Source organism: Notolepis coatsorum, assembly GCF_963971535.1.
Source record: "Notolepis coatsorum genome assembly, chromosome: 10".
Classification (NCBI taxonomy): domain Eukaryota; kingdom Metazoa; phylum Chordata; class Actinopteri; order Aulopiformes; family Paralepididae; genus Notolepis; species Notolepis coatsorum.
The window spans coordinates 102787544-102931722 of record NC_140174.1 but is presented as its reverse complement, the minus strand read 5'-3'; the positions used below and the strand labels follow the sequence as shown (position 1 = coordinate 102931722).

At 44.4% G+C, this 144179-nt stretch overlaps 3 protein-coding genes across 3 annotated transcripts; 2 read left to right on the top strand and 1 right to left on the bottom strand.

Moving 5' to 3' along the window:
- The first annotated feature begins 39893 nt into the window (after positions 1–39893).
- lzts1 (leucine zipper, putative tumor suppressor 1) lies at positions 39894–96493 on the top strand. The gene is made up of 9 exons (XM_084322514.1): positions 39894–40226; positions 81088–81432; positions 83316–83453; positions 87235–87379; positions 87535–87926; positions 88036–88209; positions 88641–88772; positions 91075–91269; positions 91812–96493. The coding sequence occupies exons 2-9, from the start codon at positions 81205–81207 to the stop codon at positions 92361–92363; spliced, it is 1956 nt and encodes a 651-aa protein (XP_084178640.1). The 5' UTR covers positions 39894–40226; positions 81088–81204; the 3' UTR covers positions 92364–96493.
- A 2775-nt stretch (positions 96494–99268) lies between these two features.
- On the bottom strand, positions 99269–109058 carry hspb11 (heat shock protein, alpha-crystallin-related, b11). The gene is made up of 5 exons (XM_084322835.1): positions 108862–109058; positions 104918–105024; positions 102259–102327; positions 102101–102144; positions 99269–99852 (listed from the first exon to the last, which is right to left on the bottom strand). Exons 1-5 carry the CDS (start codon positions 108951–108953, stop codon positions 99760–99762), a joined length of 405 nt encoding a protein of 134 aa, XP_084178961.1. The 5' UTR covers positions 108954–109058; the 3' UTR covers positions 99269–99759.
- smn1 (survival of motor neuron 1, telomeric) lies at positions 109041–138432 on the top strand. The gene is made up of 8 exons (XM_084322834.1): positions 109041–109210; positions 109638–109709; positions 109998–110165; positions 113211–113402; positions 114107–114283; positions 118877–118954; positions 119435–119548; positions 137712–138432. The coding sequence occupies exons 1-8, from the start codon at positions 109157–109159 to the stop codon at positions 137766–137768; spliced, it is 912 nt and encodes a 303-aa protein (XP_084178960.1). The 5' UTR covers positions 109041–109156; the 3' UTR covers positions 137769–138432.
- The last annotated feature ends 5747 nt before the right edge of the window (positions 138433–144179 follow it).

The following is a 144179-nucleotide window of genomic DNA, read 5'->3' as shown; positions in this document are numbered from 1 at the left end:
CAACAATGGAATTGAGAAAAGCATCAGTCAGGAACAGATCTAGCCATTTTGCAGGCCGGTACGATTTCAGTGCCGCGGCGTCCTGGAGCAACCCCGGTTGGGCTGTGAAGGGGATCCTGTGAGGCACCCAGCCCTCACGAGACCAGGCATTCTCCTCTTCCTGACGGATCGCAGCCCTGCTCTTCGCTCCTCCGCGTTGCACGCCACGACCTGTCAATTATACAAATATACTATAACACCCCTACTGTAGACAAACATTCATATGCCACGTAGTTACAAACTGTGTGTGAGTGAATGAGTGAGTGTGTGTGGGGTTCAGATGTCAGAGCTGGACGTGGTGTGGGGGTCAGAGTTCAGAGCTGGAAGTGGTGTGCAGAGTGAGGCCAACTTACCGCTCTTAGATGTGCGTTTCCGCCCTGCAACGGGTTCCGGCATGTCCAGACTAGCATCCAGTTCTAGAATCACATGATGTAATACATTACACTAGGGCAACGTATTGTCATTTTATTTACATGATATATATATATATATATATATAGCATTATGTGTTATATTTTATGTACAATTACCTGCAGGAGTAGAATGTGATCCTATGTCGTTGCCAGTCTCTGCGTCACTCTCTGCGGAGTCTGCGCCAGAATCTGAATTGGATTAAATTCATTCAGTAAGTAAGTCTCATAAAACACAATAGTAATACATTTACATACATGAATGTAGTTAGTACATACCCAAGCATGTTGGTGTACCAGCGCCGGACTCTGTGTTGGATCCTGTATGAACACAAAATAAATCAGCGGCCATTGTACATCAAAGCATGTACATGTACATGTGTGTGTGTGTGTGTGTGTGTGTGTGTGTGTGTGTGTGTGTGTGTGTGTGTGTGTGTGTGTGTGCAGCACATGGTGGCCTCTATATGCATGTGTAGCATAGCATTTAGCACAATTCCATTGATTACAGCACACACACACACACACACACACACACACAAAGATCAAAGGGCATGACCCCTATCCAACAGCTTTGAACTTTGCAGCACATGGTGGCCTATATATGCATGTGTAGCATAGCATTTAGCACAGTTCCATTGATTACAGCACACACACACAAAGATCAAAGGGCATGGCCCCTATCCAACAGCTTTGAACTTTGCAGCACATGGTGGCCTATATATGCATGTGTAGCATAGCATTTAGCACAATTCCATTGATTACAGCACACACACACACACACACACACACACACACACACACACACAAAGATCAAAGGGCATGACCCCTATCCAACAGCTTTGAACTTTGCAGCACATGGTGGCCTCTATATGCATGGATTGTGTAGCATAGCATTTAGCACAATTCCATTGATTACAGCACACACACACACACACACACACACACACACACACACACAAAGATCAAAGGGCATGACCCCTATCCAACAGCTTTGAACTTTGCAGCACATGGTGGCCTATATATGCATGTGTAGCATAGCATTTAGCACAATTCCATTGATTACAGCACACACACACACACACACACACACACACACACACACACACACACACACACACAAAGATCAAAGGGCATGACCCCTATCCAACAGCTTTGAACTTTGCAGCACATGGTGGCCTCTACATGCATGGATTGTGTAGCATAGCATTTAGCACAATTCCATTGATTACAGCACACACACACACACACACACACACACACAAAGATCAAAGGGCATGACCCCTATCCAACAGCTTTGAACTTTGCAGCACATGGTGGCCTCTATATGCATGGATTGTGTAGCATAGCATTTAGCACAATTCCATTGATTACAGCACACACACACAATCAAATATATAGCACATGGTGATGCCTCTGCCTCTATAGCATGCAACTATCGATTTGAACATGCATGCTCAAGGGACTTACCCTTCTCCCCTCGACCACCACCGCGTCCCCCGTCGGACTCGTGAGATGAATCAGAACCATAATACCTCCGACCCAGATCGATATCCTCGTCAGATGACTCCGGAGCTATAATAAATGCATACCGGCGTTGGTTGGCGAACTAACGTTACATATTCACAGTATACAATTAATCAATTAGCGTTAGGTAAATCATCATCAAATATACACGTTTCACACACACACAATCCTTACCTGGTGGTTCCCAATCGGCGCTCCCATCAGATTCATGGACCGTTGAATCGCTGTCCGAGGACTCGGCTGAAGAAGATATCAGCACAGCAGCCACCTTCCTCTTCCTCGAACTGCGACGGGGAGAGCCGCTCCCGGTCCCGGGGCGAGACACGTCGCTGGGCCCAGCGACGGTCTCACGGCTCTCTCCGATCGGAGCTACCAAAGGTCCGGTCGTTGGTGCTACTGCTGCTGCAACGGCGGGTCCAAACGCCAGCTTCGTTTGAACAAACCGATCCGCTGTCGGTCTGTCGCCTCTCTTACCTACACTACGTCTCCTCATACTGATCTAAATGGAACTACTAACAGATCAAACTACTATTACTACTACTGAAATATACTACCTAGACTACACACTAATCCCTCAAAATAGTACTACTACTTAGCACGACTAAGTACTTCTAAAGCACAGCTGAAACCTTACAATTATTCTGATACTACCACTATACTGTATAAAACTATAAATATAGACTATAGGCTGATCTCAATTCAAATATCTCTCTCTCAATCTCTCTCTCTATCGCTCTATCTCTCTCTCTCTCTCTCCCCTACAAAACCTCGTCGATTCTGGGATCCCGCTAAACTTTTATACCTGTGGTCACACTGGTCAGGTATGCTGGCCAATCAAATGCCAGATTCATTGTGGGGTGCAATATTCATTATCTTGTGATACAGTGTTAGAAAATAGGGGGACACTGCCACCTAGTGTAATTTGAGAGGAAATGCAGTTTCCTGTTCAAACTCTCTGCCAAAAGCTCCGCGGTGAAGTTCAGACTGGGAAAATCGAAAAAAGATGTAAACAGAACAAAGACAAGTTACGGCGTCCTCGGCAACTTGCATGGCGGGGAAGGACGCCTAAACACGTTTTCGGCACTTAAAGTGTTAAAGACAGGGCCTAAAGTAGCCTCTTATTCTCCAGCTAGGCGCATTTCTATGTTCATAATATTATGTTCATATCGGATTTCTGTGCCGCCCCCAAAAGTGACCACTGGCCCCATCCTGGCCACCCCGTTGAACGTGGCCTGGCTCCGCCGCTGCTCCTGTCCTCTTTCCGGTGGCGGGAGCCATACATCACAGTCCAACCGTGTCCTCAGAGGCCCCTGTAGACAAAGCCAACAGAAATCAATAAAGACCTTAGCTCAAATCCTCCTGCTCTGCACCTGACCTCACAGTCTCACACTGCTACTCCTCTTACTTTCGCTCTCTCGTTATTTGCTTCATCCGTCTCACTCTCCCTCCCTCGCCGCCTCTATGTGTCCCTCTCTCTCTCTCTCCCCGAGTCCTTCCCTCTTTCTCTCTCCTCCTCGCCTCTTTTGTTCCCTCTCTCTGCCTCGCTCTCTCTTCCTCTCTTCTCTCTCTTCCTTGCACTAATTTCTAATTGTCTCCCTTTCCTCTACACCCCACCCCCCCCACCCTCCCCCATCCGTCTTCTCTGGGCGATGTCATTCATATACATCTCTGACTCGCAACCTGTGTCAATATTATCAGGGCTGATACCCCCCCCCCCCCCCCCCCAGGCGAACATGCTGTTCCACAGCAGAGCTGTCAGCCTTGACGGGCTGAGAAAATACAGTGGAGGAACTTCAGAGGGAAGAGAAAAGACCAAGGCCTGAGGATTATCGAAGGCCATCCGGCTTGTTAGTCTTCTACTGTAGCTGCTAACAAGATACATGCATGCCGCATTTCATTTTCTCTTTCCAGAAAATGTGTTTTTTCTGTGTTTCTAACTCTGATAGGGGGCGGGGAGGGGGCGTCTTCTCTAAATACTGTAGATAGTTTAAATGATCTAGAGGTGTGTGTAGAACCATATAGATAGAGGGAGCGTGCCAGGGGTAGTTCGCGGTAATTAAAGGGATAGTTTCTGATTAACTTTCTGATACTCTAAATCAGGGGTCAGCAACCTTTTTGACATGGAGTGCCTGTTTGAAATATAGTTGTAACTAGTGTGCCTCAACAATATTCCATGCATCGTAATATTTTTTTCTCATAATCAGGTATTTTTAATGATATTTTTTACATTATTACATCATTATTGTTATTGTTATTATTAACAATATTATTATGATGGTTGTATCAACCCTAAATCTGAGTTGGGGGGGGGGGGATGCAATGCAGACAAACAGCTGCATACAGTGCGACCATTTCACTCACATTTGCCCATTCATTTTTGGACACATCACACACCATCGGTGTGTGTACTGTACGTGTGCTGTCATAGCTCCACCTACAGGCCTAATGGAGAACACCAGGAGAACACCAGGATGTGAATGGAGGGTGAATGTGAGGTATATCGTGTAAATAAGTTTTGATTGATCGCAAGACTACACTGTAAAAAAAATAAAATAATAATAAGTTACCAGAACTTAAAAATATTGAGTTCAGTTACTGTGCATTAAGGTTTTCAGTTTTCAATCCATAATAAGTTAACAGAAAAATAAGTACACAACCACATTATTTCAACCTAATAAAACTATGTTTATTGTCATTGTTTTAAGAACACAAGTTGACTTGGTAATACTCACATTTTGAGTAAAAAAAAATGGCTTTTAACATGTGCAATGTTCAATGAAATAGAAAAATAAATAATAAAAATTGTTGATTAATCCCACTGGTCACAATGGTGACCGTAATAATGTTTTTCTTATAAGGCTCTGCAAATGTTACTGAATGATGTAGCAATGTATTTCCAGCTAAATTGAAATAATAAACAAATAAAGGGTCTCAATTAAATATGTGGTAGTAAAAAGAACCTGTGGGAGGATTTCAACAAGATAAATGCGACAACAGTGCAAAATATTTCACTATAATATTTCAGAGCAAAAAAAAAAAGTTTTTTTTTTTTTTTTTTTTTTTTACTGCTGCCCCCTGTGCCTATGCAAATGCCCCCGCGTGCCTATGCAGGCACGCGTGCCTAGGGTTGCCGACCCCTGCTCTAAATAGTTCCAAGTGATTGCAGAATCCGAAGTGCTGGAGGACCATGGGAATCGCTTGCCCTGGGCTGGCAAGGCTATAGCCCTGACTGTATTTCTTTTGCTAGGCCCCACTTGTTTTTTAAGCTAGTGCAAAGGGGGAAGGGGGGGTTAAGGGTGGGTAGCCGCCAGTCTCCCCTGTACAGGCATGTCCACTTTATGCTATGCTGTTTTGGGCAAAAACCATGCAGTTTTTCTTTATTCTCAGTAGGTCTATTGCTGAGGACAGAGGGAAGAGCTGTGTCGGATTTGGTGCCATTTCGCCAGATGGTGGCGCTATAACAACAAGCTTTACACATGTGTCAAGAACCTGTCATCCAATTTGACGTTTGGCGGGTGCATCGCTGAGGACGCAAGGGAAGGCAGTGTTGAGTGTGAAGTCGATCAGATGAATGCTTCCTTAAACCGGAGCGTCAACGTCAACCTGTTCACGACCCAATAGGGTGGCAGTTTCCTTTGGCGCGGAGGTTTGCCTTTCATTTATGACATGCGTAATAACAACGTTGTTCTCTCAATTATCATTATGAAACCTCCTTGTATGAAAGGAGCCAGGCTTAAACTTGGGGGAAAACGAGTTATCTAATCTTTATGAGTGTTATTTTCCTGCAAACACTGGATCTTTTATGGGTGAAGTGTAAAAAGACTGCAAAGTAAAATGGCAATAAAACATTTCAGACATAATTAAAATGTAAAACGACAGCTATATCGTTCTATATAGTACCTTAGTACATTCTGTCCATGTACTTCACTAATGCAATTTGAGAGTGTTCATTTAATCCCCATCCTCGTTGTACATCCTAATAGGCTCTCTATTCAGTAATACAAATAATCACAGTGTTTCACATTTGGATCTAGCAAATAATAAAAATAGTTTAAAATGATTCAGTTTAAAAATAGTCATCAGTAAGAAGTAAAAAGTGCAATAACCGACACATGAATTTGATAGGCAGTGTATAAGAGTAGGCAGGGTAAGAATAGTGCAGGTAAATACAAGTTGTGTCAGGATATCCCTGATGTTTCCTCTTGCCACTAGGTGGTAGCAGATATCTATCAGTGAAATGCCTGAGCAAAGAGATAGGTTTTAAGCTGTCTTTTAAAGATGTCTAGCGAGTTGGCTTCCCTGATGTTTTGGGGTAGTTTGTTCCATAGTTTTGGGGCATAGTTGATAAAGGCTGCATTACCGATCCTCTTTTGACTGCTTCTGGGAGCCTCTAGTAGTCCAGCAGCTGATGGTCGCAGTGTTCTTGCTGGTGTGTAATTTATTAGAGTGTTGGCGATGTAGCTAGGTCCCTGTCCATTTAGAGCTTTGTATGTAAGGAGAAGGACCTTAAAGTCAATTCTAAATGTTACAGGAAGCCAGTGTTGGACAAGATATTGTAGTGTAGTATGATATTAATAATAGTAATAATAAACTTTATTTGTTTTGCACCTTTCATACAAGAATTGCAGCCCAGTCAGAATAAAAGCAATGCAGAGAATAAGAAAATGGGGGGGGGGAAGCAATGCGGACAATAACAATACAAATATTGAGTATTTCTTCCCCATTAGATGGTCACACATTTTAGAACATGACAGTCTTTCTTCCTGTTTGATACCCACACAGCAAGTGGAAGGGTGCACGTGGAAGGATGCATTGAAATAGCAGCATAAACAACAATAAAATACCTCTCATTTACAATACAATAATCACAGTGTGTATGTAATGAGTGTAAAGTGGCTAAGGTGAAGAGATACGTTTTTAGTTTCCTTTAGAAAATATTTAGTAAGCTGGCCTCCCTAATGTCCATAGGTAAAGTGTTCCATAGTTTTGGTGCATGATAAGCAAAGGCTGCATGCCTGATTTTCTGATGTTCAGTGTCCTTTTGATTTATAAATGGTTGTACTTTAGCTATGTTTCTAAGGTGGAAGAATGATGTTTTTGTCACCTTGTTAATGTGGGACTTAAAGCTTAGATCTGAGTCTATGATAACACTTGTAACTTGTAAGAGTAAGAGTTGTAACCTCAGGTTTAATCCAAGGAGTACGTTTCACCTTATTCTGCAGCATCGTCTAGTAGGATTTCAGTTTTGTCCCAATTGAATTTTAAGAAATTGTTGCTCATCCATTTATTTATGTATTGCTAAGAGACAGGCCGAAATGGTGTTACGTAATAGCTGCAGCATCATTTGGTTCAGCAGAGATGTAAATTGCCTGTCATCTGTGGAGCAATGGAAACATACATTGCATGTTCTCTAATGATGTCCCCAAGAGGCAGCATGTATAGTGAGAATAATAGTGGACCGAGGCAGCTCCCTTGTGGAACTCCAAAGTAGGACTCGTGTTTCTCAGAAACATGATCTCCAAGCCTGACATAATACTTTCTCCCTTTGATATATTATGTTCTGAACCAGTTTAATACACAGTCAGAGAGACCAACTAACATGTCCAGATGATGAATTAGGCTATCATAGTCAATCATGTCAAACGATGCACTGAGGTCTAAGAGGACAAGAATTGAGACCTTATTTGAGTTTAGTCTGAGGTTGCTAATTATTTTTGTATTTTCTGTGCTGTGGTTTGTTCTGAAGCCTGATAGGTGGAAATTCCTCCAGGATGTTGCATTCTTAAAGAAAGGATTTTAGTTCGACTGAGAATTTTTTTTTCAAGTATCTTGCTAATGAATGGAAGGTTGGATATTGGCCTATAGCTGGTCAGTTCATTATGGTCTAGTTTGGGTTTCTTTAGTAAGGGTTTTACAATGGCTATTGCCTCATGCAACGGCCCACATGTGGGCTCTCTTGAGGGAAGTTTTCCAACCGGTGACCTCTAGCAGCTCGGGTGTGCATTTTTAATACAATATATATATCAAATTAAAGCCCGATTTTTTTGCCTGTCGATAGCCGTTTCAGGTGACAAAATCCATTCAGCTGTTCTCGAGTTACATGCCGATATGTGAAGCGTGCGCCGAAGTACACGGTATTGTACAAATACCACTCCCGACTCTCGAGCCTCTAACTCCGTCAATCATTTAGCATTGTAGCCAATGATTGTGGCTTTCCAAGGATACCCCACGTGGGGATGTACGTATCAGGGATCTAGGTGAAAAGTCAAAAGCGAAAACAGGAAGAGAAAAAAACCTGAATGAATTGAAGTCTATGAGGAAAAGGAAACCAGGAACTAATTTCTGAACGGATTTTTATAAAATTTGGACATCTACTACATAAGACTTCAGGCTATGGACCCAGGGTGTCTTTTCAGCCATAGCAATTTTTGGGGAGATACTACTTCTGGATTACTAACTACTACAGAAAAACGTGAGTAACACATCTTTCTACAACTCAAGTTCAGACCTATGTTACTCTATTTGATTAGCACTAAAAGTGAATTTTCTTTACTGTATCAGAACCTTTAGAATGTCATCTTTCAAATGAGACCTGGCTCATGCATGTGCTATAAGTATAAAGTATAGTCATTTGGTTTTCAGAAAAAGTATGCAGTCCTCAAAAACGAAAACTAAAATGACCACTTTTGGGGGCGCCTGTTAAGAGGTTAAGATTAAGTTGGCATAAAAAAACACACAGTGATGGTCAGATATAGGTCATTTGATTACTGGGACCTTATCAATGTTCAACCTTGTCTAGAATGTTACCATGCTGATAAGTGGGTTAATTTCCCTGTTGGGTAAGAGGGGAATTGTGGGGGGATGGCGGTTTATTGGGTTTTAGCTGGGGACTGGCTAGGAACTGGGGGCTAGCTAAGATGGAGTATGGGAACAATTGGGGCGTATATTTGAGACCAGCATTCACTAATTTGTTCATCCTGGAGTTAAAAGGAAGGGGGGAGGATGAGTGGGAGGAAGAGGAAGGGTAAAGGGGAGAGGGGGGTTATGGGGGTTGTTTTGGGTTTGTGGGTCATGCGATGGGAGGTGAGAGTTTGTAGACTTTAGTCAACGTCATAGGCTGGTTTGGTGGGATTTGAAGGTAAGGGGATGATGTGGGGGTTGGGGGGCATTGGGGAGATGTGGGGGTCGTTTTGGGTTTGTGGACTGATATCCACATCCTCTGGCGATGGAGGGATGGGAGATTGTAGTCCACAACTGTAGGTGGATCCTTAGTGTGCAGGCTTGCAGTAGCAAGGTCATGGGTTAACTGGAGTTATTTGGGGGTCATCATGGTTTGCTGGGCTCACTATAGCAAGGTCGCTATCTGGTGTTGTGGGGGATGGTGCCAACTCTTTTAATTTTGCCACAGTTGGGTGGCAAATGGCGTAATCCATTTTGGAGGTGAACAGTTTTTCCCTAGATCTGCTTATAGAAAATCCATTCAAAGGCCTCTGCACTCCCAGAACAGATTGATATTGTCAATAAAGTTCACCTTGTGTACGAGACAAGCAATTGAAATCCACCTGTTTAGTCCCAAAACTCTGCTAAAACTATTCATCCCTGGCCTGGTTGATGGGAGGGGACCATTGATGAATGGTTGGAAATCTTTGGAGCCTAGTAATTTTAGCGGTTCAGTGAAGTCCCTTTTTAGTGTTTCTGTCTGTTCCTTTGAGATATAATTTCCTCCAGCATGAATAACAATCTTGTTCACAGTTTTATGGGCAGACAGGATTTCTGGGATTTCTTTCGGTTATGTCACAAATAATTTCATCAGGGAAGCAGTATATTTTAGTTTTTCTCTTACCATCAACGTGGATATTTGTTACAGTAGAATCACCAACAATTGGTGTTATTGGTTCAGTGGTACCATTTGCCAGCTGTTGATCGTTATCCCACTGCTGTTGGGGCCCTCTGTCCTGCACACTCTGCGTCTCACTCTATCCGAGCGCTGTGGGGTTGACATGCAAGCCACATCCTCCGAGGGAGATCCAGGCTTGTGTAGTAGTTATAGTGTTTTCCAGTTGTAGAGTCATCAGTGGTTGGGGGGATTATTCATCCATACCACGCTATTTGTAACAGTCCTCGGTTGGGTTTTATTAGTCAGGGGTAGATGTTGTTAGATCCTGATCAAACTGGCCAGTATCACGTCTTCGTCTGCTTGGCTCTCCATCCAATTCCTCTGCGTTGTGTCATTTTAATGGTCCTGACGTCTCCTATACTGGCAGCTAAGATCCTTATCTCTCCCCGTTAGTACAATCCGCAAACCATAATAATTCTCCACCTCCGTAAGAATTCGACACTTCGACAACGTGAAATACCTTACAAGGAAAAGCGTGGTTTTATTTGATGAACAGAAACCTCAGCTCAGATGTTAACAGATTGTATTGTCCTTGAAGAGTCTATTCTAATGACCTTTCGGTGTGTTCGTCGTTAGCCGAAGCTAATGATGATGTGGCATTCTCCCCCCCCCCCCTCCTCTCTGTGATGAGAGGAGAGAGTGTCTTCTGTGTGATCTCAGTCCTACTCGCTCTTGGTCAGATTCTAGTCTGCCCTACACCCGGAAACACCATTCGACTTATAGATCTTCGCCGTAGCAACGACGGCCCGCCTTCTGGTTGTCATGCGACGTGCTGTCATGACAACTGCATAACCTTTAACACCATTAAACTTTCATTAAGATGAACCTCTCTCCCTCCTGCTCTGGGCCTACAGTACACTCGCTCTTATCAATTTGTTCTTGCAAGGAATGCAAAACATTCGGCTGGCTGCTAAACATTCTGCTGGCTACTGCCTCTGAACCGCTTCTTCTATCACCGTCTTCCATGCACATTTCGATCTCACCGTTTTAGCTGTGATCATCTCCCCCCAATCTATACATCACATACATTGAAAAAGCACCCAAAATCCTTCATTCCCCCCTTTGATTCTTAATCAACCTTCAGAATCAACAGACTACTTGGTTTTTCAATTAATTATACACAAAAATAGACTCATAACAATGAGGCCCCGCCGTCTGCTGTTCCATTACCCGCATCACACCCAAACCAGAAAGGATAAACAACGGTCAGGGAGGAGAGAGAGAGAGAGAGACAGAGAAAAACACAGATTGCAACTTTTCAGACGACACACCTAAACCCTTCGGCCCCCCTATTAGGTACACCCAGGGGCGTAGCTGGGGGGGGGGGGGGGTAGCTTAGGATGATTCCAAGGGCCCAGCACTGGGGGGGGGCCCACAAAAAAAAAAAAAAAAAATTTTTTTTTTTTTTACTAGACATCACTCAGGTGTATTATTGATGCTCTCATTGATACTATGTTTCTTTCTGAAGTGTGCGTGTGTGTGTGTGTGTGTGTGTGTGTGTGAGATATATAGAGAGAGAGGGGGGCTTTGGTAGACTATTGCATTGGTCCATTCATTGAAGATGAACGCAATGCGACATCCTTTACTAGGCTCACCCACCAACAGTGCTGAACTGCTGATCCGAATGTATAGGTGAAAACCATATTATGCGTTTTCATCAATAAAAAAATGGCAAAAAAAATTCCCGCTCGCGCGCTTGTGCGCGCTCGCATTCACTGGGGGCCTACAAATACATTCTTTCATGGGGCCCAGAATCTGGAGCTACACCCCTGGGTACACCCCATGTCCAAATCAGAGCGCTCCCTTCCCTCTTACAGTACACCTCCCATCTTGGGCCGGTCCCTTCTCCTAGGGCAAGGGCCCCTTTCAGTGACGGCTCCTTTCCTGAGCTGGTCCCCCCTCCAGGGCGCGGTCCCCTAGGCAAAAATGTCTCCCCTGGTCTGCTACTGCTCAGTGTCTCTGGCTGTCCTCTCCACATCTGCTCCTCCACCGCCGCCGTCTCCTCTCTCTCGTCGTGGATGATCTGTGTACCAGGCTGCGGTGCCTGGCCCCTGCGGCTTCCTCCTCCTCCAGTCTGTCTCCTGGTCATCTCCACCGCGGTCGGTGTCTCCCCCCGCTGAAAGCAGAAACACAACACCGGCAGTCGTCTGTACATTCGACTTCCCTTGTTTTGCTATTAGTCTACCACCTTCTCCACACCTATTCTCCATCTTACAGGGCGGTTCCCTGTTTGTTGTCTTCCGGCGTGACACTTGCAGATTCCGATACCCACTCCGCGCAACTCTTCATCCCAGTTTGACCCCCAGCGCGCGCCAGTTCTTCTGGTGACGTGTCTTCTGAAGACCCTGCCTATCTATTAGGTGTGAGAAGGCCCCACTGGAATTCAAACTCCCTCTTTATTCCATAATTAACCCATTCAAATAACTGCACCATCTTTCTGTGCAATTCTTATTTAATCCATTGTATAATTAAACTCTATATCTAATATTATTATTATAATAATAATCCACTCTCTGTGCTAAATATTCCCCTATGGGTAATGAAAACTCCCCAGCACTACCCCCCCTCCGCCACTAGGTGGCGACCTACTCCTCCTCGATGGTGTTTTAGTTGATGTGTCACTTCCTGGTTCTTATCTGTTATCTCCTCGTGGCTCACGGCCATTTGTATCATCCTCCTCGTGGCCCCTTTTGCGGCCATCTTGTCTCGCTCATAATGGCTACTCTCTCAAACAAACGAACGCTGCCCTCCTTTTTCAAGGCCTAACGACAAAACAACTGTTTCTTAGAGTCTCGTCGGCCAAACAGGTCATAATGATGTCTGCAGGTCACATGACAATAGATGATCTACTAACATGCAAGTACTGAACAGGTCAAAAATAGACTGAATGCCAAATGACGGTAGGTCTGAAAAACGTAGGTAGATTCTCCCGACTCACAGTCCCGCGTTCCCGCCTCTTGCGAGGAAAACAACCCTTATATTACAGACCAACAAAAATGGAATTAACCCCTTAGAACACTGCCTTCCTTCACCGGCCCGTTTGTTTTTCATTCCCTGTAGATAAAACCCATCTTGTTTTTTCAAAACACCATGGCTCTCTGCTCATATTATTTACGGATGCACTATCTGTTCGTTTTTATTTGGCTTAAAAGATCAAAACAACCGTGTGTGCACAGTGAACTCACATCTTTCTCCTAAGCGCTGTTTCTCCTACAGCGCTGGTCCGCCTCATGACCGCTCGACTCGACGCTCTCTCCCAGGGCTGGCCGGCCTTGCTCGATCATGATTCTCCCACACCCGATGACTGTTGTCCACTGTCGTCCCATTATTGAAAAAGGTCTTTTTCCGTTGTTCTTATCTCTTGGCAACCAACTGTTCCCGTTGTTTTAATCTCTTGCAAATCCGGCTGTCATCGGCACCAACTGTTCCCGTTGTTTTAATCTCTTGCAAATCCGGCTGTCATCGGCACCAACTGTTCCCGTTGTTTTAATCTCTTGCAAATCCGGCTGTCATCGGCACCAACTGTTAGATCCTGATCAAACTGGCCAGTATCACGTCTTCGTCTGCTTGGCTCTCCATCCAATTCCTCTGCGTTGTGTCATTTTAATGGTCCTGACGTCTCCTATACTGGCAGATAAGATCCTTATCTCTCCCCGTTAGTACAATCCGCAAACCATAATAATTCTCCACCTCCGTAAGAATTCAACACTTCGACAACGTGAAATACCTTACAAGGAAAAGCGTGGTTTTATTTGATGAACAGAAACCTCAGCTCAGATGTTAACAGATTGTATTGTCCTTGAAGAGTCTATTCTAATGACCTTTCGGTGTGTTCGTCTATCGTCCTTTTGTTATTCAGTCCAATAGTGTTCAGGCCTGGTCTTTAGCCTAACCCTCCTCGCGTTAGCCGAAGCTAATGATGATGTGGTATTCTCCCCCCCCCCCCCCCCCCTCCTCTCTGTGATGAGAGGAGAGAGTGTCTTCTGTGTGATCTCAGTCCTACTCGCTCTTGGTCAGATTCTAGTCTGCCCTACACCCGGAAACACCGTTCGACTTATAGATCTTCGCCGTAGCAACGACGGCCCGCCTTCTGGTTGTCATGCGACGTGCTGTCATGACAACTGCATAACCTTTAACACCATTAAACTTTCATTAAGATGAACCTCTCTCCCTCCTGCTCTGGGCCTACAGTACACTCACTCTTATTGTTATGGTTTGACACCGACCCCAAACGCAACGACACAAGAGAGTTGGATTCAGAGTTGCCAAATACGAGGGCTTGTTTATTTGGTAATAAGAATAAGTGAAACAGGGAAAGCAGGTCAACAAGAACAGGTACAATGAACAAGGGGCAAAGTTCTGCTGCTCTGCAGCCTCTCCCGGAAGGGTAGTCTTGGGAAGCAGGGGCAGACCTCTGTACCGCTCTGCAGACTCTCACGGCGGACCTCTCAGATGTTGTGCAAGACCGAGAGAGGGAGAGAGGGAACGGGTCAGTGACAGAGCAGACTTGAAACGAGCTGGAGGACAGGGTGTAATATTCTTCGTGTTAAACAACACAGTGATGTGCAATATTCCAAAAACAGCCCAAGTGAATATCTTCATGTAAACACACAGTGAGCAAAAATCCAAACACCGTCCAAATGTGAAATAATATCTTCGTGTAAACACACAGTGAGCAAAAATCCAAACACTGTCCAAAAGTGAAATAATATCTTCGGCGTGAGCAAACACACAGAGGGAGGTGGAAGATCCCAAAAATATTATTCCATAAAGGAAAGAGCAAAAACGATAATGGCTGGGTGAGTGACTGTCTGACAAAAAGGTGGTAGACTTCAGTGTAAAGGTTTACACACGAAAATCGGAAATAGGTCAAGACAGTCAATCTAGAAAAACTCACCCAGACGAGCTGCGTAAAAGGAACAGGAACAACAGTGGAGGCGAGCGCGCGCCACGGAGCAGGTATCCAAGCGAAGGCTTCCAGGAATTCCTGGAGAATAGCACAGTGAAACAGCAGCAACGGGGAAAAACATCCAGCGACAAATCAAGACGAACCAACAACTTAGGGTGGGGAAAACGGGGTATAAATAATGAGGGATCGATTGATTGAAAAGCAGTGACAGCTGGGGAATGTGATTGACAAGCGTGGGGAAGTGAGAGAACCAATCAGCGACGTCTCAGATGACGTCAACGGGGAGAAACGTGTGAACGAGGGAATTGAAATACTTGACAGAAAAAATGAATGAAAACAAAGCGAGGGTGGTTAAAGGAACAGAACGAGTGAGAAGGCAAGGACAGAAACCTCACAGTACCCCCCCCTCCACGGGAGCCGCCCGGCGACCAGGCCGACCCGGCTCGTCAGGATGGGCCCGATGGAAGTCGGTGATCAAGCCGGGATCCACGATGAGCTGCCGGGAGACCCAGCTACGCTCCTCTGGGCCGTAACCCTCCCAGTCCACCAGGTATTGGAATCCCCGGCCCCGCCGACGAACGCCCATCAACCGGCGGACCTGCCACTGGGGGTGACCATCCACTAGCACAGGAGGCGGTGGATCAGGAGCTGGAGGCATCAGGGGACTGAGGGAGACGGGCTTAACCCGGGAGACATGGAACACGGGGTGGATGTGCATGGATGCAGGAAGCTTCAGGCGCAGGGCCGCCGGACTGAGTACCTTTAGGACCTCGAAAGGACCGACGAAGCGAGGGTTGAGCTTCTTGGCCGAGGACCGTAGCGGGAGGTCCTTCGCGGAGAGCCACACCCTCTGCCCAGGGCGGTAAGTCGGCGCGGGAACCCGGCGCCGGTCGGCACCACGACAGGCGCGCTCAGATGTCCGGAGCAGAGCGGTCCTGGTGATCTCCCAAACGCGACGGCAGCGGTCGAGGTGGACCTGCACGGAGGGAACTGCCACTTCCGTCTCCAGTGCGGGAAAAAGAGGGGGCTGGTAGCCCAGGGAGGCCTCAAAAGGGGAGAGGCCGGTGGCGGAACTGACCATTGAGTTGATCGAGTATTCAACCCAGGGAAGGAAACGACTCCAGGATGCCGGCCTCTCGGCTGCCACACACCGAAGAGCAGACTCCACGCTCTGGTTCATCCTCTCCGTCTGCCCGTTTGTCTGGGGATGGTAGCCAGAGGAGAGACTGACCGTTGCCCCCAATCCCTTGCAGAAAGCCCGCCATACCTGGGAGGTGAACTGGGGCCCCCGGTCAGAGACGATGTCCTGGGGAAAACCGTGAAGGCGGAACACGTGGTGCGTCAGGAGGTCCGCCGTCTCGGCTGCTGAGGGAAGCTTGGAGAGGGCCACGAGGTGGACCCCCTTGCTGAATCGATCCACCACGGTCAGAAGGCAGGTGTTCCCCTGGGAGGAGGGTAGTCCAGTGACGAAGTCGAGCGCCACATGTGACCACGGACGGCTTGGAACGGGAAGTGGCTGCAAGAGCCCGGAGGGTGCCTGGTGAGAGGCCTTGCTGCGGGCACAGACCGCGCAGGCCAATACGAACTCCTTGACGTCGTTCCGCATGGTGGGCCACCAGAAACGACGAGCCAGGAAGGAGAACGTGCGATGGACGCCTGGGTGGCAGGCGAACCGGCTGGTATGGCCCCACAGCAGTACCTGGGACCGGACAGAGTCAGGGACGAAGAGACGGCTCCTAGGGACGTTGCTTGGAGCACGTTGGAAGCGTAGGGCACGCCTCACCACACCCTCGATGCCCAAGGTGATGGCTCCAACCACTCGGGCCTCCGGGATGATGGGAGATGGGTCCTCAGAGGGTGGAGCCCCCTTGGAGTGCATCCGGGACAGGGAGTCGGCCTTCGTGTTCCGGGAACCGGGGCGGAAGGTCAGCGAGAAGTCGAACCGACTGAGGAAACTGGCCCATCTCGCCTGCCGACCGTTGAGGCGCCTGGAAGCGCGGATGAACGTTAGGTTCTTGTGGTCCGTCCAGATGGTAAAAGGCTCCTCGGCACCCTCTAGCCAATGACGCCACTCCTCCAGAGCAGCCACGACCGCCAGTAGCTCCCGATTGCCGGTGTCGTAGTTCCTCTCGGCGGGGAGGAAGCGACGCGAGTAGAAGGCGCAAGGATGTACCTTCTGGTCGGAAGGAGAACGCTGGGATAGGACAGCGCCCAGGCCAGAATCCGAGGCGTCCACCTCCACGATGAACTGTCTCTTGGGGTCAGGGTGGAGCAGGATAGGAGCGGAAGTGAACCTTCTCTTGAGGGAGCGGAACGCAGCGCATGCCGCTGGGGACCAGTCGAACGGCAGAGCGGGGGAGGTCAGCTTGGTAAGAGGCTCCGCCACTTGGCTGTAGTTCCGGATGAACCTTCGGTAGAAGTTTGCGAACCCGAGGAAACTCTGTAGCTCCTTCCGAGTGGTGGGTTCCGGCCAATCCTCCACAGCCTGGATCTTGCGAGGATCCGCTCGGGTCAAGCCCTTCTCCACGATGAAGCCCAGGTAGTCGACGGAGTTGGAGTGGAAACGGCACTTCTCCGCCTTGACGAAGAGTCGATTGTGGAGGAGGCGCTCCAGCACCCGGCGGACATGCAGGATGTGTTCCTCGAGGGTCCTGGAAAAGATAAGAATGTCGTCCAGGTACACCACCACGAACACCTCCAGCATGTCACGGAGGACATCGTTCATGAGTGCCTGGAATACCGCCGGGGCGTTGGTGAGGCCGAACGGCATCACAAGGTACTCATAGTGGCCCCTGGGGGTCTTGAAGGCGGTCTTCCATTCATCGCCCTCACGGATACGGACAAGATGATAGGCACTTCGGAGATCCAGCTTGGTGAAGAACGAGGCCTGGGTCAGTGGCTCGAAGGTGGAGCTCATGAGAGGTAGGGGGTATTTGTTCTTGATGGTGATCTCGTTGAGCTGACGATAGTCGATGCAGGGTCGCAGGTCCCCATCCTTCTTACCAACAAAGAAGAACCCGGCCGCCACCGGGGAGGAGGAAGGCCGAATGAGTCCTGCTTCCAATGACTCAGAGATGTAGAGATCCATCGCCTTCTTCTCCGGGACAGTCAGACTGTAGAGGCGGCTGCCGGGAAGGGGAGCCCCTTGGCGGAGGTCGATGGCGCAGTCATAGGGGCGGTGAGGTGGAAGGGACTGAGCCCTGGTCTTACTGAATACCTCCATGAGGTCGTGGTACTCGGGAGGAATGGACGAGGGATCCGGGGGCAACTCACCAGCCGGTCTCCGGGGCGGGGGACAAGACGCCGCCTGTAGACAGCGGGCGTGACAGGAGGAGCTCCAGCCCCTGATGGTACCGGAGGCCCAGGCGATGTGGGGCTCGTGCAGCGCGAGCCAGGGCCTACCCAGGACCACCGGGACAAGGGGGGATTGGGTAATGAGGAACTGGATCCTCTCAATGTGGTTCCCAGCAATGGTCAGCAAGACTGGGCCGGTCCGTTGAGAGATGTCGGCCAGGCGGTGTTGGTCCAACGAAAAGATCTCCAAGGGCCTCACAAGGGCCTCAAGAGGTATGTTGGCTTGGGTGGCAAACTCGAAGTCGAGGAAGTTCTCGTCTGCCCCAGAGTCGATGAGGGCCTCCACCGTGGCACGTTGGTCCCCCCAGGCCAGGGTGACGCTCATCAGATGGTCAGGTGGTGCGCGGCGCTGGGAATGGGAAAAACGGCTCACCAGGATCTCCCGGGGTCTTGGTGAGCCCGATCTTTTGGCCGGGTAGGGCAGTCGGCGATACGGTGTCCCGCACCTCCGCAGTAGAGGCAGAGACCGGACCTGAGCCTTGCCTGACGCTCCGCCTGGCTCAGATGAGAGCGTCCCAGCTGCATGGGTTCCTCCTCGCGCACCGGACGGGGAAGCCTGTTACCATCAGTAGTGTTGGGGACGGGGCGTCCAGGAGTCCGGGGTTCTTCAGGAGGTGACAGTCGGGTCCTCTCGCGCCTTCTCTCCAGGAGGCGTCCGTCAATACGGATGACAAGGCTAAACAGCTCCTCGAGGGAGTCGGGCACCTCCCTGGTAGCGAGCTGGTCCCGGACTGCGTCACTGAGCCCCCTTATGAAGGTTAGGCGAAGAGCAGGTTCGTTCCATCCACTCTCCACCGCCGCCAGTCGAAACTCCATGACATAGTCCGTCACCCTGCTGCTCCCTTGTCGGAAGGTCCCCAACCGGGCTCCAGGGTCCAGACCTCGGGCTGGATGGTGGAACACTCTGCGGAGCTCCGCCACGAAGTCTGGGTAGGAGAACAAAAAATCTGCTTCCATTGCCCAGGAGGAAGTGACCCACTGGGCAGCATGGCCTGAAAGTAGGTTGGTTATATAAGCCACTCGGGACCCATGAGCAGAAAAACGGCTTGGTTGATGACGGAAAACCAACTCACATTGCATGATGAATGTGGCACACTCCTCGGGATTACCGTCGAACAGCCGTGGGACGGAGAGAAGGGGTTCCCGAGGTGCGAGATCTGCTGGGGCTGCGGGGAATGTTCCTGAAGGGTGTGAGAGATGAAAAGTATTAACGGCGTCGCCCAGCGAGTTAAGCTGGGCGAGAATCTCGGACTGTTGTCCCGCCATAGCGGCCATTGAACCCTGCATAGGCAGGACCTGGTCCCTGAGGTTCTGCACCGCAGCCGCAGCCCGCTCAAGTTGGAGACCGTGATCCCTGGTCAACTCGACTTGAATTGCAAGTGCGGTTCTGACCCCCTCTGTGTCGGCTGGGGTCGTCATATTGGTTGGTTCGTAATGTTATGGTTTGACACCGACCCCAAACGCAACGACACAAGAGAGTTGGATTCAGAGTTGCCAAATACGAGGGCTTGTTTATTTGGTAATAAGAATAAGTGAAACAGGGAAAGCAGGTCAACAAGAACAGGTACAATGAACAAGGGGCAAAGTTCTGCTGCTCTGCAGCCTCTCCCGGAAGGGTAGTCTTGGGAAGCAGGGGCAGACCTCTGTACCGCTCTGCAGACTCTCACGGCGGACCTCTCAGATGTTGTGCAAGACCGAGAGAGGGAGAGAGGGAACGGGTCAGTGACAGAGCAGACTTGAAACGAGCTGGAGGACAGGGTGTAATATTCTTCGTGTTAAACAACACAGTGATGTGCAATATTCCAAAAACAGCCCAAGTGAATATCTTCATGTAAACACACAGTGAGCAAAAATCCAAACACCGTCCAAATGTGAAATAATATCTTCGTGTAAACACACAGTGAGCAAAAATCCAAACACTGTCCAAAAGTGAAATAATATCTTCGGCGTGAGCAAACACACAGAGGGAGGTGGAAGATCCCAAAAATATTATTCCATAAAGGAAAGAGCAAAAACGATAATGGCTGGGTGAGTGACTGTCTGACAAAAAGGTGGTAGACTTCAGTGTAAAGGTTTACACACGAAAATCGGAAATAGGTCAAGACAGTCAATCTAGAAAAACTCACCCAGACGAGCTGCGTAAAAGGAACAGGAACAACAGTGGAGGCGAGCGCGCGCCACGGAGCAGGTATCCAAGCGAAGGCTTCTAGGAATTCCTGGAGAATAGCACAGTGAAACAGCAGCAACGGGGAAAAACATCCAGCGACAAATCAAGACGAACCAACAACTTAGGGTGGGGAAAACGGGGTATAAATAATGAGGGATCGATTGATTGAAAAGCAGTGACAGCTGGGGAATGTGATTGACAAGCGTGGGGAAGTGAGAGAACCAATCAGCGACGTCTCAGATGACGTCAACGGGGAGAAACGTGTGAACGAGGGAATTGAAATACTTGACAGAAAAAATGAATGAAAACAAAGCGAGGGTGGTTAAAGGAACAGAACGAGTGAGAAGGCAAGGACAGAAACCTCACACTTATCAATTTGTTCTTGCAAGGAATGCAAAACATTCGGCTGGCTGCTAAACATTCTGCTGGCTACTGCCTCTGAACCGCTTCTTCTATCACCGTCTTCCATGCACATTTCGATCTCACCGCTTTAGCTGTGATCATCTCCCCCCAATCTATACATCACATACATTGAAAAAGCACCCCAAATCCTTCAATGTCATACAGTATAATGCCATTGTCATAGATCAGTGGTTCTCAACCTTTTTGGTCCAACACCCCCCTATCTGATGTTCAAGTCCCATAACGCCCTACAACACCCAACTGGAATTTCATTTTTGGACCTCAATGTAGATGCTTGTGATTATTTTCTGTTTCTCATGGAAATTCTCAGCCATTAAATTTGGTTCAGTCTGTTGGTGTCTGTTAAGCCTGTCAGTATTATTGTTATTTTTACTAGTATAGGTGCTATTAGAAATAACACCAATAAACCACCAAGTAAATAATGTAATTTTAATATATATCATTGTCCACATTTACAATGGTTAAATAATAGTTGCCTAAATAGGAATTTGAAAATCAAACTTGAATGAGGCATTATTGTTGATAAGAAATAGCAGCCAATAAAAATGCCATGTGAGTGACTCAGATCTCTTTCAAGTGAACGCATTGTAGTCGAATTAACTGAACATGTCACCAGAACCTAGACTATTATTCACACAGGATTTTTAATATTAGTTGAAAATTACTCCCCAATTTCTTTTACAATGGAATATTTCCACAGGATGTGATTTTATCAAGGTGTCCTGATATTGATCTTGACTTCACATGCTCCTAGATTTGACCCATTATGATGTGCAATTTGAGTAACATTCCTGGTGGCTAATATGCCAAAATAACCTCAGAATGTAATAACGAGTGCACTGCCTCAAAGAAAACATTTCTTGACTGAAGCCAGTTTTGTGCCTGGAATTACTGGGATGTGCATTCACATTGGATTAATGTTTGGATTATGTCTTACCATATACAGTAGGTCATTTGCACTCAAATGTGTACCTTACAAATGATAGACATGGTAGATTCACATTATAATCAGCTATGATCTCAGCTAGTCCCAAAAGACATTGGACAGTGAGCTCATCTAATTTATACGCTTTCCAACCTGTCTTCTTTGGCAAGAAGTCTATACCAATTCATCATGGAGTAGGTGATTTATGGGCCATGGCTAAATGTCATATTAATAGCCATACATTTGTATGAGCAATGCTGCTAAGTATTTTGCCTAATGTGAGCTCACTTATCAATGACAGGGTTATGTGTAGGTGCACTGAACACCAGTCCCCTCTCCAATTGTGCATGACATGTATGCTCCGCTGTTGGCCCAATCTGCATGCACACATGAATCTTGTGAACCCGGTGTTGTCCTGGCAAAGGGTAGGGTCTAATCAAATCTTTTTCTGAAATAATTTGTTTCTGGATTCAGATTTTTACTTATTTTAGTTTGTACCATCAAGTGTGTATTAATAAAACATTACAATACAAAGTGACACATTCCTTGTTTCTAAAGTGGGGTTTTGATCATGCTCACTGTATGTAGGCCCATCTCTGAGTCCAGTCAAGTTGTTGCTCTGATGTGTAGAAATGTGTTACAAGTAGGATACCGGATCTAATTTAGCGAGTGCCTGTCTGTCTCACTCTGTTCGCCTCTCTCACACTCTCTCTCTCTCACACTCTCTCTCTCTCTCTTCCCTAAAAGCTCAAAATGCCGCATTTACGTTTGGATTGCATTTTTCAAAGCCAGATTGTATAATTCTGTCCTCGATTTCTACCAAACTGAAAATATTAGCCCTAAATGGGTCATCCATCGCAGCACAGCATCAAAGGAAATGTTTACAGTTTACATACTTGTAAGTGGCATCAGCAACTTTACAGGTTGCATTGGCTATTTGCTCTATGTGGAGATAATTGTGTCTAACAGAGCAGTGGAGAAAGCTGAGGACAGGCAAGTGAACACGATGGACGTCTGCTATTATGGGAATGTATTCATTATTATTGGTAATAATAATAATAATAATAATAATAATAATAATAATAATAATTATAATTATAATTATTATTATTATTATTATTATTATTATTATTATTATTATTATTATTATTATGTGTAAAGTGTAAGAAATGCTGCTTGCTCCTGAAGAAATGGTGGAAATGCACAATATGAACCTGCTGGGTATATACCGGTAGTAATAATAATAATAATAATAATAATAATAATAATAATAATAATAATAATAATAATAATAATAATAATAATAATAATAATAATAATAATAATAATAATAATAATAATAATAATAATAATAATAATAATAATAATAATAATAATAATAATAATAATAATAAATTAATAAATAAAAACGCCCCCTTTGAACATCTCAACTCCCCTCTTTCAACTATTCTGCACCCCAACACTCTGAACGCCCCCGTTGAGAAACCATAATGTAGATGAAAAAAATAGCAATCCCTATCTCTATACCTACATAATTTCATTGAGCTGTAATTAACACAGCACAAGGATTCAGTGTCCTCTGATGACATCACAGGAGGAGATATTCAAACTCATTAACGCTCAAAACACAGCTGTGTGTATGTGTGTGTCTTGTCTGTCTGTCTGTCTGTCTGTCTGTCTGTCTCTGTGTGTACTTAAGCATTACATCACGCGGCCGGAGTGTGTTATACAAATTAGATCACGCCTATGGGTGGTTGTTAGGCCCGAGGCGCAGCCGAGGGTCGTTAGACCCCCATAGGCATGATCTAATTTGTATAACACACGACTTCAAGTGATGTAATGCGTTTATACAATGACCGAATTCACCCAACCTTATTGCTATACAATAAACACACAGTAATTGAAGCATAATGGAGATTTATTCACAAAACCATCCACAGAGAAAGTAGATCCAATAGTAGATCCACTAGTAAAACACCAGAGGGAGCTCCACAAACCATGTTAAACCCAGATTCGGCTCAAACAAGGGACTAAACGCCCTACCCACAGCTGTAAAGGAATGTGAATCACTACCCACTTTCAAAACCAAAAGAGAGCACCTACGGGAGACTGCAATTCGAAACTGGCCCCTGTAAATATCCTAACCCAACCCCCTCCAATGTACAGTAAATGTCCTAACCCAATAATACACAAGACCCTTTTCTTGGGACCAAGTAAGGTTTTGTCGATAATCCAATGTACAGTTGCCCCCCCCCCCACCCCACCCAACCACCTCCAATGTACAGTTTACCCACCCCACCCCACCTACCCAACCCCCCCCCCCCTCCACCCCACCTACCCAACCTCCTCCAATGTACAGTTTCTTGGTCAAATGTATATACTCTATTTTTTTAGACTCTTTTTGTATCACAAACAGTACTGTATTTGTAAATCTGGTATGTCATAAATGTATAGATGTAGCAGTACTGTCTATCTGTATGTCATGTATGTCATATATGTTATGATTAATTGAAAATGGGGGACCCTGATGTAAACAAGACAAAAGTCTTTCTCTGGTCTGCATCCCCTTAACAAGTGTGTGTATTGTTGAGCCGTACTGTATTGTACCCATTCTGCAATCTGTTAATAACATTTTCAACCAATCAATCAATCAATCAAATCTGATAACAAAAAGAAAAAGAAAACAAAGGCCATTTAAAAAAAAATAAAAAATTATGTGCACGATTTTTCTTTTGTTTCACAATGGGTCATGACAAATTAATTACATAATCCATGTGTATGTAACGAACTAACATATTCGTTCAAAAGCTATTCATAGGCCTACTTCCATTTTTCTATCTATGGCGGATTGATTCAGACAGAAAAAAAATAGTAATTCGGTTGTGGGAGGGATCTGGGGTCACGTGGAGTGTGTTATACAAAATAACAACCGATAACTTGACTGTTTCAGCCAATCAGAATCAAGAAATGTGCATGCCATTGTATAATGTAGCTTTGTCCTTAGTCCTCAGCTTTGTGCTCTGGTTGTCTGGTTTGCTTGGCTGGTCATCCATGATGACTGGCCAGCCCCTGGCCCCTGGCCTCTGGCCCCCTGACTGGACAGAGAGCCTGTCCCAGGAGTCATCTGGTTTCAATGGCTGGGTCAAGAATATTATGCTGGGTCTTCTTATCCAACAGAGTATAGATTTTCACCATTCAGTGTCCATGCGCATGTGGCATGTGTGTGTGTGTGTGTGTGTGTGTGTGTGTGTGTGTGTGTGTGTGTGTGTGTGTGTGTGTGTGTGTGTGTGTGTGTGTGTGTGTGTGTGTGTGTGTGTGTGTGTGTGTGTGTGTGTGTGCGCATGTGCGTGTATGCGTGAGCGAGTGTGCGTATTGTGTGTGTTTGTGTGTGTAGGTGGGGTCTTGTGTGTGTGTGCGTGTGTGTGTGTGTGTGTGTGTGTGTGTGTGTGTGTGTGTGTGTGTGTGTGTGTGTGTGTGTGTGTGTGTGTGTGTGTGTGTGTGTGTGTGTGTGTGTGTGTATGGTGTGTGTGTGTGTGCATGTATGGTATGTGTGTGTGGCGCATGCATATGTGTGTGTAGGTGGGGTCTTGTGTGTGTATGTGCAAATGTGTGTATTGCAAGTGTATATATGGTGTGTGTGTGTGTGTGTGTGTGTGTGTGTGTGTGTGTGTGTGTGTGTGTGTGTGTGTGTGTGTGTGTGTGTGTGTGTGTGTGTGTGTGTGTGTGTGTGTGTGTGTGTGTGTGTGTGTGTGTGTGTGTGGTGTACGTGTATCTAGGGATGGGTTGAATGAAGATAAATAGAGGGATGGTAGGCGAGGAGTTATGGGAATAACTTATGGAACAGCGGCTCAAATCTGCTACAAAAGACAATCAATTGCTGGTCCGTCCGCAGCCCGCTCACACGGACACTGAGGGCAGAAGACTACAGACCACAATGTGGTAATTAGTTACATTCAAAGGAGCAATCGTACCAATTAATTTACACGCAAAACTAAATATTAACCCCTCTGCATAGTGTCCGTGCAATATATCCCTCAGTGACTCGTTGGAGATCCATAAGGCAATGTAACACACACACACACACACACACACACACACACACACACACACACACACACACACACACACACACACACACACACACACACACACACACACACACATGTCCACCATTATGCTACAAAAAGCTGTGGACCGTTCCCTGTGACTTTCGCTGTTAAATTAACCTCATGGTTAGGATTAGGGTTGAGGTTAAGGTTCGGGTCAGGTCATGGTAAGGATTAGGATTAAGGTTATGATTAGGATTAAGGGGCGTGGGTTGCGGTTAGAACTCGCACTCGTCAATTCATAGAAATTCCAAAGAAAAGTCAGCATTCGTGAGAATACTCTGTACACACACACACACACAGACAAACAAAGGGTTTATCTTAGGGCTGTCAGTTTATCTTAGGGCTGTCAGTTTATTGCGTTAATTAGATTAATTAATTACACAGCAAATGATTGCGTTATGAAAATTAACTCAAAATTTATTAAAAAAATAATAATAAAAAAAAAATGTTATTCATTCCATAAGAACATAGAATAAACATTTACAAACAATTTTTTTTAAATGGTCCATTTGCATGTTCTTGGTATCTGATTCTAGGGACATCTATGGATCTCAGGGAATGTATTCCCAGTGTCAGAAATACTGTGTCTGTTACTAGGCTTGAGTAAATTGTAATGAACCAAATGAGAATATCAATTCAATTATTATTTTTATTTATTTTACTGTGAATAACACCATGCTAAAATTTACCAGACCTGAAAAATCTAAGCAAATGAATAAAGGGAAGATGATTAAACAGAAGGTTTTGTAGATACAGTACTGAATTCTGCCATCCAGACACATGCAATTTGAAATATCATATGAATATAGAATATCAGGCCTAAAATGGTTATGCAATTAAAATGTGATTAATTAGATTAATTAATTAATTACAAATCCTGTAATTAATTAGATAAAAAGAAATTATCGCCTGACAGCACTAGTTTATCTATGTCCACATATAAATCAAGAAAAACGTTAAATCATCTAAGTATGCTGGCCGCACACTCATAGCTAGAATGCAATCATTTATTAAGACATCAAAAAGCCAACGTTATAAAACAGATAGTTCCCGGTCCTTGATTATGATTGGCTGAGCCGCGTTCAAACCTGTTGTAAAACACTATGCATAAACACACACCTGTGTGTTGCTCGGCAACCATTCCACGAAAAGTCACTGAAGAACTACTGTACATTGCTTGGTGGAAGAATGATTATTTGTTATCAATCAATTATTGCATTCTGTGTGTGTGTGTCTGTGTGTTTATGTTATTAAACCTTGCCAGGTATATGTAGTAGGCATTTTATAAAAGCAATAAGCCAGGCCAGGCCGTGGTTTACAGTGATTTTAGAGCAGCTAAGGGGGTTTTAGGCACTCCGCTCTGTGTTTCCAACAACATCCCTTAGCTCTTCTAGAATCACTGTAAACCAACGCCTCTTTATTGCTTTATTTCGACAGCTACCTTCACCAGGGTTGATCCCTGACATACAAATAAGATAAGATGATCCTTTATTTATCCTCTTGGTGAAATTTGGGTGTCAAATCAGCATGGGGGGGAGGTACAGGGGGGGGGGGGGGGTGGGGGGATACAGAGCTTCACAGTTTAAATTCAGTCCAGTATCTATATACACTATAGATATAATATAAAATATAAATACAAATACAATATAATATAAAAAAGTACAAAATACAAGATAGTCCAGTGATATGAGTCTCTAGTACACAATACAATATAGTCAGTCCGGTGATATGAGTCTCTAGTTCTCAAGTCACGAGTTCTGACAATGATAGTTCTGGCAGCAGAGCCGGCCGTCCGAGCCCTTTGTTGTAGAGCCTGATGGCTGCCGGTATATAAGGACCGGCCCAGACGGTTTGTGGTGTGTCAGGGACATATACAATGACGTTCCCAGGTCTGTTAGTTACTCAGTATGTGCTCAGTCCACACTGACAGTCACGTTGACACACGCAGCACACTAGAGGCACATCACACAATGACACACAGAGTCCGCTTCAGGGAGACGAAAGCCAACATATCTTCATCATCTCACAGAGGCTCAGATCCATCACTTCTCCAGCAGGAGCTAGTTTGAACACGTTCAAGAATAATAAGCTATTCTACTCACAGCTTTCTGTCAATGGAGGTATACAAACAGGGTCCTTAAGAACACACAATCACAGGCCTTCAGATTAACACTTGTACACACCCCCACGCATACACACCCAATCACACGAGTACACACCCACACACCCAATCACACAAGTGCAAACACACACATTTAGACACCCAGGCACCCAATCACACAAGTACACACACACACACATTTAGACACCCAGGCACCCAATCACACAATTATGTAACAGTTGTGACATCGTCACATTAAACTTTGATGCCCCGAGGGAGTTTCGACCCCGGGTCTCCCACGCCGCGGGCAACAGCACAAACCGTTATACCAAGAAGTGAACTCACTACTTTGCAACGTGTCTATCTGTATTTTGAGGATGAGAGTGAGTTTAACCCATAGCACCGCTACTCACCCCAGCCACTTCACAACATCTGAAGTCCTTAGTGACTGCACTTCACGATACCATCCGTTACACTCACTCCACTCCACCCAAGGCATCCGGGTCATGGCACCAATGTAACAGTTGTGACATCGTCACCTTAAACTTCAATGCCCCGAGGGAGTTTCGAACCCGGGTCTCCCGCGCCGCGGGCAACAGCACAGACCGTTATACCAACCATATATCAACGTGTCTATCTGTATTTTGAGGATGATAGTGAGTTTAACCCATAGCACCACTACTCACCCCAGCCCTTCGTGACTGCGCTTCGCGGTACCATCCGTTACACAAGTACACACACACACATTTAGACACCCAGGCACTCAATCACACAAGTACACACACACACACACACGCACACACACACGCACACACACACACACACACACACACACACATTTACACACCCAGGCATCCAATCACACAAGTACACACACACACACACACACCCACACACGCACACACACACGCACACACACACACACACACACACGCACACACACATGCACACACACACACATTTACACACCCAGGCATCCAATCACACGTACACACACACACACTTACACATTTACACACCCACATATCCAATCACACAAGTACACACCCATGCACACAATCACCTGCGCGATCTAAGGTTTATTATGACAGCAAAATGATGAGGGCAAACAGCATGTGGTTCAGATTCAGAGTGCAGTGAGAGTGACAACACAGTGACATCACTAGCTACTGTACTCTCATTATGACAACACAGTGACATCACTAGCTACTGTACTCTCATTATGACAACACAGTGACATCACTAGCTACTGTACTCTCATTATGACAACACAGTGACATCACTAGCTACTGTACTCTCATCATGACAACACAGTGACATCACTAGCTACTGTACTCTCATCATGACAACACAGTGACATCACTAGCTACTGTACTCTCATTATGACAACACAGTGACATCACTAGCTACTGTACTCTCATTATGACAACACAGTGACATCACTAGCTAGTACTGTACTTCTCATTATGACAACACAGTGACATCACTAGCTACTGTACTCTCATTATGACAACACAGTGACATCACTAGCTACTGTACTTCTCATTATGACAACACAGTGACATCACTAGCTACTGTACTCTCATCATGACAACACAGTGACATCACTAGCTAGTGCTACTGTACTCTCATTATGACAACACAGTGACGTCACTAGCTAGTGCTACTGTACTCTCATTATGACAACACAGTGACGTCACTAGCTACTGTACTCTCATCATGACAACACAATGACATCACTAGCTACTGTACTCTCATTATGACAACACAGTGATGTCACTAGCTACTGTACTCTCATTATGACAACACAGTGACATCACTAGCTACTGTACTCTCATCATGGTATTGAGGACATTATCACACACACACACATACACACAAAAAATCCCATTGAACTCCACTGTATTGGAGTGGCGGGGGACATATCAATATCTCCAAATATCTCCAAACCTCAGTAAATCACACCAAAAATATCTGGGTGGATAGATAGTCCTCTGGGTAAGCCGTTTCCTTTGTATTTTGGGTGAACTGCCCCTTTAAGAAGTCCCTGTTGCACTGGAGTGGATGTGCTTATCAGAAAGCATGAAGGTCTGGTCTGTCCCACGATGTTTATAGCCTTGAGTCGAAAACAGCCCATTTATTTAGAATTGCCATAGTCAGCATATTCTGGTTTGACGAACTATACAAAATAGTGCTGGTCTGTGACAGTATACACGTGTGCGCGCGCGCGTATGATATACATCTCTGGTACCCTGCGAGGGTAAAGTCAGTGACTCTGGCTACGTTCCTCGGACTTGATTACATGTCATTATCCTGGAGACTAAAGGGGGAGGATATCATTTCAGGACAAGTTGGCACCAGGGGTACTGGGGGGGGGGGGGTCTGCCACTAAACCAATCACGCCAAAGGCAGCAAAGAAAAGGGTGACGTATTGTTTAGTTCTCTTTCGCTGACCAACAAAGTAATTAATCCTGTAATATAAATTGGAAAGAGAGGCTGCTAATTGTGATGCAGCAGCTGGCAGTCTAGGAGAAAGAGAGAGAGAGAGAGGATGGAGAGAGAGAGGATGGAGAGAGAGACATAGATCTATATGTTACGGTAGATGTGGGGAGATGGATTTTGCACACTTTCTGGGATCTACAGTATGTACAATGAATCCTCGCCCTGTCGGAAAATGTGAGGCAGAACAAAGTGAGTTACATCCTGCGCACGTGTTCATGTCTTGATGAATAGACTGAAACAGATTAACCTGTTAATCTGTAGACCGTTTTCGCCTAAAGGTACATGCCTAAGTAAATGGAAGATTGCTCCACTTCTGCAAGGTCAATTTGCATGTTCTTGGTATCCAGGAACATCTAGGGACCTGGGGGTATGTATTTCCAGTGTCAGAAATATTGTGTCTGTTACTAGGCTGAGTAAATTGTAATGAAGAAAAGGAGAATATAAATTATGATTTATGATTTTTGCATCTTTGATCAAAAATGTATACGGGTAGGAGAAAATGCTCACTGAGCTCATTCACCACCATGTACCATCATGTGTACAAAAAATCTAAGCAAATGAATAAAGGGAAGATGATTAAACAGAAGGATTTGTAGATACAGTAATTAATGATAATCGATTTTAATTATAAATTCATATTTGACCTTGAACTTGACCTTGACCTTATTATGGCCAAATCATACATCTATGGATAGGGAAAATGCTCCTCTTTCCAATGGCAGGGTTGAATCTGGATTTAGTCATTTCCTTGCGGTTTTTACGATAATTAGCATTTTCCGATAAATTCGTATTTCCGATAAATCGTATAAAACATCGGTAAAATGAAAATATACACTTTGACTACTGTTTTTGATAGGGTTATGGTCTTTACTCTTTGCTACAAAAAAATATTTAAAAACATTAACCTCTTAACATCCAAGGGCCCACATGTGGACGATTCTTTGCCGACCTCTAGTGGCTCGGGTGTGCATTTCTTTTAATACAATATATAGATAGGATTAAAGCCCTATTTGTTGCCTGTCGATTGCCCTTTCAGGTGACACCGATATATGAGGCGTGCCCCAAAGTACGCAAAAGTACACATTACCACCCCCGACTCCCGGGGCTCTAGTTCCGTCAATCATTTGGCGATCTCGAAAATCTTTGCACAGGGTTGTAGCCAATGAGTGTGGCTTTCCAATGATACCCCATGATATGATAATTGGGGATCTAATACGGTCTCTATTGATCGATTTATGATAAAGAAAAGCAGGGGGTCCTATAGGGGGACCTTAAGGCTTAACTTAAGACATCAACTACCAAGTGTAGATCAGCAAGCAAAGGCGTAGGTGTGGTTTCAACCCTGGGGGGGACCCTTTAAGCATTCAAAACATACCCCCTAAGGTTAAGGTAAGGGTTGAGGTTATGGTTAAGGTAAGGGTTAGGCTTATAAACAAACGTGCAAAAGGGAGACATGAGAGAGACAGAAAGAAAGAAAGACAGACAGACAGACAGACAGACAGACAGACAGACAGACAGACAGACAGACAGACAGACAGACAGACAGACAGACAGACAGACAGACAGACAGACAGACAGATGCAGGGCAGCAGTGGGGAGAGTGAGGGGGCGTGTTCAGAGAGTCAGCAGGTTAACTCAACAGATTTATTTGATTAGCCTAAAATAACATTACATGTCTCAACGGGCCTCACAGGCCCACAAAGGAACAACCCCCCCCCCCCCCCCCTGGCTTAACCCCCAAAAAAAGATGAGGAAAGATAGGAAACAAAGAAGGAACCTTAGATTGGCAATTCAATTGAAACCCTTGATCCTCCAATCACAACATGTCCCATATAGGCAACAGTTGTGATTGGAGGATGTAGAAAGAAGGGTGGGGTTTGATATCAATTAGGGGTTCTTCTGCCAACACTGTACAGTCAGGGGTTCTATCCTGTAGCCAACCATCCTCATCATGTATTCAGCTCTGCTGTTACATAACTCAACCATGAACCAAAATAACACAGAGCTTCCTCCGCCCGCCTGCTTCTGTGTGTGTGTGTGTGTGTGTGTGTGTGTGGGGGGGGGAGGGGGGGGGGGGGGGGGGGTGTGGGGGGGGGAGGGGTGTGGGTGTGGGTGTGTGTGTGTGTGTGTGTGTGTGTGTGTGTGTGTGTGTGTGTGTGTGTGTGTGTGTGTGTGTGTGTGTGTGTGTTCATGTTTATGTGCATGAGTGCATGCATGTATTTATGTGTGTGTGAAGTCAGTGAGTGGGCCGGGGGAACCAGTGAAGCAGGTTAAATCAACAATAGCAGAGCATGGAGGGAGGGGTAAGAGCATGGATGACTCATCAGCCCTACAGACACACACACACACACACACACACACACAGGGCCGCCTGGGAGAAATGCGAGGCCCTGTGCGAGATTTAAACGCGAGGCGCACCCCCCCCCCCTAAAAGGTAAAAAAAAATTAAAAAAAAAAAGAAAAATCATACAGTCAACATATTCTTAAATAATAGCGCTGCCCGAGGCTGGGCATGATACAGTCAACATATAGCAAGAGAGAGAGCGAGAGAGAGCTCCCGTTCTACAGTCAATATACAGTGTTATCGCTGCACAGACCCGGCAATGCCCCTGACCCTCCACCAGAGCAAGGCCAGAGAGAGAGAGAGAGAGAGAGAGAGAGAGAGAGACACACATTGGAAAGAAACAACCCAAAACCAGAGCAAATTGAAATGCTATTTGGCCCTAAACAGAGAGTATACAGTGGCAGAATACCTGAGCACTGTGACTGATCCAAAACTAAGAAGATCCTTGACTAGGTACAGACTCAGCGAGCACAGCCTAGCCATCGAGAAAGGCCGCCATAGGCAGACCTGGCTCCCAAGCGAAGACAGACTATGCACCCACTGCACACAAGATGAGGTGGAAACCGAGCTCCACTTCTTAACAACCTGCCCACTATACCAAGACATCAGAGACATATACTTCCCACAAATTGCAAACACCCAAAGAGACTTTGAAAACATGGACAATAACTCAAAACTCCCATACCTACTGGGAGAAATACAAGAATGTGAAATAAAGCCCATTTGAATTGAAGAGAGAGAGATAGATAGAGCATGTCTGTGTGTTAGAAAGAGAGAGAGAGAGAGAGAGAGAGAGAGAGAGAGAGAGAGAGAGAGAGAGAGAGAGAGAGAGAGAGAGAGAGAGCATGTGTGTTTGTGTGTTAGAGAGAGAGAGCATGTCTGTGTGTCAGTGTGTGTGTTTGTGTGTGTGTTAGAGAGAGGGCATGTATGTGTGTGTTAGAGCAGTGGTTCCCAATCCTCTCCTCGAAGCACCCCAGCCGTTCCATGTATTTGTTAAATTCCACCACCAGCACACCTGATTCAACTAATAAAGGGCTTGTTAAGTTGAATCAGGTGTGCTGGTGGTGGAATTTAACAAATACATGGAACGGCTGGGGTGCTTCGAGGAGAGGATTGGGAAGCACTGTGTTTTAGAGAGAGAGAGAGAGAGAGAGAGAGAGAGAGAGAGAGAGAGAGAGAGAGCGAGCTCAACGGCGGGAATAGAATAGGTTGCATGAACTCACCATAACGCAGTATCAATGGCAAAGTTGGAAGGAGACTTTCCGTGGAGATGAAAAGTACCAGTCCCTTGGGAGTCCTAGTTTTCTGCCACACGTTAGCACTCGATAACTTAGCAATTAACTAAAGGCAGGGACGCGTAACTAGCGTTAGCTAATGCTAGCTAGCTAGCGTTAGCTAACGCTAGCTAGCGCTAGCAACGCTAGCTAACTAGCATTAGCTAACGCTAGTTACGTGTCCCTGCCCTTAGCAAATTGCTACTAGTACTAGCCGACATAGCTATAGCCTGACTGAAGGTTCTTCTAACATGCAACAACTTTCATCTTCAGTCCATCTGCCGAACATCCTCTTCGTCTTGGCAAAGTTGGCATAACCATCATACTTGGTATTGATAACAAGCTTATGGCCCACGGTGTAATTTCTTCTGATCCATGCTGCTTTTGAAAAGACATCCACTCGCTCCTCTGAATAGCGCTGAATAGATCCCTGTACCTCGTGGGTCCGGGAAGAGCCCGGAAACACTATTCTAAAATCTGTAGAACAGCAGAGCCGCAGAAACCGGAACACTGCAGTCTGCAGAGCCGCAGAGGCAGGAACAAGTCAGACACATTCTACAAACGTGTCTAATGTGAAATATATAAGCATATAAGCAAAACTAGATTTTAGGTCTGTGATGAAAAAGGGCCTCGCGGGAAGGGGGCCTCGAAAAAAAGAATAAATAAAAATATTTTTCTTTTATTTTTTTTGTGCGAGGCCCCCCTTCCGCGAGGCCCTGTGCGACCGCACTGCTCGCACACCCCCTGAGGCGGCCCTGCACACACACACACACACACACACGTTGGTATAACTATACTTGTGAGAACACTGCACTCATTCCCTAACTCCTAACTACCCAAAGCCTAAACCATAACTGTAATTATGTAATTATGGTTCATAGTAATAAATCATAACTCAAGCGCTTTGAGTTTGAGAAAAGCGCTATATAAATGTAATGAATTATTATTATTTATAACTGTTATATTGAGTGATTGATTGATAGGTTGATTGATTGATTGGTTGATTGATTGATTGATGAATAAGAAATATAATATTAAATTAAAAAAAGTGTACACACACAAATGAAGGTGGAGCAAAACAAAACAATAGCACAATACTAGACCAGAATACAAGATCAGCACACATACAGTATGTACACAAGTGAGATTAAACAACATATACCAACAAAACACAGACGTGGGTCATACTGTACGATTGATTGAAATAATCTTCTATTCCAGGCTGCAGCAACATAGCTTGCCGACCTAAACACATCATTTCAAAATAACCCGTCTAATTCTACTCCGGCATCTCACTGGAATCATTCATGTAGAGGACGTGCGTTTCTGCATCTAAACCCTCAAGTCATCCTAGGGGTCAGAAACCTTTTTGACATGAAGTGCCAGTTTGAAATATAGTTGTAACTAGTGTGCCTTATCAACAATATTCCATGCATCGTAATTTCTTTTCTTCATAATCAGGTATTTTTAATGATAATTTTTACATTATTACATCATTATTGTTATTGTTATTATTAACAATATTATTATGATGGTTGTATCAACCCTAAATCTGGGTTGGGGCGGGGGTGCAATGCAGACAAACAGTTTTGCTTTACTGAGCTCCGTTATCTGGGGGCTGTAGTTGGTCACTTTAAGCTGCACACCGGAGCATCTTTTAATCCAGCTGTTTGCTGTTCTCTGATATTTTCTGACATTTCGTTGATGCGTCGCTCGACACTTCAAGCTGACATGGGGATATCTTTTATCCTTGATTTGATTGTCTCTTTGTTTGGCAAGCCTTCAAACAAAACATCTGAGCTACAGAGAAAAGCCTCCTTGATATACTCGCCATCAGTGAATGGCTTTCCACATTTCGCAATGCAATGAGCAATGCGATAGCTTGCTTCAGTCGCGTGGTTTTTAGCAGTCTGAACACTTTGAGGGTGCTGGCTTGCTTTCCATACCTGGCCACGGCACGTTTAATCGATTCTGCCTTATCCGCCTGATCTTTGAAACTTTTTTGATGCTTCGTCTCAAAATGGCGTTTCACACCTGACGTTCTGCAAACTACATTTTCTAAACATAAAGTACACACAGCACAGTCCTTCTGACACACAAACCCGTAGTCGTCTGTCCACGAGGGCTGGAATGCCCGAATTTCCTTTGCTTTAACTTTCTTAGCGGGGGTTGCCATCATGAAAGACGGCACATACAGAATGCAACCGCAGCACTGTGTGATTACCTGGGAACTGCGCGCGGGCGCGGGAGGCCAGCTGACTGCTGACAGCTGAGCACCATGGGAACAGCTGTATAGCTGTCATAGGGGTGTGCAAAACAGTCGACTTACAAAAAAGAACCTGTGGGAGGATTTCAACAAGATAAATGCGACAACAGTGCAAAATATTTCACTATAATATTTCAAAGCAAAAAAAATTATAATATTATAATTTCTTTTTATGCTGCCCCCTGTGCCAATGAAAATGCCCCCGCGTGCCTGTGCAGGCACGCGTGCCTAGGGTTGCCTACCCCTATAACAACATCAATAGCAGGACATATGAAACATTGTAGATCACTTGCATTACATAGATACTCTGTCCTCCTCATGTAACACAGAACCTGCCTAGCCAGAGGTACAACACCACTTCCCAACTGAGCGCATGAGGACCTTTCACTTCAGGTTAAAGGAAAACTCCAACATTTTGGGAAATTAGCTTATTTGGCATCTACCCTGGAGTTAGACAAGAAGATACATACCCTTTTTCTTCTCTGTGCATGCAGTAGGAGTAGGAAGACACCACGTTAGCCTAGCTTAGCGTCAGTCACTGGAAGTAGGTTCCTCCATTAGCCTAGTTCCCAACGTCTTCCTATTCCTACTGCATGCACAGAGAAGAAAAAGGTATGCATCTTCTTGTCTAACTCCAGGGTAGATGGCAATAAGCTAATTTCCCAAAATGTTGGAGTTTTCCTTTAAATATGATGTTACTTAGGGTTCAGGGGGTTCAGGATCGTAACTGGGCCTGTATCTCAGCACACCATTTCACTTTGTAATTAAGATAGGGTGACCAAACGTCCTCTTTTGGCCGGACATGTCCTCTTTTCACGCCCTGTCCGGGCCGTCCGGGGGGGGTTTATAAATGCATGAAAATGTCCGGCTTTCACGGACCGTTTGCATATACTTAAATTGACTGGCGCATTGCACAGAATACTACGGTAATCTGTTGCGTGTGTGACGTAATCCCTGAGAAGCTTTGTGGGCGGCTCTACAACTACACTCACACACAAACAGAGGAAGAGAGGACAGAGTGGAGCGCAGCTCACATTCACAATGCCAAAGAATGTACTTTTACAGATGAACTGCAGAAGAAATTCCAAATGTACCTACCCGTCGGAACAAATGGGAGGCGAAGTTCACTAGTGCGCGCACTAAATCCGAAGCCAATGTGTTATAGCGCCCCACTCGACTCGATTGATGTCGCACATGAAGCACTCAAATCAAATCCAGTACTGTGGTGTTTCTACAGACAGGAGTAACCACGGAGCAGTGACAATATTCCCAATCATAATAGTACTTTGACTGGAAGATGGGTGGCATGCAAACAAAATGAATCGAGGTTAAATACACCAAATGAGACAGCAGAAACCATTGCATAATATCTCATTGAAACATGGCAAAAAAAAACGATTTGTCTGAAAAAGATATTTTCTATTATTTCATATATTTTGTTATTTATTTTTGTCCAGTAAGACTTGAAAAGAGAGCTATTATTTTGTTACAGGTTGATTTTTAAGTAATTATTGTGCCATTGAGATGTCAGATAATTCTAGGCATAATCATCAAGCATGCTGATTGTTAACTTTGGTTTGGTGTGTCTTTGGTTATAGAGAGATAGTGTTGTGTTATATACAGTAAAATAATATAAATAATAATTGTATATCCATAGAGAGGAGGCATACTTTAAATATATTAAAACAATAATGCATCTTTGAGTAAACGTTGAGTATCGGCATGCGTTGCTCATGGGACGGGGTTGCACGCCGTGCAACCAGTCTGTGAGCAGAAGCACGCACATGCACGGATGTGCACACGTGTGCACACAGGAATGCGCTGCACCCGACTGATGCGCCAACTCGCTAAGTACTACTTTGCATAACAATATGGCCGGTCGTCAGGTGTGTTCAAATACGTTCTCAGATACATTCACACAAACTTGTGAATGAAATGTGTTACATTCCATTCGTAGAGGCAATTAGGCACTGTCTTTAGTCTGTGCTATGCGAGGGAACATCTATGTGCATGTGCGGGAGCGCGCGCGCGGCGTCATTAAAACATAGTGCAACCAGTCGTCCCATGAGCAACGCATGCCTGAGTATCATTAAGTATCTCGAGGCTGGGGGGGCATGTCCTCTTTTTTGGAAATCAAAATATGGTCACCCTAAATTAAGACACATTGTTTGCTTTATCATATTGGCATTACAATGCCAACACAATGTCTAAAGATATACTGAAGAGTGTTTCCATAAAGATATTGTAGAGCAGAGTATCAATATCCTCTGGGATAGGACTTGCATATTGATCAGATATATGTGTTTTGCCAAACAATATGGCAGCATTACACAGCTCATTGGCCACAGTTGATAATCACCTGCTATTTCATTACAATCACACACACACACACACACACACACACACACACACACACACACACACACACACACACACACACACACACACACACACACACACACACACACACACACACACACACACACACACACACACACACACACACACACACACACACACACACACACACACACACACACACACACACACACACACACACACACACACACACACACACACACACACTTCTGTTTGTGTTGCATAACCAAACCTTTCAATTACACAAGTCTATTGCACATTGCATTTTGCAAGTAAACAATTTCAAGGACTGCAAGTCTGTAGAGCGTTACCTCATGAGCTGGGGAAATGCTTTCTGCTTATGGTATGAATACAATATGCAATATACAGCCACTGGCTTGTAATTATGTGTCCAGACTATATTCATAATGTGCAGTCATTATGGTATAATACATTATAGATGCCCTATTATAAGGCAATATAGATGTAATTGGTTCAATTATCAAACAGTTCAGCATGCACACACACACACACACACACACACACACACACACACACACACACACACACACATATGAACGCATATACAGACATAGACACCCACACACACAACAAGTATACCACTTACATGCCTTGTATCTATAAAAGCTTTAGAAGTGTAGGACTAGGCAGTGACGATGGTATGTGGGCATGCAGGCATAGAGGCAATGAAGTGAGTTAAGATGGATAGCAGAACCTCCAGGCTTAATGCCAAGCAGGAGAGAGAGAGAGAGAGAGAGAGAGAGAGAGAGAGAGAGAGAGAGAGAGAGAGAGAGAGAGAGAGAGAGAGAGAGAGAGAGAGAGAGAGAGAGAGAGAGAGAGAGAGAGAGAGAGAGAGAGAGAGAGAGAGAAGAGAAAGGTGGAATGGAGAGAGAGGGGGGAGGTAGATATAAAGCGAGGGAGGGCGGAAGAGGACATTGCTATAATGGAGGGAAGAGAGTGGGAGAGATCCAGCTACAGAGAGAGGGATGAGAGGAGAGGAGAGGAGAAGAGAGGTGGATGAAGAGGAGAGGAGAGGGGGGGAGAGAGGGGGAGGAGAGGGGAGGGGAGGGAGAGAAGAGGGGGAGGAGAGGGGAGGGGGAGGAGATGGGAGGGAGAGAGGGAGGAGATGAGAGGTGGAGGAGAGGGGGGGCAGGGAGAGGAGAGGGGGAGGGAGTGCTGGCTGTGTGAGTGAAGGAGAGAGTGGGAGGGAGTTTAAGAGAGAGGGAACAAGGATATACTGTAAAGAGAGAGAATGTGAGTGTGTGTTTACGTAGGTATTTGACAGACAGTCTTCACTTCCTGGGAGACGGGACGAGCAGATCCAACCGTACCAGGAGATGGAGATGGATGAGAGGAGGAGGAGAAGGGGGGGAGAAAACATAAACAAAAGCAAACAACATGTCTCTCGTCCTGCCTGTGAACATCTCAGCCTGAGACATCTCAGAAGATCTCCCCCGCCACGGCAGACTGTAGCACCAGGCTGTAGCGCCAGACTAACTGTGGTCGGTCCACAGTCTATTCCAGGCACCTTTGGGAAGTGAGGAAGGAAGGACACGAAGCAGTAGCAGCAGCAGCTGTGGGGAGCAGGCGGTCTGTCATGGAGGTAAGTCACCTCTGGCTACAGGCTGGATGGAATGTTAACGGCTGCTTGATTGGATGTGACAGGGAGTGAGAGGGACTAGGGCTCACAGTCCTCCAGTGTACACAGAGAGGAGTCCGCCACTGGCAGGTCTCCCATATTTGAAAGGTTGTATCTGTTGGATTTGAATTACAGGTGTGCTGGCCGGGTTTAACCTTTGTTAGGTTATGAAAGAGGGTATGTTGTTAGTTGTGTGTGTGTGTGTGTGTGTGCGTGCGTGCGTGCGTGCGTGCGTGTGTGCGTTGGTGCGTGCGTGCGTTGGTGCGTGTGTGTGCGTGCGTGTGGGCGTTACATTAGCATGCAAGTGTTAGTTTATTGTAGGACGTTACAAACAATCTTGGCTAACCCCCGATGTTTGTAGCATGTGGATAACAAGAGCAGAGTCTAACTCTATTGTAACTTTTAATGGATGATTGTTCTCCCTAAGACCCTGTCATTTTAGGTCTCAGAGACACGCCAGCTCAACTGTCAGCTGTTACACAGAACTGCCCATCAACTTGGTGACTTACTGTAATTCAGCCGGCGACACGAGACAAACCACTGTTATCGTGGTCCTGAGATGACAGGGAGCTGTGTCGACCCTATTGTTACACAGTGCACCTCGCATAGGAATTAAGAGACAGAAAACTGCAATGAAAGGCACGGTATTTACAATAGAGCAAATTTCTATACATAGCATGAACGTGTCCGTGAAAATTACAGATGTGTCATCCCACTGTGCCCTGTGTTGTTGTTGTTGTTGTTGTTGTTGTATTCAGGTGTGTTTGCACAGGTGGACAAGCCTTGTTCGGGACATGCCTTGCCATTATCCTCCCGGTTTTTAGGCATACGGCACCTGTGTACAATATGTGTTGAAACTTGTAGGCATGTAGGAGATATTAATGACCGTGTTGTAATGACAGTAGATATGGGATACCTGTTCGGGCATGCTCAGCCTTGTATTGTCTTCTGCTCTGGTGTATTGTGCTGAGAAACACACAGGGGAGAGACACAAGGACACTGGAAGTGGGTGTGGAAGATGAAGTAGAGGCGACAGCTCCCAGCGCCAGGACAGAACAGAACAGGACAGAACAGGACAGACTCTCATGACAGAACAGAACAGGACAGAACAGAACAGGACAGAACAGGACAGACTCTCATGACAGAACAGAACAGGACAGAACAGACTCTCACGGCAGAACAGGACAGAACAGGACAGAACAGACTCTCACGGCAGAACAGGACAGAACAGGACAGAACAGGACAGAACAGGACAGAACAGACTCTCACGGCAGAACAGGACAGAACAGGACAGAACAGGACAGAACAGGACAGAACAGGACAGAACAGACTCTCACGGCAGAACAGGACAGAACAGGACAGAACAGGACAGAACAGGACAGAACAGGACAGAACAGGACAGAACAGACTCTCACGGCAGAACAGGACAGAACAGGACAGAACAGGACAGAACAGGACAGAACAGGACAGAACAGGACAAAACAGGACAGAACAGGACAGAACAGACTCTCACGGCAGAACAGGACAGAACAGGACAGAACAGAACAGAACAGGACAGAACAGACTCTCACGGCAGAACAGGACAGAACAGAACAGGACAGAACAGGACAGAACAGAACAGAACAGAACAGAACAGAACAGGACAGAACAGGACAGAACAGGACAGAACAGAACAGGACAGAACAGAACAGAACAGGACAGAACAGGACAGAACAGGACAGAACAGGACAGGACAGAACAGGACAGAACAGGACAGAACAGACTCTCGTGACAGAACAGGACAGAACAGGACAGAACAGGACAGAACAGGACAGAACAGGACAGAACAGGACAGAACAGGACAGGACAGAACAGGACAAAACAGGACAGAACAGGACAGAACAGGACAGAACAGGACAGGACAGAACAGGACAAAACAGGACAGAACAGGACAGAACAGGACAGAACAGACTCTCACGGCAGAACAGGACAGAACAGGACAGAACAGGACAGAACAGGACAGAACAGGACAGAACAGGACAGAACAGGACAGAACAGGACAGGACAGAACAGGACAAAACAGGACAGAACAGGACAGAACAGGACAGAACAGGACAGAATAGACTCTCACGGCAGAACAGGACAGAACAGGACAGAACAGGACAGAACAGACTCTCATGGCAGAACAGGACAGAACAGGACAGAACTGAACAGGACAGACTCCTTGTTTGATCTATTCCCATATAAAAAAAAATATTCTTGTTTTTATATAAAACTGTGTGATTCAAAACACAAACCAAACAAAAGCAAATACATACACATATATATATATACATGCATACCTGCATACATACATTTTTTTTGCACGGCCTCCTCAGCGTGCCTCTCCGCGGACCTATATATTTTATGCATAGCGTGGGTGGTGATGATGTTGATGATGATGATAGAAACCGCTGTGGCGCATACAGTTGAATGCTGGCATTACACTCATTGAGGGACACGAAGAAGTCAAGTCCGATGGGCTTTGGGAATCTCAAATACAAATCGGGATTGGAATAAAAAAGGCATTTATATTAAACAATACAGAATATACAGCACTTCTTGGGGTCTGTAGGGTAAGCACTTATTCCCTCCCCCCTGAACATTTATGGAGATGTATGGGCCTTTTAAGTCAGTGATAAAAGTGTCTTTAAAGGATAAGTGAGCTCCTGCACTGATTATTATATTTCAATATTCAATATTTGATCACCAAAACCCCCCAAAAAGCATAAAAAGGGGGCCCCCCCCCGCCCAAAAAAGGGCCCCCAAAAATCGGGCTTGGTTCTAATTCACACAGGTATAGTGCCCTTTTCAGCCTTTGAGCACCTGCCCCTCTGTGCACATCCCTGTACATACATATACACACACACACACACACACACACACACACACACACACACACACACACACACACACACACACACACACACACACACACACACACACACACACACACACACACACACACACACACACACACACACACACACACACACACACACACACACACACACACACACACACACACACACACACACACACACACACACACACACACACACACACACACACGTATAGGTTTAGGTGGGGGGTTGCAGGGGACATGTCCCCCTCAATATTGAGAAGAGGATAATTTATCCCCTTCAAATAAATATAAAAAAATATATATATAGCTAATATGAAAGACAACCCCCAAAAGAGGTAGAAAATAAGGGGGTCAAAACATTTAGATATCCTTCTTACCTGTAACTATACTGTATTAACCAACAATTTCAGACACCCCTACTGTACATGACCATGAATTGATGCAGAAAGAGCACAAATCGGTGCATAAAAGTTCACCAGAATGCAGGTTTGATGTCCTGGGGTTGGACCCACAGACCCCTGGCTTAAACGCCTGGTGGTGTTCAGGCTCGACGCGGTTCAAAACAAACAAATTCAACTGTCCACACAAGCACAATTTCAATAAATAAAAGATATTTATTGAATAGAAGCACAACAGTCCGATGGGCAATTAGAGTAGTCAGCTAACAGTCCAGGGTCAAAACATGTATCAGGCTCTCGTACAAAAAGCGGATGTTCAATAATCAGATTTGTCTTCCGGTCCAGGTCAGTTTCAAGGGTCATGGGGGTTTCTCAGCCAGTCTAGTGTCCAGTACCACGAACACCTTCTCGCTTTCTCCTCTCCTTTTAACTTCCTCTCACCTCACAAGTGTGGATACAAGTCTCATTCTGCCAGTGGATTCGGCAAGTCTGATCATGACGCCATCTTTCTTTCACCGCAGTATAAACAAAGTCTCAAGCGCGCGCCAGTAGTCTTGCGAGATGTGCAGAAATGGTCTGTGGAGTCAGAGGAAACGCTACAGGCTGCACTTGAATGTACAGATTGGGGGGGGTTCCGCGAACCGCGATAACACAGATAACATTAATGACTACACGGAGACAGTGCTGGACTTTGTTTGTACTTTGGTGGAAGAAACAATCCCCACTACCACAATTAGAGTTTACCCAAACCAAAAGCCCTGGGTAGACAAATGCATCCGTGAGGCTCTGAAAGCGCGCACCTCAGCATACAACGGCGGGCTTGTGGCAGGCAACATGAATGACCACAAGGTAGCGAGATACAACGTCAGGAGGACAGTAATAGAAGCAAAGAGGCGCTACAGGGATAAAATTGAACTTCAATATGAACAGGCTGACTCTAGAGCTATGTGGCAGGGCCTCAGAACGATGACAGATTACAATGGCCCCTCCCTCAAGCTGACCAGTGACATCTCCTTAGCAAATGATCTCAATACCTTCTATGCGAGGTTTGAGGCTGGGAATAACAACACCAGCCTACAAACCACTGCAATGGAGGGGGGGGACACTGCTGATGGAGACTCAGTGTTCAGGGTAACAGAACATGAGGTGAGGAGGACCTTTAAGAAAGTGAATATCAGGAAGGCAGCAGGACCGGACGGTATCCCCGGCCGCGTCCTAAAACTCTGTGCCGACCAACTGGCCCCGGTATTCACTGACATATTTAACCTGTCCTTGGAACAGGCTGTCATCCCCACCTGTCTGAAGACGTCCACTATTATCCCTGTACCCAAAAAATACAAACCTGCTTGCCTCAACGACTACCGCCCTGTAGCTCTCACCTCGATAGCCATGAAGTGCTTTGAGAAGCTAGTAAAGGGCTACATCTGCTCCTCCCTCCCCATCAACCTGGACCCCCTGCAATTTGCATACCGCCCCAACAGGTCCACGGAGGACGCCATAGCCCATGTGCTGCACACAGCAGCATCACACCTGGACAAGAGGCAGGGGAACTATGTGAGAATGCTGTTCATCGACTACAGCTCAGCATTCAATACCATAGTCCCCTCCAAACTCATAGCCAAGCTCAGGGACCTGGGCTTGAACTATGACCTCTGCCAGTGGGTCTTGGAGTTCCTGACGGGCAGACCCCAGGTGGTGAGAGCAGGCAACTGCACCTCCTCATCCATCACTCTCAACATAGGGGCCCCCCAGGGCTGTGTTCCCTCCTCTACTCCCTGTACACACATGACTGCGTGGCACAGCGGAACAACAACACAATCATCAAATTTGCTGACGACACAGTAGTGGTGGGCCTGCCTAAATATTAAAGGCAACCAACTTGTGTCTAACCACGCCCAACTTGCGTCTAGCCACGCCCCCGCGGCAGCAGCAGAGCGGAGCTCATTATATGCCAGTAACCGCCCCTTATTCAGTATCCAGAAATAGCTCAATTGGCAAAGCTGCATGGCTGTGGATCCTACGGCTCGTTGCTGGCTAGTTCGATTCCCTTAAATTTTTTTTTTTTTTTTTTTTAAACGTGCATTCGCATTCTTTCGCCGTTAAGTTTAGGCATAACTTTAAGCATTGTTTCGGAGTTGGTTAAGGTTAGGCATTGTTTCGGAGTTGCTTAAGGTTAGAAGGGTTACGTTTAGGCGCTGTTAAGGAGCTGGTTAAGGTTAGAGTTTGACTTAGAGAATGGCAATATTTTTTAACATGCATTCATTTCGCCGGTTAAGTTTAGGCATTGTTTCGGAGTTGGTTAAGGTTAGGCATTGTTTCGGAGTTGCTTAAGGTTAGAAGGGTTAAGTTTAGGCGCTGTTAAGGAGCTGGTTAAGGTTAGAGTTTGACTTAGAGAATGGCAATAGACAGCCTATTTCCGCGCTGCAGCGCGAGGCAATAGACAGCCTATTTCCGCGCTGCCGCTCTCTCGCGCTGCCGTGGTCACATGGGCGTATTGGCCAATCAGAGAAACGCTAAACACAAGTTGGTTGCCTAAAATATTCACGCGGTGGGCCTGGTCTCTGCAAACGACGAGAGGGCCTACCTGGAGGAGGTCAAGGTTCTAGCGGGATGGTGTCAAGAGAACAGCCTCTCCCTGAACGTCAGCAAAACAAAGGAGATGATTGTGGACTTTAGGAGGTCGGGGGTCAGGGACTACAGCCCCCTCAGCATCGACGGGGCACCGGTTGAGAGAGTGAACAGTTTTAAGTACCTCGGAGTCCACATATCCGAGGACTTGACATGGACCACACACATTGACAGTGTTGTGAAGAAGGCACGGCAACGCCTCTACTTCCTCAGGCGCCTAAGGAAGTTCCAAGTCAGTCAGAAGATCCTTAAGAACTTCTACTCATGTACAATAGAGAGCATCCTGACTGGCAATATCACCTCCTGGTTTGGGAATAGCACCACACAAGACCGTAGCAGACTACAGAGAGTGGCCCGCTCAGCCGAACGCACAATTGGAGGGGGGCTTCCCACTCTCCAGGACATTTACAACAAGCGGTGCATGGGTAAGGCTAAGATAATTATCAAAGACTCCAGCCACCCAAACAACTGCCTCTTTGAACTGCTGCGGTCAGGCAAGCGATACCGGAGTCTCATGGCAAGCACAGAGAGACTCAGAAGAAGCTTCTATCCCCAGGCCATCAGGATGCTCAACGAACAATAACACTATGTAACAACCATCAAATGCACTCACAGCACACACATCCACACGCACACACTAACTTTAAACAAACAACTCACTGCAGCACCCACTTTAGAACACCTAAACACACTTTATATTTATTGGTAAAGAATTTGCACTACAACCCATACCTCATTACACCTTACTGTAAATTGTACCTAAATTGTACCTCATCCCATTTCTGCTTTGCACTGTATAGTATATTGTATATTATTATATTGTATAGTATATTGTATGGTAACTCAGTTACTTCTACTCTGCATTGAACATTGTATATATGTACATACTGAACACTTGTGTCTACGTACTTGACTTCTATTTTATACTTGCTATACTTATTTTATACTTATCTATTTTTGTCTAGCACAGTCTCTGGAGCATAACAGAAAGAAGCATTTTGTATACAAGTATGTACTTCTGTATGACAACTAATAAAGAAACTTGAACTTGAAACTTGAAACAAACTCTGTATATCACTCTCTCTCTCTCTGCTCTCTGCTGCTTCCTCACCTCCACTCAATCTCTCTCTGTCTATAATATATATATTTTTTTTGTATCATTCCATTTGGGCTGTGGGGGGTGCTTAATGTCTGAAGGAGTCGACTGAATGCTTCTTGTCCTCTGCAAAAGCATGCAATTGGTCCACTGATGGATACATCTTGATATTTGTCTAGTCTAGTGTGTTCATTAGATGGGTGAAATCCTCTTTCAGTGCCTCTGTGCCTGTTTTCGTAGGCAGTTAGCCTCTGGTATGCGTGCCATTAGCGTTAGCCACGCTTCTAGGCCTCTTTTCTTTTGGAAAGAATGATTAAAAAATATATACATATATTTTTTAAATAAATATTATTATTATTATTTTTAATCGACTAATAGGGGTCAGCCCTAATGTCATTACTACTTGTATACATCTATATCCCGTAGAGAGAGAGAGAGAGAGATAGAGATAGAGATAGAGATAGAGATATATATATATATATATCCCCTAGAGCAGTGATTCCCAACCTGGGGTCCGCGGACCCCCTGGGGGTCCGCCAGGGGGCGCAGGGGGTCCGCCAGACCACAGATGATTTGAGTTATTTTTTTATTTATTTATTTTTTATTATTATTCTTTTTTTCTTTCAGATAAATATTTAATTAGCATATTTTTATCATCAGAAGCATGAATAGTCTCTCCACTACAATAAAAAATAAAGATAAATAAATAAACATCTAGACATGATTTTTGAACGTTAACAGTAGGCTACCGGGTAGCCGCTAAAACGTGAATCAGTTGACTGTATCACTTTCCGTAGCTAGCCTAGCACGCTAGTTAAGTTTCTCGGCTCGTCTGCAGTCAGCCGACAGAGGCGAAAATGTGTGACAAACGAAAAGGAGATGACGGCAGCTCATCTAAAAAAAAGTTAGGACCTACAGCAATCGCGAAAATTACATCACCATGGGCTTCACTGAGGGACCAGACAAACGACCTGAGTGTGTGATTTGTGGAGAAAAGTTGGCAAACTCGAGCCTGAAGCCCAGCAAGCTGAAGAGACATCAGGCGTCTAAGCACCCAGAAACCGTTGGGAAGGATCCGGACTTTTTCGGAGGAAAGAACAGTCTCTCAAGGCGAACAAGCCCGTTGATGTTAGAGTAGCGTGGAGCAGGGGTGGCAGTGATTTACAGAAGGCTACCGAAGCCTCCTTTGAGTGTTCGCTTTTAATTGCAAAAGCAAAGAAACCACACAATATTGGCGAGCAGCTCATCAAACCAGCCTGCATCAAAATGGTTTAGAAACTGTGCGGCCCACAGGTGGCTGGATAAACTAAAATCAGTACCACTCTCGAACAATGTAGTGAAAGACCGAATTGATAAGATGTCAAGTGATTGCGAGCAGCAGCTGTCAGAAAAGCTTAGAAAGGGTCCATTTGCCATACAACTTGATGAAACTACAACTGTCGCAGACGAGGCTGTGCTCATCGTTTATGTGCAGTATATCGAAAATGAGGATCTGAAGCAGGACATTCTCATGTCAGTCAACCTTACTACCACCACTCGAGGTGAGGATATTTTTACTGTAGTGGATTCTTACTTCATTCAACATAAATGCAAACCGTTCACCATTAGGGCCTGATTTGAGAGGATGAATACAGGATTTGAATATTGGCCAACATTTTGAAATACATATGGTGCAAGATGAGATTTGTTGATTGAAGGCACAAGTCAAAGAAGCATAGTGGGTCTAATTATGATGCATATGCCTGTGTATAAGCAGTTTGTTATTAAAATGACAAGAAAAAGTATTAAAATGACAAAAAATAAGTATTTTATGGTATTTTATTAGGAGGGGGTCCAGGAATTTCATCAGAGATGTTTGGGGGTCCCTGGGGGAAAAAAGGTTGGGAACCCCTGCCCTAGAGAGAGAGAGAGAGAGAGAGAGAGAAGAGAGAGAGAGAGAGAGAGAGAGAGAGAGAGAGAGAGAGAGAGAGAGAGAGAGAGAGGAGAGAGAGAGAGAGAGAGAGAGAGAGAGAGAGAGAGAGAGAGAGAGAGAGAGAGAGATAGAGAGGGAGATATAGATATATGTATGTCATTACTACTTGTATACATATATATTCCCTATATATATATATATATATATATATATATATATATATATCATTACTACTTGTATACATCTATATTCCCTAGAGAGAGAGAAAGAGAGAGATATAGATATATATATATATATATGTATGTCATCACTACTTGTATATGTATACGTAACAGCTTTTAACTAGTATACGTGACAGTGTTTCAGTAGTATAGGCCTATCAGCCCCTCATACTTGTATACATCTATATTCCCTAGATAGAGAGAGAGAGAGAGAGAGAGGATATATACAGTATGTATGTCATTACTACTTGTATACATATATATTCCCTAGAGAGAGAAATAGAGATATAGATATATATATATGTGTATGCCATTACTACTTGTATACATATATATCCCCTACCATTCTTTCTGCTGCTTACATTTCTTGTCCTGCTGCTCCACATTACGTGACGAACCGTTTGAGCTGTCACGACCCGCTAAAGAAGACGCTTCCGAAAATAACTGTCCCAGATATCCAAATACAGCCTCCTCTGGGTGGAGCCTCTGTGTCAGGGAACTACAGCATCCCAGTATATGTGTCAGGATCAGTTTAACTAATGATGTTGTGAGAATGTTACGGTGTTTCCAACCTCGCGTTTAGTACTGCATTCACATGCTCGTGTCCAGAGGTGGTGCAGTGGTTAAAGGCCTCTGCAAATGCATGTACCCCTGCTGGCCTGGGATCAGATCCCACCGGAACATTCTCTCCTGCGTCTCCCCTACTCTCTCTCCCTGCTGGCCTGGGATCAGATCCCACCGGAACATTCTCACCTGCGTCCCCTACTCAGTATCCCTCTCAGCCATCCTACTGTCTCGATACGGTGAGACACTAAGTAGAGAGGACTGCTCACTCCCCGTAAAAAAAGATAAACACCTCCCATGTTTACTTAGAAGGTATTAGCAACATTAATCTGTTGTGAAAGTCAAGAATCCTACTGCTTGGCAAAGTCTATAATTATTCCTAGATAATTAGCAGATGCTATGACTTCCAATCATTACATACCTCACACTCCTCCACCTGAATCGTGTGGAGCTTCGCTAAAATAAACAATGAGTGGAAGAAGCGCTGTTTTGGTGCTGTACCAAAGCATCGCCTACAGCTCTCTCTCTCTCTCTCTAACTCTCTCTAACTCTCTCTCTCTCACACACAAACACAAATGCTCAGTGTAGATTAGAAGGGTTGGTTTATCTCCAGAATGACAGGTTTATCACAGAGACGTCAGCTCTGCAGGTCCAAGGCACCGAGTGCTGGGAAAGCCCCCCCAATAGACTATAGTGTAGTAGGCTACTATCCGTATTCAACAGCTCAACATTCCCCAACCACAGCAGACGTGTTGCACATGTATTATGTATGTCATCCTTCCCACTGATACCTTATCAACAGCAGTATCTCCCCTTCTTCAAGAGGATCTCCTCACACTCGTCCTGAGTGACTTCTGAGTGAGTCTGTGTTAATAACACTCGTAAGAGAAGTATTCACGGGCAGCACTCTAACCCATACACTGTAAAAAAAAACATTTTCATGGGAAATTTTACAGATTACTTTTGTTTTTCTACTGGCATTAAGTGTAAATGCCATAGAAACAGTAAATTACTTTTGATCAAAATATGAACAATTAAATAAAGGTTGTAATCTGTAAATGTATTTGATTTGACTGTCATTTGACAGTAAGTATTTGGCAACCATTGCTGCCAGACATTTACCTTTTTTTTTTTTACAGTGCAACTCTTGTGATGTGAAGTGAAGAGGTTCAATGCAACCTGACTGATTGGTCCGGTATTTAGATACACAATTTATAAAATGCAGATGTCAAAAGTACCCCCCCCCCCCTGTCAGCAAACGAGGGATTTCCGTGATCACAGTTCCCTAAGCGATCATAGCATGTATGGATTCCAAAGGGATGGGTAACTGAACACGTGACCAACCACTCGACAGTAATGACTGGGAAACATTGCGAAACCTCTAAAAATATGGCTGCTTATGTTACTGTGCATTTTCACTTTGTCATTTTTAGAGCAAGTCGGGGATAAAAGCCTAAGGGCTGAATATTTCATGACTGCGGAGCTGGCTAGTGACCTGCTGTATCTAACACAAGACCCACGCAACTCTTTAAAACCCTTTTTGGATCGACTCCAAGGCACTTTATAAGTTAGGGACGTTAAAGAAAAGAGCACCGCCGCATCGGAGTTAGGAGTTCCATAATCGATCTGGATCAGGAGGATGCAGTTCGGTAATGAATGGGGGATCCGAGAATTTGACCTCCGGACTCTAAAGCATTCATGAGCCTCAGTTTGTGGCCTTATCGCATCGGTTAAGGCTTCCATTTACACTCCATTAAAGACACATTTTGCTCTATACTCAAACCCCAGCTGCCAAGCTTATGCAAATGCTGATAGCCGCAGAAGCACTATAGTGGGCCCGCCGGAGAAACACAGTGACCAGCGGGAATGTCCTCCTCCTTATCTGTTAAATGCAAGGAGCTGATTGTTTTGCTCGTCTAAAATCTTGTTTATATGCGCAGAGTGGAACTCTGAAGACATTATAATCTCAACAGGGCAGAAGCTAGCCCCTTATCACACCGTAGTCCATAGGGGTTGCCATTTTAAGAGAGCATGAGTATCATGTGGTCTCCTTGCATGACCTCAGTCTCTGATTTGACCTGCTACATCCGTTTAAGAGCCTTTTCAAACATTGTACCAAAGAGCAACTGACTGGAGCTATATGATGGTCAACAATGAATAATGCACTATTCAGTGTATCAATGCTCTCTCTGCCCTCTCTCATTCTCTCCATATCTCTCTGTCTGTCCCTGTCTCTCATTCTCTATGAATGTCTCTCTCTCCAAGCCTCTATCAGTGCCTGGTAGTCCATCTCCTAAGTCAGGGGCAGTAATGAGGCTCTGATATTCTACTCTTCTGCATGAAAGCGCTATTCATGCTCAATCTCGTCTACAATGCACTAAAATAAATGGATTACCCAATTAGCTGCCATTGTATGCCAGCATGTATGTGTATGTGTGTATGTATGTATGTATGTATGTATGTATGTATGTATGTATGTATGTGTGTGTGTGTGTATGTATGTATGTATGTATGTATGTATGTATGTATGTATGTATGTATGTATGTATGTGTGTATGTGTGTATGTGTGTCTGTCTGTCTGTCTGTCTGTCTGTCTGTCTGTCTGTCTGTCTGTCTGTCTGTCTGTCTGTCTGTCTGTCTGTCTGTCTGTCTGTCTGTCTGTCTGTCTGTCTGTCTGTCTGTCTGTCTGTCTGTCTGTGTCTGTGTCTGCATCTATGTCTGTTTGTGTGCACACGCATATCTATGTCCGCTTGTGTGTGTGTGTGTGTGTGTGTGTGTGTGTGTGTGTGTGTGTGTGTGTGTGTGTGTGTGTGTGTGTGTGTGTGTGTGTGTGTGTGTGTGTGTGTGTGTGTGTGTTTGTTTTTCTATCCTGCTGGGGATCATGACCTGACATATCACTCACGCCGTGGGGACCCATTTTTCCTGTGGGGACCGAGTCCTGGTCCCCACGGGCACGAGCATTGCAATCAATAGAAAACAGCTTGCTGATATGCCTGGTGCTGTTTTTTTTTGAAAAAAAAGGTCCCCTGGAAGTAAATTTTCAAGACTTTGTGTGTGCCCTTATGGTTACAAACTGTATTGCGGTGTGTGAGTTTGCTTGGCGGGGTCCGTTTCCTGAATCTGTGTGTGTGTGTGCCCTTGTGGTTACACACGGTATTGCATGTGTGCGCTCTTGTGGTTACACACGGTATTGCGGTGTGTGTGTGATTGATTGAAAACTTTATTAACAGATTGCAGAATGGGTACAATACAGTACAGCTCAATACACACAATTGTTAAGGGAATGCAGACCAGAGAAAGACTTTCGTCTTGTTTACATCAGGGTCCCCCATTTTCAATTCATCATAACATACATTACATACATGACATACAGATAGACAGTACTGTTACATCCAGACATTTATGACATACCAGATCTACAAATATACAGTACTGTTTAAGAGTACAATGCCTGTCATATAGACCCTGGTGTTGGAAACTCTGATTAATAGACAGTTTCTAAGAAGAGAGTACTGTTACATCCAGACATTTATGACATACCAGATCTACAAATATACAGTACTGTTTAAGAGTACAATGCCTGTCATATATTGTAGACCCTGGCGTTGGAAACTCTGATTAATAGACAGTTTCTAAGAAGAGAGTATATACATTATATACATTTGAGAGTATATACATTTGAGGGGGAAGAAACTGTACATTGGAGGAGGTTGGGTAGGTGGGGTGGGCGGGGGTTGAGCAGGTGGGGTGGGAGGGGGGGACAACAGTACTGTATATTTGTATATCTTGTATGTCATAAATGTTATGATTTGACTGCCTCTTTGAACTGCTCAGGCAAGCGATACCGGAGTCTCATGGCAAGCACAGAGAGACTCAGAAGGAGCTTAACTATCCCCAGGCCATCAGGATGCTCAACGACAATAACACTATGTAACAAACCATCAAATACACTCACAGCACACACATCCTGTAACTGACCGCCAAGGGTAAAGATGCCTATCATCTTTATTATCAGTAAGCTTTAATTTACGTTGGTCTAGATGATCGACTTTTCTTTATTAGCTCAGAATACTGAGCTTTCTATTTAAGAAAAGAATATTTCAGTGCCGCTTGTGCATTTTCATTTTGTGTCCACATGGGGGCAGAGCTCGTCTTTTCTATAGTATAAAGGTCACAGCTTCCTGTGTGTGACCAAGGCAGGAAGTAACTCAGAGACAACGACGGAGCAGACAGCGAATTATATACTTACTACTTATACCTTACTCCAGTAATTAACACCCCTTGGTAAAGCGGAATAAGGTACGTCGAACACTAAAATGTATTATTATTATTATTATTGTTGTTGAATAGGTCTATATTTATGTGTGGTAGACATGTAAAGTGGTGCACTGACTGATTAGGTTCCAATCAGTCGCACCTGCTGTCGAACAAGTAACGTTACTATTTATCATTAGTTTCCTTAAATGCCTTTATTATGGAAGACGAGTTCACCCTTAATATCATTAAATTAAAATGTTTGTTTGAACACGTTAGGTGCTTTGTTGTGAACAATATTGAACTGTGAACAATATAACTAATTGTGTATGTTTGTGTTTTGACTGTCACAGTTTTCACGGTGCAAACGGAGCAAACGATGCAACCGTCACTACCTGTACAACTACGGTGCAACGACAACTACCAAAGAAAAGCTACAGTGATGCTATGCTAAAATGCAAAAGAAAAAGAAAAAAATAAATAAAAGCACCTGTACGAAACATAACCGCATCTTTATTTCACCACCAAGCCGGGGGGCAGTTACAGTGAAAACTTACCCAACTCTGAAGAGGATCAACAGTGAGTAAGCCATACTCTGAAGAGGATCAACAGTGAGTGAAGAGGATCAACAGTGAGTAAGCCATACTCTGAAGAGGATCAACAGTGAGTAAGCCATACTCTGAAGAGGATCAACAGTGAGTAAACCCATACTCTGAAGAGGATAAATGTATTATGAAACCTCATTCTGAAGTGGATAAATGTGAAGTAGACCTTACTCTGAAGAGGATAGATGCTCTGAAGAGGATGGATGTATTATGAAGACTTTATTCTGAAGTGGATAAATGTACAATGAAGACCATACTCTGAAGAAAATACATGTATGTTGAAGACCTTACTCCGAAGAAAATACATGTATGTTGAAGACCTCACTCAGAAGAAAATACATGTACAATGAAGACCATACTCTGAAGAAAAGACATGTATGTTGAGGACCTTACACTGAAGAAAATACATGTATGAAGAGAAGGAAGAATGAACCTACTGAGTTAACACCTATGCTGTCTGGTATCCATCCCAGCAATACCACGGACGTGTGGCAACTCCTGTATATCTAATTACCCTTATGCTGTCTGGTATCCATCCCAGCAATACCACGGACGTGTGGCAACTCCTGTATATTTAATTAATATTATGCTGTCTGGTATCCATCCCAGCAATACCACGGACGTGTGGCAACTCCTGTATATTTAATTAATATTATGCTGTCTGGTATCCATCCCAGCAAGTGGAACTCTTAAATACCATCTATTTATTGATATTTTGAGTTTGTGTGATCAAGCACAATGTCGGCCCAAGAAGACGATGCTGGCAACCTCTTGGAGTTGGAACAAAACAGGACAGGTGCTCGCCAAAGAACTCTAACAGAGAAAGGAAAGGAAAATCGTGAGGTGGAGGATAAGAGGAATGAGAAAGCTTTTAACAAAGCTTATCAGAAGTGGAAGAAGATAGCCAAGGAAGCCAGAGGGAAACTAAGAACCTTCTGTCCGGCAGAAGAACTTGAAAGACTAAAACAAGACATTCAAGCAAGTTGTGACCTAGTAAGAAGCTTGTATGAGTCCATTTTACGTAACCATGCCACGACTCCCGAGATCGCAAATAAAATGGACGCCTGTATTCAGCTGACGGCAGATACCCAAGAGCTTGTGTGTAGACAGCTGGAAACAAAAGAAGATGATTTTAATAAAAGACTTGAGAAGGAGAGGGTGAGAATAGCTCTGAACAAAGAGGAGTACAGGTCTGTATATGGACACACAAATACTGAAACAATTCACTCTCAACGTTCCAAGGCATCAAACAGGCGGAGGGAAGCTGAACTCGCGGCTAAAGTAGAAGAGGTGAAGGCCATTCAAGTGATCCAGGCTCAGCAAACCAGTCTCCTCCAACTAGAGGGGGAAGAGGCAGCCATGCTGGTGGAAATGGAAAAGATGAAGGTGGAGAGTCGACGTAAGCTGGAGGAGGAGAGGATGAAGCTACAGCAGCTACAAGCAGAGAAGGAAGTCCAGGTAGCAGCAGCCCGAGTGAGGGCATACAGTTCTGGAAGTGATCTAGACAACGAAGAAGAAGAAGTCACTGACCATGAAATAAATACTGCTCACCAAAATCCTGAATATAGTGCTCCGCTACATCCTACATCATTCCAACGTCAAGCATCTCCCAGCGCGACGGCAAACCAAGAGGCCTTCAGTCTAGCCGAAGCAATCACAAGTGCATTAAGCATGAATCGCCTACCTACACCAGAACCAACAATATTCAACGGTGACCCTATGAAATTTGTTGATTGGAAAATGACCTTCATGACCCTGATACACCGAAAGCCTCTCCCAACAAGTGATAAGATGTTTTATCTGAAAATGTACCTTACTGGAGAAGCTCGTAAGTCTGTGGAAGGATTCTTTTACAGAGACTCCGAAGAAGCATATAAAGGTGCCTGGAGAGTGTTGGAAGAGAGGTATGGGAACCCCTTCATTATACAAAGGGCGTTCAGAGACAAGCTAATAAGATGGCCTAAGATAAACACAAACGATCCTCTGGCGCTCCGAGAGTTTGCAGACTTCCTACAGGGATGCACAGAGGCAATTCCACATGTCCGAGGGCTGGACATCTTGAATGACTGTGAAGAGAACCACAAACTGCTCAAGAAACTACCTGAGTGGATTGTGCGAAGATGGAGCAGGATCATCGTAGAAGAGCTAGATAAATCTGGAAGCTATCCAAGTCTTGCACACTTTTCAAAGTTTCTGAACAAAGAGGCACGAATAGCTTGTAACCCCATCGCCACCCCACTACTGTTGAACTCCAGAGCCTCAGACGAAAGGTTTCCCAAGAGAGCCAGAGCGTTGAATACAAGCACTCACATAAAGAGCAACATCGTGGAGACACAGTATTCACCCTACAGAGCCAGACCACCTTGCCCAATCTGCAAAAATGAGAATCATGGCATTGCTACATGCACTAACTTCGCATCAAGGTCTATAGAGGATAAGAGAACGCACATCTACCAAAATCACCTCTGCTTTGGATGTCTGAGGAAGGGACACTCCAGCAAGGACTGTAAATGGCGACATACCTGCAACACCTGCAACCGTCGTCATCCAACGTGTCTGCACGAAGAGAGGTCACAAGCACCAGAGACAACCCAGAGTGGCACATCTACTGCAAACTACCGGAGCCAAGAAGTCCGCAGAGTCGTGTCTCACACTACAACCCGATGTGCTTCTGCCACCTCAAGCATTGTCCCAGTCCTTGTGTCTTCAGTTCAAGAGCCACAGATAACGGTGCTCACTTACGCACTACTTGACACACAGAGTGATACGTTTATCTTAGAGGACCTGCTTAAGGAGTTAAGTGTGGAAAGTCAACCTGTGAAGCTGAGACTCAGTACAATGACTGCTGTAAATACAGTTATAACCAGCAAGAGTGTCAGCGGCCTACAAATCAGAGGACTCCATTCTGCAAACAACCTCAGAGTGCCACAAGCCTACACTCGTAGCTTCATCCCAGTAGACAAATCCTACATTCCTACTGGTAAAACAGCGCTACAGTGGCCTCACCTCAAGCATCTCGTAAACAAGTTACCAGCACTTCTAGACTGTGAAGTGGGTATGTTAATAGGATGTGATTGTCCCTCAGCGCTAGCTCCACTCGAAGTCATCACAGGCTGTGAAAACGAACCTTTTGCACAGCGGACAGAGCTTGGCTGGAGCATAATAGGCTCATCTAACCCTCATCTGGACCGACAAGGGAGCCAGAGCTTTGTACATAGAGTGTCAGTAAAAGAAATACCAGCCCCGTCTACAACAGATGTCCTTAAAGTACTTGAGTCGGACTTCTCTGAAAAGAACTACGAGGACAAGTACGTGTCTCAAGAATATGCTCACTTCATACAATTCCTCAGTGAGAACATCAGACAGAAAGAAGATGGACACTACGAGATGCCTCTACCTTTTAAGGGTAGCAGCCCACCATCCCTACCAAACAACAAGAGACTAGCTACGGTCCGCCTTCAGTCTCTAAAGAAGAAGCTAAAGACGGATAAAGAGTATCACGAACGCTATAAGGCTTTCATGAAAGACATCATTGAGAAAGGTGACGCAGAACTTGACCATACCACTTCATATGGAGAGACCGCTTGGTACCTTCCTCATCATGGCATTTACCACCCTCAAAAGCCTGGCAGGCTAAGGGTCGTGTTTGACTGCTCAGCTAAATTCTGTGCAGTTTCCCTAAATGACTGTCTATTGACCGGTCCCGACTTAATTAACTCCCTAATAGGAGTTCTATGCCGCTTCAGAAAGGAAGACGTGACCATAATCTGCGACGTGGAAAGAATGTTCCACCAGTTCTTCGTCCACCCTGACTCTCGAAAATACCTCAAGTTCCTGTGGTGGAAGGAAGGTGATTTGGAAACAGAACCACAGGAATACAGGATGGCAGTTCACCTCTTTGGAGCTGCTTCGTCTCCTGGATGTGCCAACTTTGGCCTAAGGTACATGGCACACCAACATAGAGAAGACTACCCAGCAGCCTCAGCCTTCATTGAGAAGAACTTCTACGTTGATGATGGGTTAGCCAGCGTTTCATCAGTCGAAGAGGCCAAGAAACTGATCATCGAGGCACAAAAATTGTGCAAACGAGGAGGCCTACGCCTCCACAAATTCAACTCTAACCACAAAGACGTCCTCGACTGTGTGAAACCCTCAGAAAGAGCAACAATCACTGACCCTCTCGAACTTAAGCTGGAAGCGACCCCAACTGAGCATGCACTTGGCCTTCAGTGGTCTATAGACAACGACACCTTCAGCTTCAATGTCAACATGAAAGACCAGCCTTCAACTCGTCGAGGAATCCTCTCCATCGTCGCCTCTCTTTATGACCCACTCGGGTTTGTTGCTCCATTCACCCTAAGCGGAAAACGCATACTCCAAGAACTATGCCGCAGAGGCATAAAATGGGATGATCCACTGCCAGATGACTTAAAGCCACGGTGGAAGGAGTGGAAGATCGGGCTATATAACTTAAAGGAATTCACAATCCCTAGATGCTACCACCCACATGACTTCGGCAACATCATCAAGACGGAACTGCATCACTTTGCTGATGCCAGCAGCATGGGGTATGGCGCTTGTTCCTACCTCAGGTACAAAAATGACAAAGATACAGTACACTCCAGTCTTGTGATGGCCAAAGCAAGAGTAGCACCCACAAAGGTCTCAAGCATCCCACGACTAGAGCTCTCAGCGGCAGTGGTCGCAACCAAATTGAGTGTGTTGCTGAAAAGAGAACTGCAGATGAAGATCGATGAAGAATTCTTCTGGACAGATTCACAAGTAGTTCTGGGCTACATCAATAATGAGGCAAGAAGGTTCCATGTGTTCGTCGCGAACAGAGTCCAACTGATAAGAGAAAACACTGACCCAAGTAAATGGCACTATATCGAAACAGCAGAGAACCCGGCAGATCATGCCTCCAGAGGCCTTCAGGCATCTCACATTCCTTCAACAAACTGGACTTGCTCTGGGAGCAAGAAGTACATCCCAAACTGAACCCTTTCGCAGACCTACTCGTTGGCGATCCTGAGGTTAAGGCTGTCCAAGCTTTCACAACCAAAGTTAACAATTGTACAGACATTCTAATTCGCCTAAATCAGATCTCTTCATGGTCAAAGATCCTGAAAGTAGTTGCAAGAATCAAGAGGCTGGGATCGGGAAAAGTACACAACACCGAACTGGTGAGTCGAAGAACAAGAAAGAGCTGCCGAAATAGTGATCAAGCTCGTCCAGCAGCAAGCCTTCTCTCAGGAAATTAAGAGATGCCAGGAAGGAGATGCTCTTCCAAGTTCAAGTGCTCTTCAGTCCCTTGATCCAATTCTGCATCGAGAACTTCTCTGTGTGGGTGGAAGATTGAGACGCTCATCCCTCAGTCAAGAAATGAAACATCCCATCATTTTGCCAAAATACAGCCCTATCACCAAGCTAATTACGGCTCATCACCACGCTCAAGTTTGTCACCAAGGCCGAAGTCAAACTCAAATGGAACTGAGAGCAAATGGATTCTGGGTCATTGGTGGGAGCAAATTAGTAGCCAAGCTGATTCACAACTGTGTACGATGCAGGAAACTCCGACGACCTACTGAAGAGCAGCAAATGGCTGAACTCCCTAAAGAGCGTGTGGAAGACTCACCGCCTTTCTCATACAGTAGCATGGACTGCTTCGGCCCTTTCCTGATTAAAAAGGCCCGTAAGGAGTACAAGAGGTATGGCCTAATACTAACTTGCCTGGCTTCACGAGCTGTCCACATCGAGATGCTTGAAGACTTATCAACAGACTCATTCATTAACGCCTTGAGATGCTTGATCAGCCTCAGAGGAGCTGTTCGGCAACTTCATTGCGACCATGGTACTAACTTCGTGGGAGCTAGAAACCAGTTTAAAGAAGCGCTCAAACAATGTGATGCCAATTTACTGGAGATCTTTCTAGCAGAGAAACAGTGTGAATTCGTCTTCAACGCTCCATCCGCCAGCCATGCAGGTGGTGTCTGGGAACGTCAAATCAGGACAGTAAGAAATGTGCTGAACGCCACTATCACTCTGTGTCCAGGCAGACTTGATGACGCCTCCCTTAGAACACTCTTCTATGAAGCTACAGCTATTGTAAACAGCCGACCACTGACAGTAGATGGTATCAACGACCCCATGGCCCTAGAACCCTTAACACCAAACCATCTCGTCATGATGAAGTCTAAAATCGCTCTTCCACCCCCTGGGAGATTTGTTAAAGAGGACATGTATGCAACCAAGAGATGGCGCAGAGTCCAGTACCTAATCGAACAATTCTGGAGCCGCTGGAAGAAGGAATACCTCCTGATCATTTCCACACGTCAGAAGTGGCACGTACCACGGCGTAACCTCAAGGTGAACGACATAGTCATCCTCAAGGACAGTAACCTGCCAAAAAGCCAGTGGCAACTATGTCGAGTCGTATGCACTGCCTTGGCCAGCTCGTCGCTCGTGAGAGCCAAGGATTATCGGGGGATGGCAGAAGAGGCTGACAGAATATTGCTGGCAACCCGCCACTACAGCGTTAACGTTAACGCTGCGCTGCCGGCGGGGGAGATGACGGGAGCTGCGGTATCGGATCGCCGGAGGGAGAATGAACTTTGTTTTTTTCATCTGCGTTATGGCGTTATGGCCGGAAAAAGAGCAAGGCTGCTCACATCGCCTGGCTTTGGCACCATAACGCTGATGAAAAAAACAAAGTTCATTCTCCCTCCGGCGATCCAATACCGCAGCTCCCGTCATCTCCCCCGCCGGCAGCGCAGCGTTAACGTTAACGCTGTAGTGGCGGGTTGCCAGCAATATTCTGTCAGCCTCTTCTGCCATCCCCCGATAATCCTTGGCTCTCACGAGCGGCGAGCTGGCCAAGGCAGTGCATACTGGAGGTGGAAGCTGACGCAGAAATAACTGTATAAATAAAAATGATGCGTCACCTGAGCCGAGCAATGCCAACATGTTCTCCATGAGCTCGGTTGGTTTACTGTCACCTAAACCGTTCAGTGACAACAGGCGCTCCGCCCGCTCCGTATCTGACAGCTGAAACAGCCGTAACAGCTGTTGTTTGAGAGCGGCGTATTTCCCCATGGCTGGTGGGTCTCGCAAAAATCCCATGACACGACGGGTGGTTTGTGCATCCAATGCAGCGACAACATGATAGTATTTTGTGTCGTCCACTGTGACACCTCGCAGATGGAATTGAGCCTCGACATGTTGGAACCATGGGTCCGGGTCGTGCTGCCAAAACTCGGGCAGCTTGACAGACACCACAGCTGCCACCGCAGCGGGCCGAACAGCGTTTTCTTCGTTATCACTCATAATAATAATAATAATCCAACGATCAGGGTCACCAATGTGGGAAGTTGAAGGAAGAGGCGATACAATAATGCGCGTATCAGGTCCTTCAGTTACTTCCTACTTTATTCATTCACAGAATCACCCCTGTACACACACCTACCACTCCCCTATATCTCCTCCCCTGTGACCCTTCAACTCTGGAGTGAGAGACTCCCTTAATGTGACACCACAACACTTTCTATTTTATACTTATTTTATACTTATCTATTTTTATCTAGCACACTCTCAGGAGCAAAATCAAAAGAAGCATTTCATATAAAAGTATTCTGTATTGAAAACTTGATTAATTGAAAATGGGGGACCCTGATGTAAACAAGTCTTTCTCTGGTTTGCATCCCCTTAACAATTGTGTGTATTGAGCCGTACTGTATTGTACCCATTCTGTAATCTGTTAAATAAAAATTTCAATCAATCAATCAATCAAACCATACAAGCTAGCTGTCTAGTTAGCTTGCATTAGCTCAGTCTAATTAGCTCGCTAGCTAGATTGCTAGTTAGCTTGCTAGTAGGTATGATAAGCCAAAAGCTTATCATAAAAAAACACATATATTGACCGAATCATTGGTCCAAGTCATAACTGGTAGCTAGCTAATGCGATCTAGCTTGCTAGCATGAGCTATCTTACTAACTACATAGTTAGCACAAGCTAGCTTGCTACCTAGCTAACGCGAGCTAGCTTGCTAAACAGGAAGCTGACTTGCTAACTAGCTAGCGCGAGCTAGCTTGCTAAACAGGAAGCTAACTTGCAAACTAGGTTGCAAGCTAGCGACCTAGCTATAACTTGTATGGTAGTAATACATAATGGTAGTAAGACTAGATTACAGTAATAGCTTGCTAGATATACTGTTCAGGCTAAAGGATCATGCTAATCTGGCCAAATGAACTAGCTATTTGCTAGACATCACAAGCATACTAACTATAGCTCTATGTAGGCTATACAGTAACTAACTATACAAGCACATCAAGTCCTTTCAGACTATAGAAACCCTAACTAACCCTAACTCTAACCCTAACCCTAGGGTGAAAGGTGTAATACATTTATGCAGTTTGCTCAGTGGTGGCCAAAATTATTAGAACACTTGGCATATTTAAGAGTTTTCAGTTGTTGTTGTTGTTCTTCAATTGACCATTAAAATACCCATAAAACAAATGTAATATATACAAAGTCATCATTATGCTCTATAAACCATAGAATAAAGCCATCATAAGGAGATTTACGCAATTTTCCTTACAAAAAACTAGCTAGGCCTATTTCACTGTCAATGTCACACAATCATGTTCCTTCAGTCCAATCACTGTAAAGTACACTTTAGACCGCCATGATGACACCAATTCATACCAAAACCCGAAAGGGGAGAGGTAGGAAAAATAAACTTTCAGATAAGTGAAGATTGGTATAAAGTGTTGTGGACTGATGAGTCTGAACAGTTTGGCAATAAGCGAAGAGAAACGTTGGTGCATTTCTCAGATCAGAATTAAAATTATCATAACTGTTAGTTCAACCTCCACAACATTTTGTCATTTGTGCACATACAGTAGTAGCAGTTTCTCTATAAAACAATAGTCCTCATTTCATTGCTTGAGTCATTACATACAATTTTTTTTAACTAGTTGTCAAAATCTGTCAATTGTGGACCATGTTGTCAATCATGACCTCACAATGGCTGAGGCTGGTCGAAGGGTGCAGTCAAATGTTGAGAGAACCACTGTAAATTACTGTATTCAAACATTTAGTCGGGAGAGAAGGTGTATATATTGGACAGTGATTCAGCACTAAACAATCTACTGCACTACTGCCATTGTGTCATACATGAAGCTTGCTCTTTTTACAGTTTACATTTAGACTTACAGCTTTACTGCAGTACATATTGTATTGTATTGTAGTATTGTAAAGTAGTGTTACAGTAAATATTTGCCATATTTACAGTATGGTACTGTACTGCAGCATTTTACAAGTGGGAAGGACTGTTATTGTACACTACAGTATGGGTTACTGTAAAGCGCTGTTATAGAGGATGACAATATCTTTGGGAATATTGAATCCGTTTTAAATCGCTACAATTGACAGAGTGCTCAGGATAAATGAAATGCGCATGAAACAATTGTACAATGTGCCATTTGACCGGAACAGCGACAGAGTGAAGGAGACCCGTCACCAGTATGTACAGGTAAAACATTTATCTGTTCTATGCATATACATGTACTCTAATGTTCAGTGCTGTAAACTGGTTACTTTGTGTAGTGCCATGCAGTACACTTAAATGACAGTTCATACTGTACAATATGTTATCCAAAATGCATTATGTTACACAGGAAAAGTTTTCTCTCTCTCTCCTCTGGGATAAAGCGTGTATTGGAGCTGGATGCCAGGGAATCTCTGCACATATTCATATACGTTGATGAGGCGGGTTTCAATCTGGCAAAAGATAGAAGGCGTGCAAGGAATCACATTGGACAGAGAGCAACCATTGATGTCCCAGGCCAACGAGGAAGTATTTTGACATGTACATGGGTACCTTAGTGGTGTAGTGTATCTTGTAGACCAGGCCCATTGTAAACCAGGCCCTGAGAATGAGGGGTCTAAATGGAGACCATCTGAACAAGTATGTGATAATGCGCGTTTTCACCATGCAAATCTGGTCACACAGTGGTTTGCAGCACATGAAAGGATGCTGGTGGAATATCTCCCTCCCTACTCCCCATTCCTGAATCCAATAGAGGAGTTTTTCTCTGCCTGGCGGTGGAAGGTATACGACCGGCATCCACAATACATACCCAAATGGCCCTGCTAGAGGCCATGGATGCAGCATGTGGTGACATCACAGCACAGTCCTGCAGAGGGTGGATTCGCCACTCTCTGCATTGCCAGGGATGATATTCGCTGTGATGTCGATGAAAATATGTGGCCAGACAGACAGGAACATCTGGATGTGAATGAATGATTCACAGTACTGTGTATGTTGTATGTTCCAATTCAGTTCCAATATGTACTGCAATATTGTTTACAGTTGTGCACAGCTCTACCAAAAGGGTGTTTCTTATGTTTGTTGTAAATTTTTGGTATTTTTCTTTTGCACAATGCTGTGAACAAATTAGAATTGCAAAGAGCAAATGCAGTAAAAATGTGAAACATTATTCAGGGAGTGTCACCAAGATCTGACTTTTTTGCATTGGAAAATACTTACACTTAAATAAACTGTCATAATGAAAACATGACAAAGCCATTTGACTATCTTGTTCATGGACAATGGTGTCAGGGCTTTTCATTTTGATGACATGACATGTTCATTGACATGAATACTTGCTTTTTAGGAATGAACTATCCATTTTGAGCAAGTGACATGCTTTTTCAGGTTATCAACTAGGTTTTGCAGTTTATACTAATTGTTTTGAGAAATGCACTAACTGTTGTGCAAATGTAAATAGTGATGTGAGAAATGCACCAAAGCGACTGAGAAAAACTATAATAAAATGTTCAATCAATCAATCAAACCATACAAGCTAGCTCTAATTAGCTCGCTAGCTAGATCGCTAGTTAACCCTTTCACTGCCGCACTACCAAACGGTTAACCCTTTTCACTGCGACAATACACAGAAGGTTAACCCCTTCACTGCCACACAACCGCAGGTTAACCCTTTCACTGCCACACTACAGAAGGTTAACCCTTTACTATCACACTAGTAAAGGGTTAACCTTCTGTAGTGTGGCAGTGAAAGGGTTAAGGCGAGACACCCCAGGTGAATAGGCAAATATAATGTTTTTGGTTGATTTTGAGATTTAGTTATATTTTGCTTCCTAAACATGTCTTCTATGAAACTAGTGACAATAAAACATCAATAACACACATTTAATTGTTTATTTTACTTCATTTAGCCTGATTGCATCCATAAATAACATATTTAATGGGGAAGTGCCTCATTTGCATATATAAACATTAATTTCAGAAAACTTGCAATATATTTTTTCTTTGTTATATGTACATAACAAACTGGGAAAGTTTCATAGTGATATCTATTCAAATATTTGTTTTGCCTATTCACCTGGGGTGTCTCGCAAGCTATAAAAACACATACAGCTAGAAATTGACACACACGGTCCCCATTAAGACTATGCCCATCCCCCACTTAGCTTCACCTCGAGGCTGCAGTAACCTCGTTCCCAGCTTTATCTCGTGAGAAGGCTGCAGTGCACAGTACCTGTGCCGACGTGAGCAGGCACTTTCAGTTCAGACTGGACTGAGAGGGCAGTAGCATGTACACACAGAGACCGATATATGAAGATACATTATTGCTAAGGAATGCTAAGATAAGGTAAGCCAATTAAAAAAAAGCAAAGTATGTTGGGCCAGTATATTGGTTGAATTGATTGGTTCATTGTTAAACAACGATTAGCATGCTAAGCTAGTTTCTGTTTAGACCATACTGAATTCGGCCGAATACGTTAGCTAACGTTAGTTTCTGCAGGGCAGTATTGTATCACTGTTAGCTTCTGCTTGGCAGTATATCACTGTTAGCTTCTGCTGGGCAGTATTGTATTAGCCAAATTAGTTAGCTAATGTGAGCCAGCCGAATTAGTTAGCTAACGTTAGCTTCTGCTGGGAAGTATATCACTGTTAGCTTCTGCTGGGAAGTATATCACTGTTAGCTTCTGCTGGGCAGTATATCACTGTTAGCTTCTGCTGGGCAGTAAATCACTGTTAGCTTCTGCTGGGCAGTAGGCCTATATCACTGTTAGCTTCTGCTGGGCAGTATATCACTGTTAGCTTCTGCTGGGCAGTAAATCACTGTTAGCTTCTGCTGGGCAGTATATCACTGTTAGCTTCTGCTGGGCAGTATATCACTGTTAGCTTCTGCTGGGCAGTATATCACTGTTAGCTTCTGCTGGGCAGTATATCACTGTTAGCTTCTGCTGGGCAGTATATCACTGTTAGCTTCTGCTGGGCAGTAAATCACTGTTAGCTTATGCTGGGCAGTATAGCACTGTTAGCTTCTGCTGGGCAGTAAATCACTGTTAGCTTATGCTGGGCAGTATATCACTGTTAGCTTCTGCTGGGCAGTGTTATGTATCCTAGCTAGCTAACTGTAAAGGACAGGAACACTCAATTATCATGTTTTTGTTTCATTTTATGAAAAATGCACTTTGTAATATATTTGCTTTTCAAAAGCTCATAAACACTGTTGGTGACTTCCTTGAGCATAATTATTAACTTAGCTACTGTAGCTGTTCTTGTCATTTTAAGCTATCATGAATGCAATGCTTTTTACTATAATTATATAATTTTCTTATCTCTCCTAGGGTCATTATTGAAGTATTTTGACACCCCATCTCCTGCCTATAATGTGCAAGAGGATATACCAGCCCAGGTGGATATTGACCAAGCTCAGGAGGACACACTAGCCAAGGTACATGATCCCTTTCAAAGTGCTAATATTCATAACTGTTCTTAAAGTCTTACATTTAATAATCACAATTTTGGGCCTTAAAAAGTCAGATAGGTCTTAAATGGTATTGGATTAGGAAATTACTTCTATGTTGCGATAACTTCTCTCTATCATGTTTAAATGTGTTTTTGGGGGAAATGTCCGGGCTGCAGAGTAAGCAGTATGGTAATAGCCTATCAGGCCAATACATATGGAATTACTTTTTAGTCATTTTCCTTAACACTTTGAGTGCCACGCCGGGTTTTACCCCCTTGATGCCACAATCCACTCCCAATGTTAATGTTAATATCGCCTAATCTATGTTTTAAATTATGGCTATGTGTCTAATCTGCCCGTCGCTTATCAAAGACTCATTTTCCAGTCAACATTGGCGAGGCAGATTGTATTTTTATCGCTTCATTTCCGTTTGATAGCATTTTGAAAATCACCAGTTTTCCGGGGAAAAACAACACATTCTATGATAATCGCCTTTTACTGGAATATTCCAGAACGTTGTCATTTGTCGGCCTATTTATGAATAGTTTTCAAATAAACGCTAGATGATCGATAGTATATGTGTGCGCACGCACGTTCGTGATAATCGCTGCTGTTATTTCCTCATGGCTTTTACAGTCAAAACAGCTATATCACATATAGTGGAAACGCTTATATCTCCGTGAAAACGAATCTGATTATCCTAACACTGATAACATAGCTTCCTTACCTGAGGTCAGATGGTATCCAAATGGTTTATTCCAATTTCCGATCGCCATTCGAAAAAATCGATCAATGTATTGATCAACCGTGTGTACAGTATAACCCATGATCGCCGCGGCTCAGAGGCTCCAGAATGAACTCTGGTAACCCCGGCTGCATCAGTGAGAAGTAAAATGTGGAGTCAGAAATCCGTTCTCCCATTCACTTTCATTGAGTCCATTCCAAAAGGGTGATTTACCATCTGGGAGACAATAGGGGGCGCTTTTTTCAGATCTGAGCGCCGGCGGTCCCTGGATCTCCAACGGTAGGCTCGCGTGATGCAATATGATTTCAGATCGCTAAAAAAAGAAAAGAAAAAAAAGAAGAAAAAAAACGAATATTCTCGGGCGTGGCACTCAACGGTCAGGGCGTAAACCCGAATATTCTCGGGCGTGGCACTCAAAGTGTTAATAGTTCTTTAGATATTTATTAGATTCCATTGAAAGTGGTCTTAAAAATGTCTTAAAAATTCTTAAATGTAACCTGTTGAAACTCGCAGGAACCCTGTCCGTCAACATCCACCTTCAGTGAGACCATAACACCTGCCCATCATGAAGATGACGTGTCACCTACCTCTACAAGCAGCAGTATCACCATCACCACTAAAGGTTTGACCTCACAAGACCCTGCACTATGGCCAAGTGTCATAGGCCATACCCAACCATGTGTATTGTGGTATCAAGGGGACAAATAGGGAGGTGTAGTCTGACGTCACTGGTTGTTCCACCCGTATAGGGATTTATCATTTGGAAAATGGATTATCGGCTATTGTAACAATTCTGCCGCATGAACATTGGCAAGTTTTCCATTTTTGCACAAAATTAGTTCCCTTCTACCACTAACATGATTGTTTAAGCATTTTTGGTTGAAAAAAGGGTAATTATAAGGTTTTTAATTTGTCGTAAAAAAAGAACTACACTTACCACTAAGCAGCCTGTTGTTCAGTACACAGCCGCTATTGGTCTGTTAGGCTGTCGCCTTATTCCCGTCACAGGTCATAGTACCAAGCTAGCTAGCTAACGTTAACGTTAGCATTATGTCTACTGTCGTGAACCATTTTAAATCGGGGCATGTAGAGGAGTTTCGGGAAAGAGTAAAATGTGCAGGTCCTCTTCTCAGACCTGTGGGGCAAAGCACTGCACGCATCATGCCGGCTAGCAAGCTAGCTAGCTACACGGCCCGCTGATAGCACGATAGTAGCCCCTTTCGTGACTGTGATGCACTCGGTGCATCACAATCACAAAAGGGGCTACCACAATAGCTAACTAACGTTAATGTTACAGGCTCAAACACCTTATAACTACTACTACTGTCGTGTCCATAAGTTCCCTGGCAGAATACTTTGTTTGTGAGGACAAAGGTATACAAAGAGGAGAGAACCATTTTAAATCAGGGCATGTTAGGAGTTTCGAGAATGCCGGCTAGCAAGCTAGCTAGCTACTAACGTTATAAACTATACACAATATGTACAACGACACTGATTTACATGAGTATTTACAGTGATTTAATATGCAGCGAAATAACGTTATACGATTTCAATTATAAATACAAATATGGTAACGTAGTTGTGGCTTTTACAAATAGTGGTTAGCTTTAGAGATAAATTACTATGATCACAGAGCACTAGTGTTGGGTGAAACAGATACTAGCCACAAATTCAGGGTCAGTTATTTTCCCATTGTACGAATTGTTAAGCTTATGGAATGTAAGGGAAATCTGATCCTAGGTCTGTGACTAGTAGGCAGGAGACTACACTGTGGTGACGTCAGTCAGCAGCGCCAAATAGCAGTGTAGTTTCCCAGCGAACGAAAACAAACGTTGTTATTTTGCTACCTTTACGATTAATTGCGAATATTTTCATCTTGAGCTATAGATTGTGGATAAATACGCACAGAAAGGTACACCATGCCAACGTTAATGCTTTATTTATCTAAAACGAGCCGATTTAGAAATGGTCAATGGGGAAATACATTGCATTCCACAGAGGGTGGAACAGGAAAAAAACTAAAATGACGTAACCACTACAGCTCACTATACAGGTCAAAGATATTGTTTCCCCCCCAAAATACAGCGAACATGGCTTCTGTATTCGGTTAGCACAGACTCAGTCTTCTGTTTGATATTATAAAAAAAAAAGATGAATAAATGCCTCGTAGTTAAAAAAAGCTTGCATTTCTGACTTCTTTATTACATTTATTTTTGTATCTCTCCCGTCCTCCCCAATTTTTTTACTCACCCGCCACCATTGACACACAGTGGGGGATGTTTTAAAAATATAATTGTCTACTGTCTAACTGTATCCATGCATGTTTGACTGTGCCTGCAGGTGAGAAGATCAAGAAGGTGTGTCTCAAGTGTACCTACACAATCTACAGATGGACGACAGCACAGTCTGCAGCACGTGAGCCCACAAAGGCAGCATTTATTGACCCAGAGACCTCAGAGAGCCACAGCCGGTCCACGTCTGAGAGCCCAATAGCAGAGGCCACTGGAGGCCAGAGCAGCCATGATCGTTCACCAGGTCAGAGCCGGTATCAAAGAGTCAATTATAGGCACAACTCCCAATATTATACGTGTACAAACACTGTGGGCTAGATCCACAAAGAATGGATTGCATGGTGCTAATTGCACCATTACTTACAATTCATCATGAATTGAAAATGGGGGACCCTGATGTAAACAAGACGAAAGTCTTTCTCTGGTCTGCATCCCCTTAACAATTGTGTGTATTGAGCCGTACTGTATTGTACCCATTCTGCAATCTGTTAATAAAATGTCCAATCAATCACAGCGCAGGTGATTGATTGAATGAAAATGTTATTAACAGATTGCAGAATGGGTACAATATAGTATGGATCAATACACACTTCATTCTTTGTGGATCTAGCTAACTTTACACAGTGTTTAATGCGAGATGGTAGAATGAAACACCAAGCTAACTTACTGTAGCCTACAGAGTTGAGTGTTTAATGAGAGATAGTGGATCCAATACACGAAGCTAACTGTAACAGTGTTTAATGAGAGATGGTAGATTCAATACACCAAGCTAACTTACTGTACACAGTTGAGTGTTTAATGAGAGATAGTGGATTCAATACACCAAGCTAACTTTACACAGTTTAACACTTTAATCGCCGATGACGTGTTTAGACGTCATTCCTAGCCATGCTCATTCTGCCGAAGACGCCGTAACTCGTCTTTGATGTCAATATTTCAAAAATCATATTTCTCCTCCGGGGACCTGAGATGTACAGCTGAGCTCCACTAAATTCTCTAGCGGTTCAAGAGCGCCATCTGGTGGCCGATCGGCAGATCGCCAACAGGAAGTGACTTGTCAAACAGGAAGTGCTCATTCATATATCGTCCGGGCACTCGCGATCATTAGCAGGACTCTATCTCAACACATTGGATAATCAATCGCTCGCCCTAACTCAATAAACAACGTTATTTGGACGTATATAGTATTATACAACCTGGAAATGGTTCATCAGGATCAACATCCCATAATCGAAAACTGTCTACTCCACGCTGATCGTCCAACGGCGCGAGGAAGATACGGTGAGTTTCAACGTTATTTTCTAACGTATTCTATACTAACTGATCTGATGATCATATGACCCACACTAGATGAATGGTATAACGTTGCCCACGGAATTATAAACGCCCCCTCGCCCATCCGGTCAATATCAGATGATACGTAGTAACTTCTAGAAGTACCTCCAGTTGAAATTTTTCATCTGGCAACGATCGCTACCAAACTGTATTTGATCATCAATATAATCCATTTGGAGCTATAAATCAAGTTCTGGAGAAAGTTGCAGAAAACGATAAAAACATACTTATACTTTAGACCATATTTTAGTATGAATATGTGAATGAAAAAGTATATTGTTGCTACACCCTGAACAATGGATATAGGACATTGAATGGGCCATAATAATGGCAATTTAGCAATAGAATTTAAAAAGTTATAGCCCTGCAAATACGGGGAACTTCTCCATAGACAAATAGAGCTGGCTAGGGATGGTAAATTATGAATTTGAACCATGGCGATCAAAGTGTTAATGAGAGATGGTAGATTCAATACACCAAGCTAACTTTACACAGTGTTTAATGGTAGATGGAAATTACTTCTATGTTGCGATAACTTCTCTGGATCATGTTTAAATGTGTTTGGGGGGGAAATGTCCAGGCTGCAAAGTAAGCAGTATGGTAATAGCCAATACATGGAATTACTTCTTAGTAATTGGCCTTAATAGTTCTTTGTTGGTATGGCAACATATTAGATTATATTGAAAGTGGTCTTAAAAGGTCTTAAATGTAACCTGTTGAAACTTGCAGGAACCCTGTCCGTCAACATCCACCTTCAGTGAGACCATAACACCTGCCCATCATGAAGATGACATGTCACCCACCTCTACAAGCAGCAGTATCACCACCACCACCACCACTAAAGGTTTGACCTCACAAGACCCTGCACTATGGCCAAGTAGGCCATACCCAACAATGTGGTATCAAGGGGACCAATACAGGTCAAAGATATTGTTTTCCCCCAAAATCCAGCGAACATGGCTTCTGTATTCGGTGTACTCAGTCTTCTGTTTGATATTATAAAAAAAAGTAATATGATGAATAAATGCCTTGTAGTTAAAGAAAGCTTGAATTTCGGACTTCTTTATTACTTTTAATCTCTCCCGTCCTCCCCAATTTTTTAACGCACCAGCCACCAATGACACACACATTGTGGGATGTTTTAAAAATAAAATGTTTGCTTCACCAAAAAATTTTGTCAGCAGCCGCCACTGCACATCACATATACCATTTACCATTTATATACATAACGGACGCATAAACATGCAAGGGTGCCTTTTTGCTGAGTGTAGGTTAATTATAGTCCCTTTTGAGACATGTCTTCAGGCTGGACTTGAATCTAACAGCATTGACTACGGTTTTCAGGTCACTGGGCAGACTGTTCCAAAAGACAGCTGCAGAATACAAAAATTACTCCTTCCCCATACAACTCCTGTATCTGACTGGCACAAAGTCAGTTGAGCTACGCCTAGTTGGGTATGCATGGGTGTCCCTGATTCGGTTGAAGTAGTTGTTGAAGTACACTGGCACTACCCCGTGCATGATTCTGTGAACTAGGCACATCCCTATTTGGTTGACTCTGTCTTCCACCTTTAGCCATCTCGTGTTCTCAAAGTGTGATGGGTCAAGGTGGGTTCAGGCAGGTAGCCTTAGTATTAGCTTGTTTTGTGATGTCTGTAGTTTTATTTTCTGACGTTTGGGGGCACTGTTGTACCAGGAGCCACACGCATAGTCATAGTGACACTGTATGAGTGCTCCAGCAAGAATCTTCATCGCTGACTGATAAAAAAAAAAAGGAGAGATTCTGGCTAGGTATCTAGTCCTGTTATTGATCTTTGTAAGTACTTGTTGAGCCATGCTTTCCCCTGATAAGCTGTTTTCCAGGACGCAACCGAGATATTTCACAGATGTTTTGTCGGTGAGAACAGTATCTCCTATTCTAATGTTAAAACCTGGCGATTTTCTGAGCCTGACCTTTGACCCGAATAGGATGGACTCAGTCTTCCCCACATGGAGGGACAGCTTGTTGTAGCCTAGCCAGTCGCTAACCTTCTCTAGTTCTGCACTCAATATCTGCTCAACCACTTGTTTGTCTTTATGAGACACTAGTAAGACCTCGGTTTACTGTATTACATGGTCAACAATTGTCACGGGGTATTCAGCACGGGGTATTCTCACAGGGTATTCTCACAGGGTATTCTCACAGGGTATTCTCACAGGGTATTCAGCACAGGGTATTCTCACAGGGTATTCTCACACAGGGTATTCTCACAGGGTATTCTCACAGGGTATTCTCAAAGGGTATTCTCACGGGGTATTCACACAGGGTATTCTCACAGGGTATTCTCACAGGGTATTCTCAAAGGGTATTCTCACGGGGTATTCACACAGGGTATTCTCACAGGGTATTCTCACAGGGTATTCTCAAAGGGTATTCTCACGGGGTATTCACACAGGGTATTCTCACAGGGTATTCTCACAGGGTATTCTCACAGGGTATTCTCACAGGGGGTATTCTCACGGGGTATTCAGCACATTTCCCATCGGGCACGGTTGGCTAGAGGTGGCATCACTCACACTCACAACACCTCGACAATATGAGCAACACACCTTGGCAGGCTTCCCTGGCAGGCCACAGGGGATGAGTGAGAAAGAGGGGTAAAAAGAGAGAGAGAGAGAGAGAGAGATGAGGCAGGGGAGAGGGAGAGAGAGAGAGATGAGGCAGGGGAGAGGGGGGAGATAAAAAATAAGAGAGAGAAGAGGAAGAGAGTGCTTTCAATAATTCACCCTCTGAGGTTCTGAAAATACTTCCTGCTGTCCTGTTATTCACCTGTGATTTGATTCAACACTGTCCTCTCCACCTGAGAGTTTGATTCGTGGTGTCATACCAGGCGTGTGGGAGAGGCTCGGGGGGGCGGGGGGGCTGAAAGCGCTTCATCGTCTGTACATCAGAGTCACTTGACATGTGAACCACCGCAGATCGAATCCAATTACGAAACCTGTTACGTAACATCACACCGGGGCTGAATGATACATCCAGCGGTGAGAGAGGGGATATTAACAGTCTAACAGGCTCCAATTTAGATATCTCTTCAGGGATTCAGGGAGTGAGATATGAGCTATGCTGAGCACGCTCAGTCTGTAACCACGGACAAGTCCGACACAGACAGAAAATGCAATGCGAGTGCGATAGTTAATGAGTGAGTTTGGCACAATGAACTAGATAGATTACGCATGCATCTGTTGGAAATTACCATACAGACAGACAGCACACAGACAGTGTAAATCAGAGCGGTGCCATCTGGTGCCGTGGCAGTTTGGCCGTGGAGCGTACCGTGAGTCTCATGGTCATTGTGTGAGACAGGTATAAATCCTGCTCTTTTATACACAGCCCCGCTGCCTGCCTGCTACTAGCTGTGATAATGGATTGGCCATGGGTGTGTGTGTGTGTGTGTGTGTGTGTGTGTGTGTGTGTGTGTGTGTGTGTGTGTGTGTGTGTGTGTGTGTGTGTGTGTCTCTGTGTGTGTGTGTGTGTGTGTGTGTGCGTGCGTGCGTGTGTGTGTGTGTGTCAAAGTGTCATCTGGTCTTCTGTGGAACAGGGCTTTGTGTCCACTGGGGCTCAGGGAGCGCACGTGCAGTGACCCCCACCACCTACACACACACACACACACACACACACACACACACACACACACACACTTTCTCCATCACCCATCCCACCCACCCCAGTGTCACTGAAGGTCTTAAATCATGCTGTCCACTTTAAAAAAATAAAGCCTTGAGGACCATTTTACTGCTTATTTACATTTTAATTATGAAATTATAAGATATTAAATTCCCTGTTATACTGATATAATATGGCAATGGGACTTTACAAATCCTTTCCAGCAGTGGAATGGACTTGTGATAATGTATAGCAGTGGGGATCCTTGTTCCGACAGGCAGGCTTGGAGATGAGAAGGCAGCTGATGGGGACGACGGCACCCCAGAGAGAGGATGGAGAAGACTGATATACAAGGAACATGATCTGATCTGAGGGAGAAGACTAATATACAAGGAACATGATCTGATCTGATGGAGAAAACGAATATACAAAGAACATGATCTGATCTGATGGAGAAAACTAATATACAAAGAACATGATCTGATCTGATGGAGAAAACTAATATACAAAGAACATGATCTGATCTGATGGAGAAAACTAATATACAAAGAACATGATCTGATCTGATGGAGAAAACTAATATACAAAGAACATGATCTGATCTGAGGGAGAAAACTAATAATAGGGCTGTCAAAGTTTTAACTTTGGAGATTCATTTAAATCATTTTAAAGCATTCAAATAAATTAATCTAGATTAATCTATGGAGTGAAAAATCTTCTATTTTAGCGCCGCGGATATAAGAAAGAGGTCTAGCTGAGTCAATGTTGATGGTTTTGTTGAACATTTGTATTTCACAGGAGAGAAACTGTAAGACAGCTATTAAAATAGTCGTGGAATCTAAATATACTTTCTTTGTGTTGATTTTACATTAATTCCATGATTTTACTCAAGTAAATATCTTTTACAAGCTTCGGTCTTAAGTAGAAAAATGCTATTTTTAATCTAGATTAATCTAGATTAATTACAGAAAATTGTGAGATTAATTAGTAAAAAAAATTATCTATTGACAGCACTTTAATATACAAAGAATATGATCTGATCTGAGGGAGAAAACTAATATACAAAGAATATGATCTGATCTGAGGGAGAAAACTAATATACAAAGAATATGATCTGATCTGAGGGATTTGACATTCACGGGTGTTTAACTTTTTATTTTATTTTATTCATGTTTTTCTTTTCTTTTTTAATTTTATGTTTTGCATTATATTATTTGTATATGATATTTGTTTTGTAAGGATTTAAATTAGTAAGGAATTACATTCATTTTGGTGGAGAAGACTAATATACAAAGAATATGATGTGATCTGATGGAGAAAACTAATATACAAAGAATATGATGTGATCTGATGGAGAAAACTAATATACAAAGAATATGATGTGATCTGGTGGAGAAAACTAATATACAAAGAATATGATCTGATCTGATGGAGAAGATATACAAAGAATATGATGTGATCTGATGGAGAAAACTAATATACAAAGAATATGATCTGATCTGATGGAGAAGATATACAAAGAATATGATATGATCTGATGGAGAAAACTAATATACAAAGAATATGATCTGATCTGATGGAGAAGATATACAAAGAATATGATATGATCTGATGGAGAAGACTAATAATAGTATACAAAGTGAGTACTACTGTTTTTAAAAACTCCTATCTCAGCTAAATTTAGGATTTACATTTCTATTAACGGAGTGAGGGACACATCTCCAGGCGGATCTCCTTTTTCCCCCCTCTTTGTCCTTTTCGAGTCTTGGTTATTTCAGGTAAAAGCTCTTTGTTTTTACTCCACTACATTTATCAGTTACTAGTTGCTTTGAAGAAAAAGATTTTGCATAAAAAACATGGCAAAAAATGTATGAAGATGATATACTTTCACATTTGAAGCATGTGACCTTCAGAGCAGCATAACTGGACCACACACCACTCACAACCTTTAGAGGTCAATGGATCGAGGGTTGACCGCTCCCGAGCGCTGGGACACACAAACATCACGTAGAACGCATACTAGGAAATAAGGAGCATTTGAATGGGGGGCTTTTACTTTCACCAGAGTCCTCGTTTATCCGGGTATTTCTACTTGTACTTAAGTAAAATAACCGTGTACTTCTTACACCACTGGAGAGAAGGAGGGCAAACTGCATGGAGGCAGTATGGTGGTAAATCACTATAACACAGAGGCACTCCAGCCTCCAGGCCTCTCATTGTAAAGAAGAGCCATTTATTCAACACTCAAATAATGGCCGTGGACCGTTGAAGGGGGGGATACATCAGTGGACGAGAGTCTTCACAAAGACCGGCACACTTCAAACAGACAAAGACGGAGCAGGACGAGGGCGGGAGCAGGGGGCCCTTTATTCTCTCCTTTCTCCCTCCAAAGTGTTGTTTGTTCAGGGTGGGTGAGGGGCGGGGAAGGACGGATGAGGACGGACGAGGATGGATAGGGTGCGGCTGGAAGGAGGGAGGGAGGGGATTAATGGTTATTACGCAGTTAGTCGATAGAGAAGCGGGGGATGTCTGTGAGTGATAGAAGGGGGAGAGGGCGGGGGGGGGGGGTGTAAAGGATCCTTTGTGGAGGCGAGGAGTTAATCACTTGAGCGGCACACGCCGGGTGTATGGGAGCACATGTTGTACATTGGCTCCCCTGGGGGAGGGGGGGGGGTCCCGGAACACCTCCCTAACACACACCCTCGTTCACATATACACACAGACACACACGTACACACACAAGCACACGCCTAGTTGAATTTACATGTCAGTTATAATGCAAAGCTGGGCTCTCTCTGAATGGAAGCAGGGAGAGGACCCACCCCCTCAGCGGAGCAGGGAGTTAGAAGACCCTCCTGGCTGGTGTGATAATAACGCCATGTTCTCACTTTCTGCTGGTTCATTCAGGGACACACACACAGTCAGACGCACACACACACACACACACACAACTGTCTGTGCCGTGCCTCTAGGATTGGATGGATTGCTCCGCAGGCAGCCTTGCTGGAGATGGATGTTTAGTTTGTCCTGACAGTAAGTAATATCTATTGTTTTATTGCTCTAGTAGTCAAATGTCAGTGCTGAATTTTAAAATCTCCCTGATGTGTGATGATGGGAAAGAGTGGACGAGATGAGAGTCTGTGGCTCACATCCAGGCAGACAGGAAGAGACACAGGCAGCCATGTTTATGTCAGGGGGGGGGGGCATGTGGGACGGTTCTGACCGGTGCACACGGGCACTAATGTAAACACGGGCTGCCATAATGCCATTATTCAACTCACTGTCAGCAGAGCTGTGGGCTCGGAAGAGTGAACTTTATATTTCATTACCTTGCCTCCAGGGGTTCAGAAGAGCTTTGCTCTGGTCTGATGTTTTGCCAGACTATGTTACATTGGATGACTTCCAGGTAGCTGTCTCACACTCTTCCGTCTCTCTTGTGACTTTGAAGCCCTCCTCTGATAGAAATCGTTACACATTACCCCCGCCATGCGCGTCTTGATCACTAATAGCGGGCAGACATATTTGCGCTGTAGGTACTCATCCTTTCTATCCCACGCTCCAAAATCCATTAGCGCCTCTTACTTCGCCATGCACAGTGGATTAGATTAGATTAGATTCAAATTACAGTACAACGAAAAGAGGTTTGGCATCCAACCAGAGTGCAAATGTAACGGTAAAGTGCAAACAGTAATATACAATGTACAGGTGATTAAACTGGGTATAAAATATATACATTAGTAATACTGGGTGTAGTGCTAATCAGATGTACGTACATACCGATATGGTTATAATACCAATATGTACAGTGAATGATACAGGCATAAAGACAGTATGGTCGTAGTCATACTGGCCAGCATCGTAACTAGTAAGAGTAGGTGAGGGATATATAGTCATCTATGTTACTATCTAGTTTGTATTGCTCAGTTTATACTTTCTATACCACGGCGTTCTTTCATGTGTCATCTTTGTTATCATGTAATCCTGAGTCATGACTCGACAACAACAACTCCTCCTTCATCCAAGCCCCCCCCCCCACACACACAGAGACACGCTCCTCAAACCACTTGGAACAATGACACTGACAGGCACGCGTGTCCTCCAGCACTGCCGTGCAAAGCAACGATTAGACGCGGATTACTCCCCGTAACCTACCGCTAAAATGTGGCTGTTATGGTGTCCTGCCAGTGCTCCTTTGTTGCTGGGGCCATTATAAAATGCTTAAAGGCAGAGGACCAGGTGGTCCAATGGAGCACACGGGAGATCAGCCCATTTGAAACCCTCTTGTTCCCCTGTGGGTTGGAGATCACGAGGAGCAGCATCTGGGGCCTGGCTGTCCTCAGAGGGGCAGAACGGGTCGGTAGTTGCACAGATAGCTGGGATACATGTCACAATGGGTTGGAAGGAGGCGGGTTAAAAGAGCCCCGCTTCATTTGGATCGGTCTACTCTACACTGTGCTCAGGATCGATACTATTTTCAGATTCAGGGAACAATACTATACCACTACAGCCTATAGCGATTTTGCCATTGACTTGGGAATATAAACTTTTTATTGTTGTGGTCTCTCTCTCTCCCTAGATGGCAGGTAAACGACACAGTTTTATAGTATAATTCTGGTAGCCGCCTTGCCAAGTGTTGAAGAGTTGTCGAGTCTCCTAATTAGCCGTTTGTTTAGGGGGAAGGGCAGCAAGAGAGTTATTTGTCAAGATCAACTGTCGAGGCGTAAATCTCAATGCACAAAGCCAGGCAGAGTGCCACGTCTTTTAAACTGCGTTTGTTTTGCAAATGTAAACACACCTGCTCGAGAATTTGATAAATTGCTGAGTTTGAACTGAATACAATTGGGTGACACTGCAATACAGAGGAGTTTAGACTACAAACAAAAACGTACTGTATTGTTACAGGCAGCTATTGTGGCTTGCTTTATCATTTTCAGTACAAATGATCTTCAGACACAATCTAAGTTTCATATATTGTTATAACGAGGAGAATGGTAGCTGGACAATACCTTTATTATTTATTTGCCTTGCACCATTGAATATTCATCATCTTCATCATCATATTCATCTAAAAGAAAAATCTGAAAAACATCACTTACATGTGCAAATGTTGAATGATGGGGCCGGGCGATGGTGGCTCAGGAGGTAGAGCGGGCGTCTGGTAATCGGAAGGTTCCCGGTTCGATTCCAGCTCCTCCTGGCAGCTTGTTGAAGTGTCATTGAGTGAGTCACTTAACCCCTAACTGCTCCCGATGAGCAGGTTGGCGCCTTGCGTCGCTGCCTCTGCCGTCGGTGTGTGAATGTGTGAGTGAATGGGTGAATGAGAGGCACGAGTTTTGGATAAAAGCTGTTATATAAATGCAGTCCATCCATTTACCATTTGACCACATCACATATTCATGGAAGGCTTAATAAAACACTGTCCACAACGTTTCCCGTATTTCAAGGCGTGCGTTTCCCATTTCTTCCAGGCAAAGCTACCGGCGGTTCTTCTCTGGGGTCATGACTCCTGCCCTGTGTTCGCCTCTGTATAACCTGACCACCGAGACCTCACCCCCCGCCCTGCCGCCACACATGCCTGCAGCACCATGGGCAGCGTCAGCAGTCTCCTCAACGGCCACAGCCTCGGCAACAAGCACTGCCAGGCCTCAGAGTACAAGCTGAAGAAGAGCCACCACAGGAAGCCGGGCGGCCGCAGCCTGGACGGGCTGCTGAAATACGGCTTCACTCAGGGCTCCTCGCCCTCCGGTCACCCCTCCTCCAAGGCCCTCTCTCACTCCCAGTCGGGACGCAGCGAGGACTTCTTCTACATCAAGGTGAGACCTGCGTGCCCAAAACAGCATGTGTCGCCAGTAGCCAGGGGCGTGCACAGATAGGGCCGAAGGGGAGCTTGAGCCCCTGCCCTTTTGCCCCAAGTGCCCATCCAAAATTAAATATATTTTTAATTTCTTTCTTTTTGTCAAATATAAACACTGGGGGCGGAATCCACAGAGAATGGATTGCGCAAAGCAAATTGCATTCGCGGCGCCTGCTCTGCGTCTGCGAGATATCCACTAAAGCACATTGCTCGATGAGATACCAGCGCAGACACGCCCAATATGTGTAGCTCGCAAGCAGTCCGCAGTCCGCACTCAGCGCTTTGCCCCCCTGACAGCGCTCTTGGCGAAATAATAAATCTGACATTTCAAATGCTTGCTTCTGAGATGATGATCTACAGTAAACATTTATTTCTGATATAGGTGCTGGTCAGCAGTAATGCAATGTCATGATTATTATTATTCTGAAGTTGTTATTATTATTATTATTATTATTATTATTATTATTATTATTATTATTATTATTATTATTATTATTATTATTATTTAGGAACTAAATGAAATGTACCATACAATGAAATAATATTATAATCATATTGGGCTATATTCCGTTTATATCCCATTTAATTGTATTCAATCTCTTTATTAAGTTGTAAAGCCCTGGCCTATATTTGATTTCATAATTAGATTATATTCTAGTGAAGGTTATTATTAATTAATTATAAATTTTATAATAATAATAATAATAATAATAATAATAATAACTTCGTTTTATATAGCGCCTTTCATAAAACCTAAGGTCGCTTATATAGGGAAGAAATAACAAACAGACTGTAGCTAAGGGGCTACACAACCCTGACTGTATTTAAATAATGAGCTTGGGTTCCTATAGTCCAAAATGCTGGTCTTCGGTGTTGGAGTATCACTCACTCCACTTCTCCTGGCTTTGGCGATATTACGATACCGTTTTTAACTGGTAATTCACTTCACCAACGTTACCATACAGCGTTGTAGCAAAAAACAACTCTCTCCTCTCTCTCTCTCACTTTTTCTTCCCCAACTAACGGTATCTTTCTCTCCGTTCCAATATGTAACGTGGGTGAGACTGGCTCGCAAACTATAACGGTAACTCTTCTCCGTCCCAATACGTACAGGTGCGCGCTGTATACAGCCACTATAGCGATATATCTCTGCATGTGGCTTTATATTTGTTGCTCAAATTAGATTATGTTTATACAAGCATTAAGCCAAAGCCCACAATGTTATATAACGATATTTAAATAAGTACGATGCTCAATATCTTGATTTGATATTGTCGTTCGAGATATTCTATATTCTTTCACGGTCTGCTACAATTACTGCTGCCATGATCACCTGTTTAGAGGCTCATTTACATAGAAAGGGGAGATTTTCCGCCCATATTACCTCATTTAAATATACGCCAATTGCACGGACACAAAGCCATATGTTACGCCTGAGCAGCCTAATTTCATTCATTTGAGAGCGACATGCGCTGGCTTTGCTTCGGAAAACGCGAGCAAAGCCTCTGTGGATTCCGGCCTGGGTGTTGGTTAAGTGCCCCTTTTGTAGCTTGAGGCCCTGCCCCCCCCCAAATTGTCTGTGCATGATAAAAAAAAACATTCAATAAAAAAACATTGTTATTTACCGTACAGCAGGAGGGAGTAGTTGCAGGTGGAGGAGGGGTTATATATGTACACACATTCACAGATAGGAAGTTCACATAACCACACAGTCAACAACAGTTAGCCACTGAAGCAGTCAGGAGCTCAGCGGACACTTTGCTCGTTGGCGAGGAAGGGGAGAGGACCTCTCGTTCTCTTTAACACACCCGGACTAACACACACTTCTCTCTCTATATCAAGGTGAGCCACAAGCCCAGGTCGGCGCCCCACCGAGGAGGGCCGATGGGGGAGCACGCTGCAGGAGGAAACTGTGACATGGAGTCTGATGGGAGGCTGCCACCTAAACTGCTGCCCATGTCAGGGAACAGGGCAGAGAGGGTGAGTAAACACTGGGTTTTAGTCAGGCTTTTAGCGAAAGAGAAGACTTTCATTTTCAACATAGGAAAGCTGACCTCCTTGTCGTGTAACTATTGTAGTTTAATAAATGGGGCTTTATTTGTTCTAAACTATAATGGTTTAACCCCATTTGGCAGGTTAAGAATTGCATAAATAAAAGTAACTTTGAAAACAGACTTCACAGTCAAGTTTAAGACCAACCACCATCTACACTAATATATCTATAATAATGAATTGGGGTGTACTTAAAATAGTTCCTACATGAAACTGCTCACAACAAGATCTGTAGATAACTTTTAGTAACGGGGTCATGATTTCTGGAAAGAGACATTACATAAATATATATTTTTTTTTAAAGGTTTATTGGTGCCTTGAGCGCCCCAAGCTGAGTGCCATTCAGCTCCATTGGATTAGAGTAAAGGCAGACATCTCCACAGCAGATATCTCCAAAACTAGGCCAATACCAGCAAAACTATACCTAGGTGGATAGATTGCACTCAGTCTCAGGGTAAGTGGGAGGGGGGTATGTTTACTTGAATTTAGGGTCAACTGCCCCTTTAAGACCAAAACACAGCAGGAAGTCCAATAGGTTGCAACCATTTCTCATAACCGGCATTGCATCTCAGAGTTTATTAATCCCCCCCCCCCCCCCTCTAAGATTAATGACCCAAGAATGCCTTGATCTTCACGGAGACACAGGTTTTTTTTGTGTTTGCCAGGGACACATATGCAAACAGAGTCTCCTCAATAGGCCTTTATACCCCAGGAGAGAGGAGGGGAAAAGGAGGGCAGGGGAGAGAGAGTGAAGGAGGGAGGAAGAGAAGGAGAGAGTGAGGGAGAGGGAGAGAATTGGGAGCAGAAAGAGATGGAGGGAGAGAGAGAGAGATGGAGGGAGAGAGAGAGAGAGCGCAAGGGAGAGAGAGAGAGCACAAGGGAGAGAAGGAGAGAGAGCAGGGGGGGGTATGTGTAAAAAAGAAAAAAATGGAACGATATCCTACTTCCCAGCCATGAAGTCAGTGAGAAGGAATGCTGAGCTCACATGCTTTACCTCTCACACTTCAGTAGTGGCTCCCATTATTAATATCACAAGAGACGGGCCATTCATCTTCCGTCCCGACAGCACGTGGGGCAGAGATGAGGGGTGCAGGAAGGAGGAGAGGAGGGCAGAGGGGTGGAGTATAATATAGCGTGTGACATTCCTAGATAGCACAGATGGGGCGGCATGTGGAGTACAAGTTCATCTTTGAAATGAGTTTTCTTCTTCCGTCGGATGGAATCCGCTGCGTTGACTTTTACACTCTGCGAGTCTACACGCTTAAACGCTTCCATTTCTGACACTTTAAGCCTTAAAGTTTAAGGTTTGAGGAAGAAAAAATATATAACTTACATATTCATTTTATGGACATCCAGAATGCTTTTTGTGCCAGTGTTTTTTGTGCTTGAGGAATTGGAACCATGACCCTGTTAGCGTTTGTTGGCAGTGCTACTGCAAGTTAATTGGATGAATATATCTATTCTGTCAAACATGCAGGCTACTCTGCTCAAGTCAATATAGCAATAGTAAGCATGAGATTAAGCAGTAGACATTTTATGGAGGTTTTGACAGAAATGTATGTAAATGACATGAATGACTAGTGTTGTTAACAAAAGTGAGACAACTGCTTTCCATAATGGGAGGGGAGGCTACTGATGAACTTCTAACAGAACACAGCACAAAAGAACAAGAACATTCCCTTCAAAGACACTAGAAATAAGAATCTAGACTGTTTTTAGGGAGGTCAAACGTTTTTCTGCCGTCACCGAAAAAAAAAATATATCATGCGTCTGTGTGTGTGTCTATCTGTCCGCAGTTAATCTCACAAACTAAAGGGCCGGGAAGTCTTTTATTAGAATGAATTTCCATCGTTGTCCTTTGAAATAGATATTCAGTATAAAGTCGCATCAGCTACACAGGTTCGCTGCTCAGAGCCTCTCTGGCCCCGTTTACAACATGGACATGCCATAGTGAACCTATTGTCATTGGTATACCCATGCATTAAAAACATGTATGAAATCAATTTCCATCATTGTCTATTGAAATAAGCCTTTTCATATCTCATGAACGATTTGTCATAGAGACTTATGGGAGGGCGTCAATGATCTCTGTACAGACTACTACTTTCATTGGTCTAGGTTGACCACACCCCCCCCCCCCCCATGCTTAAGTGAGTAATAGTGTAATAGTGTGTAATAATATCATAGTGTGATAGTGTGTAATAGTGTAATATGAATAGTGCAGGGAGATCTGCTTTCATTGGTCTATGTTTGCCCCGCCCCCTACACTTAAACCCTGCCTGACATGTAGTCTGTCAGCTGTCCTTGGTAGGCTAGTGACTCATCAAGGCATGTCGATGTATAATGTTCTTTATTGAAAAGTAGCTACTTTTGCTTATACATTATATTCTAAATAAAATAAGTCCTGTCAATAGACTCACGTGCATAACCCATCCCTAGTAGGAGTGTCAGACTAGTCTAGCCAATAGTTGTTGACTCAAACGGTTGCCTGTGTTGTTGAGTCCAGTTATATCAATGGAGAGACCCTTAGAGCTCCGTGAGCTGCTGCCTGTCTATTGTTACAACACAGGCAGGTCTCTCCATTTATTTAACTCAACTCAATAACACAGGCCTCAGTCTGAGTCTTCCGTCGACAACATTATGGCTAAGCTAAGCTAGTCCGTCACTCCGGCTTCTGGGACGAGTTATGCATGTGAGTCTATTGACAGGAGTGGAGTTAAATAAATGGAGAATTAAAGTAGCCTTCGAGCTCCACTGTCCAGTTCAGTACCATGGACAGTACCCCCCCCCCCCACACACACACACACACACACTCACAGTAGCTCAACTACAAAGAAACAGAGTCCTCTTTCTGCTGGCACAGTGGAGACGTGGGATCAAGCAGACTACTTTGGCCCACTTTGGAATTATTTTCACAGGACATTATGACCGGAGAGATTTGAATATGTCGGACTCCAACAGATTTTCCCAGTAAAAAAAAATGGTAATTACCGGATAATGGAAACCCTGTTGTCAACACAGTTGGGCTTCTTGGATGACAGTGTGTCTGGGTACCAGTAATTATAATTAATGGTAACAGATGGTCTCTGCATTTGTTAAATATTGTAGGCGTGTTCGTTTGCTCTGTGTGTGCGAGAGTGAGAAGAAAGGTCTGGTAGAGATTTGTGCTCTACTGAGTGCACCTTTCTAGTTCACTTTGCAATAGCTACATACAAACAGCAATCTGAAGGGCATGCTGGGGGTGTGTGTTTGTTTCAACTCCACAGAGCATTTTAGCCCAGAATGTTGTTCTAGAGCCAAGTTCCTAATTTCAGAATATGGTGAACATTTTATCATTATTGGCCCATTAGGTATCCAATGTATTAAGTTCTTTGTGCTTTAAATTTTTTTTTAATGGGTTCACTATTATATTTAATTATAAAATCCAACATGGAGCCTTGCCTCAGCCCACTTTTATAAAATACGTCAGATCTCTATCATCTTTGTTTGGACCACTATTGGGAACACATGTAACTGCACACACCCGGAGCCTCAAAGCAAGTAGATGGTCTGTAGATGCTTTCATCCTGTTGATTATGATGCTATTATTAATCATACTTTCTGTTTATGGACCAAGGCACAATGCCATTTTCTTTGCCCGCATGAATGGACAATAAAGCTTTGGATCTTGGAATTGAATATATTATTCAATACATCACCACCACTCTAGACTGCAGCTGAGAAGTCGCTGATCCGCCCCACTGCCTTTAAAACAGTCATTCCCAGGAGCACCACGGATACCAGCCACAGCCTGGACCACTTCCTAAGCCCCCTGGAGAGAGCCACACAGGGACACAAGCAAGACACCTTCTCAGGTCATACAAACTGTTTACTGTATTTCGCCTCTGATTGTCTGAGTCATATCCAGTACCTAATTAATATTTCCCTGAAAGAGGAGCTACTTGAGACCCTCGCAAAACTTCTGATACATTTGATATTAAAGCGGCATCTCCTCTCGTTTTCATTTCAGGGACCCTCTCCGACTCTGGGCGCAACTCCATGTCCAGTTTGCCCACGCACAGCACCAGTGGGAGTCTCAGTGCTTCTACAGGCCCTGCCACTCGCAGCGCAGGCAGCACAGCACAGGCCAACGGCCTCTGCCAGGGGATGCAGCCCAATTTCCCTCCGTGGACCAATGGGAAGGGTGTTAGCCCCAACACTAGTTCCAAAGCCGGCTCGATCAACGGGGGTTTAGAGTCTAAGGCGAATGGATATACCGTCTCCCTGCCCTCTACGGACCGGCCGAGCCCTCTCTCTGAGACCGGAGGCGGGATCCGATCCCCAATCACCACGGACGAGTCACTGATCGAGTGTCTGGAGCAGAGGCTGTTGGAGAGAGAGTCCGAACTGCAAGAACTACAGGTACCCAGAGCTCACTGAAAAGCACTCCTATACACGCGAGGTAAGTGGTCTGGAGCAGTTGTCTTGACACATTGTCGCTGACATTTTTCTCCTCCACTTCCGATTCCAGGTGAGCTTCGAGGAGAAGGAGGCGGACACGTGCCAGCTGTTTGAGGAGAGGCAGAGGTACTGTGTGGATGAGATGGAGGGGCTAAAGCAGCGCTGCTCCTCCAAGCTACAGCAGGTATCCCAGAGGGCCGTGAGACACCAACAGGCACTCCAGCTGCAGGTCAACCAGCTCCAGGTCAGCTCCTCCTCCCCCTCCTCCCCCTACTTCCTCCTCCTTTCCCCTCTTTTATTTTTTACAGTTCACAACCTTTTCCAGCCGATGGTCTCTGGCAGCCGCTACAGGTCATTGGTCCACAGAATCATCTCGGGTTTAAAGACACTTTCTTCACCACTGCAATAAGAACTCCCGACACTTCTCACTAACCGATACAGATGAACCTGCACTGAAGGACTGGTCTCTGTTTTTGGGAGAGTGATGCATATTCCCCACACTGTCTATTGTTAGTCCTGCTGCCCCTGTATATTATTGTATGCCTGTTATGGTAGCAAGTGGGCCTGTCACATTATGAAAAGTTGTTGATATTTCTCAGCAGAATTGTCCCCAAAGCGACTTCCCGTACGTTTGCTGCGTTCGGCGACTAAAGTGTAACTGATTCCGATGTGCAGGTGGAGAAGGAGAGGCTGCAGCGGGATATCTCCAGGTTGGCTCAGGAGAAGGACCTGGTTGAGTTCAGACTGAAGTCCTACCAGACTGAGAGCTCACAGCTAGCTCCCACTCTGGAGGAGACCCAGTGGGAGGTAAGGTGTTTTTGTGTAATCCAGGCTTGGTTGGAAACCCTTCAAGCTTTTTGTCCATCACAGTGCGAGCCAAGCATTCCAAAGCCAAGATGTAAACATTTGTTGACATAAAGAAGTTGCCTGAAGATTGATTTCTGAGTCAGGGATATCAATGCAGAGTGTCTCTTTGTTGGACAGGGCTGATGCTTTGTCCGTCTCCGCCAGATTTTGACGGACAGAAAGGTTTGGAAAGGGTGAACTTTTGGAACTGACGGATACTTTACCATCCACGGAGCTGTAGTTTCTGCAAAGGCACGATTATGTTAGGCAGTGATGCCAGTAACTAGTTACTAAGTAACGAGTTACTCTAAGCTGATTACTTTTTTCAGTAAATAGTAATCTAACTTGTTACTTTTTACAAGCCAGTAATCTGATTACAGTTACTTTTCCAAGTGGCTGTGCGTTACTATTTAGTTACTATCTCATAATGCTGATGATAAGAGAGCCATGGGTACAGTCAGCTAGACCGGAAATGGGACGTGCGCTCACGCACATGTTTACGTTTTTTTTTTTTTCACTTTTTCTCCCATTTTCTATATTTTTCTCCCATCCCAATTTCGTATCATCCAATTCAACCCTCCCCTGTCACGGACGCTGTTTCTTGCCTCCCACAAGCCGGCTGCAATGTGGACTAAGTCATACATAGCACAAGTCCCCTCCGGTACTTGAGGTAACAGCAGTCGCATCTTTTCACCTGCGCAGCTCGATCTCTCAGTGGCGAGGAGTAACGCGTGGGAGGCTCACGCTGCCCCCGACACTTCCTGATTCTACTGCGCAGGCGCACCAACCGACCTGTAGGAGTCGCTGTCCACAACGCCCGATCCCCACCCATCAGTTTCCCACCCCCTAATACGGCCAATGTGTATTAGTACGGACGACCAGCTAAACTGAAAGCAAATGTGGAGCGCTGGGCTCGAACTGACGAGCCCAGCGTCTCCAGCATTTCGTGGCGAGCGCCTTGCCCACTACGCCACATAGCCGCCACACATGTTTACGTTTATAGCTGATTTTAGAATGGCTTCAGCATGAAGTTAAATCAACTATCCAGTTCGTTTTATAGTGTTTTATCGTTTTATCGTTTTATAGAGAGTGAGAGAGTGAGAGTGAGAGTGAGAGAGAGATTCATGTTACACGCGACTTGCGGAGTACGCACTGAGTCCGTTGTCTCAGAATGGATTTGGTAGAGAGAAAGAGAAAACATTGTCATTCTTATGTTGTGGCAGCAGCAGGGACGACGACGACAACTTCGTAACCTAGTTACTTTCAAAGTAACTAAGTTACTTTGATAATCAAGTAATCAGTAAAGTGGGGGCGGCTAAGTGGGCAAGGCGCTCGCCACTAACACAGGAGATGCTGGGTTCGAGCCCAGCCCTCTGCGTTGCTTCCGGCTTGGCTGGTCATTCATACTAATACAATTGGCAGTATTAGGGGGTGGGAAAGCCGGTGGGTGGGGATCGGACGTTGTGGACAGCGACTCCTACAGGTCGGTTGGTGCGCCTGTACAGCAGAATCAGGAAGCAACGGGGGCAGCGTGAGCCTCCCACGCGTTACTCCTCGCCACTGAGAGATCGCGCTGTACAGGTGAAAAGATGCGACAGCTGCCTCCTTGTGTACCGGAGGGGACACGTGATGCAAGGCGTGGTCCACATTGCAGCCGACCAGTGGGAGGCATAGTCTAGCAACGTTCGAGACAGGGGAGGGGAGAATTGGATAATACAAAATTGGGATTGGAGAAAAATAGAAAAATGGGGAGAAAAAGTAGATACAAAAAAAAGTAATCAGTAAAGTAACTAGATTACTTTTTAAAGGAGTAATCAGATAATTTTTTACAAGTAATCTGTGGCATCACTGATGTTAGGTTCTAATAAGAAAATAAGCCAAGGGACAGTAATACCTTCCATCACATCTGTTCATTGACGGATCAATGTAGCCACAGCCTATTAGAGAAGCAAGCTCTGTGTTCAGAAGGTTGTTAGTTCAGTCCCCCAAAACCAGAGGGCAAAACTTGGCAGGGGAAGTGAATAAACAATCCTCTTCCCTCCCTCAACTGCTGTTGACGTGCCCTTGAGCAAGACACTTAACCCCCGGGCAGCTGCGGTGAAGCTACTTCATGTCCAATAGGTCCCCGGTGTGGATGTGTATAGTGTGTAGCAGAGGGGGAAAACAGCATACATGACAATCACCCTCGGCTAAATACAGGTCATAAAACATGCATACCGTATTAAACCATTTAACCTTCAATATTGCCTCTGCCTCTGTGCAGGTCTGTCAGAAGACGGGAGAGATCTCCTTGCTGAAGCAGCAGCTCAGGGACGGCCAGGCAGATGTCCATCATAAGCTGAATGAGATAGTCAGTCTGAAGGCCTCGCTGAAAGAAACCAAGGGCAAGATGGAGGCGTTGGAGAAACACAACAAAGAACACCAGGACAAGATCCACTCTCGCACTGTGGAGGTAGAGGTACGCCTGGTCCTTTCATCAGCTCCCTGCAATTCAATACACATTGCAGCATGTCAAAGAAGAGGTCAAATCAATTAAACTATACTAATATGATGTGTTTATAAGGCTAAAGCATCCGTGTCTAGACAGTGTGTACGTGACTGAACTGTGAATCGCAGATTCTCTTTTGCAATGTCTAGTTAACTAGCTATAACTATGTCCTGGCGTATTCTCTCTTAAAGGAACACGCCAACATTTTGGGAAATGTTAGCTTAGCTCAATGAATGAAAGCGGACATGACCGGTTAGCCTAGGCATTGTCCAACTAACACCTCTCCCGAAGGCTAACCGGTCATGTCCGCTTCCATTCATTGTGCTAAGCTAGGCTAACATGCAGCCAGATAGCTTTCTACTGAACGCACAGAGAGGAAACTGGTATCTATCTTCTTGTCCCTCTCTCTGGAAAAAACGATAAGCGAATTTCCCAAAATGTTGGCGTGTTCCGTTTAGGTAATAGTGTGTCCAGTCCGTCGCTGACGACAATGAACCGTTCTCTATTCACAGGTGTGCCAAAATGAACTCCAGCGTAAGAAGAATGAAGCTGATCTGCTGAGGGAGAAGGTGGGCAGACTGGAGACAGACATCCAGGGGATGAAGCAGGATTTCTTCCTGGCCAAAGAGCAGAGGCATCGGCAGAGTCTGAAACTGGAGGCCCAGGCTCAGGCTCAGGCCTCAGAGAGACTAAGCCAAGGCACAGCCGCCCAGACCCAGAGCCAGGGTGAGGAGAGCGGGGGCCATACTACTCCCACGGACTCCCTCCAGAGAGAGGTGGAGAGACTGAAAGGGCAGCTCGCGGAGGAGAAGGAGGCCCAGGAGAGGCTGGCCAGCGGCTTTGAGCGGGAGAGGCAGACATGGAACAAGGAGAAGGACAGGGTCCTCAAGTACCAGAAGCAGCTTCAGAGCAACTACCTGCAAATGCACAAGAAGAACCAGGATCTGGAGAGGATCCTACAGGAGCTGACCGCCGAGCTGGAGAGCCGCACGGACCTCGACATGGACGTCCTCCACGGGTCGGGGTTACAAACGTATGAGGATGTTATCGCCACAGAAATTTGAATGGTGTTAGGGAGGCGTGGCGAGGCAAGCGCACACACACACATAATACACACACACTCTAATAAATAATAATAATTCATTACATTTATATAGCGCTTTTCTCAGACTCAAAGCGCTTTACAACGTAGGGTGGAAATTGCCTCCTTCACCACCACTGGTAGCACCCAACCTTGGGCTACGCAGGCTCAATGGCTACCATACACTGGCACCCGGCACACATCACACTACACAATGGCTGAACGGCTCAGGAGACAGGGATTGATATCAGCCAATTAAGGGGAAGGGATGATTAGGTGGCCTTGATGTCAGAGACCTGGTTGGGAATTTGGCCATGAACTCAGTGGGACTTCTGTGGGATTGTTCTTTATTTAGTACTATTTACACATCACAGGCATATTCTGTGATTAGGAGGCTTATTTTGTTCTAATTGTAAGTTTGGAGGGGTTATTCTGTGAAGTCTGGTTAACTGCACAAACAAATACAACAACAAAATGACCATGTGATAATAATTACTACATCGTTTATATGTTGTAAATTAATACTAACTAATACTAGGTTATCTATTAATGATCATATGAGAGTGTATTTCCTAGCTTACTGAGTAACAGTGCTGGCAGGGTAACTAATCACTGACGTCTCGTATCACTGTCGACAATGAAAACGAAGTTATTAGTAGACACAGGCCAGACAACAGATGATTTATTGCTGCCGTAAATCAAGGCCCAATGACACGTGATAAGCATGATAATCAAGCCAGTTCACACATGTGGGATGTGACCGTGATATATCATCTATATTGTAATCTGCACATTGAAGTCACGTTTTATTGAAGTCATTTTGTCATTCCTGTGACACTGGAAGCTTTAAAGAGTAATGAGACTCATTGTCCCTCTGTTGCTGGTTGATATTAAAAGCCTGCTGCACACGCTGCCCTGCCCCGTTTGAGATGTACCCTGATGTCTCCCATATGGCCAACATAGAGAGATCAACCAACAGCGTGCAGAGGGGCATCTATTTTTGGAGTACAACTTTCTTTTTAACTAAAACCAACATAAGGTATGTTCTTCAACTTAAAGCATTTGAGCCATAACAAAGTATATAACTGTATACTTGCATAATGTTCCGTTTGTGCTCGACGTTCCAACTTCAGTCATGAAGAATAAACAAGGAGACTAAGAAGATGGTAGGCTAATGAATTGTTAAGTGTGAAAAATACGAGTAGGCTATATCAAGTATAAAACATAAAGCACGGCGCTCAGACAGGTTCATACGAGATCAAATGTGTGAACACTTCCAACTAGGGATGCTCGATATTGGCTTTTTTACCGATACCGATATACCGATATTGTCCAACTCTTAATTTCCGATACCGATATCAACCGATACCGATATATGCAGGGTTTTCCCCCCCAAAAATGGAATAATTTCAGGTAATTAACATATCTCTTGTTGTGGAATTAACACAACATTATGCATACTTTTGACAATAAATAAAATCAGAATTTGTTCTTACTTGCTTGCCTGGGTAAATAAAGGTTATAGAAATGTAAAAATTAAATGTATTTTTGAAAACCGATACCGATACCACATTTTAATGCCGATATCGGCCGATAATATCGGACATCCCTACTTCCAACTCATTACTCCGACCTCACAAGTTGTTTGGACTATTATTACTGTCTGGTGAAAATGCAGCAAGAGTCTGTATAGGAAAGACATAAGCACTATGACATCACATAGATATTTCTTGTTTTTTTAAACCGGCAGCCTCATTTATCACGGAACAATTAACGCACATATTCAATCTTTTTATCTGTATTCCCGAGCATTTGGAAATCACCACACATATTGCCATTACGTAAAGGTGGTGATAGAAATTATTTAAATAATTATAGCACTAACCCCCTGAAATCTCTGGTAAATAATCAACTCAAGCCATTTATTTTTAGTCACTCTGTTTTAAGTCTGCACAAATCTGGTTTCAGAGCCAATCGCAGCACTAATTCAGCCATTACATATAACAAATAACATAATATCATAACATTTGGACAACAACAAACATTGTGCTGCTCTTTTTGTAGATCTGTCAAAAGCGTTTGACACACTTGATCATCCTTTGCTCTTACGTTATACAATATTGGTTTAGAAGGAAAGGCCTTTGGTTTCAGAATTATGTATTTGAGAGATTTCAGTGTGTCCTTTTTTATGCTGATGACTATTGTATACTGTATTGCTGATTCTGTACAGCTGAACCTGCAACTTTCCTTTTATGCTCTACAGGATGCGCCTACTAATCTTAAACTGGTGCTTAATGCAGAAAGAACAAAGTCCCTGCTGTTTACTAGAGCCAGAAATATTGATTATGATAGTATGCATATATCCACTGCAAATGGATATAAAGTTGAGAGAGTTACTGAACATAAATATCTTGGCATCTGGCTTGATGAGAAATGTATTTTTAAATACCATATAGATGATCTTGTCAGCAAACTGCGACAAGAAATGGTTTACTCTACTGAAACAGAACCAGCATCCATATGTTTGGTAGAAAGATTATTATTGAAGCAGTTTTCCTATCAGTGTTGGATTATGGGGATGTAATGTATAGAAATGCTGCTCCTTCCACTCTTAAACCCCTAGTCACGGTCTATCATTCTACACTCAGATGTATTACTGGTGATAGCTATGATACTCACCACAGTGTCCTCTATGATAAGGTGGGTTCATCTTCTCTGGCAGAGAGGCGTAATGATTATTGGTATTTGTTTATCTATAAGCCATTATTGGAAAGCTGCCTCCTTATATTGCAATGGTGCTATAGATTGGAACTTTAGACCCCATCTAACCTGCTCAAATGGCTGATGCTTAAGGTCCCTTGTGCAGGCTGAACCTCCGTTTTAGTGCACCGACTTCTTGGAAGGATCTTCAGAATAGGCTGAAAATCCATTCTCTACTGAACTATGGACAGTTTAGGGCCCTGATCTTAAACCTCCCTGGCACATCATGTAACTGTTTTAAATGATTTGTATCTGTGTTTTGCTTGTATTTTATCGTTTTTATTGATGCCTAATTTTATCCATGTGTAACTTTTTACAGATTTTCTTTTTTACCTTTATAATCATCTGTGTTTAAACTATTTATTTCACCTGGCATGCAACTCAACATCGTTGAAAATTAGAGCAAACTCAACTGATATCTTGAATTTAAATAAATGTTTGAATGAATGAATGGGGAATGAATGTGCAGCAGGGTGAACATATCAATGGAGCTGCAAAAGGATTGTGTGTTTCATTACTCTTTAAAGGTTTTTCCGTTGCTTGTAATATTTCATGATTAATAACACCTCCTCAGTAGTGCTAACTGTAAGGCACTGTCTGTCACTGCACATGTCTTATTTTTTGTTGTCGTCTCTCTACTTTGCTCCCCTGTCCCCAATTCGTGTCATTATGCCAATTCCATTCCTAGTCGTTGCAGTACCCTACTGTTGGTGTAGACCACCACATGACTCCTCCAATACATGTGGAGTCGCCAGCTGCTTGCTTTCACCTGATGGTGAGGGGTTTCACTGGGAGAGCGTAATGCGCCATCTCTCCCAGATCCCCTCCCTGCTGAACAGGCGCCCTGAATGACCCGGACACATACCCCACCGGCTTCCCACCCGCGATCGCCGCCAATCGTGTTCGTAGGGACGACTGACCTAGCTGGAGGTACCGCTGCCGGCAGTTGAACCCGGGTCTCTGCGGTGGTAGGCGAGGGCTTAGACCTCTACACTACCCAGCCGCACCAGATGAGGTTTTCTAGAGAGACAGAATGAGCTGAGCTTTAAGGCGATGAACAACATACGAACTCAAGTCATTCCTAAAAGTGATTTGGCCCCAACACGGACCACCATGTATATTCATTCAAATACGGAAAACAGCCTGTGTATCTTCAACAAACAGTACTTCTCTGTATTGTGTGTAGTCTGAACAAATATTACATTTGAATGCACTTCCATGTTTGGGTGTATGATTGTCGATTGAGCTAAACTTGCCACAATCAGTCAGAATGTGTTGGTTTTAAAACAGTTATAAGAAAACACTTATAGCAACAAGTATAGAATGAATGAATGAAGGAATGCCTGCCATACTTCACACTATTTATTATTACACAATTGTGTTAACATAGTTAAAAGTTTTTTTTAGAATGATAAATAAAGATGAACACCACGGGTAGAAATTAAACCCGTTCAACTGAATTCTTTGTCGTTTCATTCCCTCGTCGCTCTGACAGTGAGAGGATGTGTTCCTCTTTAATCATCTAATCCTAGCGGTTTTGTCAGTTCTTCCCTCTGTACACTCTTCCACTCCCTTGTCATAATGCGGCTGATTGAACCGAATCAAGACTGAAATCAAATGAAGGCCTGTTGCCGACGTTTTCACTACAAAGGGACCACAGGGCTGAACACAATAAGTTGAAATCTACGTCGTTAGTCGGCTTGTGTGATTGGTTGAACATAAAGGAAAAAGCAGTAGAACAAAGACTCAAAAATAAGAAAGCAAAATGAGAAATGCTTACAAGACAATTAGCACACCATTAACCCTTTCACTACCACACTACAGAAGGTTAACCTTTCACTACCACACTACAGACGCTTAACCTTTCACTACCACACTACAGAAGGTTAACCGTTCACTACCACACTACAGACGGTTAACCTTTCACTACCACACTACAGACGGTTAACCGTTCACTACCACACTACAGACGGTTAACCTTTCACTACCACACTACAGACGGTTAACCTTCTGTAGTGTGGTAGTGAAAGGGTTAACCTTCTGTAGTGTGGCTGTAAAAGGATTAACCCTTTGTCGTGTGGTAGTGAAAAAGTTAACCTTCTGTATTGTCACAGTCAATCAATCAATCAATCAATCAAATTTATTTATAAAGCACATTTCACATGACGCGTGTCAACCAAAGTGCTGTACAGAGGGTAAATACACAAGATACATATAGATCACACTCCGTTTTATGGGAGGGCACACAGGCAAACACATAGAAAAACAGGGCATGAGTCAGTGAACGGGAAAGGCTAGTAGGTAGAAGTGGGTTTTGAGCCTCGATTTGAAGGCATCTATCGAAAGGGTTAACATAAGTAGTCTGTATGGGGTCCTCGAACCCACTGTGAGCCTTCAACTGCGAGTCATCCTTTCTCAAACACAGCTGAAAGACCATTTTAATATATCTAGCTGCTTCTTCCCGTCCACTTATGGGTGCAGCTTATGGCGCAGAAACAGGCTATTACAGATATTGAATTCCACCTTCCTGTGAACATAGACACTCAAATATTATCGATAAAACTCCACCTCTTCTAGTTAAGGCATACAGCAGTAGAGAACATGCTTGAAAAGATGGAATGTGTCATTCATATTTCTGGTCTTATTAGCTCAGCTGAATATACAGAGGCTCGGGTCCAGCAGGTGTGGCATTGTGACTGGACAGCAGTTAGGCAGGCGTCAGAGGAGATTGGATGATAAGCGCAGCCCTGCCCTGCAGACACACGATAATACACGGTCATATCCTGCTGTGACGGTGATGGCAGGCCGACGGTCGAGCACAAAGAGCCTGAATTCATTACCAGAATTGGCAACAAGAGGAGGCACATGTGCAGCCCTGTTCAACATACAAAAGTGGATATCTTGTCACACATCTGCAGTTAATTCATTCATTCAAATCAAATTGTAGTTCTAGAGATGATTCCATATCTCCTATAACCTAACCTAACAATAACTAATCCAAAGCTACTGAATAATCAATTAGGAATATAAGTATAGTATATAAGTCTATCAAACTATACCGATCCATTTTTACCTTGCCTCATTACACACTCCTAAGCCCAAATGCATTGTATCCTAGCGTATACCCAAAGCAATTAATTGCTACAAAATATCAGGGGAATAGCTAGTTGAGCCACACATCTTTTTTTCTTTTTAGTTTATACAGAGCCGCATGCAAACCTTGCACGCCGCGTTCGCAATCCACGACTATTCAGGCTGCTCCACAGTCAACAGAGTAATTGGGGTGGGAGTCCCACAGGGCGGGCCTCTGTGCAGCCCTTTAATACCAATGGGTACCGTATAAATGGATATGGAGGCAGGATATGGATAGGGAGGTAGAGCGGTGGTGTTTGAGAGAGCAGCATGACTCCTTCGTTTGAATAGGCCTGCTGTCTAGTGGGATCCACCGGTTAGCCGGGAAACCATCTGGTCCCCCCCGACCCCCAGGCCCACGTCCCCAGGTCCCCGTTTCTATGGTGATGTCATAGTCCAAACATGAGGGACTGGATGCCAATTTAACTTAATGACTTAATTAGCTCCATCTCTCAATAGACGCACAGAGATGTATCTTTTTGTTTTGGAAGTATATTAATCGTTCGCTGCTCACCAGCTTTAGGCTACAGCTTTGTTAGATATCAGTTTGGAAATGCATCATGGATGGTTGAACGTAGACGGCTCCACAAGCAACATCCATAACATTCAATAACATCTAAATCAATGGTGTGGTGTGGAAAACATTACCTTGGATCCATGTGGTTAAACTGCAAGAGTTATTTTTGGACGACAACAATGAGTTATTTGGGCTTGTCGTAATTGATTTTGTAACCCAAATTAACTTACCTATTCATGGGGGAAGGCTAATGGTATTCCCAATCACAGATACAGTTAATTGCCATGAAATAGGAAGTGTGTGTGAGAGAAAGATAGGGAATGTATTATTATTTTTTTTTTAATCTTTTTCTCCTCCTTTTTTCTGTGATTTTTCTCCCCATCCCAATTTACCTCTTGTGCCAATTCTCCCTCCCCTGTCCTGATCGTTGCTTGCATATGCCCCCCACTGGCCGGTTGTAGGGAGGATAGAAGCCTTGCATCACATGTCCCCTCCGATACATGTGGAGGCAGCCTGTCACATCTTTTCACCTGCCAGCGTGGACCAGACTACCACCCTTCGACTTCCCACCCGCTAACTCTGCCAATTGAGTTAGTATGACGGCCGGCCCAAGCCGGAGGCAACGCCGACAGCCGGATTCGAACCCGGTGTCTCTTAGGGAATGTATTTGTGTGTCTATATCAGAACAAACAAAATGTATTATGAGATTTATTTATGTTCAAATTACACTTTTCACGCCATATAAGGAAGGATATAACAGGTACAAAAAACATATTCAGAGGTTTCATTTGATATTACATGGTGAATGTAGTATTGTCAAAACAATATAGTTAATATATACACACATATGTATATATATATATATATATAATATATATATATATATATTGTCAAACCAAATAGCCTATAAAGAAAAACAGAAATATACAATGTTTTCCATATGAGATGTTGATGGTGTCAGTGACAGATGTCATCTCTCCACACTGACCCGGTGCACGGAGACAAAGTGGTCGTACCCTGAGGTGATGATAAACCGCAGGTCAGTGGCAATGGTTCCGTTCAGCTGGAGGGGAGAAAGAGAAGGGAGTGGCTGAATGCTTCTCTGCAACAGTGTATACCATTCAACCTGTCTGAGACCAGAGCCTGTATTCAATATCAAGCATTGTAAACAGGGTATCTGCAGGTTTCAAGTTAAATGTAAGGCTTTTTAAGACCTTTTAAATACCAATAGGAGCTGAATTTTATACCAATTTCACGACCATACTAGCAAAAAGAAAATTTGAATAAAAACACTGCGCCAATTTTAATTATTGTGCGTTCCATACAAGCTCTCGCCAGACACACCAAGCTCCCGGTAGCCTTGGGACTTGAATACAAAAACATTTTATATTATTTCATCTCCCAACAGCCGTGCAAATGTGCAAATGAAATTTCAGACTTTTTAATACCCCGCTACCCTGTTAAAGCAGGAGTGCTGATCCGAGACCCGATTGGCTCCATAAGTCATAGTGAGGATATATGCTCATGTGACCCGAGCGGTGATCCCAGATCAGTACCCCTGTTCTTCGAAGTCTGATAAATATAAAGATCAAGATAAATATTAAGACTGAAGCAAAGGAATATCTGCACACTGGATTACAGCTCCCAGTAAATTAATAGGCAACAACCCGACATGGTCTTCGTGAGGAAACCGGAGTGTTTTCAGGTTTCTTGAGCTTCTGGGCCCTCATTTATCAAGTTTTCTTAGAAAATGTTCTATTTCCATACGTAAGCACAGAATTTAGAATGTGTGCACGCACAAATAAAACTGGATTTATCACACGTGCGTACACAGGTCCTACGCACACCTGTCATGATAAATATCACCTTGCTCCTACGCTGAGGCTCGTGCACACTTTCACTTATTTGCATACCAGAACCGCCCCGATTAACCATATACGGTAATGGAACACCCCCATGAAATGTGGAAAAGTGGACTGACCCGAGGGAAGGGTGTTATGGAGAAATACGAGACAGGTTGACAAACATGTACACGTACGGTGATGTCGGATATGATATCTATTAACCATTGCTGCCTGGGCAGCGCAAACACTAATAAAGACGGTGCTGGAATATGACTGCCTTTTCCCGTTTTGTTCGATTAATACCCAGGGATTAAAGTTCTCCTCAATTTTATTCCAAATCGCGACGGATTTCCCGTCTTTTTTCTACCTGCTGCATATGATTTCTAGAGGCATATTTGATGTCAGTATTGGGTAGCCTATATAAACAATAATACGAGAGCATATACAAGAACAATGAATCTCACTGCCATGTATGATGTAGCCTATACGCCATGTATAGCCTGCCTATGTGATCTGTGACTGTGATGCACCGAGTGAATCCACAGTCACTTGCTCCTCAATAGAAAACCAACCTAGATTTACCCTGAAGGACAGGTTCTAACAGAACCGTTCGTTATACAAGTATCACAGAGACATTTCAAAAGGTACTCAGAGTTGCACGAGGGTTTCGAACAGAGGTACGGGATGGTTTGAAAGCCGAAACCCTCGTGCAACTGTGAGTACCTTTGAAACGTCTCTGTGATTCTTGTATAACGAACGGTTCGGCCAGAACCAGTCCTTCATGGTAAATCTAGGTTGGTTTCCCATTGAGGAGCATGTGACTGTGGATTCACTCGGTGCAAAAAATAATACTGTCTTTTACTGTTAGTGTCTCAGTGAAGTTTCAACGGAGCGAGGTAGTCTATTCTAACCAACAAATTGAAGTAGAAAGCATTTCGTTGTGGCCAATCTTATTTGGAAACATGACACAAAACAATAGTATGTCGCTTTTTATTTGAAACAATATTTAATCGCGTTTGGAGGTTGGTGTTCTGCGTCTGCCCCCGTGCCAAACAAGCAAGCCAACCTATTGTTCGCGCATGAGCCCGTTATAATTACACTACTGTCGCTATTTCACAATGAACTATAATGAATTACGGTTCATACAGAACACGCGCCAGTGTCGGGAGTAATGCACGGAAGCTTATTTCCGCGTTGAAACTAATGCATGCAACTGATGAGAGCTATGCCGTCCGTCTGCAGTCCCCATATTCTACCACAGGGCGTCAGCTACGCATGCTCTGGGCTATGCGTAGACATAAGCACAAAGTCAAGTTCACGTTCAAATTGATAAATCCCACACTTTGCTTAGAAATGGTCGTACGCACGGGTTAAGCACATATCTGTGCGTACGCAACGTTGATGAATTAGGGCCTTGGTGTTCACATGCATGGGCTTCACGTTAGTAATACTGAGAAAACAACTCACTGGTATATCGTTTGATTGAAGTTGTCCCTCTGTGTGTTCAAACTCTGAAATAAAAAGGTAACGTCATTAGAAAACGGCTTTGGAAGGCAGTTTTCCTTTTCCTCTTAAGCGCATTGGAAATTAACCGACTAATAACCTAACTTAGAGGGATCCCTTACCTTTCTCTGCAACAGACTCAAAGTGAGAAGCGTCATCTGAGGAGTTCTTTTCGATCTTTACACTCTTGACTGCAAAACAAAGTAACACAGATATAATATTATCAGTATGACCTAAACTACCGGTACACAACTAGTTATGTCTTAAGAGACAGAGCAAGAACAAAGACATTGGGCACGGCCCTGCCTAATTAGGCCTGTAGTTACTGAGCAGTAATACAACAGGCGAACTGGAGATTTTGCTCAAGATAAAATATACATGAGCTTTTTTTTTTTGAGCTTTCATTATTAATCATAATAATAAATAATAATTCAACCAGTTTTCCTCTAGGTGTAGGCAGGGGCGTAGCTGGGGGGGGGTAGCTTAGGATGATTCCAAGGGCCCAGCACTGGGGCCCTTTTTTTTTTTTTACTAGACATCACTCAGGTGTATTATTGATGCTCTCATTGATACTATGTTTGTTTCTGAAGTGTGTGTGTGTGTGTGTGTGTGTGTGTGTGTGTGTGTGTGTGTGTGTGTGTGTGTGTGTGTGTGTGTGTGTGTGTGTGTGTGTGTGTGTGTGTGTGTGTGTGTGTGTGTGTAGACTATTGCATTGGTCCATTCATTGAAGATGAACGCAATGCGACATCCTTTACTAGGCTCACCCACCAACAGTGCAGGTGCTGAACTGCTGATCCGAATGTATAGGTAAAAACCATATTATGCGTTTTCATCAATAAAAAAATTGCCAAAGAAATTTTCGCTCGCGCGCTTACGCGCGCTAGCATTCACTGGGGGCCTACAAATACATTCTTTCATGGGGCCCAGAATCTGGAGCTACACCCCTGGGTGTAGGTTGTGTATGTTGTGCAGGAGAATCCAGCATTTTGCTCCTTTGTCCCGTGTCCTCAATCACATTTTCAAAAAAAATCAGCAAAATCCGATTACAATCTAACATCATACAGTCACTAAAAGAAAAAGTGTGTGACATCACATTTTCTTTATGAAGCATTTAGGATTGGCATAAACTAAAGCCAGTAGTGTTTCTGATCATCCACCAGTGGTATTTGCTCTGTGACAAGCCAGAAAGCGAGACATCGGGCACAGTGGTGTAGTGGTTAACACCATCACCTCACATCACAGCAAGAAGGTTCTGGGTTCGATTCCCGCTTGGGGACCAGGTTGCCGGGTACCAAGGTGGGGTATCTTTCTGTGTGGGGCCTTATTGTGTGGAGTTTGCATGTTCTCCCCGTGCTCGCAAGGGTTTCCCCTCCAGAAAAAGAGATAAACCCAATGGAAAAACATGCCGCAGCCCATGTCTGCTCCTGGCTGCCCTTGGGGGGGGGGGGGGGAAGGAACGAGGGGATGGGTCAAGCGCAGAGAAGAAATTTGATCGGCGACCCAAAAAAATGCATGTGCGTGTTCCTATGTGTGTGTGTTCGCTGCATGACTACATTACTGTGCTACGAATAAAGACTTCTTCAAGTCCAGTTAATCTCTCACCCACGCTCACACAAGCACTGCTCTCTCATACTGACAGAGAATTCTTTCTAATATCTTCACAAAAAATAGACCCTCTACTCTACTGGCTGATTTAGGTGAAAACAATTCAGGAGTTCAAGAGACACTTTGTTCACAACTTGTTTAAAATATTTTTGAAGAACTTCCACATCATTCAACTTGATGCTGGAGTTCTGGGCTGCTGTGTTTGCCAAATACATTCACATTCATTAAGCGGACGCTTTTATCCAAAGCAAGGGGTGCACCTCTGGCGGCTAAGGGTAAGTGGTATTGTTTGTCTAGTAGTGCCGGACTTGAGTGCTACACTCTCAATGCATAGTAGTATATCATATTAGCATAGCAAGTAGTAGTAAAGGCATAGTAGCATAGTACATAGTAGGATAGACATAGTACTAGTAGTATAGTACATAATAGTAATAATAATAAATTTTTATTAGTTTAGGTTCGTGTTAACGTTAGATAATGTACAAAATAAACGTATTTCCGGTGCTTTAGACGTCGCTCTTTTATTTTGAAACCCCCCGACCGGAAGTAAAGATGATGCCTCGTTATCTGCTTTAGTGTCCGCCCGGTTCTGTGTTTGTTGGTTTCCGTTAGCTAGCAGCATATCAACACCAGCCATGGGAATACTGTTTTCTAAATTGTGGAGGCTTTTAATCGTCAAGGTAAGAGGATTTGAAGGCATGGTATCCATGAACTTCCATCGGTTCGGATCCTTTGAATGAAATGAGAATGTAAACAAACACTGCATGGCGTCACGTTAGAAAGTATCACTGCGTTGCGTGAAATCACTGACTGCGCGCAGAGACGAGTGCTTAGGCAAAAAATTGTTCCGAGTATATTTGCTTAGAAAACGTAATTGTCTACTTCAATTATTTTTTATTTCTCCACGTGGTAAATACACAGGTCACAACATGTTTACATGAACGTTTTGGAGTTGTATTTGGAGTGTATTTGGTGACTGTAGGACACTGTAAGGGAACGTCAGGCTATTGCACCCCCCCACTTCCAGTGATGAAGCTAAGCTACGCTAACGGAGCGACTGTTCCCAAAGCTAAATGCACGCACAGAGACAAAAAAGGTATGTATCTTCTTGTCTAACTCCAGGGAAGATGTTAAATAAGCTAATTTCCCAAAATGTTGGAGTTTTCCGGCTCATACCATTACAACAGTCCATGGTCACAACAGCTATCGTTGTGGGCTCAGCGAAGCGGACGATAAACTCTTGAGGAAACATTCCTGTGGAAATCCAGAATGTTTCAGTGTTCCTGAGGATGAAGGAAAGCAAAGAGATAACATTGAGAGTTTGATTTGTACTGTAGGTGTTTCAGTGTTCCTAGTCGAGGAAGGAAAGAAATAACATTGAGAGTTTGATTTGTAGGTGTTTCAGTGTTCCTAGTGGAGGAAGGAAAGTCAAGAGATAACATTAAATGTTTGATTTGTGGGTGTTAAATACAGGCTTCACCTATTAGGAGTGACATGTCTAGTGCTGGGTATTGTTTGTTTTCAACACTAATACCATAGCAATAGCTATATTTGTTTTCAATACATTATTTTGTGCATGGTGCAAGATCACATGCACCTATAAGAAGCATTGTGTTGATTTGTCAGTCAAGTCATGTTGGATTCAATAAACACTGTTAGTTATTGGCTATGATAACTGCATCTCTATTTTTACATGAACCTTGTTAAATGCAAAGCACCTCTATAACCGACAATGTCAATAACTCACTCATTCATTCATTCTTTCTTTCATTCACACATGCACACGCCACTCTGCCCCAAGTGGCGACTCACAGGCATGGCACTTTGTGAAAGACCAGTTCAATCTATGAGATCTATGAGAATACTATGATTGATTGATTGAAAATTGTATTAACAGATTGCAGAATGGGTACAATACAGTACAGCTCAATACAATTGTTAAGGGGATGCAGACCAGAGAAAGACTTTCGTCTTTGTTTACAAACATCAGGGTCCCCCATTTTCAATTCATCATAACATATATGACATACAGATAGACAATACTGCTATCTATACATTTATGACATACCAGATTTACAAATACAGTATTGTTTGTGATACAAAAATAGTCTAAAAAAGAGAGTATATACATTTGACGAATAAACTGTACATTGGAGGAGGTTGGGTAGGTGGGGTGAAGGGGGGTGGGAAACTGTACATTGGAGGTGGTTGGGTGGGTGGGTTGGGTAGGCGGGTGGGGGGAGGGGCGGTAACTGTACATTGGATTATCGACGAACCCTTACTTGGTCCCAAGAAGAGGGTCTCGTGTATTATTGGGTTAGGACATTTACTGTACATTGGAGGGGGTTGGGTTAGGACATTTACAGGGGCCAGTTTCGAATTGCAGTCTCCCGTAGGTGCTCTTTGAGAGTGGTTTTGAAAGTGGGTAGTGATTTACATTCCATGATTTGTGATTTGTGACATGATTTGTGGAGCTCCCTCTGGTGTTGTGGTCGTGGTATTCACTGACCTTTGGGAAGTATTTTAACATGTACATGGGTACCTTAGTCGTGTAGTGTATCTTGTAGACCAGGCCCATTGCAAGTTGCTGTACTCTGTTGTCTAGTCTAAGCCTTCCTAGGTTGTCAAAGTGGGCAGGGGTGAGGTGGGTTCGAGGAGTGGTCAAGCTGTAGTCTGACCAGTTTGTTTTGTGATGTTTGTAATTTTGTTTTTAGCGCCTTTGAGGTGCTTTGGTACCATGAGGTGCAAGCATAGTCGTAGTACCCTTGAATGAGTGCTCCTGCCAGAGTCTTCAGGGTATTCTTGTTTACCAGAGAGGAGATCCGGTACAAGAATCGAGTTCGTTGGTTGACTTTTTTTATTACATTGGATGCCATTTTGTCACAGGAAAGATTAGCCTCTAGGATGGAACCCAGGTAGGTAATTTCATCTTTCCTTGTGACAATATTGTCACCCACTGTAACTGAGAAGCCGTCGGTCTTGCTGAGTTTGTTATTTGAACCGAAGAGAATGGACTCTGTTTTGCCCATGTGTAACGATAGTTTGTTATCGGCGAGCCATATGCAGATTTTGCCTAGTTCCCAGCTGAGGGTTTTTTCAACCTGTGTTCTTGTCAGAGACCAGCAGGGCTGAGTCGTCCGCAAACAGGAACAAGTTGCAGTCACAAGCTGACGACATGTAATTTGCATAAATTAGGAACAGTAGCGGTCCTAGTATGCTTCCTTGTGGAACACCACAGCTCACTGGGAGGGGGGGGGGGGGATAGGGTACCATTACCTCCACCATCTGTTCTCTCCCCTCCAGGTAGGATTGTATCCAGCTCACTGATAGACTATCAAAACCAATTGCTTTTAGCTTGTCAATCAGAATGGTGTGATTGACAGTGTCGAAGGCCTTTTGTAGGTCCAGCATGACCATGCCGCAGTATTTGCCCGCATCCACCTCTTGTTTGATGTGGTCATTCAAATAGAGAAGGCATGTGTCAGTGGAGTGGGATGTTCTGAAGCCAGATTGGAATTCGTAGATTCGATTTTTTTCCGCGAGGTACTTTTCGACCTGTTCGTATACTATTTTCTCCATGACTTTCGAGATGGATGTAAGGATAGAAACAGGGCGGTAGTTGCCTGGGTCTAATTTGCTGCCCTTTTTGTGCAGGGGTGTTACTCTCGCAATTTTGAAGTCCTTGGGGACGTGTCCCTGTTTTATGGAGAGGTTTATTATGCGTGTGATGACTGGGGTGATGGCGGCTGCTGAGTCTCTGAGGAATTTGGAGGGGATGTTGTCATGGCCAGTGGCCTTGTTCGGTTGGAGGGCTCTCAGTATTTTTAGTACCTCATCTGTAGTTACCATTTCCAGTTTGAAGTCGTCTTTGTGGACGCCTAGGTTCTTGTAGTATGCTACTATGTGTTCTACCCCATAATGCCCTGAGTGGGCGGGTAGTTTGTTTACCAGTGTTTGATTGATTGATTGATTGATTGAAAACTTTATTAACAGATTGCAGAATGGGTACAATACAGTACAGCTCAATACACACAATTGTTAAGGGGATGCAGACCAGAGAAAGACTTTCGTCTTGTTTCCACCAGGGTCCCCCATTTTCAATTCATCAGGTGTGGCTATGTTTGTGAAGAAAGTGTTTAAGTAATTAGCTACATCCAGCGAGACTGTCTGGGATGTTAAATCAAGCATTATATTGCAGAAGAAACAATACTGCCCTGCCTTACAAAAAGTATCACGGTAATTTGATGGTAACATCAGTTTTACCATGGTACCCCTACTACCCCATGGCCATTGTGTACATCATCAGATTTATGTTTACTCAGATAAGACCAGGTGGCTGCATTCTCATCAATACATTTCTAACAGTAAAACACAACATTGGGATATTTTACAAAATGATCCTTTTCTTGAAAAGATTTTTGATTATAAACAACGACAACACTGCAGCAGAACAACACTCACCCATCTATGAGATAATAAATTGAAAATGGAGGACCCATATGTAAACAAGACGAAAGTATTTTTCTGGTCTTCATCCTCTTAGCAGTTGTTAGTATTGAGCTGTACTGTATTGTACCCATTCTGCAATCTGTTAATAAAGTGTTCAATCAATCAATCAATCTTGGAGACTGAGTAGTTGGAGGCGGAGCTTGTCCCCCTAAAGGAAGTACGCCTGGTTTACTTTTAAATGTGGTAATTGTGTCAACTGTCAATATACTAAGAACACAATGTGGTACAATCACCCAGGCAGTGGTAAACGAATGGATATAAAAACGGGTGTATCACCTTTACCTGATACACTCATGGTACGCAACAAGCCACTGTCCATTTGGGTCTGAAAGCGGCACATTGAGAAATAAACAAAGCGCTTGCCTTTAGAATAGCCTTCAATCGTGCGTGAGCTGTGTCTTGCAGGCACAACATGGTCGTTTCCCACCCATGATTGCAGCGACCATTTTCGCCGAACACGCTATGTATTTATTTATCAATGCGAACTAGCTTGCGTGCGTTGTCGGGCTATTACTAGCCCCTATCAGGCTATATAACAGTATTTGCGTTGATTTAGCAAACTAGCTAACTTAGCTAACGTTAGCTAAACACTGCAGCAGAACAACACTCACCCATCTATGATATTTTCTGGAGGATGGTTCTCATCACAGGACGATGCCAAGACAACTTTAGCACCTAAAGAACTTAGAGCTGGGGGTATCATCGTGTGACTGAATGGGATCAAAAAGCACAACGTTTCTGTGGACTGGAGAAATAAGTCAGTCAACTATCGCCGTTGCCAAGCCAACCACCTGGTCGCAGGATATATTCGCCATGTAATTGAGGAACGTCATCATTTTGCGACGCACGTTCTTTAGCGAGCTCCGAGCTGTGAACGTTAGCAGTGGGGAAATAAAACCTGCTGCCATGGCAAACGGATACAAAGATACACTTTTTACTCGGAGTCGTGGCGTTGACCAAGTAAGTACATCGTTTAACAACAAGGACACCCGCAGCTAACGTTATATGATATCACAGCGATAAAAAAAACACATTACAAGTCAAATGTGATGCTGCAACAATCTAGCTATCGTTAGCTAAACTATGCCAAACGTAAAGCTGGTTATACCAAAGATGCTCTTGTCTTGAGCAGTTTGACTGACATCCACGAATCACGATCATGAGAGGGCTGGATATACCCGACATTGCAATCCCGAATATGCACTTTGAACTGTTTGATGAAAGTACCAAATTACATCAAGCCAGGAGACCAGTCTTTTGTGCACCTGGTCCATTGTTATTGTACCGATTAATTGAGGGCCATTTGCTTTACAATCCTGCGAAAGTCTGAAAATGAATGCTTGCTGTAAAATATATGCCTAATTCCACTTTCAACCTCGTTTTTCAGAGCGACGATTCTGATATATGGGATGACACAGCACTGATAAAGGCGTATGACAAAGCAGTTGCATCCTTCAAGGTGAACATTTCTCTCACTTCAAAGAGCGTGGTTAACACAGACACCACCATATGCAGTTGATATCAACCTGATATGACATCTTGATATTCTTACTTGCCCAATTTCTGTAGGCATACAGGCTACAACCAACACACTAAAATCACCCATTGAATAATATCTCACCAGTTGAATAATATCTGAAACCATCAACAATATCTTGGAGCAGAAACGGATGCAAAATGTACTGCCTTTCTGTGTTTTTGTGTTAACTCTTACCCTCTACTCCCTACCGTGGATTTTGTGATTCAGACGGCCTTGAAGGGTGAAAATGACCCTCATACCTCCAAGAAAGACCACCCCCAGGCCTCCAAGAAAGACCACCCTCACACCTTCAAGAAAGACGAACCTGGAAAGAAACGCAAGAATGCCAAAAAGAATCACAGCCGAAAAAGAAGCAATGCATCACCAGATAAAGAGGTGAGTTAACATGGAAATTAAGGGTGAGGACTAGTAGCTGAGTAGTATAGTGGTCTAGTGCAGAGGTCTAGTGTCTGAGTAGTATAGTGGTCTAGTGTAGGTGTCTAGTGGCTGGGTGGTGTAGAGGTCTAGTGGCTGGGTGGTGTAGAGGTCTAGTGGCTGGGTGGTGTAGAGGTCTAGTGGCTGGGTGGTGTAGAGGTCTAGTGGCTGGGTGGTGATGTAGAGGTCTAGTGGCTGGGTGGTGTAGAGGTCTAGTGGCTGGGTGGTGATGTAGAGGTCTAGTGGCTGGGTAGTGTAGAGGTCTAGTGGCTGGGTGGTGGTGTAGAGGTCTAGTGGCTGGGTGGTGGTGTAGAGGTCTAGTGGCTGGGTGGTGTAGAGATCTAGTGGCTGGGTGGTGTAGAGGTCTAGTGGCTGGGTGGTGTAGAGGTCTAGTGGCTGGGTGGTGTAGAGGTCTAGTGGCTGGGTGGTGTAGAGGTCTAGTGGCTGGGTGGTGTAGAGGTCTAGTGGCTGGGTGATGTAGAGGTCTAGTGGCTGGGTGGTGGTGTAGAGGTCTAGTGGCTGGGTGGTGGTGTAGAGGTCTAGTGGCTGGGTGGTGTAGAGGTCTAGTGGCTGGGTGGTGGTGTAGAGGTCTAGTGGCTGGGTGGTGGTGTAGAGGTCTAGTGGCTGGGTGGTGTAGAGGTCTAGTGGCTGGGTAGTGTAGAGGTCTAGTGGCTGGGTGGTGGTGTAGAGGTCTAGTGGCTGGGTGGTGGTGTAGAGGTCTAGTGGCTGGGTGGTGTAGAGGTCTAGTGGCTGGGTGGTGTAGAGGTCTAGTGGCTGGGTGGTGTAGAGGTCTAGTGGCTGGGTGGTGTAGAGGTCTAGTGGCTGGGTGGTGTAGAGGTCTAGTGGCTGGGTGGTGTAGAGGTCTAGTGGCTGGGTGGTGTAGAGGTCTAGTGGCTGGGTGGTGTAGAGGTCTAGTGGCTGGGTGGTGTAGAGGTCTAGTGGCTGGGTGGTGGTATAGAGGTCTAGTGGCTGGGTGATGTAGAGGTCTAGTGGCTGGGTGGTGTAGAGGTCTAGTGGCTGGGTGGTGTAGAGGTCTAGTGGCTGGGTGATGTAGAGGTCTAGTGGCTGGGTGGTGTAGAGGTCTAGTGGCTGGGTGGTGTAGAGGTCTAGTGGCTGGGTGATGTAGAGGTCTAGTGGCTGGGTGGTGTAGAGGTCTAGTGGCTGGGTGGTGGTGTAGAGGTCTAGTGGCTGGGTGGTATAGAGGTCTAGTGGCTGGGTGGTGTAGAGGTCTAGTGGCTGGGTGGTGGTGTAGAGGTCTAGTGGCTGAGTGGTATAGAGGTCTAGTGGCTGGGTGGTGTAGTAGAGAGGTCTAGTGGCTGGGTGATGTAGAGGTCTAGTGGCTGGGTGGTATAGAGGTCTAGTGGCTGGGTGGTATAGAGGTCTAGTGGCTGGGTGGTGTAGTAGAGAGGTCTAGTGGCTGGGTGGTGTAGAGGTCTAGTGGCTGGGTGGTGTAGTAGAGAGGTCTAGTGGCTGGGTGATGTAGAGGTCTAGTGGCTGGGTGGTGTTGTAGAGAGGTCTAGTGGAGTGGGTGGTGTAGAGGTCTATTGCTGGGAACTCATGTACTATGGCCAAGATGAGCTTGCTTGACGGGTTGTGTATTAGTGACGGGGGGACCAATCAGAGTAGACCACCACCTACTATCTTTGGAGCAGAAGTATCACTATTCCCTGCCTGTTGAATCAGACTACTGAGGCTTGGCAACCCCACCCATACGGTTAGGCCCTATTTCGTCTAGGCCTTTGTGTTTTTTCTTTCACTCTAGAACAGGGGTTCTCAAACTTTTTTATACCACAACCCCATTTTATGTAGGAATTTTTTTGGCGACCCCACGCTTAACACTTTGGATGCCACGCCGTGTTTTCCTTTTTACCCCCTTGATGCCCAAACCCACTCCAATGTTAACTTAATATCGCCTAATCTATGTTTTAAATTATGGCTATGTGTCTAATCTGCCCGTCGCTTATCAAAGACTCATTTTCCAGTCAACATTGTCAAGGCAGATTGTTTTTTTATCGCTTCATTTCCGTTTGATAGCATTTTGAAAATCACTCGTTTTCGCGGAAAAAACAACCCTATGATGATGATTGTCTTTTACTGGAATATTCCAGAATGTTATCATTTGTCTGCCTATTTATGAATCGTTTTCAAATAAACGCTAGATGATCGATAGTATATGTGTACGCACGCTCGTGCCGCGCGCTGATAATCGCTGCTCTTATTTCCTGATGGCTTTTACAGTGAAACAGCAATATCACATATAGTGGAAACGCTTATATCTCCGTGAAAACGAGTCTGATTATCCTAAGACTGATAACATAGATGCCTTACCTGACATCAGATGGTATCCAAATGGTATATTCCAATTCCTGATCACCATTCCAGTATAACACATATTCGCCGTGGCACCAAGGTTCCAGACTTAACTCTGGTAGACCCCGGTTACATCAGTGAGAAGTAAAATGTGGAGTCAGAAATCCGTTCTCCCATTCACTTTTGAGTCCAATCCAAAAGGGTGATTTACCATCTGGGAGACGATAGGGGGCGCTTTTTTCACATCTGAGCGCCGGCGGTGCCTGGATCTCCAACGGTAGGCTCGCTTGATGCAATATGTTTTCAGAACGCTAATTAAAAAAAAAACGGAGAAATCTCGTGATGGGCATTCAACGGTCGGGGGGGGGGGGGGGTAAACCCGAGAAATCTCGGGCGTGGCATCCAAAGTGTTAATGTATCGGGTAATTTCAACGTGGAATTAAGGAATATCAAAATAAAAGCACACGTTGTTGAACTTGATCATGCATATTTATTAGAAAATGTAATTACAGCACTATGATATCAATACACATTTATAAAACGAGGCATATTTAGCCAAAATATGTTGCCAGAACATAAAAAAAATACATATTTTACTTGCCAATGCACTGTAACCTACCCACGACCCCACTTTGGGTCGCAACCCGTAGTTTGAGAACCGCTGCTCTAAAAGACGTTTCTTGTCGCCCCCCCCAGTGGCAGGTTGGGGACGCGTGTTGTGCTTACTGGTCAGAGGACGGCCAGCTCTACACTGCCACCGTCTCCTCCGTGGACAGACAGAGGGGCACCTGCATAGTTGTGTTCACAGACTACGGCAATGAAGAGGAACAGAACCTCCAGGACCTGCTGGAGGAGAACTCTGAGCTGGAGGAGGAAACGTCCTACAAGGTGTGGTGGGAGCATTGGTCAGCATGGCAGTCTTGTAAGAAAAGCACATAGATGCTAATAAATTTAATTATAGATATAGGTCAATTAAAGGAACATGCCAACATTATGGGAAATGCGCGTTGTAAGCTAGCCTAGCTTAGCACAAATGAATGGAAGTGGATATGGACCACTAGCCTAGCTTAAAACTCCGGGAGAGGTGTAAGTGTTAGTTTGACAAATAAGTGGCCTGGATTTTATGTTTTAGGTCATATAAAATGCTTCTGAGTAAGTAAAATGACATGACATACCGTCGCACAGGATATCTAAAGTAAATTTCAGTCTATGGTCATTTGCCCGGCTGTGATATGAAGTGAGCAAAGCATAGCGGTACATGTACAGCGAGGAACCACCAAGTCCCTATCCAGTCTTCTTTATCTGTTACCCTCTCCTCCTCCTCCAATCATATTATATGACAGGCAGGGACGGTAGAGTGTGTGTATAAGAACTGTCTATTTTTGCGTTTATTTTTTCCCACATGGGAAACGCAGTTTTACAGATTTGTCTATTTTGAATCAACTAATCGATCAATCAAATCGTCATCAAAATCCATGACTTTTCCTTAACTTAAGATTTTCTTATAGTGGAGGACAGCCCTGGTGTCATGGAGACCAGAGTGGAGGCTCTCAAGACCAAAGTTGATTGTATTGATTTGTTTTGGAATCTAGGCAAATGAGGTTGAGTCTTCAACAGAGGAGAGTGACCGGTCAGCCACGCCACAGACAAACAGTCACCAGCCACGCTTCAAATCCAAGTCCAAATCCACCAAAGGAGCCCCGCCTCCCATGTTGGCTCCTAGTTTCCCCGGCTTTCCCCCAGGACCACCTCCCATGCCTGGCTTCAAGGTGAGAAAAGAGACTCCCGCTCTTCCACCTTGTTCGATATCTATGCTTGCCACTTGCCAAACAAATTCCCTTTCTCACTGACCACGTATATTTCCGTCATTCGCTGAACAAAGAGAAACATACCTTCATAGTACAGTGCATAGCATATACGGTAAGCTCAGATCAGGTGTTTACTACGGTATATGAGAATAAATAAGCAAGTGTAATGAGGTTGAAATCTCCTTTACACCAACCATGGTATTAACTTCAGGTGGTGGACTAGTGAAGACCATGGTATTAACTTCAGGTGGTGGACTAGTGAAGACCATGGTATTAACTTCAGGTGGTATTAACTTCAGGTGGTGGACTAGTGAAGACCATGGTATTAACTTCAGGTGGTATTAACTTCAGGTGGTGGACTAGTGAAGACCATGGTATTAACTTCAGGTGGTAGACTAGTGAAGACCATGGTATTAACTTCAGGTGTTGGACTAGAGAAGACCATGGTATTAACTTCAGGTGGTGGACTAGTGAAGACCGTGGTATTAACTTCAGGTGGTGGACTAGTGAAGACCATGGTATTAACTTCAGGTGGTAGACTAGTGAAGACCATGGTATTAACTTCAGGTGGTGGACTAGAGAAGACCATGGTATTAACTTCAGGTGGTGGACTAGAGAAGACCATGCATGGTATTAACTTCAGGTGGTGGACTAGCGAAGACCATGGTATTAACTTCAGGTGGTAGACTAGTGAAGACCATGGTATTAACTTCAGGTGGTGGACTAGTGAAGACCATGGTATTAACTTCAGGTGGTAGACTAGAGAAGACCATGGTATTAACTTCAGGTGGTAGACTAGTGAAGACCGTGGTATTAACTTCAGGTGGTGGACTAGTGAAGACCGTGGTATTAACTTCAGGTGGTGGACTAGTGAAGACCATGGTATTAACTTCAGGTGGTAGACTAGAGAAGACCATGGTATTAACTTCAGGTGGTGGACTAGTGAAGACCATGGTATTAACTTCAGGTGGTGGACTAGTGAAGACCATGGTATTAACTTCAGGTGGTAGACTAGTGAAGACCATGGTATTAACTTCAGGTGGTGGACTAGAGAAGACCATGGTATTAACTTCAGGTGGTGGACTAGAGAAGACCATGCATGGTATTAACTTCAGGTGGTGGACTAGCGAAGACCATGGTATTAACTTCAGGTGGTAGACTAGTGAAGACCATGGTATTAACTTCAGGTGGTGGACTAGTGAAGACCATGGTATTAACTTCAGGTGGTAGACTAGAGAAGACCATGGTATTAACTTCAGGTGGTAGACTAGTGAAGACCGTGGTATTAACTTCAGGTGGTGGACTAGTGAAGACCATGGTATTAACTTCAGGTGGTAGACTAGAGAAGACCATGGTATTAACTTCAGGTGGTGGACTAGTGAAGACCATGGTATTAACTTCAGGTGGTAGACTAGAGAAGACCATGGTATTAACTTCAGGTGGTAGACTAGTGAAGACCGTGGTATTAACTTCAGGTGGTAGACTAGTGAAGACCATGGTATTAACTTCAGGTGGTGGACTAGTGAAGACCATGGTATTAACTTCAGGTGGTGGACTAGTGAAGACCATGGTATTAACTTCAGGTGGTGGACTAGAGAAGACCATGGTATTAACTTCAGGTGGTGGACTAGAGAAGACCATGCATGGTATTAACTTCAGGTGGTAGACTAGTGAAGACCATGGTATTAACTTCAGGTGGTGGACTAGTGAAGACCATGGTATTAACTTCAGGTGGTAGACTAGAGAAGACAGTGGTATTAACTTCAGGTGGTAGACTAGTGAAGACCATGGTATTAACTTCAGGTGGTAGACTAGAGAAGACCATGGTATTAACTTCAGGTGGTAGACTAGTGAAGACCATGGTATTAACTTCAGGTGGTAGACTAGAGAAGACCATGGTATTAACTTCAGGTGGTGGACTAGTGAAGACCATGGTATTAACTTCAGGTGGTAGACTAGTGAAGACCATGGTATTAACTTCAGGTGGTAGACTAGAGAAGACCATGGTATTAACTTCAGGTGGTGGACTAGTGAAGACCATGGTATTAACTTCAGGTGGTAGACTAGAGAAGACCATGGTATTAACTTCAGGTGGTAGACTAGTGAAGACCATGGTATTAACTTCAGGTGGTGGACTAGAGAAGACCATGGTATTAACTTCAGGTGGTGGACTAGAGAAGACCATGCATGGTATTAACTTCAGGTGGTAGACTAGTGAAGACCATGGTATTAACTTCAGGTGGTGGACTAGAGAAGACCATGGTATTAACTTCAGGTGGTGGACTAGAGAAGACCATGGTATTAACTTCAGGTGGTAGACTAGTGAAGACCATGGTATTAACTTCAGGTGGTGGACTAGCGAAGACCATGGTATTAACTTCAGGTGGTGGACTAGTGAAGACCATGGTATTAACTTCAGGTGGTAGACTAGTGAAGACCATGGTATTAACTTCAGGTGGTAGACTAGCGAAGACCATGGTATTAACTTCAGGTGGTGGACTAGTGAAGACCATGGTATTAACTTCAGGTGGTAGACTAGTGAAGACCACGGTATTAACTTCAGGTGGTAGACTAGAGAAGACCATGGTATTAACTTCAGGTGGTATTAACTTCAGGTGGTGGACTAGAGAAGACCATGGTATTAACTTCAGGTGGTGGACTAGTGAAGACCATCGTATTAACTTCAGGTGGTAGACTAGTGAAGACCATGGTATTAACTTCAGGTGGTAGACTAGAGAAGACCGTGGTATTAACTTCAGGTGGTGGACTAGCGAAGACCGTGGTATTAACTTCAGGTGGTAGACTAGTGAAGACCGTGGTATTAACTTCAGGTGGTAGACTAGTGAAGACCGTGGTATTAACTTCAGGTGGTAGACTAGTGAAGACCATGGTATTAACTTCAGGTGGTAGACTAGTGAAGACTGTGGTATTAACTTCAGGTGGTAGACTAGTGAAGACTGTGGTATTAACTTCAGGTGGTAGACTAGAGAAGACCATGTATTAACTTCAGGTGGTAGACTAGTGAAGACTGTGGTATTAACTTCAGGTGGTATTAACTTCAGGTGGTAGACTAGCGAAGACCATGGTATTAACTTCAGGTGGTAGACTAGTGAAGACCGTGGTATTAACTTCAGGTGGTAGACTAGTGAAGACCGTGGTATTAACTTCAGGTGGTAGACTAGTGAAGACCGTGGTATTAACTTCAGGTGGTAGACTAGTGAAGACCGTGGTATTAACTTCAGGTGGTAGACTAGTGAAGACCGTGGTATTAACTTCAGGTGGTAGACTAGTGAAGACCATGGTATTAACTTCAGGTGGTGGACTAGTGAAGACCATGGTATTAACTTCAGGTGGTAGACTAGTGAAGACCATGGTATTAACTTCAGGTGGTAGACTAGTGAAGACCGTGGTATTAACTTCAGGTGGTAGACTAGTGAAGACCGTGGTATTAACTTCAGGTGGTAGACTAGTGAAGACCATGGTATTAACTTCAGGTGGTAGACTGAAAATAAAATAAAAATAGACGTTAGTTACCAGGCAGGACGTTTCACTGGCTGTCCCTGTATCCTCGCTGGCCTGTTCTCGTTCAGGATCTGCATTCTGCCTTTCTGCTTCATCTGCTTGTGGTACTGGTTAGTGGCAAAATGCGACCAATCATCTGCTGCCATCAGTCGTTTCAAATGTCTGTTTCAGTGAAGCTAAGCCATACATGAGAGCATTGCTTTCGACGTGATGCTGTTCTGCTTATTGTCAGTCACTTTTGAAGTGCATGCGAGACTGCTGGCTGGGCAGCTGGTGAGACGAAATGAGCTCTGTCGTCAACTTTGGAGAACGTGAATCCCATGCACTCCATGTGAAATTTTAACTCGCACACTCTCAAAAAAAATTGTCGCAAATGCAATAATTTTGTTCGCAGTTTGGAGCCCTGGTATTAACTTCCATGGTCACATGGTTCTGGTGTTCGGTGTCTTTGAAATGGAAAATATGTTTAGAGATAAAGCAGAATAGCCTATATTTTGATATTTAGCCATGACTGACACCTTGGTGTACCACCTTGTCATGTGTTTTGGATACTATCTTGTCAATCCAGTTTGCTGCGGACTAGGGCTGACCCCCATTAGTCGAATAGTCGACTAATCGATCGAAAGGAGCTGTAGTCGACTGCCAACCTCTTAGTCAAATGCAAAAAAAAAAAATTATTATACTTGTTTTTTTTTTATCATTCTTTCCAAAAGCAAAGAGGCCTAGAAGCGTGGATAACGCTAATGGCATGCATACCAGAGGCTAACTGCCTAATAAAACAGGCACAGAGGCACTGAAAGAGGATTTCACCCATCTAATGAACACACTAGACTAGACAAATATCAAGATGTATCCATCAGTGGAGCAATTGCATGCTTTCGCAGAGAACAAGAAGCCTTCCGTCGACTCCTTTTTTATAGTCGACTATCGGCTAATTTCGGTGACTACAAGTTGACTATACAAATCCTTAGCTGGGGACAGCCCTACTGCGGACACACTGTTGTTTAAAACCCCATTTGGTCCTCTCTTTAGGGGGGCAGCGGCAAACGGTCAGGTGGCACTGGCCCCACCCCTCCCGCTTGGCCTCCCATGATGCCCTGCGGTCCACCGGTGAGTCATATATCAAATATATTGATACATTTACAACAACAGGAGTCTGGTCCTATCGGCAAGCATGTGTGAAATCTACTCACAATATTGTCAGCATACCTGACGAATTACGACTAAGCAATATGAGAGGAATTCATATCATGAAAATATTTATGTATGCATCATGATATCTGTTGACATGTGCAAAACCACAAGATGCATAATGCAGGTGCAGTTTATCACATTGAACTGCACAATACTGGAGTGATACAAACCAAAACCTTTATTTTCAAATACCATCCCCTCAAATATCACATTTGAGTTCATATATGGGGGTTTGTATCATTCATTTAGATGACAGAATTGTGCACAGCAATGTCACAATATCATTTAATCCTGAAAAATGATAATACTGAATCATGGCCCAACCATAATCCTTAGCATTTCAGTTTTATTTTTTCTCTCTGAACACACCCTGTGATGTTGTTGTCTTTTTTGCAGATGATCCCTCCCCCTCCTCCTTTCAGTCCTGACATGGATGGACAGGATGACGAGGCCTTGGGTAGCATGCTCATCTCCTGGTATATGAGCGGTTACCACACTGGCTACTACCTGGTGAGTGTCATGGTCTATATTATTTTCTTATATGAGTTGATACCACACTGGGTACTGCCTGGTGAGTGTCATGGTCTATATTATCTTCTTATGAGTTGATGCCACACTGGCTACTGCCTGGTGAGTGTCATGGTCTATATTATTTTCTTATATGAGTTGATACCACACTGGGTACTGCCTGGTGAGTATCATGGTCTATATTATCTTCTTATATGAGTTGATGCCACACTGGCTACTACCTGGTGAGTGGCATGGTCTATATTATCTCCTGGTATATGAGTTGATACCACACTGGCTACTACCTGGTGAGTGGCATGGTCTATATTATCTCCTGATATATGAGTTGATACCACACTGGCTACTACCTGGTGAGTGGCATGGTCTATATTATCTCCTGGTATATGAGTTGATACCACACTGGCTACTACCTGGTGAGTGGCATGGTCTATATTATCTCCTGGTATATGAGTTGATACCACACTGGCTACTACCTGGTGAGTGTCATGGTCTATATTATCTCCTGGTATATGAGTTGATACCACACTGGCTACTACCTGGTGAGTGTCATGGTCTATATTATCTCCTGGTATATGAGCGGTTACCACACTGGGTACTACCTGGTGAGTGTGATGGTCTATATTATCTTCTGATATGAGTTGATACCATACTGGCTACTGCCTGGTAATTGCTGTGGTCTATATTATAGTGTGTTCCAAATAATGGGGAGAGGAGCAGCAAAGGGAATTATTTGATGAAAAAAAAAAAGATACACAAGATAAGATTGTATCTGGCTTAATTGATCCATGAAGCCTGCATTCATTTGACTACAATTACCTTTCAACTTTTGCCCAGATATAAACTGTATGAATCAAGGTCGCCATATCTTAAACATTAAGCCCAGTACATCCGGTTAAATTCTGTGAATTATCACAGCCATAGTGGATACCACACTGGGAACGACCTGGTAAGTGTCGAGGTCTGTACATTCACAAGGTCGAGTCATGTAATTGCGGAAGTACACAATTCATAGGCTGTCCCGGGACCAATGTTCTACAATAACAGCGTGTGAAGCCCGTCTGACTGGTCCAAAGAAGAATTCAGGTGCCAAATTGGTCCCTGTTGTAGATAAACCTCCATGTTATCAATGAGCCTGTTTGTCTTGCCATCACCATGTAGAGCTCTTAGACCTATAGGCTTTGGAACTATCTTATCTAGGAGGCCAGAGGTTGTGTGGAACTTTAGGAGCCAGGAAAGGGAAAGCTCATGGTTTGGAACTATCTATCTAGGAGCATCTAGGAGGCCAGAAGTTGTGTGGAACTTTAGGAGCCAGGAAAGGGAAAGCTCATGGGAGATAACCGAAGGCCGGCTCACATGGGAGGGGGTGATAACGGGGTTAACACTATGGTCGCCAAAAACGCCATAGCACGTCTTTCCCCGCCATGCTCATTCTGCCAAAGACGCCGTACCACGTCTTTGATATCAATATTTCAAAAATCTGTGATCGAAATCATATTTCTCCCCCGGAGACTTGATCTACTGCTGATCCCCTCTCAACTCTCCAACGGTTCAAGAGCGCCATCTGGTGGCCGATCGGCGGATCGCCCAGAGCGTAAACAGGAAATGGAAGCTGGTGCTCATTTCAATTCGGTCCGATCACTCTGTAATAGTCCCAGGACTCGAGCTAGACACAACGGATAGCAATCAGTTACCAATAACTCGATAAACAACATGATTTGGACGTATATACTATTATACAACCTGGAAATGGATCGCATATTTCTACATCCCATAATAGGAATATTTCTGTTCCACACTCATCGCCCAACGCTATGAGGAAGCTACGGTAAGATTCAGCGTTATTTTTTAACGTGTTCGATACTAACTGCTCTAATGATCATATCACCCACACTAGATTAATCATCTAACGTTGGCCACGGAATTATAAACGACCCCCCCCCCCATCCGGTCAACATCAGATGATCAGTAGTAACTTCTAGAAGCACGTCCATTTGACATTTTTTATCTCGCGCAGATTCCTATCAAACTGTATTTGATCATCAATATAATGCATTTGGGGCTATAAATCACGTTCTGGAGAAAGCTGCAGAAAACGATAAAAACATACTTATACTTTAGACCGTATTTTAGTATGAATATGTGAATGAAAAAGTATAACGTTGCTACACCCTGAACAATAGATACTTGACGTTGAATGGGCCATAGTAATGTCAATTTAGCAATACAATTTAAAAAGTTATAGCCCTGCAAAGAAGGTAAACATCCCCATAGACAAATAGAGCTGGCGGAGGATGGTATATTAAGAATATAAGCCTGGCGACCAAAGTGTTAATAGCTGGAGCTGCGCTCTTCGGTAAGGTAACTCTCAACAAAAAGGATCCAGAGAGGACCTGAGGGCAACCTAATCTATTTGTAACTAGGGATGCACTGATCCAATATATCTGATATCAGCCCCGATATGACTAAAATAGCTGGATCGGGTATCGGTAAAAAAAAATATATATATATATCGGTGGTATTATTTTTTATAATAACAATTCAGTACATTTATATCTGTTTAATTTGTTGCATTTAGTTTCACTAAGTTAGGAAAGTAATGTTTTAAGTCATGCCTGATGTTGCCTTGCACAAAAGATTGATCTCAGTCTCTTCCACATAGTGAGGTATACAGTTTATTAATTGAACAATGGGTATCGGATCGGTACTCTGTATCGGCCGATACCCAAAGCCCAGGGCCCTCATTCACCAACGTGACTTACGCACAGATATGTGCTTATGCTGTGCGTACAACCATTTCTAAGCAAAGAGTGGGATTCATCAATTTCAACTTGAACTTGACTTCGTGCTTATGTGTACGCACAGCTCTGAGCATACTTAGCTGACGCCCAGTGGTAGAATATCGTTACTACGGCTCAAGCGCTCCTCAGTACATGCATTCGTTTCAACGCGGAAATAAAGACACTGGCGCGTGTTCTGTATGACCCCCGTAATTCATTATAGTTCATTGTGAAATAGCGATATTAGTGTAATTATTGTCAAACCCTAAATAGCATGTGGAATAGGTCTTTCTCTCCGAATGAATGTAGGTTTATATATATAGCGTTATCGGGTGCACTGACTGCGCTCGCAGGAACTGTTTTCAGAGATAGCATCAGATAGGGATGAATGAATGAATGAGGGGCAGTCTAATTGCAGAGAGAACATAATATTAACTAGAGTCCACTACCCGAGACACCTCCTTCATTTGTACCGCAATTTGGGACTCAAATTGGAGCTATGAGCTTAAAAGCTTTTCCGTGCTTATTTGAGAAGGTCCAGCTGCAGAGCTGGAGAGACAGACAGCAGAGAGACACTGTTCCACAGTGTGTGTGTGTGACCACTAGTCTCCTAGTAGAGACCCCCCCCTCTGGACCACCTCCCAGTAGAGACCCCCCCCCCCCCCCCTCTGGACCACCTCCTAGTAGAGACAAGTTTTCTGAAATTTATGTTTATATATGCAAATGAGGCACTTTTCCATTAAATATGTGGACATTTATCGATGCAATAAGGCAAAATGAAGTAAAATTAACAACTAAATGTGTGTTATTGACGTTTTATTGTCACTAGTTTCATAGAAGACATGTTTAGGAAGCAAAATATAACAATTTCAAAATCAACAAAAAAAGTATATTTGCCTATTCACCTGCAGTGTCTCGCCTTAATCCTCATCTTCGTCTTCTTCCTAGAGAAGTCTCTACTAGGAGGTGGTCGGGGGGGGGGGGGGGGGGGGCTGAGTCTCTACTATTAGACTAGTAGTCACACGCACGTACACACACACACACACACACACACACTGTGGAACAGTGTCTGTCTGTCTGTCTGTCTGTCTCTCTGCTGTCTGTCTCTCTGCTGTCTCTCTCAAAATAGTATAAGTGCTATCTTGGCCCTGAGAGTTGCTCTCCGGCTCTGCAGCTGGACCCTTCTCCAATCAGCACGAAAAAAGCTATAAGCTTATAAAACGATTTAATATGCTAAACTTCGTTTTAAATTCCTTAATTCACTTTTGTTTATTTCATAAAGATTTTCCCGACATAATGCTACCTGCCCCGACCAGATCCGTGACTCTGTTGCGATACAGATGAATTATCTACTCAGAAAGCTTATAAAACGATTTAATATGCTAAACTTTGTTTTTAAATTCTTTAATTCACTTTTGTTTATTTCATAAGGATTTTCCCGACATAATGCTACCTGCCCCGACCAGATCCGTGACTCTGTTGCGATACAGATGAATTATCTACTCAGAATAGTATTATAAAGTGGCTATCTTTTATGCTGTAGATCACTGCTGGTATGTGCGTGCAGAACCTTTATTTCAGCGGGGACTGTAGTATTTATTTGACGTTACTGTACAATATATGTGTATTAAAAGACGGAGCTGTCTTTTATTGTATTATAATAATTATTAATATTAAAAATAAATTAAGAAAGGCATTCTTATTCCAGCATGCATTAATGACACTAACGGGCAACGGCAAAACAGTGGTTAATGGTCTTTATTAGTGTTTGCGGTGTCCAGGCAGCAATGGTCTTTTAGGAAGTTAATAGATATAATATCCGACAGTGTACAACACCCTCGGCTTAGTCCACTTTTCCACATTTCATGGGGGTGGTCCATTACCGTATATGGTTAATCGGGGCGGTTCTGGTATGCAAATACGTGAAAGTGTGCACGAGCCTCGGCGCAGGGCCAAGGTGATATTTATCATGACAGGTGTGCGTAGAACCTGTGTACGCACGTGTGGTAAATCCCGTTTATTTTGTGCGTGCACTCATTCTAAATTCTGTGCTTACGTGTGGAAATAGAACATTTTCCACGTCACGTTGATGAATGAGGGCCCAGGTATCTGTATCGGGAGTGAAAAAGTCGGATATATTATCTCACGAGATTTAATTTGAGATTTCTTCAACATCAAACAACACAACACAAGAGTCCTATATCCTGAAGGAATACAGGATGAGTAACATTAATTAAAAGTCAAAAACATTAACGGAACACAATAAATCTAAATTTTAAAAGTATCCTACGTTCTTTTATAATGTGGCCTAGGGCTGGGCGATATGGCAAAAAATCATATCGCGATAACGATATGATAATGTTATCATATTTCTCTATCGATAATTATCGAAATTGTTATAAGTAACAATGTCGTTGCCGCCATCTTTAGTGTTACATCCCCTCACACTCCAGTTCTCAGGCTGCAGCTGGTTTAAAAGCTAAAGTAAACCGGCTTCTCTGCTGGCTGTGGCTCCAGGGGAGTTGAACAGTTCTGACTCTGCTAGTTTATTTTCGATCTTTTGGCGCTTTTTTAGTGGACAAACCACCGCACATGTGCACCGTGACTCGTGACTGGAGTCTAGCTCTGCTAGCACACATAGCCTACTGTGTACAGACGGTTTCAAATTGTATTTTAAATTAGAAAGCAAACAAAATAAATGGACAAGAGAAAAATAAATCTCAATTTGGTCAGTATTGTCATTTGGACAAGCAAAGCCATTACTTTAAGTTGCAGGCAAGAAAGACAAGTCTGTCCACTGTCTCTGGTTTTAAAACTGCCCTGTTGCAGGTCACAAAAAAAAAATGTATATATATATATATATATATATATAAAAAAAAAACGATTTTTCGATATATATTTTTTTTCGATAACGATTATTAAAATATATTGCGATATTTATCGTTATCGTTGTATCGCCCAGCCCTAATGTGGCCCATTAATTGCAAGCTCATATACGTGTTCAATGACTTGTATGATGCAGATTAGTATAGTGGGGCAATCTGGCTAAAATACATGGCTCAAATGCAATTTATTTGTTAAATAGATTCTAAATGCGTCTTTTGGTGGATGTCTTGAAGGTACTGTAAGTGGTATTTCCTTTTAAGTGTAAAGTAGCTCTACATTCAAGCACCTGATTGGATTTTAACAAAGAGAATACAGCACCTAAGGCCGAAATATACTTCTGCACTAATACCTACACCTTGTCGACGTGCGGTTAAATCTTTTGGCTGCACCTTGTTATAGCCTTCGCCGCTAGCGGCGTATTAAGTTTAAGTTGTTTTCACGTGACGCGGTGAAGAAGATGGCCGCTTGAGAGAGAGCTGCTCGCAGCGGCATCTAGATTTATATCCGAAAACAGTATCCTTAGTCGGAAAATAGACACAACAAAGTCGTCATAGAGGAGCGATCATCTTGGGAGTCTGAAAATGGCGAGCAAACAGAAAAATCCACCTCAGAGTACCACTAAAAAGGAAGGTTTACGCTCGGGGGGGGGGGGGGGGGGGTCCCAACGTGGACCAAGATGGCGATGATGAATCTCCTACTACAGAAGAAAGTGCAAATTCGACGGGGGAGGACATAGCGAATATTTTTATAATCCTGAAGAAAATATCTAAAGAGATGCAAAGCTTGGGTGAAATTCGCAAAGCCACCATGTCGATGGAAGGGAAACTGACATCACTCGTGTCAAGGATCAGTGACGTGGAGGGGAGACTGGGCTTTCTGGAGGACCCAGACAAACGGCTACAGTCTGAACCACCCGCTACCAGAGCTGAGATGGAGGCTATCCGTGATAAAATGGACGACATGGAGGACAGAAGCAGACGCAATAACCTACGCTTCGTCGGGATACCGGAGGGCAGCGAGACAGGGGACGCAAATACCTTCCTCGAGAATCTCATACCGGAGCTGCTGGGCATCACTACCCCCGCTAAGGGGTGGTACATCGAGCGTGCTCACAGACTGACTCCCCGCTCCGCCCCGGAGGACCGAAGCAGAAGCCGCACGTTGATCGCAAGATTCTTTCGCTCGGGAGATGGAGACAAGATCCTAAGCGCCTCGCAGGAGAAGGGAGAGCTGAGATGGAATGGAAAACGAGTCATGATTCTCCCTGACTATTCCAGGGGCACACAGGCTAAGAGGGATGCCTTCAAAGACTGCAAGAAAGCCCTACATGAACGGCAGGTTAAATTTGCATTGCAGCGCCCTGCCACACTCAGAATTGACACCGGCGAGGGATCCAGGCGCTTTGACAACCCGAAGAAAGCCATGGATTTCATCCGAAGCTCGCTGAGCAAGCTGGCTGGCTAGCTCGCTAGCTTATCTGAGGGCTGCTAACTAGGGATGGGTATCGTTAGGATTTTATCGATACTACTACTCTTATCGATACTGCTTAACGGTTCGGTACTTTATCGATACTCTTATCGGTTCTTTTTGATTATTTTTTTATGATTTTTATATTTGCAGTTGAGAGCATTGGTCATCTCCCTACAGTAAAGATTAGAAATGATTGAATTATTGTAAATTTGTGTGGAGTGGTGGGAATAGCTGCTTCAATAATAACTTATAACAACAACAGACAAGTTAGACAACTATGTATACAAAAAAAACGATATACACTGAATGATTAGTTGTTACCTAAAGTCCTTGGACTCCACTGTAGAGAACGGGTGCAGGCCTTTGACAACAAACTTTGTCACAGCCCTGTGACACTCGTTCACCCTATCCTCTGTCATCTTTCCTCTAGCTGCTAGGGGGGAGAAAGGACTTTGGGTGGTGGAGGTAGAGGGAGGATGTGTGGTGGGCTCACTGGCCTGGGACACATTGGTGGCTGACGCCTCAGCTTGACAATCTATAAAAGGTTTTTAGATTGTAGTATTTGTAGCTAAACAATTATTTTGTTTATTAGCCTATTTGTAATAATTCGTTATTAGCCTAGGAAACTCCGTATCTTGGCTTACCGGCTGCAGTGGACGTGGATGCAGATGAACCACTGCGCGCAAGGCAGTCGAATACGCCGCATTTCTGCACACTAATATCGTGTTTTGCCAACAAATGTTTTGATTGCTCGTATTGCCACCCTTACTGGCAAATGTTTTGTTGCACTTGTGGCAACGTGCGTTGTCGGCATTGACCCTTGTAAAGTATATCCATACTTTAGAACGCTTCGCTCTATCCGCCATCACGACTCGGTGCATGCAGAGGCAGAGCTGTCTGTGTGCAGCGCGCTTCAGCACGGGGACCGCTCTTTCATTAAGGAGTACCCGTATGTATAAGAAGTACCCGTATGTGTAGCGCGACTCGCGAGGAGTGTGTAATAATGACTCGCTGCGGCTCGCTTCTCGTGCAGAGACAGAGAGAGGAGAGATCGTTCGCAACTTTTAAATAATAATAATAATTTCTCTAGAGTATCGATAGCAGTACCGAGGACGTTGGAGCTTATAAATACTCCGGTATTTTCTAATATAGTACCGGTTCCCGTTTAAAACCGGGGTCCGGGGGGCATCCCTACTGCTAACCTGTTCAAGGTCCAGCTGAGTGCAGCGGTATGAAAGGGAATCATCCTAGCCGGTAAGGTGTAGTATATTGACTGTGAGCCAACTGGGGACTAGCCTACAAGACTATTGAATAACGCAGTGACTTGGTTACTTGCTGCAGAGTGACTTGTTCTATATTCGCTCGTTATGGATGAGTGGGGTTGATATTTAAATTTTTTATTTAAATTTTTTATTTTTATTTCTTCTCATTTCCTTTTACTAGCCTACCGGCTGTCCTTCAATATCCCGTTAGCGTTCCTTTAGCGTTAAACGAGCTGGACTCTCGCTAATTCATTGAGAATGAATGATGTGTAGTGACTGTACATAATTCACACAGAACTGTTGTTGGGAATAGTAGTTCCCCCCGGACGATTTATAGTGTGGCACTTCCTGCCACCGGCATTCTTACTTACTGTCGACACGACTACGTCGACTTGTTGTTACGCTGATGAATAATAAAGGAATTAGGTTTAGCTTCGTGACACCGCCCCCGACTCCTTTCTCTCAGCGCTACACTGGTGACCCCGACATAGTCTCGAAGAAGTTTCCGAGACAGAGAATACGACAAACATGGCAAACAACGCTGTTTTTCTCAGACTGCCTGAGTTTTGGGAGCAGTCGGCAGCTGCTTGGTTCGCCCAAACTGAGGCGCAATTCGCCCTACGGGGAATCGTGGATGACGCCGCAAAATACTTCCACGTCGTCTCGAGTCTGAACAACACTATGGCGGCGAGGACGGTAGGCTTCATTACCGCTCCACCGGCCCAGAATAAATATGAGGCGTTTAAGACGCACCTACTCAGGATTTTTGAGTTATCACAGTCTGAGCGGGCCCGACGCTTGCTGGATATACGAGGCTTGGGAGACAGCAAGCCGTCAGAGCACATGGAGATGATGCTGAACCTACTGGGCGCAGAACAGCCAAACTTTTTATTTAAGGAGCTGTTCCTCAGACACATGCCGCCACGGGTACAGACGGCACTTGCCAATACAACCATTGTGGATCCCCGTGCTCTGGCAGAAGAGGCGGACCGGTTTTACCTGGCCACGCAGCACTTAGCCCCAGAGGTGCTAGCCCCGACACGGGCGCACATGCCCAGAGGGGGAGGGGCGAAGATGGAGAGAGGCGCCGCGGCCGACGGCAATAATGACACAGGCCTGTGTTATTTCCATGCACGCTTCGGCGCGAAAGCAACAAAGTGCCGCCCACCTTGTACTTTTGTCAGGGCGGGAAACGCCAACACCTGCGCCCAGTAGCGGCCGTGAGCGCAGGTACGTCGAACAGGCTACTCTTCATTAAGGACACACTCTCCGGTCGAAAATTCCTCTGCGACACCGGAGCACAGAGGAGCGTCCTACCGGCAACGGTGGAGGACACCGCCGGCGGGGAGCGGTCCGCGACTGACGACCGCCAACGGTAACCCGATCCGCACCTACGGCACGAGGACCGCGGAGTTGTGTTTCGGGGGACAGCGGTTCACGTGGGAGTTTGTCACGGCCGACATCTCGGTCCCCCTACTCTGGGTGGATTTCCTCTGCGCACATGGGCTCCTCGTGGACGTGAGGCACGGCCGCCTGGTAGACGCCCAGACATATGCTTCCTTGACATGTGTGCGCAATGAAGTGGTATACAGCGGGCTGGCCAGCTCGCTCGCAGAAGGTGACGTGTACCAACGCCTACTGCGGGAGTTTCCCGGCTTGACGCAGCCTACGTTCTCGGCCGCGACCACCAAACACGGGGTCGAGCATCACATAGAGCAGACCTGGGCATTGTACGGCCCGCGGGCCGCATCCGGCCCGCGGGATGATTCTGACCGTCCCGCGAAAGATTACATGATAATACAAAAAAATAAAAAAATAATTTTTTTTAATTTTTTTTTTTTTTTTTTTTTTTTTTTTTTTTTGCTTTTTTTTTCATGTCAACGTTCACACGCACAATATACGCTTAGGAGACATGCTCAGAAGATGTTGGTTCTCTTTGGATCCACCTACATATGTGAACAGACACTCAGTCATGACATTTACCAAGTCCAGGTACAGATCCTCTCTCACTGATGAACATCTGGCAGCTTTGCTTCGCATCTCCACCTCAGACATGCAACCTGACTTTGATGGACTTGTTAAAGCTCAACAGAGACTGGATTTCTCACACTGAATGAAACAAAAAAGAACTGAAGAACACTAAAATGTGGAAATATAACAAGTGAAATGGGACACTTGATTTTTTTTTCTCTTAAATGTTTAATATAGGCATGTAAAGTAAAAAAGGCTACAAAACGGGGACACTTTTCTTTACACAGTTCAGTGACATGTCTTGTTTATTTTTGCTATAAGATGATGAAGTGATGTCTTTAGAAAGCTAAGAAAATCCTCAATAGAAACAATAGAAACTCGTTATTCATGTTTCACATTTAGTTTATCATTTTGGAAATAAATTCTATTTGAATAAATGATATTTTTGAAAGCTAACCTCACCTTTTAATTGCCAAATAATAACATACACTCTTACCAGGGGTCAAAACAATGCCATTTACTGCTTTTTATATAGAAATAAAATGTATATTATGCATAATTGAGTTTGGAATTTTGGCCCGGCCCCCCAACATATTTTCAGTTGCTCATTCGGCCCCCCGGGAAAAATAATTGCCCACCCCTGACATAGAGACTCAAGGAGCTCCCGTGTACGCTAGGGCCCGCCGGCTCAACCCTGACAGACTAGCAGTCGCTAGGTCAGAGTTCGCCAATATGGAGAGGTTGGGGATTATCCGACGCTCGGACAGTCCCTGGGCCTCGCCGCTGCACATCGTGCCCAAAGCGGACGGGGGATGGAGACCGTGCGGTGCCTAGAGACGCCTCAACGATGCTACCACGCCAGACCGCTACCCGGTCCCCCACATCCAGGACTTCTCAGGGCACCTGGCGGGTAAGCTGTTCTTTTCAAAAGTACACCTGGTACGCTGTTACCACCAAGTGCCGGTACACCCCTTGGACGTCCCGAAGACGGCGGTGGTAACACCCTTCGGTCTATTCGAGTTCCTACGGATGCCGTTCGGACTTAAGAACGCGGCACAGTCTTTCCAGAGGCTAATGGACTCGACGCTCAGAGACATGCCGTTTATTTTTGTCTACCTGGACGACATCCTCGTCACCAGCTCCTCGCCCGAAGAGCACCTGGCGCACCTCCGATGCCTCTTTACGAGGCTGGGCCAACACGGCCTAATCATCAACCCGGCTAAGTGCCAGTTCGGGTTGACCTCCATACAGTTCCTCGGACATCTCATCGACAGGTCCCCCAACCAGCCTGTCGACTGGACGGCCGAGAGGACGACAGCCTTCGCAGCCACCAAGACGGCCCTGGCGGATGCAGCCAAACCCCTCACGTTCTCCATGTCCAAGGTGGCTGAACCGTGGTCCGCGCGACAACAGCGCCAACTCTCGTACATTTCTGAATACACGACAGACATACGGCATATCGCCGGGAAAGCCAACGTGGTCGCAGACTGCCTATCCAGGGTCGTCATCGGAGCTGTGCAACTGGGCCTCGACTACGTCGCCATGGGCTCGGAACAGGCCTCCGACCACGACATCCAGGCCCTCAGGACAGCCGATACCAGTCTGCGCCTCAGAGACGTCGCGATTGGCGGCTCGGGCGCGTCCCTGCTCTGTGACCTCTCCACCGGGCAACCCCGGCCGCTGGTCCCTATAGGCTGGCGCAGGCGGGCTTTCGAGGCGGTGCACGACCTGTCTCACCCCGGTAGGAAGCCTTCGAGCAGGTTGGTGTCACAGAAATTTGTGTGGCGAGGGCTCAAGAAAGACGTGATGGCCTGGGTCGACGCGTGTGTGTCCTGCCAACGGGCTAAAGTGCACCGACATACCAAGGCCCCGCTTGTGACATTCGTAGTTCCCGAGAGGAGATTCGACCACGTCAATGTTGACCTCGTGGGCCCGCTTCCTTCCTCTCACGGGTTTACCTACCTGTTCACTATGGTGGACAGGACCACCCGATGGCCGGAAGCCGTTCCCCTCGCCTCGACCTCTCCTCCGACCGGGGCTCGCAGTTCACCTCGGAGCTCTGGAACGCGGTCGCCAGCGGCCTGGGGGTTAAGCTGCACCGTACAACCGCGTACCACCCGCAGGCCAACGGGCTATGCGAACGTTTCCACCGGTCCATGAAGGCGGCGCTGCGCGCAGGCCTGACGGACAGCAACTGGGTGGATAAGCTGCCGTGGGTCATGCTCTGACTTAGGAGCGCCCCCAAGGAAGACCTGCAGTCCTCGTCCGCGGAGCTGTTATACGGCCAGACATTACGCGTCCCGGGGGATTTCATTCCGGACGTGGCAACCCCTTGGTCCGCGGCCAGCCAGCGTTCCACCCTGCGGGAAGCGGCTCAGACCTTCGCCCCGATCCCCACGTCGCAGCATGGTACCCCCGTTTCCCGGGTGCCGCGCAGCCTGCACACGGCGGAGTACGTTTTTGTTCGCCACGACGCGCACCGTGGGCCCCTACGCCCCCCTTACGATGGCCCGTTTAGGGTCCTGCGACACGGTAATAAGGACCTCATGGGCGGTAGGACGGAGACCATGTCAATAGACAGGATCAAGCCCGCTCACGTGGACGTTTCCCAACCTTTGGAGTTGGCCCTTCCCCCCCGCAGGGGTCGTCCGCCGTTGCCCCGGGAGCCGCCTCCCACAGAGCCACCGGCAGCCTCACCGATGCCAGTGCCCCCGGGTGTCGGAGAGGGTACGGGCGCTTGCGACGCTTTCCCCTCTCCACCCCCGGTTTTCCGCGCTCGCCGAGGCCGTTTCGTGCCCCCGGGTGTCGTGGACGGCGCGGGCACTTACGCCGCTCCGCCCTCCCCGGCTTTCCGCACACGCAGAGGCCGGGCAATTGTTCCCCCACGCCGGGGGGATTTTGACTATGGGTGAATTCTGGGGGGGCTTGTGTAGTGACTGTACATAATTCACACAGAACTGTTGTTGGGAATAGTAGTTCCCCCCGGACGATTTATAGTGTGGCACTTCCTGCCACCGGCATTCTTACTTACTGTCGACACGACTACGTCGACTTGTTGTTACGCTGATGAATAATAAAGGAATTAGGTTTAACACCGCCCCCGACTCCTTTCTCTCAGCGCTACAGATGTCACTTTATGACAAACGCGTGCAAACTTTTGCCAAAACAATGCCGCGGGTGGGCGGCGCTCGGAGCGAACCACTCTACCGACGGATCATGGACCAGAATCGTATCTGTCTGTGTTTTTGTTTTAGTTTTTTTTTGTGTTTTTTTCATCACGCTATGTTTTGTTTACAGCGTGTCATGTTTTATTTTATTTTGTCAAGAGCCCTGCGTTTGTCGACATGGTTAAAAATACTTCACTTAGTTGTCAGTATATCATCGGTCATTATTACTATTCTACACGCCCATGTCTGCTCAGAATAATAATAAACTGTGCCTCGCCACATGGAATGTAAATGGATTGGGTAATGTAATCAAGAGGAACAAGGTACTTTATAAATTGAAATCCTCCAGGTATGATATAATGTTTTTGCAGGAATGTCATTTGTCATTGGATGAATCAAAGCGCTTATGTAAGGGATGGGTGGGTCACGTGTTCTGCAGTGCCGGTACCAGTCAAAGTAGGGGAGTCATTATACTAGTGAACAAACGGCTGCAATTTAAATGTCTTGAGAGAACTCAAAGATGAAGAAGGGAGGATTGTCATTATTTTGGCTGAGATTCAGGGGAAAGTATTTATCCTAGCCAATACATATGCTCCTAATGGGGATGTCCCAATGTTTTTTACTGACCTGGAATGTAAATTAAATGACATGGGTGACTATCCAATCATATGGGCAGGGGACTTGAATATTACTATGGATGCTGTTCTGGATAGGAGTACACCAACCACTGCTAGACCCCCCAGATCAACCTCCACAGTGGGAGGAATGTGTTCTGCATTGGGGCTGGTAGATGCTTGGCGTACTCTAAATCCTAAGGGGAGGGACTATACTTTTTTTTCTTCGGTTCACGGTGTATTCTCAAGGCTTGATTATTTTTTTTATCTCTAAAGATCTGCTCCCATCTACATTGGCCTGTTCAATTGGCAACATTATAGTGTCAGATCATGCAAGGGTGACCCTTGAGCTGCTCCCCATTGACCGTGCAAAGAGGTCCTCTAGATGGAGATTTAACTCGTCTCTATTGCAGGATACAGACTTTAAAGCCATGCTGAAAAATCAGATTGATATGTATATAGAGACAAATGTTCCTTCTGCGCCATCAACAGGGGTTGCTTGGGAAGCTCTGAAGGCTTTTGTGAGGGGTCACGTAATTCAATATGCATCATATAAGAAAAAGCAGAACACCAAAAAAATGGGCGATTTAGAAAAAATGCTGCTGGTTGCGGAGGGTCAGCTCAAACAAAAAATATCACCAAATAACTTAAGGCTTGTAACTCAATTAAAGTGAGTATAATTGTATCCTTTCACAGAAGGTCGAGTTTGGATTGTTTAGGGCCAGGCAGAATTACTTTGAATCGGGGGACAAAGCCGGGAAGTTGCTGGCCAGGTATATTAAACACAAGGAGTCATCATCCACTATTTCGGCTATTCAGGTACAGGGGGGAGCCGTCGTGACTAAGGCTAGTGATATTAACAATACTTTCAAAGAATACTACATGGGTCTTTACACTTCCTCTTCCAAGGCGACACAGCAGGAAATTCCTTTATTTTTTAGCGGGCTGGATCTCCCTACATTAGACGCGGCTCAACGTGAGTATTTAGACGCCCCAATAACAGAAGATGAAATAGCGGAGGTTATTAGGAAATTGCCGTCCGGTAAAGCGCCGGGGCCTGATGGTCTTACAGCTGAGTTCTTTAAATGCTTCTCAACAGAGTTGACACCTCTACTGCAGAGTATGTATATTGAAGCTTTGGATAGAGGATATTTACCCCCCACCCTATCACAGGCCTTGATATCTTTAATATTGAAAAAAGATAAGGAACCCTCCGAGTGCAAGAATTATCGTCCAATTTCCCTGATTTCCCAGGATGTAAAAGTGCTTTCCAAAATACTGGCAAACCGTTTGGATGGAGTAATATCCTCCCTGGTGCATCCTGACCAAGTTGGGTTTATTCGCAAAAGAAATTCGTCTGATAACGTCGGACGCATTATCAATGTAATGTGGGCAGTCAGTAGCGATAATGAACCAACGGCCGCCATCTCACTGGACGCGGAAAAGGCGTTTGACATCGTAGAATGGGAGTACTTATTTTCAACCCTGGAGGCGTTTGGTTTCGGTCAGACCTTTATAAAATGGGTGAAGTTGTTGTATAACCAACCGGAGGCAGCGGTGCAAACAAATATGAGGATAATCTCCTCATATTTCAAACTAGGCCGCGGGACACGCCAAGGTTCGCCCCTTTCTCCTTTGCTCTTCTGTTTAGCGCTTGAGCCCCTGGCAGCAGCTATACATAAGGACCCAAGTTTCCCTGGAGTTACAGTGGGGGGCACGGCCCAAAAACGTATGCTTTATGCAGATGACATTTTGCTTTTTGTTACAGACCCAGGCAATGCTGTACCCGCACTACTCAAGACAATAGATACGTTCTAAAGATTTTCAGGCTATAAGGTTAATTGGTCGAAGTCGGAGGCTCTTCCCCTAACGTCCTACTGCCCCAAATCACTATTTAAAGATGGCTCCTTTCAGTGGCCTGAAAAGGGTATTCGGTATCTAGGGATTCTTTTCCCCAAGCAAGTAAACGACATTGTTAGTGTCAACTTTGACCCACTACTAGGCAAAATCTCAGCGGATGTGGAGAGATGGGCTCCCCTTTTCTTGTCACTATGGGGCAAGGTTAATGTTCTTAAGATGAACTGCATTCCCAGAGTAAACTACCTCCTCCAGTCACTGCCGATAGCAATACCTAGCAAGTATTTTAAACAATTTGATAGAATATGCAACACATTCCTGTGGAACGGTAAAAGACCCAGGATGCGTATTGGTAAACTACAACAGCCTGTGGACAGAGGTGGCCTGGGTCTCCCCAAATTATTACTATATCATTATGCTTACAGTTTCAGACATATGACACAGTGGGCCCTGCCCCCTGAGAGAGCGCCTCCATGGTACATAATGGAGCAGTCGGTATACACACGGCTGCCCCCACTGTCGTATATTACAGCTAAATTACCACCAACTGCCCGAACTCACCCTATTATCTCTCACATACAGGCCGTATGGAAAAAGGTGTCTCGCATCTTTCATATCAACCCACATTTAAGCCTGTCAGCTCAGCAGGCTTATGGGCCAACCCAAAATTGTGTATATGCAGATCCCCCTTTATGTGGAAGGAATGGATAGACAAAGGCATCCTCACCCTGGGGGACCTCTATGAAGACGATGCATTAAAATCTTTTGAAAAACTGATTCAACAATATCAGCTGGCCATCAATCAATTTTGGAGATATTTACAATTGAGGCATCTTCTCATAGGCACATTTGGCTCTCCACAGACCCTCCCCCAGGGTACAGACCTGCTGAAAAAGATTTTGGCTATTTCTGGGTTGGGACATGAGGCCTCGGTCTACTATTCCATGTTTATCGACAGTGGGATATCCTCTGCTCTCAAAATAGTCTGGGAAAAGGATCTAGGGGTCACATTTGAGCAAGAGGACTGGGATATAATCTCGGGGATCCCCAAACAGGTGTCCAGGGATATTAGAACAAGGCTAATACAATTCAAGATCTTCCACTGCATTTATTGGACCCCCTCTAAAATGTATAGACTGGGCCTGAAAGAGAACCCAGATTGCTGGAAATGTCACACAGGGGAGGGGGACCTAGTCCATGCACTCTGGTCATGTCCGAAAATCAGAGACTTCTGGAGTAACATACATGACTACATCACAGAGGTCACAGGGACGGAGCATGATTTCTGTTCTGGTTTATATATCCTGGGGGATCCCTGCAGTCTTAGCCATATCGCAAAGCCCCTAGCTGATTGGATACAGACTAGTATCATGACAGGCAAACAGATCATAATGAGAGGCTGGAAGGCACCAGAAGGCCCGTCATTCCGAGAGTGGAGTGGAGAACTGGGTAGGGTAGCTGCCTATGAGAAAATATCTTTTAGTTTAGGAGAGAAAGGAGACAAATATATTAGCAAATGGGGGAAATATTTACAATTTCACTCACTATAAAAGGAGGGGGGGGCACACTTGTCTAAGACAGCGACGATGCACATGAGTATATAATACCTGACAAATGCACCATGTTTATGTAGACAAGAATGGCTCTATGTTTTAATGTAGATTTATTTTTTCGTTTGGTGTTTTCTTTCTGTTTTGGTACTACTTCCCATTATATTCTCGGCTTAGTCTAATTTATCTTTCTATTTTTTATTTATTTTTTGTTATGGTAGAATTTTTCGTTTGTTCAGGTTTACTTATTATAATGTCTTTATTTTTTATTTTTATTTTTTTTCTGTCTTCCCCCCCATATGGGGGGTATCCGTGTAACCTAGACGTTAGGGGTCCAGGTGTCTATGTTGTCCTTCAGGACTGACCCATGCTGATGCAAAATATGTCATTCATTGTATTGTCCTGAAGTACTGTGTGCAAAAAGAAAAAATATGCAATAAAGTATAAGTCATAAAAAAAAGTATAAAGGTTGCTCTACTGAGACGCTTTTAGCGCGGAGGGCCCCGGTGTTTGCCGTGCTCCACGTCCATCTTTACGGTTGGTGTGGAGTGAACAAGGAGAGGTGTGCTGACGTTGTTGTTTCTCTTCCAGGGGTTGAAACAAGGACGCCAAGAGGCCTCTGGGAAGAAGAAGTCACACCACAAATGAAAAGTTCAAGCCGTCCAACAACTCATTACTTTCAACCTTTCGGTGAATGGCGGACTGTATTGACCCCACCCCGAGCACGACGTAAGAACAAAATGGCCGCCGTGTGAATGCGGTCAATTAAGGATGGCTTCCCCATGTTTGTTGTCATCAAAAGATGGCCCATTCTTTCCCACAATGCAAATCCTCCTCTTTAGCTATCACCAAGCATCGGCACTAATATTTGCTACCAAACATTAAGAGCTGCTATGACAGCTAACAAATGTTACAGCTAATTCTTGTTAAGTGTTAATCAAAGATGGTCTTTGATTAACAGTAGGCTACCTAGAGTTAGCTGAAATAGTTGGTAGCTGGCATTTGGTAGCTAATGTTGGCTCTAACGCTAGCTAACGGCAAAAGCGGATGTGTTAAATGCATTGTGGGGTAGATTAGGAGGACTGAGTGACATTATTAATGGGGGCAGCCATACTCGATACAGTCCTCCGTTAGGACCTCGCTTATTGTTTCACGCCCCCTCGTGGGCGTATTTGTACATCTGTCAAGTCTCAGCATCACATGGAAATGTTGTATTATGAATTCCTTGGTCCGAGTTTTTAAAGGAGTTAAGTTTTGTATTCTTTGTAAATAAATGAAATAAAGGCTATTTCAGCACCCATTGCTACCTGGATATATCCTGTTATTTAGTTATTGTATTGATGTCTCACACCTTGCTACAATTGTATTTACTATTGTTCTGAATATGGAAATGTAGGTACTTTTTCCACCAGCTGTCTGTGTCTGTCTCCTATAGTTCTGATCCATTTTGGATTCAACTTTGCGCATAGATTGACCAAGGACCTGGATTCTCAAAAGTATTTTTCAAATGTCTCAATGACTTAAGTGTATTATTTGAATAAATCCACTATTGTCCACTGAAATCAATATTGAGGTGGGGGACAGCAGCACTTGCAGGCTTGGGTGAAGGCATCTCTATGAATGCCCTTCTAGGTTATTGCAAATGACGTTAACAATCATTTATGTAAATTGAATGTTGAGATGTTGGGTGTGCAGTTGTAATAGCGAGGACAGTCCAGCAGATGTCAGACTAGTGTTACACTCCCATAGAGGAACACCATAATTGTATACTACACAAAGGCTATTAATTTGCCATTACCTCTTGGATTACTAAAGCAGGCCAAACTTCGGACGTTGCTTTTAGTCCCTCCGGAGCTTCCTCCACAGCGAAGGCAGCAGTTGAGGTAATTCAGGCGATCGCTCCAGGACAGGCTTTGTATTCAAGCACTCTACTCTTCTCCCTGAGGTGTTCCCTCATCCACACTCCAGTATAGGATCACATCCATCATTATGCTCTGAAATCCATATAGGATGGGTAGTTGCAAACCTCAGGGCAGCAGTAGAGCACCGAGAAACGGTAACTGCTCAGAGTATAATGCACTGGGCTGCTTTCACGGATAAAAAATGTAACCTAATTCTAGACCAAAGGGGGGGAAAGAAATTCTCATTAGGATTCGCCACTGAAAGAGTTTTTAGTCTATGATACTAGGCTTAATATGTCCTGCGAACCTGTCCCAATTATTGTTGAGTAGAGCTTAATGTCTCGAGGGGAGATATGAGCTCAGACAGAACATGAAAGGATTTGGATTAATTTGACATGAAATGTCATTGAGATTCCTATCAACAAAAACAGATGCAGGGTCTAATGTTTGATATTTCATATAATGTGACCTCTCCCCCTGTACTCGGGAGCCAGCGTTTCATAATATCCTTGGCTTATATACCTTCAGACCTTCAGGTCTGTTCTCTTGGCATTTTAAGGTTATTTGATTGTCCCAGTTTTATCCTGGAGACTAATTCTAGAATCTAATTTTAAAGCTTGGAGGATTACAGCTCGGGTTTCTGTATCATGAGAACTATATAAATAGGACAAGGGTTGAAAACATAATGGTACACATTTAGAGCGTGGAAAGCCACATGTAATTACAGTGCAGAGCAGCCAGAGTCATCCTGCCAGGTCTGTAATACTTTCTCGTCACCAGGAGTCCAAGCGGCCATTTCCCATACCAGTGGTTACCCAGCTGCCTACCAGGGGTGTAAAGTACTTGAGTAATTGTACTTCGTTACAATACTTAAGTACTGTTTGGGGGGATTTGTACTTTACTCAAGTATTATTAGGTTTGTATACTTGTACTTTTACTCAATTACATGTGCAAGACTAGAAAGCAGGGATATTTGATTAAACACCTGCTATCAGAAGAATAGACAGTCAGAAAAAAAGTTTTTACTTTGACTTTTTAGTACTTACAGTAAGTACATTTAAAAGTAGAAACTTTTAGACTTTTACCCAAGTGTGTTTTTAGCCAGATACTCTGACTTTTACTTGAGTAAGTAAGATTTTGGTTCTATACTGGTGGGCCTTGGAGCTCTGCTTTTGTATGTGCGTGCCGTGCGTGCGTGCGTGTATGAAAGAGACAATATGGTTTTGTGGTGACAATGTGAGAGCATGATTGTTTCTTGTTTTAGCCCATGTGATCATCCTCCAGTTGTTCCATAGCCTACTGCTCCCTCGGCAAAGACCGCTCCCTTTGTTTGTGAACAGACTCTGGCCCATATTTTACCCACTGTGTGACTGTGCCAAGGTTGACCACCGCAGTTTGACTCTTAGCAGTCCTTTTTGTCTACAGTGTTTTGTGTGTGTGTGTGAGAGAGAGAGAGACCATTCAAAATCCTACTTCCATAAAAGTAGAGAAGTATTTGATATTGAATGTACTTAAGTATCAAAAGTAAACATACACGTTCTACATGATGTTTGTGTATTTATGTGATCAGGAGCAATACTGTCCTCGAACCATTGACCTCTAATTAAGGTTAAAGGTCCAGTTACGCTCCTCTGATTATGTTCAACAACTATGAAGTTGGCAGGCTTCACATTTTAAAGTACATAATCTTCATCAATTCTTGCAATGTTTTCGATGCAAAATCATTTTCTTCAAAGTAACTAGCAGCTGATGGGTTCAGATAAATGTAGTGGAGTAAAGGTACAAAGTTCCCTAAAATGAAAGTACTTGAGTAAAAATACTTAGTTACTTTCCACCACTGGTTTTTAATGCATCTGTGTCTATGAGAGAAGAAAATTAAGATGGATCAGTGTGTCTAGTAAAGACTTGAGCCATTTAAATGCAGGATGTACCGTAGACGAGGAAGTCTAAACCCAGGCGTATATATTTTCCCAACAGGCGGAGGTTTAATAAAATGAACCATTGCAAAGCCCATTGCCTGCCTGACACTGCTGTGTGCAGCAAACTGGGCTGTCCCCAAAGGGCTGGCTTAGCCCCAGTCAGGAGTTGAAAGGGGGCCGGGCCTTGCCTGGGAAAGCATCGCTCTGTGATTTTCTACCCTCCTCTGACCACAGTGGCGTCTAAACATAATATGCATTTCAAATAGAGCCTTCTAGGAAACAGACAGGCGTCCGAGTGAGACCACAGTGCTGCATGAATATCAGTGCCTTTGGCTGTTTACCCAAGCTCCCAACATCAACAAACATCCTGCTTTAAAATGAGAGGCTTGGGAGAGAGATTAAAGGAATAGGGGGGGTTACACAAAGAACATCACACACACAGAGCTATGCCGCATCCATCATCATTACAAGGGTTTAAAACAGGACAACTTTTATTGCAATTTGTTTCTTTTTGGAACCATGTGGTTGTGAAGAGGATAGAGCGAGTATTGTTTGAGACATGAAAAGATATTCTCAGACTATGAAGTAAGACTGGTAGGATATTGAATGGTGATTGTTTGTGTGACTGTGGTAGGGGCGAGTAGGCTGTCCTTCCCTGTGGCAAAGCCATCTGACTGAACTGAAGAGGAATGATACAGTACTATGTAACACAATGTCAGTCCCTCCCACAGAACGGCAACAAGCGTGTGTAAAGTCAGCCTCTAAATTTAGCTCGTATGTTTGGCAGACGGACTAATGGGAGGAAAGCAGGCGGCGTTAGCGAGGCTGTTGGTGACTAAACCGACAGAACTAAAAAGCAGATGATCGCCACGATGACGCAAATAACATTAGTGCGACACAGTGTAGTGCGTTGATATTTGGGTATTATGTGCTAAATAGTGAGGGACCCATGGGAGGAAACAGAGGGCAGTGAGCAAGCCCTAGAGGGCTACAGACTGTACAAGCTAGATGTATAGGCACGCCTTGATTACGGAGCCGTCATACCGGGCCCCAGAGGGCTGAGACCATCAGGGGCCCCAGACCACCGAAGACCCCAAGAGCCCCGGGTTCACGTGTGGATTACTTTCATTTATTCATTCAAACCTTTATTTATTCTCGAAAAGACAATTGAGGCCACCCTCATTTTCAATGTCGTCGAGACTTTACAGACATTTCAATGCATACATTTATTTTTACAATATAATAATAAATAATAAGGAAATAGGAATAACTATCTATATACTGTAGCACTTTTCACACATGGACCGCAGTCCAGAGTGCCCCACAGCAATTCGTATAAAATTAACATCGGCATAAAATCAGCACACAATTGACAGAATAAAAAACAATGCATGAATTGCAGAAATACCATAAGAATAGGTATAAAAGACAATAAAAGGGGCGGCTACGTGGTGCAGTGGGCAAGCCGCTCACCACGAATACTGGAGACGCTGGGTTCGCCTGTTCGAGCCCAGCGCTCCACATTGCTTTCAGTTTAGCTGGTCGTCCGTACTAATACACATTGGCAGTATTAGGGGGTGGGAAACTGATGGGTGGGGATTGTGGACAGCGACTCCTACAGGTCGGTTGGCCTGTAGCTGTTCCGCAACCGTTGCTATTTCCGGGGTAGGCCTGATTGGCCCCGACAGGCACGTGACCCGCCGCGGCCACGCCCCGCGGCAGCCTCAGGACGCGGCAACGAGGCTGCTGTGGTTCACAGACGCTTTCCGCCTTCAACCCCGCCCGCAGCATTAGGAAGGAGTTCGCGGCGCCTTTCACATCGCAGTCATCAGTCATAATAATCGTGCCGCAGTCGGCAGTCATGCAATCATTTGTCATTTAACATTTGAAAGGCATACATTGTTGTATGAAATAAAATAGTATAGAGACATATGTACAGCGTCGCGCCCAGGGGCGGCGCTAGGGGGTGGCTACTTAGGCTCAAGCCCCGAATGTTTTCTGAAAAGCCCCAAATCTATTTTTAATTTTTTTTTTTTTTTTTTGACAATTCATCATTGTTACATGAAAATATGTTTGCACCAGATTTAGCAGAAGCTAATTTCCATCTGTGGTCTATCCAGCTGCTAACTGTATTTGAGTGAGTTAAGTCTTGGTGTCATGGTAGACTCAGACCTAAGCTTTAAATCACAATCAACAAGTTGACAAAAACTTAATTCTTCCACCTTAGAAACATAGCTAAAGTACGGCCATTTATAAATCAAAAGGACGCTGAAAACCAGATCCATGCCTTTATCTCAAGCCAACTCGACTACTGTAATGCACTCCTTACCGGCCTCCCGAAAAAATACGATGATAACTATTTTATTGCAATGCACTATTGCATTATTTTATTCTATTTTACTAACTATTTTATTGCACTGCACTATTTTACTTTGTATCAGTGAATCATAGACGCCTGGCCATAAGAGCATTCGGAGCATCTCTGCTCTCCCACTATTGAACTTGGGGGAGCAAAGGTATGCTCTTGCTCCACCACTTTTTGATCATATGAAAAATATGATATATCCCCCCCCAATATATAAATCTAACCATAACTACGTTATGGTTAACTGAGTTTTATAGTGAAAAGAGCAGCTTTATTGGTCAAAATTGAAGGCTCTATATTGCAGGAAATTGCACGTACAGGTTAATTAAATTCAAAAAAAATCTGCCAATGATCTGCAATCATTTATCATTTAACATTTGAAAGGCATACATTGTTGTATGAAATAAAATAGCGGGGAGAATATGCTCACGCGAGCGGCATCGCTGAGCTCTGGTGACGGTCTTATTGGGGCTTATGCCGAGAACAGCAGTAACACAACATTGCAACTGTTGTGTTACTGCTTTCTGACCACTCGAGTGAGGAGGAGCGGAACTTCGGAAGACCGCTGGTTCTCCAACATACAGCGGTGTGCTCTTCAGAATGTACCGGGAGAAACGTTTACTGTACCCCGCAGACATAATAAGCATATAAGCAGTGCTTACTAACGTTATTAGTTACGTTATTTCTGACCGAATTAGTTATTCATTTGTCTAGCACAGTCTCTAACAGTGTAACAGTAAGAAGCATTTTGGATAAAAGTATTCTGTACTTCTGTATGACAACAATGTATGCCTTTCAAATGTTAAATGATTAAATGATACACAGCGAAATCTACGCTCTCGCCTCTCATCCTGCTTTCGCCAACGGCAGCGAT

Bases quoted from the DNA above. Each gene is read 5' to 3' on its own strand.
- lzts1 (XM_084322514.1), top strand. From the start codon at position 81,205: ATGGGCAGCGTCAGCAGTCTCCTCAACGGCCACAGCCTCGGCAACAAG. The intron at 81,433-83,315 runs GTGAGACCTGCG...CTCTATATCAAG, and splicing joins AGGACTTCTTCTACATCAAG to GTGAGCCACAAGCCCAGGTC. The intron at 87,380-87,534 runs GTCATACAAACT...TTTTCATTTCAG, and splicing joins CAAGCAAGACACCTTCTCAG to GGACCCTCTCCGACTCTGGG.
- smn1 (XM_084322834.1), top strand. From the start codon at position 109,157: ATGGCAAACGGATACAAAGATACACTTTTTACTCGGAGTCGTGGCGTT. The intron at 109,211-109,637 runs GTAAGTACATCG...CTCGTTTTTCAG, and splicing joins GGAGTCGTGGCGTTGACCAA to AGCGACGATTCTGATATATG. The intron at 114,284-118,876 runs GTGAGAAAAGAG...TCCTCTCTTTAG, and splicing joins CTCCCATGCCTGGCTTCAAG to GGGGGCAGCGGCAAACGGTC.
- hspb11 (XM_084322835.1), bottom strand. From the start codon at position 108,953: ATGATACCCCCAGCTCTAAGTTCTTTAGGTGCTAAAGTTGTCTTGGCA. The intron at 102,328-104,917 runs GTATGAGCCGGA...TTTGTTTTGCAG, and splicing joins GACCATGGACTGTTGTAATG to TCAAGAGTGTAAAGATCGAA. The intron at 102,145-102,258 runs GTAAGGGATCCC...TTTTTATTTCAG, and splicing joins TGAGTCTGTTGCAGAGAAAG to AGTTTGAACACACAGAGGGA.